The 144,179-nt window shown below is 32.3% G+C and overlaps 6 protein-coding genes and 1 pseudogene across 19 annotated transcripts in view; 1 reads left to right on the top strand and 6 right to left on the bottom strand.

The window, feature by feature from the left end:
* Positions 1 to 3,603, bottom strand: part of LOC134725801 (wings apart-like protein homolog) — a 24,779-nt gene extending 21,176 nt beyond the window's left edge. For both annotated transcript variants that reach the window (XM_063589968.1, XM_063589969.1), the window contains exons 1-2: positions 3,480 to 3,603; positions 1 to 750 (exon numbers count right to left, since the gene is read on the bottom strand). The exon at positions 1 to 750 is cut by the window's left edge and continues 922 nt beyond it. In XM_063589968.1, the coding sequence (XP_063446038.1) occupies positions 1 to 743 (743 nt within the window). In that variant the 5' untranslated portion in view covers positions 744 to 750; positions 3,480 to 3,603. The remainder of the gene's footprint in view (positions 751 to 3,479) is intronic.
* A 17,479-nt stretch (positions 3,604 to 21,082) lies between these two features.
* Positions 21,083 to 27,024, bottom strand: LOC134725800 (uncharacterized; annotated as a pseudogene).
* Positions 27,025 to 27,116: 92 nt separating this feature from the next.
* LOC134726669 (uncharacterized) lies at positions 27,117 to 33,410 on the bottom strand. The gene is made up of 8 exons (XM_063591081.1): positions 32,894 to 33,410; positions 31,694 to 31,752; positions 31,017 to 31,070; positions 30,379 to 30,432; positions 29,786 to 29,866; positions 29,085 to 29,141; positions 27,571 to 27,840; positions 27,117 to 27,164 (listed from the first exon to the last, which is right to left on the bottom strand). Exons 1-8 carry the CDS (start codon positions 33,303 to 33,305, stop codon positions 27,117 to 27,119), a joined length of 1,035 nt encoding a protein of 344 aa, XP_063447151.1. The 5' UTR covers positions 33,306 to 33,410.
* A 16,927-nt stretch (positions 33,411 to 50,337) lies between these two features.
* LOC134725798 (erlin-1-like) lies at positions 50,338 to 63,678 on the bottom strand. Of its 2 annotated transcripts, none has more exons than XM_063589966.1 (12): positions 63,565 to 63,678; positions 60,437 to 60,534; positions 59,691 to 59,713; positions 58,982 to 59,062; positions 58,320 to 58,366; positions 57,741 to 57,928; positions 57,175 to 57,307; positions 56,650 to 56,741; positions 56,099 to 56,188; positions 55,430 to 55,509; positions 54,727 to 54,889; positions 50,338 to 54,508 (listed from the first exon to the last, which is right to left on the bottom strand). In XM_063589966.1, exons 2-12 carry the CDS (start codon positions 60,519 to 60,521, stop codon positions 54,504 to 54,506), a joined length of 987 nt encoding a protein of 328 aa, XP_063446036.1. In that variant the 5' UTR covers positions 60,522 to 60,534; positions 63,565 to 63,678; the 3' UTR covers positions 50,338 to 54,503. The 2 variants fall into 2 exon arrangements, with proteins under 2 accessions (XP_063446036.1, XP_063446037.1); XM_063589967.1 differs by having other exon boundaries at positions 63,500 to 63,615.
* A 12,288-nt stretch (positions 63,679 to 75,966) lies between these two features.
* Positions 75,967 to 143,952, bottom strand: LOC134725797 (uncharacterized). Of its 10 annotated transcripts, none has more exons than XM_063589958.1 (8): positions 143,778 to 143,952; positions 86,692 to 86,802; positions 82,384 to 82,688; positions 81,799 to 81,855; positions 79,578 to 79,727; positions 77,872 to 78,552; positions 77,031 to 77,163; positions 75,967 to 76,698 (listed from the first exon to the last, which is right to left on the bottom strand). In XM_063589958.1, the coding sequence occupies exons 2-7, from the start codon at positions 86,790 to 86,792 to the stop codon at positions 77,054 to 77,056; spliced, it is 1,404 nt and encodes a 467-aa protein (XP_063446028.1). In that variant the 5' UTR covers positions 86,793 to 86,802; positions 143,778 to 143,952; the 3' UTR covers positions 75,967 to 76,698; positions 77,031 to 77,053. The 10 variants fall into 10 exon arrangements, with proteins under 10 accessions (XP_063446028.1, XP_063446026.1, XP_063446034.1 ...); XM_063589956.1 differs by lacking the exon at positions 143,778 to 143,952 and adding an exon at positions 137,723 to 137,953; XM_063589964.1 differs by lacking the exon at positions 143,778 to 143,952 and adding an exon at positions 137,723 to 137,953 and having other exon boundaries at positions 77,043 to 77,163.
* On the top strand, positions 93,839 to 128,914 carry LOC134725796 (uncharacterized). Of its 3 annotated transcripts, none has more exons than XM_063589955.1 (16): positions 93,839 to 93,935; positions 99,444 to 99,536; positions 100,795 to 100,983; positions 103,191 to 103,277; positions 103,597 to 103,869; positions 106,235 to 106,375; positions 107,944 to 108,048; positions 108,640 to 108,801; positions 110,681 to 110,806; positions 111,451 to 111,618; positions 116,218 to 116,292; positions 118,931 to 119,174; positions 120,300 to 120,391; positions 121,328 to 121,447; positions 121,825 to 121,996; positions 124,628 to 128,914. In XM_063589955.1, exons 2-16 carry the CDS (start codon positions 99,471 to 99,473, stop codon positions 125,137 to 125,139), a joined length of 2,532 nt encoding a protein of 843 aa, XP_063446025.1. In that variant the 5' UTR covers positions 93,839 to 93,935; positions 99,444 to 99,470; the 3' UTR covers positions 125,140 to 128,914. The 3 variants fall into 3 exon arrangements, with proteins under 3 accessions (XP_063446025.1, XP_063446023.1, XP_063446024.1); XM_063589953.1 differs by having other exon boundaries at positions 103,191 to 103,292; XM_063589954.1 differs by lacking the exon at positions 93,839 to 93,935 and adding an exon at positions 98,502 to 98,638 and having other exon boundaries at positions 103,191 to 103,292.
* On the bottom strand, positions 131,410 to 135,337 carry LOC134727257 (uncharacterized). The gene is made up of 2 exons (XM_063591635.1): positions 134,773 to 135,337; positions 131,410 to 132,389 (listed from the first exon to the last, which is right to left on the bottom strand). Exons 1-2 carry the CDS (start codon positions 135,224 to 135,226, stop codon positions 131,686 to 131,688), a joined length of 1,158 nt encoding a protein of 385 aa, XP_063447705.1. The 5' UTR covers positions 135,227 to 135,337; the 3' UTR covers positions 131,410 to 131,685.
* Positions 143,953 to 144,179: the final 227 nt, after the last annotated feature.

Raw genomic sequence — 144,179 nt, 5'->3', positions numbered from 1 at the left:
AGGACAGTTAACCCTTCTTCACTGTCTTCTTCCGAATGTAAAACATGAGTTTTACTAGTGATCATTCTGGGAACATTACCTTCTTTACGCCTTGTGTATGTTCCTGTAGTTTTCTTTTTACTATTTTGGTCTGCAAATGGGTCCTCTATTTCTCTTTCTGGAGAATCAGAAAACACATCTCTTCTCTGTGGCCTTCCTTGAACTGTATTTTCTTTTTTGGTAACTGCCACAGACTGATCACCTGATTCTTGGTCATCATCGCCCCCTTTTTTCCTACGTGAATATGTACGTACAGGTCGTCTAGAAAAGTTAGACAAAGGAATTTCATCTTCCTCTTCCTCTGTTCTTTCCTCTACATTCTCAGAATTATCTACAATATGTTCTTGTCCTTTATGTGATACCTTTAGATTAGGGATAGCAGGACGTCCTAATCCACTCCCTGAGTTTGAAGTTGGAGGGGGTGGTAAAACAGGGGCCTGAACAACTTCTTTTTTCACTGTCTCACCATCTTCAAAATCAAAAGAGAAAGGATCTGCAGATTCTGTCTCTATTTTGACTTTTTTACATGTGACTTCAAATGGATCATCTTCTCTTAAACGACTGAATGAAGTCTTGCCCCACTTTGTCTGTGATGTTGACCTGTTCGCTGCTGAATTTGGTTTAAGAGCATCATCAAATGCTTTACTCTGAGCAGCTTCTCTGTTGGCCTTCCCATATGTTTTAACAGCAGATTTGGTAGCCATGTTGTATCTAAAATATAAGTATATAAAAGCATGAATATTGAATTTCAAAGTTCATTCAAGCCTGAAAAATGTATCATTAAAAATCAAATTCAACATGAAACTAATCATTGTTTTTTTAAAAGTTTTTTCAGTAATATTCACTCAGAAGTTTACTTTTTTGCATAACAGATTCAGTTCTTTAATATTCACTGTAAACCTTAAGACCAAGTATGTATAAAATTAAATTAGTGTATGTTTGTAATAAGGCCATGGAAATCATTGTTTGTTCTCCCAAACATGAAAGCTCAATTTTTTAGAGCTGGGCAAATTATTTTTTTCTGCTAAAGTGAGGTGAGTGCTCTTACAACAGTGATTTTGCTAGCGCTCGCCACTTTCGTATTTCACGAAAAGGTTTTCGAAATGACGAAAATATTTCATATCAATTTCGTCACTTAAATTTGGAAAGTGTAAAAATATTTACACATAAAATTACTTGAATTCTACCTGTCTTTATGTTTCTGACAAGTTTATAACCCTCAGGTAATTTTAAAACTTTTACCAAAGGTGTTAAAAGTTGTGATGACAAGTAATCCGCCTATCGCCAATCAGATGGGTCACTAATCCCTTAATTATTATTATAAAACCTCATAAATGACCATCATAATAATCTATTTAAGTTAAATCAGTCAGTCAGCATTTCATTTTAATCATTTCTCACAATTCCGTAATTTATTTAAACAAAATTGATAATCTTCCCGAACATTTCAAATTTATTTTAATTTCAATATTTCCCTTACGATCATAATTTGCAGTTTGCTTGTCGTAGTTTCGTCATTTTATCGTATTTTCGTCATACTTTATATAAATATTCATCAAAAACTTTCGACAGCTTCGATTAAAAAGAATGAACTTTATTCAAAACGTAAATATTTTCACTTGCAAACAGGTGCTTCCTGTTCTATGCATTGCGCATGCGTAAAAGTTCGTAGATGAATCCGGTTTTATTCTGAAATTATTATTCAATTGTCACTTCTTGTTTTCATTTCATTTCGTTTAAAAAACAAAGTAAACGTGATCTACAGTCTACAGTCATTAGAATCGTCACATTAAGTATAGATGCAGATCCTTCTATCCAATATTAAAGAAATTGATTCCAAATAGATATTTAAACGTATGTTCAAGGATATAAATGATTGTGAAGTGAAAAAGTCGTTACAAGTTCATTTGTGCAGTGGTTTAAAATATAGAGGCACCCAACTTTTGTTGATCAGGGGTGTGCCCTGAAAATAACTGAAGTGAAGTTGTGAACCATATTACCAGATCCCTGTTCGTATCTTCATATCTTAGCATCACATTAGTCAATTCATTTAATATTGCCAATATCTGCCTACATTAGCAATCCTAAAGTCTTCAAAGATCCTAAACTAGTCCTTGAAGGACTTGGACATATATGTATAGCTAGTTTGATAAACATTATAGACCCCTTGCTATCATAAAAACTAAGGCTGATTTTTATCACGCAAGTGACTAAAGCCCTCAAAATCCTAGCTGAAACCCTGCTTACAATGATTAAAAATGCCCTTCCACTGTTAGTTCCGTATAATAAGACAATTGTGGCCCCTTAGAAGCAATGAATGTCCAAAATTGTCAAACTTCAAAATTATTATACTTCGAGCTGAGCCCTTAGTGAAATAAACTTTTCTTGTTGGCATCTTTAGATATTCACCTTTTCTATGGGTCATCATCTTAAATTACACCCAATAATTGAAAATAGAGTATCATTTAACAATTAAACAAAAAGTAAACAGCAAAAATATCTTGAAATCGAAAGTTTAGTTACATCACCAAAAATTAATATGTTTTGGGAATAAATACATGTACCAATACACCTTATCATTATTTAGAAATCGGTTCTTCTTGGCCAGAGAATCAGACCCGACTAAACTGTACACCCTATCCCTAATCCCGGCTGACCTGGCAGATTGAACTTCTGATGCATACAACAATCACTTTTCAATTGTGGGGGCAGATATTTTATTTTATGATGTCAAACTTTTACAGGAACCTGGGTGATATCCAGTAATGGCGGACAAATAGCGATAAGGTGTAATGACGCCATACAACAAATACTTTTCCATTGCGGCTGCAGAAATTTGTATTATGACATCAAAAATTTAAGTGAACCTTTGAGATGTAGTGTCAGTAATACCAAACAAATAGACATATGCAGTATATAAGATGTTTCCTAATACACTATACATAAACATTACATGTTTATGTAATATCCAACTTGAATATGAACAGCTGTAGACTAGTCCACATTTATCTTGACATAATACCTAAATAGAAGTTGAAGTAAATGTAAAAGCAAAGATTTTTTAATGTATGAAGTATGCACAAACAACATGTCAGGTCATCTGGATTTGAAAAGTATTAATCATAATTTATACGCAATACAGAATGATCTTGGTTGATCCTGGTGTAGCGTGTGAGGAACGATATAATCGTAAATTCTTTGTTTTTCACAGAAAGCAGTTTAATATCACCAAAAACAACTCTAACATAGACATAAATCAAAGGGCATCTCTCTCAGAAAAGGCGAAAAAAAGATTGATCATTTTGAGGAGGTAAGATAACTCGTACAAGAGAAAGATTGCGTTAATTCGTCCATCTAAGAACGTGTCGCGCCAAATTCTTTGTGTAAAATGTTACGTGAATGCATAATATTGTGATGAAAAACTCCAATTTTCAATTCACCTGTTAAAAACAAATCTGCATGATATACAAACACAATCGGCAGCTATCGCCTGTACAGCGCCATTTTGAAAATTCTAACAATAACAGTTGTACGCAGGCGCACTCTCATCGCACTTGTCTTTCGGGACAGATTTTACAGGCATTGTTTCGTAAATCAAAGGGGAAATAACTTTAAAAATAGTTCAACTAATCTGTAAGTGTTATTTCCCTTTGACCCATTTTTTCCAATCGCCTGCACATTGTTTAATAATGATTAAAAGCACAATTGTAAATTAATTATTAAAGCAACATTTAGTTTAAACAAGGATTCGTATAGTTAGACTATACAAATCCTTGGTTTAAACAATATTTTATTTTCAAAAAGTGCACGAAATAAAATATACAATATAAATACAGGGATTTGGAAACAAGAAAAACTTATATAAATCGGTCTAAAAAATGACAAAATTAGGAACATAGTATAAGAAACTTTTTAGAACAGCATACTCATGAATTGGTAATATATCAAATTTTATCGGCCATGGAATGTAAATCATTTTTTTTTTTAAACATTTGTCCTTTAAAAGAAAGAGTCACATGTAAAATACATTATCTGTAAATATTCGTTGACATTATTAGCATAAAAATTAAAATCATAATAAATTTTTCAATTGATATATATTTTAATGTTTTTTTCTCTGATATAATAGATCATAAACTATTTTTTGGGGTAATTCCTGCTATTCTTTTAGTGTAATTTTAAGATCTTCCAATTCACAGCAAGTGCTGCTAAATATTTCATCTACATGTACATCTTACTTTTAAATGCCAATCATGACCAATAAGCAATACCTTAGGCGGACACAAGAAAACTTAAGATCGAAATATATTTCATAAGACAAAATAAATCAAAGCAGGTCAAGTTATAAGTATGCTATTAGGATATAATTACGAAAAAGGAGTCGTCCATTCCCGCCCCCCCCCCCCCCGCGTTAAACTGGCCTTAACAAATCTTACTTCCTTGCAAATTCCCACCTCCTGTTAGCTCAAGTTCATAATTGTACTTACTTTGCACTAAAAATGGGGGACCGAATTCAGTAACTGAAAAAGAGAGAGTTGAAAGCTGCCTCTTGAATTCAACAAACCGGGGAGGAAGCTTAGTTAAGGTATTTGGTACTTCTAGATTTTTTCATGACTTATCCCTTAAGCGTATATGATTGTGTTATCGTGTGGAAGTCCATGCCCCAAGTTTTCTCCTATGCTGCACTTGTAAAAGTAAGTGGTGCATAGCAAATGGACCTCCTTGTCTTGAGACTCTTGAGATGTCTCGAGGCAAATTTCCAAGACGCGTCTTGTAGACGCCGTTAAAGACACGTCTCAAAGACACCTTGACAATTTTTTCTGTATAAAATGCAATCGTCTGCAACACGTCCTGTGTTATACCGGCGTCACACATTAGCGTAGTAGCTCCGACGTACGCCGGGCGTTGTAAAAAATCATGTACGCTGCCAATACGCTAGTAGTTTTGGGTGCATTCTGCCTGTCAATCTTAAGCGTTTATTGGGCGTTCAGGTAACGTATGTGGGCGCTTGTCTAACGTATACGGAATGCACGCTACGAAGGAAAAATAAGTCTCTTGAAAGTATTTGAGACGCGTCCCGGTCGTATCTGGGACGATAATCCGTGCTTTCGGCGTGTCTCGGGTGTTTAATTATGGGATGTTTGTTACACACATACCCGAATACGTTAAAGTAAATTTTTTGATATTTTCAAATTTGTTTTCTTCATGAATATGCATGAAATATTTGTCACGGGACGCTAAACAAATAACCTGTGTAAAAATCATCTTTTTACATTTTTAAATGCTGTGTACTTTATTCCTTTTCACCATTTAGCTATTTAGATGACCCCATTATCTATTCTGGAAAGAGTGCGATATTGTCGTAGAATATTTAGAGTGCAATATTGTCGTGGCATATTGGGTTCGATATTTTCGTAACATACTAAGAGTGAGACATTATTCATGAAATATAAAGAGTACACCATTGTCGTGGCATATGAAGGGTCTAAATTCGTCGTGGCATATCAATTAAGAGTGGCATATTCATAGTGCCTTATTGTCTTGGCATATTTATAGAGTGGAATTGTCATGTCATTTTAAGAATGTCATATTGTCGTGACGTATCAAAAGTATATTGATATATTGTCTTGGCACATTCAGAGTGCAAAATTGTCGTAGCACTTTTAGAGTGCAATATTGTCTTGGCATATTTAGGATGCAATATTGTCTTGGCATATTAAGGCTGCAATATTGTCTTGGCATATGAGGGGCATTATTGTCTTGGCATATTAAGAATGCAATAGTGTCTTGGCATATTAAGGCTGCAATATTGTCTTGGCATACTTAGAGTACAATATTATCTTGGCATATTAAGGCTGAAATATTGTCTTGGCATATTAGGAATGCAATATTGTCTTGGCATATTGAGAGCTCAATATTGTCTTGGCATATGAGAGTGCATTATTGTCTTGGCATATTTAGAATGCAATATTGTCTTGGCATATTAAGGCTGCAATATTGTCTTCGCATATCTAGAGTGCAATATCATCTTGGCATATTAAGGCTGCAATATTGTCTTGGCATATTAGGAATGCAATATTGTCTTGGCATATTGAGAGTGCAATATTGTATTGACACATCTAGAGTGCAGTATTGTATTGACATATTAAGAGTTCAATATTGTCTTGGCATATTAAGAATGCAATATTGTCTTCGCATATTGAGAATGCAATATTGTCTTGGCATATTTAGCGTTTAATATTGTTTTTGCATATTTAGAATACAATATTGTCTTGGCATATAAGAGTGCAATATTGTCTTGGCATATTTAGCGTTCAATATTGTCTTTGCATATTTAGAATGCAATATTGTCTTGGCATATAAGAGTGCAATATTGTCTTTGAATATTTAGAATGCAATATTGTCTTTGCATATTTAGAATGTAATATTGTCTTGGCATATTTAGAGTGCAATATTGTATTGGTGTATATAGAATGCAATATTGTCTTGGCATATTTACAGTGCAATATTGTCTTGGTATTTTCCGAGTACAATATTGTCTTGGCATTTTCAGAGAGCATTATTAACTTGGCACATTCAGAGTGCAAAATTGTCGTAGCACATTTAGAGTGCAATATTGTCTTGTCATTTCTTAGGATGCAATATTGTCTTGTCATATTAACGCTGCAATATTGTCTTGGTATAATTAAAGTGCATTATTGTCTTGGCATATTTACAGTGCGATATTGTATTGGCACATTTAGAGTGCAATATTGTATTGACATATTTACAGTGCAATATTGTCTTGGTATATTCCGAGTACAATATTGTCTTGGCATATTCAGAGAGCATTATTGACTTGGCACATTCAGAGTGCAAAATTGTCGTAGCACATTTAGAGTGCAATATTGTCTTGGCATGTTTTAGGATGCAATATTGTCTTGTCATATTAACGCTGCAATATTGTCTTGGTATATTTAGAGTGCAATATTGTCTTGGCATATTTACAGTGCGATATTGTATTGGCACATTTAGAGTGCAATATTGTATTGACATATTAATAGTGCAATATTGTCTTGGCATATTAAGAATGCAATATTGTCTTCGCATATTTAGAATGCAATATGGTCTTGGCATATTCAGAGTGCAATATTGTCTTGGCACATTCAGAGTGCAAAATTGTCGTAGCACTTTTAGAGTGCAATATTGTCTTGGCATATTTTTGGATGCAATATTGTCTTGGCATATTTAGAACGCAATATTGTCTGAGCATATTTAGAGTGCAATATTGTCTTGGCATATTTAGAATGCAATATTGTCTTGGCATATAAGAGTGCATTATTGCCTTGGCATATTTAGAGTGCAATATTGTCTTGGCTGGCATATTTAGAATGCAATATTGTCTTGGATATAAGAGTGCAATATTGTCTTGGCATATTTTGAGTGAAATATTGTCTTGGCATATTTAGAATGCAATATTGAATTGTCATAATAAGGCTGCAATATTGTCTTGGCATATTTAGAGTGCAATATTGTCTTGGCATATTAAGAGTGCAATTTTTTCTTGGTTTATTTACAGTGCAATATTGTCTTGGTATATTCCGAGTGTAATATTGTCTTGGCATTTTCAGAGAGCATTATTGTCTTGGCACATTCAGAATGCAAAATTGTCTTTGCACAAAGAGTGCAATATTGTCTTGGCATATTAAGGCTGCAATATTGTCGTAGCACATTTAGAGTGCAATATTGTCTTGGCATATTTAGAATGCAATATTGTCTCGGCATATTTAGAGTGCAATATTGTCTTGGCATATTTAGAATGCATTATTTTCGTGGCATACTTAGGCTGCAATATTGTCTTGGCATATAAGAGTGCTTTATTGTCTTGGCATATTTAGAGTGCAATATTGTCTTGGCATATTTAAAGTGCAATATTGTCTGTTTATTCAGAATGCAATATTGTCTTGGCATATTTAGAATGCAATATTGTCTTGGCATATTAAGAATGCAATAATGTGTTGGCATATTTAGAGTACAATATTATCTTGGAATATTTAGAATGCATTATTGTCGTGGCATATTAAGGCTGCAATATTGTCTTGGCATATAAGAATGCTTTATTGTCTTGGCATATTTAGAGTGCAATATTGTCTTGGCATATTTACAGTGCAATATTGTCTTGGTATATTCCGAGTACAATATTGTCGTGGCATATTCAGAGAGCATTATTGACTTGGCACATTCAGAGTGCAAAATTGTCGTAGCACATTTAGAGTGCAATATTGTCTTGACATGTTTTAGGATGCAATATTGTCTTGTCATATTAACGCTGCAATATTGTCTTGGTATATTTAGAGTGCAATATTGTCTTGGCATATTAACAGTGCGATATTGTATTGGCACATTTAGAGTGCAATATTGTATTGACATATTAAGAGTGCAATATTGTCTTGGCATATTAGGAATGCAATATTGTCTTCGCATATTTAGAATGCAATATGGTCTTGGCATATTCAGAGTGCAATATTGTCTTGGCACATTCAGAGTGCAAAATTGTCGTAGCACTTTTAGAGTGCAATATTGTCTTGGCATATTAAGGATGCAATATTGTCTTGGCATATTTAGAGTGCAATATTGTCTTGGCATATTAAGAGTTCAATTTTTTCTTGGTTTATTTACAGTGCAATATTGTCTTGGTATATTCCGAGTGCAATATTGTCTTGGCATTTTCAGAGAGCATTATTGTCTTGGCACATTCAGAATGCAAAATTGTCTTTGCACAAAGAGTGCAATATTGTCTTGGCATATTAAGGCTGCAATATTGTCGTAGCACATTTAGAGTGCAATATTGTCTTGGCATATTTAGAATGCAATATTGTGTTGGCATATTTAGAGTGCAATTTTTTCTTGGTTTATTAACAGTGCAATATTGTCTAGGTATATTCCGAGTGCAATATTGTCTTGGCATTTTCAGAGAGCATTATTGTCTTGGCACATTCAGAATGCAAAATTGTCTTTGCACAAAGAGTGCAATATTGTCTTGGCATATTAAGGCTGCAATATTGTCGTAGCACATTTAGAGTGCAATATTGTCTTGGCATATTAAGAATGCAATATTTTGTTGGCATATTTAGAGTGCAATTTTGTCCTGGAATATTTAGAATGCATTATTGTCGTGGCATATTAAGGCTGCAATAATGTCTTGGCATATAAGAATGCTTTATTGTCTTGGCATATTTAGAGTGAAATATTGTCTTGGCATATTTACAGTGCAATATTGTCTTGGTATATTCCGAGTACAATATTGTCTTGGCATATTCAGAGAGCATTATTGACTTGGCACATTCAGAGTGTAAAATTGTCGTAGCACATTTAGAGTGCAATATTGTCTTGGCATGTTTTAGGATGCAATATTGTCTTGTCATATTAACGCTGCAATATTGTCTTGGTATATTTAGAGTGAAATATTGTCTTGGCATATTTACAGTGCGATATTGTATTGGCACATTTAGAGTGCAATATTGTATTGACATATTAAGAGTGCAATATTGTCTTGGCATATTAAGAATGCAATATTGTCTTCGCATATTTAGAATGCAATATGGTCTTGGCATATTCAGAGTGCAATATTGTCTTGGCACATTCAGAGTGCAAAATTGTCGTAGCACTTTTAGAGTGCAATATTGTCTTGGCATATTTAGGATGCAATATTGTCTTGGCATATTTAGAGTGCAATATTGTCTTGGCATATTAAGAGTGCAATTTTTTCTTGGTTTAATTACAGTGCAATATTGTCTTGGTATATTCCGAGTGCAATATTGTCTTGGCATTTTCAGAGAGCATTATTGTCTTGGCACATTCAGAATGCAAAATTGTCTTTGCACAAAGAGTGCAATATTGTTTTGGCATATTAAGGCTGCAATATTGTCGTAGCACATTTAGAGTGCAATATTGTCTTGGCATATTTAGAATGCAATATTGTGTTGGCATATTTAGAGTGCAATTTTTTCTTGGTTTATTTACAGTGCAATATTGTCTAGGTATATTCCGAGTGCAATATTGTCTTGGCATTTTCAGAGAGCATTATTGTCTTGGCACATTCAGAATGCAAAATTGTCTTTGCACAAAGAGTGCAATATTGTCTTGGCATATTAAGGCTGCAATATTGTCGTAGCACATTTAGAGTGCAATATTGTCTTGGCATATTAAGAATGCAATATTGTGTTGGCATATTTAGAGTGCAATATTGTCTTGGAATATTTAGAATGCATTATTGTCGTGGCATATTAAGGATGCAATATTGTCTTGGCATATAAGAATGCTTTATTGTGTTGGCATATTTAGAGTGCAATATTGTCTTGGAATATTTAGAATGCATTATTGTCGTGGCATATTAAGGATGCAATATTGTCTTGGCATATAAGAATGCTTTATTGTCTTGGCATATTTACAGTGCAATATTGTCTTGGTATATTCCGAGTACAATATTGTCTTGGCATATTCAGAGAGCATTATTGACTTGGTACATTCAGAGTGCAAAATTGTCGTAGCACATTTAGAGTGCAATATTGTCTTGGCATGTTTTAGGATGCAATATTGTCTTGTCATATTAACGCTGCAATATTGTCTTGGTATATTTAGAGTGAAATATTGTCTTGGCATATTTACAGTGCGATATTGTATTGGCACATTTAGAGTGCAATATTGTATTGACATATTAAGAGTGCAATATTGTCTTGGCATATTAAGAATGCAATATTGTCTTCGCATATTTAGAATGCAATATGGTCTTGGCATATTCAGAGTGCAATATTGTCTTGGCACATTCAGAGTGCAAAATTGTCGTAGCACTTTTAGAGTGCAATATTGTCTTGGCATATTTAGGATGCAATATTGTCTTGGCATATTTAGAACGCAATATTATCTGAGCATATTTAGAGTGCAATATTGTCTTGGCATATTTAGAATGCAATATTGTCTTGGCATATAAGAGTGCATTATTGCCTTGGCATATTTAGAGTGCAATATTGTCTTGGCTGGCATATTTTACGGAAGCGTATATTACCCTCGTTTTAATACTTATAATCCAAGATGGCGATATAACTTTTAGCGAGAAAATGCTTTATTTCTCATTACTGCGATTTATTTTTTTCGACAAAATGCCTAACAAGGCATTTAGGCGCTTTGTTTTTTATCGCCTGAAAAATAAATCGTCTTAAATAACGCGACATATTTTCAAAACGAGAAAAAAATTTACGATTAATTAATAAGTCAATAAAAATATCATGCAATAATAATAAATTGCCTTTTTTTTCTTATTACTGCGATTTATTTTTTTCGACAAAATGCCTAACAAGGCATTTAGCCGATTTGTTTTTTATCGCCATAAAAATAAATCGTTTTAAATAACGCGACAAATTATCAAAACGAGAAAACATTTTAAGATTAATTCATAAGTCAATAAAAATATCATGCAATAATAATAAATTGCCTTTTTTTCTTCGATATATTGTTTTATAAAGCAACAAATTGTTTTAAATTAAGGCGAGCAACGGGAAAGTTTTCAGCTAAATCGAGATAAATATGGCACGATTTTAACCTGTTCATTTTCATTTTGATTTTGGAAGGACCAGGTCGCCATCACATTTGGGCATTTTATTTCAAGCAAATGGAGGTAAGATAAGAAACAATTTATTAAATGAAATCTCGCCGCGATATAGCCTGGTTGTGCTCATGTGGCGTTAAACAAACAACAATCAATCAATCAATCAATCTTTAAGTTATTGTTGTAAAAAAACTTCTATAAAAAGGCTTTTACATGTGTCTGCCGTAGTATACACACGTTAGGGGAATTAAGTTTTTGGTGCATAAAAAACCCAACCCTTTTTCCCCAGCTGTGAAAGTATAATGGTCGCTTTAAAAAATAATCAGGTTTGACTATAAATTAACATAGGGTGTCACGAAATTTACGTTGAAGAGAGCCAGTCGAGTTCTAATTTTTTTAATTCACAGTTGCGGCAAAATAAGATCCTTTGATGTTTTAACTCTGAGACACCAAAAATTCATTTGAACTATATAGACCCCCTCCCCCCTATATAAAGTTCCAATGACTGTTCTTGTGACTATTGTTACTTTGAAGTTTTCAGTGAGAAAAAAAATCTCGTGCAGTACTAAAAAAATGACGGGGCAGATTAATTATTGTTCGGTTAATATAAAAAAGAAGATGTGGTGTAATTGCCAATGAGACAACTCTTCACAAGAGACCAAATGACACAGAAATTAACAACTATAATAGGTCACCGTACGACCTTTAACAATGATCAAAGCCCATACCGCAATGTTTTTGTATGTGCAATACACAGTACAAAGACGACAAATTTTATCAGTGTTTCGGCTGTTTTCTGTTCTTTAGTCAGGTTGTTGTCTCTTTGACACATTCCCAATTTCCATTCTCAGATTAAGTAAACAAAAATTTCCCTCTATGATATATATAAAAAAGAAGATTTGGTGTAATTGCCAATGAGACAACTCTAAACAAGAGACCAAATGACACAGAAATTAACAACTATAGGTAACCGTACGGCCTTCAACAATGAGCAAAGCCCATACCGCATAGTCAGCTATAAAAGGCCCCGAAATAACAAATGTAAAACAATTCAAACGAGAAAACTAACGGCCAAATTAATGTACAAATAAATGAACGAAAAACAAATACATGTAACACAGCAACAAACGACAACCACTGAATTACAGGCTCCTGACTTGGGACAGGCACATACATACATAATGTGGCGGGGTTAAACATGTTAGCGGGATCCCAACCCTCCCCCTAACCTGGGACAGTGGTGAAACAGTACAACATAAGAACGAAAGAACATGACACAGAAATTACCAATTATAGGTCACCGTACGCGTACGGTACAAAACCAATACCGCATAGTCAGCTATAAAAGGCCCTAAATGACAAATGTAACACAATGAACAAAACATAAATATGTAACACAACAACAAACGACAACCACTGAATTACAGGCTCCTGACTTAGGACAGGCACATACATACATTATGTGGCGGGGTTAAACATGTTAGCGGGATCCCAACCCTCCCCCTAACCTTGGACAGTGGTGTAACAGTACAACATATAGGAACGAACTATAAAAATCAGTTGAAAAAGGCTTAAGACATCAGAAGGATAGAAATACATCTAACAAAAACAGAGTGGCTCAGCACTTATACATCCCAACAACAAAAAGACTATTAGTACCGATCTGAGAGTACTCGCAGTTACTGACAGCTAGTTCAAAGCCAATAACAACCCTTATTTTCCATATTTTTTTTACTATAAATACTGACATGACGTATTGTTAACTTCGTATTGAAAATAAGCTGTTTTGGTCCGCCATACCAGGAATATATATATTGACTGTTAAACTGTTCCCATGCCATACAATGTACACATACCGGCACTTGTCTCAGAAAAAAATCTGTATACCTTAAGGATGTACTTAGGTGAGGTTTTTGTGATTTGGTCAAATGTTCGGACTCCTTTTTTTCCTTAGATACAGGGTAAAATATTTTGCCCCATAACACCCACTTTTCATTTCTTAGAAATCTTCAAATAGCTTATATAAGGTCAGAAACAAAATTTAAGCAGAGTCGAGACTGTAGATTTCTTTTCTTACGATTTGAGACCCAAATAACACCAAATTAATGCTTAAAATATAAGGTAAAAGTCAGAGCAGTGGCGGATCCCGAACTTTTTATAAGATGGGGCCCACTGACTGACCTAAGAGAGGAAGTGGCGGATCCCGAACTTTTTATAAGAGGGGGCCCACTGACTAACCTAAATGGGAAGTGGCGGAATGGGTTAGGGTTCCAGGGGTTGGAACCCCGTTTTGTGTACGATCAATGCATTTGTATTAAGACATTATTTTTGGAACCTCCTCCCCCCCCCCCCCCCCATTTTACTCTGGGTTGTGAACCCCCTTTTAAAAATAACTAGATCCGCCCATGGAGGGACCCACTCCAGTCATGCTTCAGTTTTCAGTGATTCCTAATATAATCAACTAAATTGGCGTACGTATATCTTTTTTATTGCATAGCAATATAATATTTCCCACAGAAAATAACCAAAAGTTAGCGTGCAATAAATTCCAATATTGCACTAGTGCAATAAATCTTCAAAAATGACTTCATCAACGACAGAATCTTAGTTTAAACCAATTTTCACTTTCAAATATTATATTGCTAAAAAATATGAGGGTTATTGCATGATTATTGGGGAATATTGTCCCTTGTACACTCACAAGCTCGTGCAATAATATTAAATTCTACTCCGGACAATTCCCCAATATTCATACAATAACCCTACATAATATAGGATTCGTTTTCTGTAACTGTAACAGCAAAAATGTTCAGCAAAGTAAAATCTACAAAAAAGTAATTTGACCAAAATTGTCAATTGACCCCTTAAGGAGTTGTTGCCCTTTAAAGACAATTTTACACAATTTGTTCATCTTATTTGTGAACATTTTAAAATCATCTTCTCTGAAACTACTGGGCCAAATGCTTCCAAACTTTAAATGAATGTTCCTTAGAGTATCTAGTTTATAAATTATATCCGAAATTTTGATCTTTCTACAAACATGGCCGCTATGGCTAAAAATAAAACATAGGGGTCAAATGCAGTTTTTTGCTTAAAATTGAAGAAAATATGAAAGATACAAACTGTTATGTGGCAATTTTAAGCACTCATTGATATATATTGAAATTCAAAAATAATCATTGATGAAAGATTTAAGCCAAAATTTACAGGTGAGCGATACAGGCTCTTGAGAGCCTCTTGTTATTAGTTGTTTTAAGAATATTAATGATATTTAACTAATTCATTTGCACAACATATTCACTGACCGTTTATTTTGACATGTCACTTTCATCTAAATTTCATTTTTCATCAGATTCATTATATATGTACCTCTTCGATTTTGGACTTTTTTCACATAACTTTTTAAACTAATACATTATATTTTGCATAATTATTAGATAGCATAATGTTATTTACCAATATTAAACCATCCTTATCTATATTTCACACATGGTTATGTTTCAAATATTAGTTTGAACTTGTAAGACCCAATAAAATGTCTGAACAGTTATCAAAAATTAATTTAAAGCTGTGTATCATAACAACCACACATTTTGGTTTAATGAATGTTTTGTTCCTGATGAGCATAAGACAATTAGATTGACAGTTGGTATATATAAAATTAAAATCTAAAACAATTGTACACTAGGTTTTGATATCTACCAATATTCATGTCAAGTTTCTATTTGTAAGTTAATGTTATTGCTCCTCAAGCAGTCTCTGAATGAAAAAATGTTTTAAAATGTTTAGGGGATCATTTCTGGTTTCTTTTTTAAATTAGAAGTTTATTCATGTATTGAAAGACATTTTTGCAATATTTTATATTGTTCTCTGTTAATGCTTTGACTTTTTTGAGTTTTTAAAAGAAAAACTCCCCTTAGTGCAAGGAGAAATTGTCATTTATTTTATTGTTTTGAGACCACGATAATAAAGATATTATTTGTGTAATTTTATTTAATATGTATGTATTTCTTTCACTTGACAGGGTATTAATACTGAATTAAACTAAAGTCCCCATTCAGTTGATAGTACAATGGTTTATGTCTCGCCTACAATACATAGGACTGTTTTACTGACGATGGTGGTATAACTGTTGCATCTAATTTTATTGCTAAGGTCCATATCTCGTGAAGTATGAGGCATGGTCTTTAATATTTGGTATACAGATGCTCCACTAGTTCACATCAGTCTGACATGTGTCATTAATCCTTGACCTTTTTTCATAAAAAGAAGATGTGGTATGAGTGCCATTGAGACAATTCACCATCCAAGTAACAATGTATTAAAAGACCGACCATCTTACTTTAAGGGGGGGACAGGGGTATGGTATTTTCTTTATAAAAGATTCTGAGAAAATATTGAATATTGTGGTTAAGCAAGTGACAAACAGTAAATTCTGAGATCCTTATTTTCCCCAAAATAGGTGGGAAACTCGAGTTATTTGCAAAAATCTCAAACAATTGCATATAAAGGAAAATTGAGGAGACCTTTCTTTTTAAGCTTTACAATCTTTATTTGGGCCCGGTTCTATGATAACCCTTGTAGGAGTTATTAATCCGTAAACGTCAACTTTCAGGAAGTGATAAATATTTACTACAACTAGAGAACACTTATTTAGATGACTAAAACATAACGTCTCTATATATTACTTTATTAAGAGGTTATTATTTGACCATGATGTAGAAGGTTAAGGTTACACAAAGGTCATTTAAAGATGTCACACATCGCCTTATAGTCATGCAGCCGCACATTAAGAAGAAAGAAAAGAAGTTAGCTGTATCCTTCAACTTTACTTTCCGCTATATAGATGATGTTCTCTCACTAAATAATTCAAAATTTGGTGACTATGTTGGACGCATCTATCCCATTGAACTTGAGATAAAGGATACAACAGATACAGTAAAGTCTGCCTCATATCTTGACTTACATCTAGAAATTAACAATGAGGGTCGGTTGAAAACAAAACTTTACGATAAAAGAGATGATTTCAGCTTTCCAATTGTGAACTTTCCATTTCTATGTAGCAACATTCCAGCAGCACCTGCGTACGGAGTATATATCTCCCAGTTGATACGCTAGTCCAGGGCTGGTGTTTCCTATCATGATTTTCTTGATAGAGGGTTGCTGCTAACAAGGAAACTATTAAATCAAGGGTTCCAAGTGGTGAAGTTGAGGTCATCTCTTCGTAAGTTTTACGGACGCCATCACGAGATGGTTGACCGTTATGGAATAGGCACTGGCTACGGTTACCTCCAGGGAGTATTCTTTGAACATACATGTATATACTACGAATAAAGTGTATTTTCTATCTGATATCATTTCCACGGCGGTCACAGAGTTAATTAAATAGACAGGGTCTGTGAAATGTATCAATGACCGCCGTAGATCGATTAGTAAACTGAGAATTGAAAGTAAAAAGCAAATACACTTTATATTTATAGTAATAGGAATGTTCATAATACACAGATATGCGCTAAAATTATTCATGTGATAGAATGCCCGCGAAGTCGCGGGTGTGTTCTAGTATTTCATTATAATACGTTAATTTGATCAGCAAACATCAATCTCGTGTTTTTATAGCTGACAGGCTATGCGGTATGGGCTTGCTCATGGTTGAAGGCCGTACGGTGACCTATAGTTGTTAATTTCTGTGTCATTTGGTCTCTTGTGAAGAGTTATCTCATTGGAAATTACACCAAAATCTTCTTTTTTATAATTATTCTGAAATTAACCTTCATTTCAAAATGAAATGTAACATTTCATGATGTCATGACCTTCCACATGAATGTATATGTAGGCTATTTGCTTCCACAATAAAGTGCACAGATAAATAAAAGAAAGAACCTGATAGAAATTGTACTTTCATGATCCGAGCAAAAAAAATGTAATAAGAAGTATTGAATGCTTTTTTTAGTAGTTCTATAGAGTTGTAAAAGCGTTGACCGTGCGCACATTTTTATAGAAGGAAGCGTGCTTCATACAAAATATACGCATTTTACAATCCAATGCATTTACAAATAGAAGCATTCAATCGTTAAGTATATTTATGGAAAGAGCATCGTCCACAGATTTCCAATAGTTATACACGTGTATAATAGTTACGCTGAAAGGTGCCCACAGGTCACCTCTGAAAAAGTGCTATTTGCGTAGTAATATTAAGTCAGGAGCCTGTAATTCAGTGGTTGTCGTTGGTTGCTGTGTTACATATATGTTTCTTGTACATTTATTTGTAGGTCGTTAGTTTTCTCGTTTGAATTTTTTACATTTGTCATTCCAGGACCGTTTATAGCTGACTATGATGTATGGGATTTGCTCATTGTTGAAGGCCGTACGGTGACAAATAGTTGTTAATTTCTGTGTCATTTGGTCTCTTGTGAAGAGTTGTCTCATTGGCAATTACACCATATATTCTTTTTTATATTGGAAGGCTATATTATTCTTCAACTATCTAAATTCAATTTTATTGTACAAAATCTTTTATGCTTACACATGGCCAAAATGCGAAACTAATCTTCTAACTGTGTATTGTTACCTTCACTGTTTAGTTAATTTTTGATAATGGCCATTTGACGTGGCTCGGTACTTATACATCCCGTCATATAGTGTTGTTGTGCTTTAGTGAAATTTGTATGCTTGTCTTTTTTGCTGGTGTGCTGTGTCTGTATGTCTTTTCCCGCTTCTTTGATGACATAGTTGTTTGTTTTTATAGTTATTAAGATTATAACACAATAATGACTGCTGTACCCCTATTTTGGACATTTTTTTCTTTTATCTCTGTTTGTTTTGATCACACATCGTTATCAATATAATGTAATTTCATGCGACTGTCATACAAGTGGGAGGTTAAGCAAGCTATAAAACCAGGTTTAGTTCACACCATTTTCTACATAAGAAAATGCCTGTACCAATTCAGGAATATGACAGGTGGTATCCATTCATTTAATGTGTTTTAGCTTATTATTTTGCTATTTGATTAGGGACTTTCCGATTTGAATTTTACTCTTAATTACACCTTATGTAAGAATCCCTGGGTATTGATTGTTTTTTGGACAATTGAAAAGTCTATGGTTTTGCAGGGGAAAACCCAAAAATTATTTTGAGCAAAAACAAAATAGGAGGTGCTCAATAGCATTACATCATGAAGAATCTGAGAAAGTTTTATCAAATAATATTAAGTGGATCAGGAGAAGTTGCGGATACAACATTGGTACCCTCATTTTTAGGCAATGGCAAAGTCCATGTTTTTTAAATAGAAATCCCAAAAATTATATTGAACTAAAACGAAATAAGAAAAAGAGTGGCAAAAGATACCAAAGGGACGTTGAATCTCATAATTAATTAAACAAAAACAAAAAAATGACAAAGCCATGGTTAAAAAAGAAGCAGACACAGACAAACAGACAAACAACACTTAACACAACATAGAAAAATAAAGATTGAGACACACGAACCCCACCAAAAACTGGGGGTGATCTCAGGTGCTCCGGAAGGATAAGCAGATCCAATAAGGGGTGCACAATGGTTCAAGTCTACGAAGTCTCATTCATGTTTTTTTAACCATTTCATTGTCTTCTCTTCTCTTGGTATACAGTTTCAGCGTCATTTGATATTGAAGATTACGTCAACATTAATATATTACCTTTACAATAGCTTCACTGAGGAGTTACATTTCAGCGGAGGAAATGTATTTATATGTATCTTTGTGAATCTTTGGGATCACGACAGATCAACCAATCAGCTGAATTTCAAGTATTGGAATTGTGTATTTTTAACGCTGTTTTTGCATACTTAAGTAGCTGTCTGCCTAAGAATCATGCAAACAGTGGCATACTGATGATCTCAGATTTTGATAAAAATTTGCATAACACTTCATATTGATGGTCTAAGTTAGCATTCAAAATAAAACTTTCGTCAGTCTTTCGTTGCTAGGCAAAATGAAGCCATTTAGTTTCCATAGCAACTTGGTTTGAAATTTTGGGCAAAATCAGAAAAATCACTAATTTTTAAGTTAGATTAGAAAAAAAAATTCATGCTTTAGGTAAAAATGTAATTTATTACATGAAAGATACATATAAGCATAACAAATTAGGCATATATCATAGACAGATATTCTCAAAAAAAAATTTGACTGCTAGCCAAGCATTACATAGTTTTGATTCTTAGAATTTATTGACAATTTTGAAATTTTACAACATATTCATTGGTGTTTTTCTCAAGTTATCTGAAAGATCATTTAATATCATGCATATGTCAACAACTATTGGTACTTTGACTTCATAAAACAAAATTCAAATGAGTCGGAAACATACAGGGTTGCCGTTGCTAGGCAACAATAAAATGGTCCATTTTTCAAGTTATTGGAAACAGAACCATACAAAACATACATTTATTACATACTTAAATTTAAAATATGTCTTAATATCTTATCAATTCACATTTCCATATTCACTATGTAATGTTTAAAGAGTAAATGAACTATTTAAAATTTCCTCAGTCACCATAGTAACCAAATTTTCCATAGCAACATAACAAAAAAATGGGATTTTTTTTCATCATTTTTCTAGCCCAAAAAACAACAATTTTAATATTTTTTGGCACATGATTTTACTTATCAAGTCTTTTGACAATCTGTTTTTCATCTGCATTGTATTAACTTATTGTTTGCAATATCAGATGACCCCTATTTATTTGGAACAATTTCCACAATTTATCAACATTTTAATTTTTTGTGTTTAACTTTTCCTTTCTGAAACCCCTATTCTTCCATTCATTTTTTTTTAAATAGAATATAAAAAGTGTCCAGACTGAAAACTCAATAGTTATATGACAAAGACATTGACTTTTCATTTATAAGGCAATATTAGCAAGAATTCTCTTTAAAAAAAGGGGGGTTATTTTGCCAATAATTTTGATTTGTTTAGATTTTGATATTCTTTCATAATATACTTGTAGTCTCTTAAAGTTAGAATCAAATCATGGGCAGTAGTAACTTTCTACAAAGCCTAGAAAAATGCATACTAATTATATGTATAGTTAAATCTATTTGAAGTCATTTTTTTTTTATTTACTTGGAGCCAAAACAAATTTCAGTTTTAACTTTGCAAATTTTGCCATCTGTACATAAAAATATCAATGACAAAAATATTTTCAGTACTTTATTTACTTATACATACATGCAGTCACAATAACTTTAATTCTCTATAAACAAGAACTGAATTTACAAGGACATTGTATAGACTGTAAAAAGTAATCACTAGCTCTGACCACACTTGTTGTCACTATCTTTACTGTAATTTTGCACATTTTATCCTTATATGTCTAAATTAATTTAATATTAGTTTTCCGGTTTTTCTGCATGTGCATAATAAAGGATTGTAAATGAGAATAATATTACTAACCCTATATATATAGTTATATATATATATATATATATATATATATAGAATAACCATACCGTGTCTAAAAATATAAAATTTATTGGTACAAGGATTAGAAACAGGAAGAAATCAAGGCTTTCCTGAGCATTTCTATCCTGTTTCGAGCTGAGTAAAAATACAATTTATATCGTAAGACAATGTATGGTTATTCTCTATATACTGCAACTCTTAAATTTCTTACAAAAGAAATATTTTGGGTAAAAACCAATATTTTGAATTTGAAGCGGATGACGTCAAGATTCCGTGAACCTGTATTACTTAATGACTTCATCAATAAAACTCTATGGAAACACATTGTCAGCGTCACAAAGAAGGTGATATACCTTCAGTGACAGTATATCACACAAAAATATACTGCCAATGCATTTTGACTGCTCAAATAAAAGGCTTGCAGTATAAATAAATATATGGTTTACAATGACAAAATTTGTTGTCAACGTATTGTATTCAAAAATGAATTTAGCTATATCATTTTATAATTATGTTCTTATAAAATCAATGTGTTAAAAACAATGGTTAACCTAAAAAAAGAAGTGTGTTCAGTATAAATGACACAACTAACACAAATTACACAGTACTATTAAAAAAATCATTGTTAGATTAAAGCTGTTATTTCTTCTATGGCTTCAAACCTCTCGATAAGAGCTACCGCACTGTCAATATCCTCTGAAGACTTTGATGGCATTTTTTTCTCTGCAGTTAACCGTGAAAAGTAAGATGTGATTTGACTAGCATTTAAGTATTCACTGTTGCAAAACATTTTGGTACCATTCTCCAGTGCAACTCTCATATTTCTTGCTACAGTGCCAGCATTCATCTTGTTCCCACTCTTTTCACCATCTTCAAATATTGACTTTAGATATAATTTAACTTTGTCTGAAAATCTCACATGCTTCCTTTCTTTTTTTAAGGCCCAACCTTGTTGTTCTTTGGCTATATCTTGTGAGATATTTGGTTGAGAAGCATCAGTTCGATTAAAATTCAATATTTCAGACAAGTTTATACAAGCATCATACCATCTGAGCTTAATCTTGTCATAAGTTGACATTTGTTGTAGATCATAGTTGTGATCACCAATCAGACAATGCATATGCATATCCATAAATGAGGTAAAGGTCTGAACACAACCTTCTTGACAACTGAAACCATCACCTGCAGAACTCTGCTTTATGGATCCTTCCACCTTCATTGGAGGTTTAAAATCAGCTATCACTTTCAATGACCTGAAAAAAGTTTATAAAATTCAAATTCATCTTTTTATAAAAATAAATCATGATTATACATGTATGTATTTTAATAAAACATGATTGTGTGAACAGAAACATGACCAATATGGTCTCAAGTCATTAATTGCTATTTATCATATTGGTTTTTGTTTTAACAGTTGTTATTATATGAAACTTCACATATATATAATGTCAAACTATCTAAACAGAATGATTTTTGTCAATAGTTTAAGGTTGTACTGTGACATGTAACTGCTTACATCAACACCATTATCATCATTTGGTAGATTGTGGATAGTGGTCCATGAATTGATTTTGTGTCATGAATTTTAATACCCAAATCCATTCTTTTGAATTACTAATTCACTTAAAATGGGGACCCATTGTTTTCATGCTATAAAACACATAGACAAATAATCTATTATCCAAATCAATGTCAGGATAGGCATATTTGCTAGGCAGCTGAAACAACATATACCATGCAAAATATTATTATGTTTAGTAAATTGTACCAACCTTTCATCTTGACTATTCATTTGTCCCTGAACAGATATATTTCTCCCTTGGCCAATACCATATGCTTTCCACATAGTTATTTGCATATTTTCCTGAAACTCTATATTGGATATTTTGGAGATTCCTTTAATCAGACCAGTTGCTCTATGATCATCCAAAGTATTTGTGATTTCCACATGAGCTGCTTGGCATCCAGAAACTCCCCCATAGTCATCTATTGCAGACTTCATATCTGAAGCACAAACTACATTTTTTCCATTTGAAACGCAGTCTGATTTTCCCTCGCATGTGAGCAATTTTGGCATCACAGTATGACTTTCCGCTTTGGGCTTCGCTGAAGTCATATCTTTTTATATAAACTCCTACATAAAAAAAAACTATTTAGAAAACTATACATCAAAAGATTACTTCAATTGTTTCTTAACAATCTGCTATCAGACGGTTACCTTATGCATATAAAAATCAAGCTCTGTATGTCAGACCAGTACGAAGTAACGGTCAATGTTCCAATCTTATCATCATGCTCTAGTCCTTAATATTTAGTTTTTATTATCATGTTCTACCCCTATCCATCCATAAATTGTTTGTGTGCAATAAAGTATTTTTAGATAAGAAAATCAAGTAAGAAAATCAGGTAACATTTGATACATACTTATCAATGGTAAATTCTTAACCTACATACAACATACCTGTCCTTTCACTAATAAAAGGAATGGAGAACCAAAGGTTACCACAATGGTAACAGCCAGCATTGTCACTGCGTAAGAAGACAGTTTTGATATTTGGCAACTGGCGTTTGATGGTCTGCAAAGTATGCTCCAAAAGTGCAGACACAGTATACCAGTCCTGTTTGGTTGCTTCTACACAATGTGCAAAAGTTCTGTGCTGAAATAGAAAAGACATTTTTAAAAGATGTTTGCTAGTCATGTTTTGTAATTTTTGTCAGACTTTAGGAATCCTCAGGTTTTATCCATTTGACTGTCATAAATATTTTTGAATGCTTACCCCTAATTTATCATAAATCTTTTACTTGTTCAGTTATAAGCCATTTTTATAACCTTACAAAATCTTTTCAATAGTTATTTAGAAATGAAACTGGTAAAAAAATCGAGAAATAACGTTTTTCCTGCCATATATCTTTGGTAAATATCTCATTGACCTATGATTTTTTTTATCTTTTGCATCCAGATATCTTTTGACAGAAGCATTGAGTACAGTGTTTGACCTATTTTATAGATACATATCTTAAACCAAATTGTGTACAATTTGCATTACCCCTTCTTTGTAATGAAACTTTTTGAGAATCTCAATCATATTATGCCAGTGTGCACCTCCTATTTTGTACTTGATCAAATTGATTTTTGGAGTTCCCAATACCAAAACATGAAATTTGCAAGGATCAGGGGTATAATTGTGTGAGCTCTGACCACAGTAGTTTTTATTTACTTTTATTTCATTTATTTAAAAAAAAAAAAAGTTTTTCTTTTGTGTAGGGTGCTGGTGGGGGAGTGGGTTGGTAGATATACCCCAAAACACTTTTTTTTATAAAAAAAAATAATAATACAAACCTTCAACTCTTCATTCTCTGACTTATAAATACAAACAGAGACATGCCAGTTGACACCTTTCTGTCCAAACCAGTCACTTTGTTTTTCCCTAAAAGACATGGGTAAGAATTTCATGGCCCAGTCCATGACAATGACTGCTTGTTCTGGTGAAAGGCTCTTCAAAAGATCACTGCGGCCTTTGTCTTGGTTGATGGTTCTTACAATGTGTCTTTTCCAATCTGTTATTCTTTCACAGGCTGATTCAATGTCACCATATATGTCAGATAGTAAATCTGGTGGAAGTTCATCTGCAATAGTTAAAAAACATTTCAGTCTAGTTTACTTTCTTATTACAATAATTTTATTAAAATCTATATAAACTGACACTGTTGTTGATGCACTGAGTTACAGATTAATTACTGATGACAAACAAACACTCCAAAACTGTCAAATTGGTGTCGAAACTATAATTTGGCATTACAATTAGAAAGATCATATCATAGTGAACATGTGTACTAAGTTTAAAGTTGTTTGGACTAAAACTTAATCAAAAACTACCTTGACCAAAAACTTTAACCCGACACAGGTCTCTCATTATCTATGTCTAGTGGACCGTGAAATTGGTGTCAAATCTATAATTTGGCATTACAATTAGAAAGATCATATCATAGGGAACAAGTGCACTGAGTTTCAATTTAATTGGACTTCAACTTCATCAAAACTAACTTGACTAAAAACTTTAACCTGACAGTGGACAGACAGACAAACGAACAGACCCACAGACCAGTAAACCTAATGCCCCTCTACAATCATAGGTGGGGCATACAAATAATATTTTTGACATTGTAATTCAGTATTTGTTTTACTAACAGTGTATCATACCTCCTAAATTACGGATCTGGCTTTTGACCTCCAGAACAGTGTTGGTAAATAAATCACACCGGTCACAGCTTGTGTCATGAATGTGATCACTGCACAGCTGCTGATGTTTCTGATCCATAGGATCAGAAAGGGCAAAACTAATGCAGTGATCAGCACATCTATCCTTTTGCTTAATGTGAGCCTTGAAATCTGTTTTCAAGTAAAGCTTTGCTGCTAACAGGTTTTCTCTGCATTCCTTAACTTGTATTAGCTTGTCATTATCTGACACATATCTTTCAATGCTTGACAGAGTTGATAATAGAGTCTCAAATCCCAAAGCACCATCTGCTGCAACATTATCCAGTCCTTTTAGATTAGTTCTTTTTGATGCAGGACATGCAGCCAAAATTTTGAAAAGAGTGGCTCTGGACAAAGGTGAGAAATCTGTTTCTTGGCAGAATGATTGGTAAATTGTCACTAGTGTTGAGTGACATGCTGTCCTTACAACCTGTGGGATGGTGATGACTTCTCCATTTCGTAAATGCATCTGCTTAGTGCCAACTGAAGTTACCTGAAAAATAAATACATTACAGACAAATACTTAGGACACATGTTTCATAATCTATCACATTCTGAAATACTGATTATGCAAATTATTTCAGGTATTCATCTTATCAATATTATCATTTTAAAATTTTGAAGTTTAGCAGATCATGACCATTCAAAAAAAACAAATGGTTTCAAAGTTAGTTAGTAAAATAAATAAAATTTTACAAATTGATTAGATGGGCTTCCATGGAAGAAGTATGTCCTTAAGAAACAGCAAGTTTAAGCAGGAGTTCGATGAGCAGCCGCAAAAAAATCACTTCTCACAGTATAGCACATAAGATAAAGCTTCTGACACCTACATGACCTAGTTGAGAAAATTTTGTGAAGACCACACATACATGTACTACGAAGCAGATGCAAGACGACAGAAGGTGATCTTTCCACATGCTCACAGGCAACATAATGAAAATATATTTACCTGATGAAATGAAGGATTCAGGAAGAAATCTAGTGCATGATCAAGCTTATCTTTATTCATTTTTTGGCGAACACATTTTTCTTTAATTGGAGGTGGAACACCTGAAATATATCAAATAGATGTTATGCTCACAAATGATACAACAAATATACATTTTAGTAAAAAGTAAGTTCAAGAGCCATGTATGTATAATCAATTACTCAGTAGAACTTGCTTTTAAGAACAAAATTAACCAAATCTAAGGATGCTAATGAAAAGCTATGAATGTAAAAATAAATCTGAAATCAAGCAAACAGGACTCTTTAAAATACAAGCTTTGATTGTGTCTGGCCAAGAGAAAAGTACCACTTACATTTTTTTGATGCAAAGACTGACAGTGTCCTTTCATAATCACTGCAAATGACATTGATACATGTACTTTTAAAATATTATAAATAAATGGTTTCAGTATTTACAAACAAATCCTCAATTTGTCATTTTTGTAACTTTGGTATTTCAAAGAGTGGGTGTAATATCCTAAGAGATACATACAGAACTGATTATGAAGAGTGTAATACCTTTTCCACAAGTCTTTGCATGTATTCTGGCTTGGTCAATCTCATATATGCTAATGCCAGGAAATATGTCTCTCAGCTGCTGCTTTGTGTAATTTAATGAGATCATTGACAGAAACTGCTTTTTGGTACACTTGTCAGTTGATTCTTTGAAGAGTTGAACAACCAGCTCATCTACTTTAGGTGATGGTGTTGAACACTGAAATAACATTTCAAAAATTAACATTTAAGTTATATTTTTAAATTATAATCTCAAATAAGGGTATCTGCCTCAGTGATGTAATGGTTAGCGTAATCGGCTTGAGTGCGGTAGGTTGTGAGTTCGACTCTCAGCCTGGTAAAACCAAATACTTGAAATTGGTATTTGCTGCTTCTCTGCCAAGCATGCAGCATTTTGAAATACCCAGTAGAAATGTGAAAATTCTATAACTCCTCAAACAGTTGTCAAATCAAAATGTGTATATAAATGGGTCAAACACATGTGATAGCAAATAATTGCCAGAAGTTTCAAATGGTTTCAGAGCAGATGTTTTATAATGACCTTTGGGAAGACATTTAAATCAAAATTGTTTGCTAAGACTAATTTATTTCATCATTGACAAATAATGTTAGGGGGTTAGATTCTATATTCTATGACTTGTGACTGTTTACTCAAATTGCAAATACTTTTTACATAGGCCAAGTATAAAATATATTACATTAATCTCAAAAATAGTTTGTTTCAAGGGCAGTATATTTACCATGTCCATATATATGAGTTGCCAAACTTTTTTTGCTTGAAATGGTGCAAGACAGTCAAGAGCTTCATGAACCGTAGCAGATGCTTTTCTCTTCAGGCTGCGCACTGTTCTTGGTTTGAGTTCGTTAACATCCTTCCTTATTTGGTATGTAATTGGACTGATTTTCCCCCCACCAATAATGTTCAGTGCACTGTTTATTTCCTCTAATGTGTTTCTTTGTATGTCATTTTCTGCACTCCATGATGATATCTGAGATGATGGCAGAGAAACCTTTAAAAAATAGGAATTGCAATAGATTTCATTTTTTTAAATACATATAACTCAGATTGCTTTTTTTTAAATCATCTGTCTTGAATCATTGGCAATGGCATGGAACGCCAAAGATTTTTTTTCTGTTGGGGTGGTTAAAATTTTAATGTGAAATTATAGATTGTTGGGGTCGTCATAACTCATTTTCTGTTTGAGGGATATAAATAAAATGAAACGAGAGTGGATTGTATCTGACATTCCAAGAGTTGCATAGAACTGTGAGTTAACTCACTAAAGGATACCCCCACTTCCAATAAACTAAATTAGTTCAATTATCTCCCTTAAAATATTTTGGACCAGGATTTTTGTCTTTCATGCACATTCTCAGATTATGTACTGCAAGTGTGTCAAGTTTCATCAGTATCCATCAAGGCTTTAAGAAGAAGTTGCGCTTACAAGACCTGTTACCACATATTGCAATATCAAACTAAGTAAGTTCAATTATCTCCCTTTAAATATTTTGAACCAGGTTTTTTTCTTCTTCATGTATATCCTCAGGTTTTGACTGCAACTGTGTAAAAATTCATTAGTATCTGTCAATTTGTTTGGGAGGAGTTGCACTTACAAGATATATGTATGAGCCTGTCCCAAGTCAAAAGCCTGTAATTCAGTGGTTGTCGTTTGTTTATGTGTTAAATATTTGTTATTAATTTGTTAATTTTTTTATATAAATAAGGACGTTAGTGTCCTCGTTTGAATTGTTTTAAATTGTCATTTAGGAGTCTGTTATAGCTGACTATGCGGTATGGGCTTTGCTCATTGTTGAAGTCCCTATGGTGACCTATAGTTGTTAATTTCTGTGTCATGTTGGTCTCTTATGGAGAGTTGTCTCATTGGCAATCATACCACATCTTCTTTTTTATATAGACTGACAGGGTGATTCCTATATACCCCCAAAACTTTGATTGTGGGTCCATATTGACTGTGTGTTTACTACATTTTTTTATCTAGATTCTTGGTAGGGCATATATATTTTCCTTCTTTTTTTTAAAGATGGGGGGTCTAAACAACTTACTGAAATTGAGTTAGTAAAGCTGAACTATCAAGGTATAAAAAGGCTTAAAATACTTCATACAAGGAAATGTTTATGAGGATATATCAATATATGTTATAACTTATATGTGGCTGTTTTAATTTTGTATAATGAATCTATATATACAGTGTATATCCTTTTTTTCTATTGTGTAATTCTTTAAAAAAAATACCGTATAATTTTCTGAATCAGACTGTGAAATCCATATAGATGCTTCATCTTCACTTATCTGAAAAGAGGAATTTATTTCAGGTTCTAATTACAAACATACATGTGTGCAATACATGCAAGAAGAATACAAGATATGTTTTAATTATATCTTGCTCATCCTCATTCCAAAAAAGGAACAGGGTAAACAGGAATTTGTTTAGTGATGAATCTGAAAACATAGCACCTGGTATAGATAGCTCTAATATATATATGAACATGGATACCAAATTTGAAAAAAACAGGATCTAAAAAAAATGTGACAAAATTTCATGGGACAGACTGACGGTCTCATTTTCAGGTATACAGATCGTTTGACTATCATAAGACTCAACTATGCTCAGTTTGAAGAAATTTGGGTAAATTGTTCTCTAGTTACAGTGCAAAATGTTTACAATGGACAGACGGAAGGACGGACGGCTGACACTTGAATACCATAATTCCTCCTGTCAAAATTGAAATTGATGGACGTATAAAAACACAAGTTCATTTATTGACACAAATAAGTTTTATCATTTATAAGAATTTAACCAGTATAAATGGAGTGGTATTATAAAAGCAATATAACCGGTAGTTAAATTCTATGACATTGAACTTTTATAGTTGATTTATTTTTAAAAAGCAGTTATTTTTTTCTTATTTATGAATATGTGTTAATGTTCATACCATGTCATTTTCTTCCTTAGCTGTCATATCTTCTGACTGCATGCCCTTATATCTTGTCTGGTTCTGTTCAACTACTGAAAACTAATAAAAACAAAGAAGTTTGAACAGTAAAATACAGAGTAATTAAAAACAGAATTACTGAGATGATGAATAGAATAGAAAAGATAATATGAATTGGATCACCATTTCATCATATTATTTATCTTTTTGCAAATACATTTGTGTAATTTTTTTTTCATCCAGTACATCCTAAATAAAAACCATGTTTATACCCATTTTTTAAATTTAAATCATAATTGGTATGAATTCTGTATGTAAAAAACTATGTAAATCTTTTAACTGACAGTCGTCCTGTGAAGATCTTTGATCACTGGCTATGGGATTTGTGCTTTTATTCCATGTTGAAGACTCTGTAGTAATGTAAAGTTATGTCTGAGCTTGAGAGCTGTCTCAATGGCACTCATAACACATTTTATTTATAATTGAATGGAAGTGATTATGATATTTTTTAAGAGGTTTTCCTGTTAAATCATCAATAATACTAAATGGCACATTACAAATATATAGCAAAAACATCACACAAAAATCCATACCTTATGCTCTAAATAATGACCATCAGAATCCATATCACAAGGATAAATGTCCATCTAAAAGATAAATGAATAAAATATATATATGTATCCTAAAATTGAAACTAAAGTTTAGTTTGGTATACAGAATACAAGTAGTTTTAAAAGTGATTGCTTGACCACCAAAATGGGATTTTTACCTCTCAAAATATAAATTGGGGGATGTTTTACAAAAAGAAGATGATTGAGTCTCCAGTGAAATTTTGTTCAAACCATTTTTCAGTTGTGTATTTTGTATTTCAGTGTGTCTAGACATCTCCAAAAAATGTGCTGTCTTGGTGGTCAATTTCTTTTGCATAGATCATGTTAAATTATTGCTGTTTACTGAGAAAGGTTAAATTATGCTTTTAAAAATGCTATATTATTGAAAAGTGAATCTTCTTCCTTCTTAATTTACATTGCGTCTTGGATAGAGCCATGTCTTATTGGCACCCATACCACATTTAAGAGATAACTGTATTATATTTGAAACTTTGCGGACGTCAATCTGTCGTTTTACTGACCCAAATTGAGTTAACCTGTCATCCAATCAAAATCATTGATACACATGTACAATAATTGCAATAGAAATACTTTTTTATAAACTAAATAAATATCCATACCTGATCATTTATTTTTATTTCTCCTGAATTCTCATCACCAGGAATAATGTCCATCTAAAATAAAGATAAATATATACATGTTGTACTCAAAAATCATTTAGGAAAATAATAAATAACAAACTGGTAGTGTGTTTACTTTTAAAAATATACCTGTGATGTGAATCAAGGCTCCATATTGAAGGCTGTACTGTAACCTATAATTGCTTATATTTACTAATTTAGGTCTTGTATGGAGAGTTGTCTCATTGACAATTATACCACATCTGTTTTTGTTTATATAAAACATGTAAGGATTATCATTATGCATATCTAACAATTGAAAAAAAAAATATAATTACAACAACAAAAAATAGATAGTTCTGAATTATCAATTTAGGAAATGAACGTAGCATGAAATATTTCTCTGTCAGGTTTGGATTGGTATGCTTAATGCATAATTATACATGTACATATTATAAATATTGACTATTTTTTTATGTTCCTCCTAAGTCATACATTGTCAGTATCCACATTCCATAAGTTTTTAAGGAGACACTGACTGTTTGACTATATATAAATAATATAAAAACTATCCTGTATTACATTTATTATAAAGGAAGCCTTTAATCATACATGTTATTTTGTATACAGTTGAGTGACATGTGATAAAAAATTACTTGAAGTAAGTTTATTCTTACCATATCAGGAAATAATTCTAGGATGTTACATGTTTTTGTTTTGCAGACTTTACAGATAGCTGAAATAAAATATAACAATATAAATAAAAATATAACACATTTATTTTCAATTGAATCCTTATTAACTTTTAGGAATATACATTGTATGAAACACCCACAAGCATATCAATGAATAGTTTGTCCAACCTTTTTAACCAAAATGAGTAAGAAACTATAGGAAAAGAGACAACTAAATGAATGGCCATTAAAAAAATGAAAATCAACAGCAACCAAAGACACCAGCTGAATTACAGGGTCCTGATTTTTGCTACAGTAAAAGAATGACAAAATCAGCATGTTTTGTTTTTGTTTGGATTGTTTTACACAAATCTTGCATTGACCCTTTAAACAATTAAAACTTTCTATGTGAAGTAAGCAAATGTTCTTTGTTGAATGCCATGTAAGTTAATTACCTATACTTGCAAACATTAATTTTTTTTATTGAGAGTTAATTGTCCCATCATTAGTTAATTGGCAATCATTCCACATCTTCTTATTTTCAAATGTATTATGTATACTAAACATGCTGAAAAGCTAATAACATTCATGACATTCATGGCATATTTTTTTTTTAAAAGATCAAACTCGATTAGATATAACGGTTGAATAACCTGCTAAACATTGTAGCTACAAAATGTAGATCATTTTGAGTAAGCTACCCATTCATAGACTATACATGTACCAACAAGTGAGCAAGTAAATAGTAGGACATTTTTTAATGTAAATGTTCTGAGTTTTCATGTAAATGCACAAAGTACTATATATGGTTTCTATATTGTGTTATATCTCTTCTTCCATTTACTTTGAATATGGCAATTTAATTTCCAGCAATTAGAACATAATTGTGGAAATTATAAGATCTTGGGATACACTGTCAATAAAATTGGCTTACAAACTGATTTTTTTTTTTGCAGGAATTAATTTTATTTATTTTCTCCAAGTGTGATATTCTTTATATCCTGGTTTTTGTGACCCAGTTGCTAATCCTGTTTAAGTGTTTTCTTTACCAAAACTCTTGTCCTGCTTATTTTTAATTTCATCCTACCCCCCCCCCCCCTTTTTTACAAATCAAATGGTAACTCCATTATTTGGGCATCAATGACAAAAAAGATACAACCATTTATGAGAATATAATTATTTCAAAACTCTGAAATAACCTACCTGATCCTATTGGCAAGAATGTTCCTCCCTGTGAAATCAGAGCGTAGCTGGTCCTGTATGATATCGGTCTATCCCCTTTACTCTTTCCAGTATGGCCAGGAAATACACATGATGTTTTCCTCTTCCAATTCAACCCCAAAGATGACCGATGATAAGGGCAAACAGTGAAATGTGGCATTAAACGAAATATACCAACACGTAAACATATAAGAAGACCTTCTGTCAAAATGTTCTCATCGTATGAAATGTTCAATGAACGTAAGTGATTTGATACTGACTTCTTACATTCTTTCAAATAAATTAACTTTGAAGCATTTTCTGAGGTTGAAACATGTGAACATGGAGTCTTAGAAAAGTGAGAAAGGCTGCATAAATGTGTAGTCTGCTCTGAGATGTCTACTTCCTCAGCCATATTGTTACTATACAACTGTAGGGTAATTGTATTTCTACACTGGAGAGTCACGAAAGGGGAGATAATTTGAAGCTTCCATTAGCAACCAATACACTGATTACAATACAAATTTCTTTAAATTTTAGCAAATTAATTTATTTATTTCCAAATCATTTTCTTTTCAAAATTGGATAGTAAAACAATTATCTTTCAGATTTAATAAAGATTTTTAATGAATGTAACCGATAAAAGATTTTATTTCAATTTAAAAATGTAAAATTTATAAAGGAAACAACAGTGCATTTCTTCAAAATCCATGAACTGAATGATCTGATAAAAACCAAATCGACCCATATCAGTAGGAATTATTAAGTTTAATGATATTATTACATCTTTTTCTTGATATTACAGCCAATTTCAGTGAAATATGTAATAATGGGTCTGCCACTAATTTTTGATTTTGCATGATTCTTAGGCAGACAGCTACTTAATAGGATAAAAATGTAATGCTGTTAGTATATATAAAACAGGCAATAACTCTCGTTACTCCTGGGAAAATTGCCGGGATTTTGCAACCTAAATGGGTAATTTAAAATTAATATTTTTGTTTCGTCGAACTTTTACCTTACGTTCATGGTTCATATGCCAATGTTGGATTTCTTTGAATTGGTCTGTTTTTCAGATACTTTAGGATAGTCAAACTATGTATGGCGTATTTAATAATTGTAGGGTGTACCAATCTGTCCGGCATGTGTCATTTTACCTTGACATCATTTCATGGTTCATTTTTTTCTATGAGGTTTGTTTCTGAGAAAATTTTAGCAATATGCTAACGGAATTCGATGTTAGGAATGATTGTAAAGCCTACATGTCTGTGTGAAAGGGTTTAGTTCGACTTTAATGCATTACATTTATCACTTACATGTTAATTTAAAGTAATGCTTGAAGAAAAAAATCTTTTTTGTATTATCAACATAAATTAAAATGAGAATATTAGAACAGGCGAGAAATATAAGTGTGTCCACTCTTGTTGCTTTTCGGTCAATTCCTGCAAATTGATATATATATCTGTAGGATTGATATATATATTTGTAGGATCCTTTACTATAGATAATTTAGCTGATCTGTAACAATAACATCTTCATGCCTTATATATCATGTACTGTAGTACGCCGCTAGATGAAAACTGACGTGGAAAGGTAACATATGGCCACCGAAAGCTCTTTTTTTGAGAGCCCAGGTGGTCGTGTGGTCTAGCGGGACGGCTGCAGTGCAGGCGATTTGGTGTCACGATATCACAGTAGCATGGGTTCGAATCCCGGCGAGGGAAGAACCAAAAATTTGCGAAAGCAAATTTACAGATCTAACATTGTTAGGTTGATGTTTAGACGAGTTGTATATATATATATATATATCACAGTAGCATGGGTTCGAATCCCGGCGAGGGAAGAACCAAAAATTTGCGAAAGCAAATTTACAGATCTAACATTGTTGGGTTGATGTTTAGACGAGTTGTATATATATATATATATATATAGCTATTAAAACCAGGTTAGCGATTCAGGCTCCTATGAGTAAAGTTAGATTACCGGAAATCGTTAAAGTGTGACCTTATCTTGGCCTCAATTTCACAGCCCAATAACAGAGACTCGTCGAATGAGCGATTTAGACACCTAGTATATTGTTTAATTATATAACAATTTGTACATTATGGAATGTATTAGGCTGTCGTCATCACGGTCTGTGGCATAACGATAACTGTTTTGTTATATATTTATATGTCTTTATTAAATTGATTGCTGTTTTACTTACAGCGGCAAATAACAAATAATTTTCATAACGATAATATAAGTTTACTTAATTCTTCACTATTGAAAACAGAAATGTGGGTTGGTTAACAATTTTCCAAAATAAACTGATTTCTGATAGAATAATAAAAGTCGATACCCATGAAATCATATATATCTCGAACATTTTCACACGTTGATGAGAAATAAACTAAAATCAATAATCAAAAACCTAGCAAAACACAGCTTTTATAAACACTTTTTTTTCAAAATAGTAAAGGTTTATGATTCGTATCTCAAGGGAGAACTGAAGTAAGCATACAAAATAGTGTTTTTGCTTCCTGTGGTGTGTCCACGACGTTGAAATCATCCAGATTCACATTTGTAATTTGCTGGATGAATTGACAGAACTCTTCTGAACAGCCTCTGGGCAGCATTGGTTTGGTGTAGAGCCTAGTAATGTCATCAAAGATACTTTCGTCACATGGTATGTCATAGGAATAGTCGACAGCGTCATAAAGTAGTGGCTGGTTGTACATAACATCCGGGACGCCATAGTTTTGATCAACTTGACGTTGTGACCGAATTCTATGACTATTCCACATATTTTTGAAAATATCTAAATGTTGTTGTATAACTGGCAGGAAACAAAAACGTACACACTGTAGATGAACTGGATTTGTGTTATTGAGCTCTCCGTTATCTATCATGTCTTTAAACATATTTCTCCAGAATGTGGTGAAGTAAGGACACAGAAAACTTCACAGCATCTCAATCCTTTGATTCCCAGTTGATCGCCCCTCAGAAAAACTTCTGTACCCTGACATGTTATCATTGTGAACTGCACGTAACGCTATTTGTATCGACCTTATAATAACGTTCTCCGTACCAGCATCTGACCGAACCAATCGTGGAACACGCTTGGATTGTCTAAGGAATTCTACAAAATTAAGCGCAACATTACGTGGGTTTTTATTCGTATGACTTGCAGTTAGCCAAATGATTTTTCGAGAAAAGCCATCGATTGCTCCATGCACTGATATTCCAAAGGGTTTGAGTTTATCATATCCATCTATGTGAATACAAAAATTTGGTCCTAGATTACAATATCTTCTTCGCACAAGTCGACGTCGAGATCTTGCAACTACACCATCATAATGTATAGCTTTCAGTGCAATTCTCACCGTTTCCTGAGTAGCATTGATGCCACAGCAAGAATTAAGTATTTTCCACATTGCTCTATATCCAATATTAAAGTATCCTTGTTTGTGCAGTTGAATTATCTTTTGAACGATATTAATCAATGGACTCTCTGCACCATATCTTCTCAGTCGAAGTCTTTATCATTCTGTAGACTGTCTTAACACTAACAAATTTATTATGAACGAAAAGTAAAAATCCAGCTATTTCTTTAGCCGTATATGAAGAAGTAAAATAATAAGCAACTAACTCATCCGTTGAAGCAGTGTCACCTGGGTAACGCAAAGGATTTACAGTGTCAGCCATTTTATAATATGTTCTGAAAAAAAAAGTAAACGGTTATATACTTCAAAAGCAAAATCGTAACTAAAACATGCTTATAATGAGGCAAGCATGTTGGAGGTCACAGATTGAGAATAAAGCCAGTTTTAAGTTCAACTTTTCATTCTATTTAAATTAGGGGTTCATATTGTATTGTACATTTCATGATGACTTTTTGTTGACGCAACTGCACGTACTTAAATACTTTCGTTATGACCTTGTTAATTTATCAGTTCCTTCTACATTACTATTTTCTGAATATGTTGCAGATCTCGCAAATTCACAACTTTTTTTGCAGAAAACAAAATATGAGCCAACGAACATGGAAGTTACCTTTTTGGTTTATTTACAAATTCAGCAAACATATCTACATACATCTTACAAACATATAGAAAAAATCCCTGAAGTTTAATACTACCAGTAAATGCAGTTGTAACTAATAAAGGAGAAACAATATCTTGAAAATCTGAATTTTAGATTATCATTCCCAATCCTACTCTGAGCAGCACTTTCATAATTTATTTCACGCTTTCAAAAATTGCCGTGAATTCTTTCAAACAATGCATTTTTGTTAATAAAATTAAAAAATAAGAGATTTCCTCTCTCCAAATTTGATGCAACACATTTAAGATATATGCACTATACACATATATATCTTTATCGTAGTGACCACAGATAAATACCCATATAAAAATATTTTCAAATAATTTGAACTTCGACAATTAAAAAAAAATATAAATGCAAAAAATGATATTTGATTCATATCATATGATTTTAGTATTTTGGTAAACATAAAAATATTGTTTGAACCATTCAAGTATCTGTATTTGCAGTTTTAGGACAAAACGACCAGCACTAAATGATAGGATTTGAAGTAAGAACATAGGGTTGATACGTTTTAAAAGATAAACTTGTATCAACTGGTGCAAGAAGATATGTGTCTAAAAACGTCATAAAAAACATATTTTTCTACTTGAACCGAGTAGTGGCGTAGTTTTACTTATTTGTTGTCAAAATATGTCTATACACTGTACATATATAAACTTAAAGTTCATATCCTATATATGCGACAATATATAACTTAAAATACAGTCAGCTTCAATTGTCTTTCAATTGAAAGCTGTTGATTTACATACTGAACAGCTTGATCTATGTCAAACTGTGAAAAGAATGAAACATGTAAAAATCTAAGTTGCTCACATGATGATACAATCAAACAAATATCAGTAAACATAAAATAAATTTGGCATGCATCAAAAATGACATGAAATTTGAAATTTCGAGACAAATCTGCAATGGTTGCAGCAGTAACCTTAGTGAATGAAATATAAAGGTGTCTCAGTTGTGAAGCATGTGACAATATTACTACTTGGTTATCATTTATTGATGTCCCACTTATATCAAGGGTGGTTAAATTTCGCAAGGACATTACAAATGCAAGATTGTTTAGCGGTGTTTCTGCTACATACAATTCTTGAATAGTAGGAGTAAGCTTTAGCATCAATTTGGTAAATCTGTGTGACCCAAAAGTAATATTTTGGTTACTTAGATTGAGACATACAAGCTGATTATTTTTCACGATTTTTCCATCATTGCAATGTCTATAGTATAGGAATCGTCAAATTCTACAATAGTCCACAAGCTTTGCATTTTTCGCACAACATCCTTTAGACCTCTGCATATTTTACAGACTGTATAAAGTAACCCCGACACAGGAATATAACTAAGTACCATTATCACTTATTCTTCAGGAAGGTCTAATAGACTAGCTGAAAATATTAAACAAGTGAATTATTGCAAACACCTATATTTTATAAATGTCATACTTATTTTTTCAAGAATCTAATATACTTTTATTCTATATGTACGAGTGCTCAGGTGAAGACCGAAGAGCGTTGTTTTGTTATATTTGCCATTTTATAAATTAAAACAAAATTAAAATGTATCAATAGCTTCAAAAGTTATAGATATATTTTGACATTTTAACTGAGTTTACAAATGGAAAATATAACATAATAAAACCTCCAATGATGTTGACTTGAGTCTTTTTGTCGCTGTTTTTAAAAGAAGTAGAAGCTAGATATCTGCACTGAAATATATATCAAGCCACTCAGTGACTCACATAAAGTTTCAAGACACTTTATGTTAAAAAACTCCAATGATTGGAGACCATGGTTCAAAGGTAAATTACTCAGAAATGAGTATGCAACATTCACCAATTTTAGATATTGATAAATTAATTATGTATATTTTTCATGTTAATTAATTTTACTAATATTCCACGTTTGATATGGAAACAAGGTATGGGATACCCATAATTGCCACGTTTATTACAAGCCGTTCACGTCAAAACTCAGTATGTTTAAACCATTTTTCGAAAAATTTACACACTGAGAATTAGAAAGAAAAACACTGAGATGAAATAAACTGAAAAACACATCCTGAGAATTGAAAATTACACAATGAGATTTGTGCGCACTTTTTCTGCGCACAGATCTAATTTGCATATCTAATCTGTATCTATTTCAATCTTAAACAACTAGGAGACAGAACTCGCTTTTAATTTGTAGCCTGAGTTCATGGCTCAAATTGTTATTTCGATTAAGTTTATGTCATCAGCAGTCCAAGGTCTGTTTAAGTTACGATTAGTAAAGATGTGAAGAATTTCCCTAAATCTCCTGTATCTTTAATTGACATTATTAGGAAACTCGAGAGTTCTAATGCATCTGTATGTATTTAAAACTTTAAAAACAGGTTTAATCCACAATTTTTTACATTATAAGATGCCTGTACCAAGTCAGGAATATGACAGTTGCTCTCCATTCGTTTGATGTGTTTGAGCCATCCCCTTGTTTTGCCATGTGATAATAAGGACTTTCTCTTTAGAATTGTCCTTGGAATTCGGATTTTTTGTTATTTTACTTTTTACAACTTACACACAACATGTACATAAATCTCATTGTGTAATTTTTGAAGTCTCAGTGTGTAATTTTCAAAGCTCACTGTGTGTTATTTATATTTTTGTAATCTCAGTGCGTCTTTTTGATATCTCAATGTGTATGTTTTTATTCTTAGTGTGTGTTTTCAGGTTTTTTAATCTGTGTTTTTTTTTAATTCTCAGTGTGTTAATTTTTCGAAAAATGTTTTAAACATAGTTTTGACGAGAACTGCTTGCCATATACGATGATATAACGTTACCACATCTCTGTTCATACACATATTATACTTACAGTAATTGCAAGGGATCTCTAAGCTGACCTGTAAAATATAAGAACAGATCAAAAGATTTAATCACATTATAAAGTGCCATAGTTTGTCAGCTTGGCGTGTGACATCAAATTTCCCTCATTTTTTAAACTAGCTTATAATACAGACATTACAGCAATCGGACTTGAGTATGTACAGGTTCAAACAAAATCTTTTGTTAGCAACCTTGCTAGCTGAAGCGTAAAGTCGTTATTAGCTTATAAGGTTTACCTTTATTACCCTTATTTTGAAGTAGTTTAGTCCAAAAGACGATTAATTGATTAGTCCACTCTCAAATGAGGGTAGTAAAGGTAAACCTAAGAACGATGTTACGCTTCAGCTAGCAAGAAAGGTAATCAAAGTTTTTGATTGAACGTACATAGTCAAATCCGATGGCTGTAATGTTCAACATGATTAGACAGTCATTTATTTATTCCTGGTATGGCGGACTAAAACAGCTTATTTTTAATACGAAGTTAACAATACGTCATGTCAGTATTTATTGTAAAAAAATATGGAAAATAAGGATAGATCATAGAGGGAAATTTTTGTTTACTAAATTTGAGAATGGAAATTTGGAATGTGCTAAAGAGACAACAACCTGACTAAAGAACAGAAAACAGTTGACAAAATTTGTCGTCTTTGTACTGTTTATTGCACACACAAAAACATTGCGGTAGGGGCTTTGCCCATTGTTAAAGGCCGTACGGTGACCTATAATAGTTGTTAATTTCTGTGTCATTTTGGTCTCTTGTGAAGAGTTGTCTCATTGGCAATTACACCACATCTTCTTTTTTATATTAACCGAACAACTATAATTAATCTGCCCCGTCATTTTTTCAGTACTGCACGAGATTTTTTTTCTCGCTGAACACTTCGAAGTAACAAGAGTCACAAGAACAGTCATTGGAACTTTATATAGGGGGGAGGGGGTCTATATAGTTCAAATGAACTCGTAGTGACTCAGTATTAAAACATCAAAGGATCTTATTTTGCCGCAACTGTGAATTAAAAAAATCAGAACTCGACTGGCTCTCTCCAACGTAAATTTCGTGACACCCTATGTTAATTTATAGTTAAACCTGATTATTTTATGAGGCGACCATTTTACTTTCACAGCTGGAGAAAAAGGGTTGTGTTTTTTTTTGCATCAAAAACAAAATTCCCCTAACGTGTGTATACTACGGCAGACACGTGCACGTGGAAAAGCCTTTTTATAGAAGTTTTTTTACAACAATAACTTAATGATTGATTGATTGATTGTTGTTTGTTTAACGCCACATGAGCACAACAAGGCTATATCGCGGCGAGATATCATTTAATAATTGTTTCTTATCTTACCTCCATTTGCTTGAAATAAAATGCTCAAATGTGATGGCGACCTGATCCTTCCAAAGTCAAAATGAAAATGAACAGGTTAAAATCGTGCCACATTTATCTCGATTTAGCTGTAAACTTTCCCGTTGCTCGCCTTAATTTAAAACAATGTGTTGCTTTATAAAACAATATATCGAAGAAAAAAAGGCAATTTATTATTATTGCATGATATTTTTATTGACTTATAAATTAATCGTAAAATTGTTTCTCGTTTTGATAATTTGTCGCGTTATTTAAAACGATTTATTTTTATGGCGATAAAAAAACAAATCGGCTAAATGCCTTGTTAGGCATTTTGTCGAAAAAAATAAATCGCAGTAATAAGAAAAAAAGGCAATTTATTATTATTGCATGATATTTTTATTGACTTATAAATTAATCGTAATTTTTTTTCTCGTTTTGATAATATGTCGCGTTATTTAAAACGATTTATTTTTAAGGCGATAAAAAACAAATCGGCTTAATGCCTTGTTAGGCATTTTGTCGAAAAAAATAAATCGCAGTAATGAGAAATAAAGCAGTTTCCCGCTAAAAGTTATATCGCCTTCATGGATTATAAGTATTAAAACGAGGGTAATATACGCTTCCGTAATATTTAGAATGTAATATTGTCTTGGATATAAGAGTGCAATATTGTCTTGGCATATTTTGAGTGAAATATTGTATTGGCATATTTAGAATGCAATATTGAATTGTCATAATAAGGCTGCAATATTGTCTTGGCATATTTAGAGTGCAATATTGTCTTGGCATATTAAGAGTGCAATTTTTTCTTGGTTTATTTACAGTGCAATATTGTCTTGGTATATTCCGAGTGTAATATTGTCTTGGCATTTTCAGAGAGCATTATTGTCTTGGCACATTCAGAATGCAAAATTGTCTTTGCACAAAGAGTGCAATATTGTCTTGGCATATTAAGGCTGGCTGCAATATTGTCGAAGCACATTTAGGGTGCAATATTGTCTTGGCATATTTAGAATGCAATATTGTGTTGGCATATTTAGAGTGCAATATTGTCTTGGCATATTTAGAATGCATTATTGTCGTGGCATACTTAGGCTGCAATATTGTCTTGGCATATAAGAGTGCATTATTGCCTTGGCATATTTAGAGTGCAATATTGTCTTGGCTGGCATATTTAGAATGCAATATTGTCTTGGATATAAGAGTGCAATATTGTCTTGGCATATTTTGAGTGAAATATTGTATTGGCATATTAAGAATGCAATATTGAATTGTCATAATAAGGCTGCAATATTGTCTTGGCATATTTAGAGTGCAATATTGTCTTGGCATATTAAGAGTGCAATTTTTTCTTGGTTTATTTACAGTGCAATATTGTCTTGGTATATTCCGAGTGTAATATTGTCTTGGCATTTTCAGAGAGCATTATTGTCTTGGCACATTCAGAATGCAAAATTGTCTTTGCACAAAGAGTGCAATATTGTCTTGGCATATTAAGGCTGGCTGCAATATTGTCGAAGCACATTTAGGGTGCAATATTGTCTTGGCATATTTAGAATGCAATATTGTGTTGGCATATTTAGAGTGCAATATTGTCTTGGCATATTTAGAATGCATTATTGTCGTGGCATACTTAGGCTGCAATATTGTCTTGGCATATAAGAGTGCTTTATTGTCTTGGCATATTTAGAGTGCAATATTGTCTTGGCATATTTAAAGTGCAATATTGTCTGTTTATTCAGAATGCAATATTGTCTTGGCATATTTAGAATGCAACATTGTCTTGGCATATTAAGAATGCAATATTGTGTTTGCATATTTAGAGTGCAATATTGTCTTGGAATATTTAGAATGCATTATTGTCGTGGCATATTAAGGCTGCAAAATTGTCTTGGCATATAAGAATGCTTTATTGTCTTGGCATATTTAGAGTGCAATATTGTCTTGGCATATTTACAGTGCAATATTGTCTTGGTATATTCCGAGTACAATATTGTTTTGGCATATTCAGAGAGCATTATTGACTTGGCACATTCAGAGTGCAAAATTGTCGTAGCACATTTAGAGTGCAATATTGTCTTGGCATGTTTTAGGATGCAATATTGTCTTGTCATATTAACGCTGCAATATTGTCTTGGTATATTTAGAGTGCAATATTGTCTTGGCATATTTACAGTGCGATATTGTATTGGCACATTTAGAGTGCAATATTGTATTGACATATTAAGAGTGCAATATTGTCTTGGCATATTAAGAATGCAATATTGTCTTCGCATATTTAGAATGCAATATGGTCTTGGCATATTCAGAGTGCAATATTGTCTTGGCACATTCAGAGTGCAAAATTGTCGTAGCACTTTTAGAGTGCAATATTGTCTTGGCATATTTAGGATGCAATATTGTCTTGGCATATTTAGAACGCAATATTGTCTGAGCATATTTAGAGTGCAATATTGTCTTGGCATATTTAGAATGCAATATTGTCTTGGCATATAAGAGTGCATTATTGCCTTGGCATATTTAGAGTGCAATATTGTCTTGGCTGGCATATTTAGAATGCAATATTGTCTTGGATATAAGAGTGCAATATTGTCTTGGCATATTTTGAGTGAAATATTGTATTGGCATATATAGAATGCAATATTGACTTGTCATAATAAGGCTGCAATATTGTCTTGGCATATTCAGAGTGCAATTTTTTCTTGGTTTATTTACAGTGCAATATTGTCTTGGTATATTCCGAGTGCAATATTGTCTTGGCATTTTCAGAGAGCATTATTGTCTTGGCACATTCAGAATGCAAAATTGTCTTTGCACAAAGAGTGCAATATTGTCTTGGCATATTAAGGCTGCAATATTGTCGTAGCACATTTAGAGTGCAATATTGTCTTGGCATATTTAGAATGCAATATTGTGTTGGCATATTTAGAGTGCAATATTGTCTTGGCACTTTTAGAATGCATTATTGTCGTGGCATACTTAGGCTGCAATATTGTCTTGGCATATAAGAGTGCTTTATTGTCTTGGCATATTTAGAGTGCAATATTGTCTTGGCATATTTAAAGTGCAATATTGTCTGTTTATTCAGAATGCAATATTGTCTTGGCATATTTAGAATGCAACATTGTCTTGGCATATTAAGAATGCAATATTGTGTTTGCATATTTAGAGTGCAATATTGTCTTGGAATATTTAGAATGCATTATTGTCGTGGCATATTAAGGCTGCAATATTGTCTTGGCATATAAGAATGCTTTATTGTCTTGGCATATTTAGAGTGCAATATTGTCTTGGCATATTTACAGTGCAATATTGTCTTGGTATATTCCGAGTACAATATTGTTTTGGCATATTCAGAGAGCATTATTGACTTGGCACATTCAGAGTGCAAAATTGTCGTAGCACATTTAGAGTGCAATATTGTCTTGGCATGTTTTAGGATGCAATATTGTCTTGTCATATTAACGCTGCAATATTGTCTTGGTATATTTAGAGTGCAATATTGTCTTGGCATATTTACAGTGCGATATTGTATTGGCACATTTAGAGTGCAATATTGTATTGACATATTAAGAGTGCAATATTGTCTTGGCATATTAAGAATGCAATATTGTCTTCGCATATTTAGAATGCAATATGGTCTTGGCATATTCAGAGTGCAATATTGTCTTGGCACATTCAGAGTGCAAAATTGTCGTAGCACTTTTAGAGTGCAATATTGTCTTGGCATATTTAGGATGCAATATTGTCTTGGCATATTTAGAATGCAATATTGTCTGAGCATATTTAGAGTGCAATATTGTCTTGGCATATTTAGAATGCAATATTGTCTTGGCATATAAGAGTGCATTATTGCCTTGGCATATTTAGAGTGCAATATTGTCTTGGCTGGCATATTTAGAATGCAATATTGTCTTGGATATAAGAGTGCAATATTGTCTTGGCATATTTTGAGTGAAATATTGTATTGGCATATATAGAATGCAATATTGACTTGTCATAATAAGGCTGCAATATTGTCTTGGCATATTCAGAGTGCAATTTTTTCTTGGTTTATTTACAGTGCAATATTGTCTTGGTATATTCCGAGTGCAATATTGTCTTGGCATTTTCAGAGAGCATTATTGTCTTGGCACATTCAGAATGCAAAATTGTCTTTGCACAAAGAGTGCAATATTGTCTTGGCATATTAAGGCTGCAATATTGTCGTAGCACATTTAGAGTGCAATATTGTCTTGGCATATTTAGAATGCAATATTGTGTTGGCATATTTAGAGTGCAATATTGTCTTGGCACTTTTAGAATGCATTATTGTCGTGGCATACTTAGGCTGCAATATTGTCTTGGCATATAAGAGTGCTTTATTGTCTTGGCATATTTAGAGTGCAATATTGTCTTGGCATATTTAAAGTGCAATATTGTCTGTTTATTCAGAATGCAATATTGTCTTGGCATATTTAGAATGCATTATTGTCTTGGCATATAAGAGTGCAATATTGTCTTGGCATATCTAGAGTGCAATATTGTCTTGATATATTAAGAATGCAATATTGTCTTGGCGTATACGAGTGCAATATTGTCTTTGTATATTTAAAATGCAATATTTTCTTGGCATATTTAGAATGCATTATTGTCTTTGCATATTAAGACTGCAATATTGTCTTGGCATATTTAAAGTGCAATATTGTCTTTGTATATTCAGAGTTCAATATTGTCTTTGCACATTCAGATTGCAATATTGTCAGGGCATTTTGAGTGGGATATTATCATAAAAATATAAAGAGTGCCACTGTTTTTTTTTTTTTTTTTTGCCATGGCATTGCCAGTTTGTTTTCAAATTATTAGTATGACTATCCCTTTTGTATTTTTGGCCTTGACTTCACTCTGCCTTACCCAAAAATCAACAAGAGATTTTTCAACTCATGCAGTAGTATCAAACCTTTGTAAAAAAAAAATATAGTTCAAATGATATTGTTCAGAAATAACTTTTCCCAATCTTTCAACCTATTCAGTAGCACAGTTGAACACATCTTAGCAAAACTACTTTTTAAATTTTGACCCTAAAATCAAAAAAGGTCAAACCAAATTTTTGTTAAATTCATTCCATCAATTCCAGCCAAAACCTTGAACTGGTGACCTCATAATCAAATAGGGTTTTCATGTGGCACTATCTAACAAAGTTTTATTAAAATGTAATAGGTGCTGAAAAAATAACACATTTCCAAGTTTAAATTTAACCTTATGAACTGTGACCTTAACCTTTCACATAATGACCTCAAAATAAGTATCTTCTTCAACTTGTGGACAATTATTGAACAAAGAAGTTACTTTTGATATAGTTACATCAAAATCAAATGCTCTTATTCACTCTGTGTGGGTATATCAAGATAAAGTGCATGGTTCAAAAGATTAAGTTGGGGGAAACAGTAGGGATGCTTATCCATATGTATATTTTTAGCTCAATGCTCTGTTATTAGAAGTGGGACCTAGGTGGCCAAGTTGATTTAATGTTGAACAACTGTATCACTAGGGTTGTGTGTTAAAATCCTGCACATGGCTGCCAGGTGAGCTGAACTCAAATCCTGCTTCCTCTACCAATCAAAGTGTTTGTAGGCACTGAACGGTAAAGATTGCTTCAATTTATCAGTGGGAATTAAAATTAATTATTTCATTTGTTGTAGTTGATTTAACAGCAATTCTAGACAAACGAAGATACCTGCAACTTTTTCAAAGATGATTTTAACAATGACATAATTCTCTAGAACAGATACAAGATTCCTGCACCTTGCAAAAGTTATGTAATTTTCTAAACAAGTGTAACATAATTTTGTGCCTTGAATATCTGAGCATAATTTATATTGATAAATTTCTAAGGTTCAGTGATAGGATGTAGAGAATGTTATGATCAATGAACTATATTTTGTGTATCAAAAAAGGTACTGATAAACCTTGGAACATTTAGATATCATCTCAGTCCCATAATGTTTTTTTTTCTTTACCTAATAAAAATTAACCACCATGAAAAAGCACAATAGTGATAGAAGTGGCGGGAAATAATCAATCAATCAACCAATCTATCATTAGTACTTTGTCTACGTTCTTCCTTATCATATTATTCAACATTAGATGTTGAGAATGGCATTGTTTTGTAAACGAATACATGTAAAAATACAGAAACTAATCATATAAATTTTAGAACGAGCTAACATATTTAAACAAGAATGTGTCCTCAGTACAAGGATGTCCCATCTGCACTTTCATTTTCTATGTTCAGTGTACCGTGAAAATGGGTGAAAATCTCAAATTTGGCATTCAAATAAGAAAGATCATATCATAGGGACCATGTGTTCTCAGTTCCAAGTTGATTGAACTTCAACTTCATCAAAAACTACCACGACCAAAAACTTTAACCTGAAGTGGGACAGAAGAACAGATGAACAAACCAAAAGGACGCACAGACCAGAAAACATAATGCCCATAAATGGGGCATTAACAGAAATGGGGAAGGTGTCAATGGAACACAGATTTACCCCTGCTTGCATATCACATAAAGTTATAAAGGGACATAACTGAAGAAAGGTAAAAGTGACACTACCCAAATTTGTACTTGATCTGAGTTTTGCGGAAAAAAGTTGTGTGTATAAGTTTCATAACATTTGGTTGAGGCTAGCTTATGTTAGAGAATGGAAATGAAAAATTCAGCGTTTTTTTTTCGAATTGTAAAGGGGCAATAACTCTAGAACTGTTAAAAGGACACAACCAAATTTCAAACTTGATCTGTATGTTATGGTAATAAGCATTGTGTATAAGTTTCATAAAATTTGGTTGAGGCTAACTTAAGGTAGATAACAGAAATTAAAAATTTCGCATTTTTTTCCATTTTTAAAGGGGCATTACTCTTTAACAGTTAAAGTAACACCACAAAAAATCCAAATTGATCTGTGTTTTGTGGTTATAAGCATTGTGTATAAGTTGAGTCAAACTAAAGTGAGAGAACAAAAAACCAACTTACGAATGGGATGATGTACAGGGGTTAAACTTAATTCCATCTCTGCAACAGTGGGGGCACAAAAAGAATTTCTTTACACAAGGTTTTTAAATTTATTATACAGTGTCAGTAAGACACCAGTGAACATTTTTCTCCTATAAAATGAAATTTAAACGCAAATTAGAAATTAAAATATTCTCTAACATGTAAATAGTGCAAATTTTTGAGTGTCAATAAAACATTACTGAAGAAAAAGGGCCAAATTATTTCCTTTATAAGATACGTCAATGGGTATTCATCTGTGTCAATGTTTATACAACTGTATACCAAATATCATTAACCTATCACAAGTGGTTCCCCTTTAACTAATCTATCAGTAATTTAACCTTTTAACACATCATCTATTTGAATTTCATTGTCAAGACCATGATTGCAAGGGCGAGGCAAAATAATCTCAATGGAAGTAAGATATACCAACTGCATACCAAATATCATTTATTCACAATTGGTGGTTCCCCATACACAACCTTTTACAAATAGTTGGTGCGGCCACAGCCGTTGGAATGAACATACCAAAGAGAAAATACAGGTATAGATGCCAGATAAGGGTCTTCACCGTTGTCAGTACTTTGATAAAATCTTACAGGTAACAAATTACCTTATTATCAACCTATGCTTTAAATTATTGACTTTTGTAAGCTATTAAAGTAGCCTTCATTTTATTGCCAGACCATGTGCTTTAGGGTTACTGGTAGGGTTAGGATTATGATGAAGGGTCAGGGATAGTGTTAAATAAGGTTGAGTATGGGTAAGGTATTGTTATTGTTAGGTTTAGAATAACAGTAGGTTTAGTATAGGGCAATATTGGCTGGGTCTACTAAAGGAAATAAAGACCAAATTATCCAAAAGAAATCTTTATAACATTATATAACTGGCATTATATATATATATATATAGACTCATCTATAAACGAGTCTAAATTGAAAACTACGTTCAAACCTATGATTGCGTTGGATAAAAACCGCAATTTTTATACATGTGCATGTCAAACAAATTTCGTTGTAGAAGGATCTAAAAACATTTTCCAAAAGACCAAAAACGTGAAAAAGTATATTTAAACAAAACGCATTTGACTAACAGGTCGAACAACTGATGTTCTTTGACTCATCTATATATATATTTGAGTCTATATATAACAGGCTATTATTTGAACTTGAAATTATTTTTAATTATGGAATTTGCTTGATTTCTTGTTATTGAAATTTTAAATAAATTCCATGTTTATTCTGTACTGAAATGTTCTGTGCTGCACTTTCTATTACAAAGAAAATAGTATATTTTCAATAGAATGTACTGTGCCGCGCACAACACTATCTAACCAAAATACATTGTATGGAAATTGTTATTAACCACTCAAAAGATTATAATACCAAATAAACATGGAATTTATTAAAAATTTTAAACACAAGAAATTATACAAATTCCATAATTAAAAATAATTCCAAGTTCAAATATTAGCCTGTTATATATATATTTCTCTAATTCTTCGTCAATTTACCCCTTTCTGCACCCATTGTATATAAAAAGTTTAATCAATGTGTGGTTCGTTTTATCTCAGTTCTTCATTGGCTAAAATCCGATTATGACGTCGAAATTTCTTGCTTTCCTCTGAACGTCCTATTGTGAGAGCATGAAAAAAGGCGACCATGTCTGATGACGTCACATAGAAAGAACACATCTTTTTGCAGATCATTCGTAAAGAAGGAATACATTTGCCTGCATATTGTTTGAAAATTATTAGAGAAACAGATTATATCACCAAATCTCGTGTAATACAATATTTATCCACTCCCAACAGTTAAATTTAAAATATTTAAAAGGCTCAGCAAGCCTAGAGTTTTAAATTTTAAAATTTAACTGTCTTGAGTGGATAAATATCGTATCACACTCGATGCAGTGGTAGAATCTATATATATACAACTCGTCTAAACATCAACCCAACAATGTTAGATCTGTAAATTTGCTTTCGCAAAGTTTTTGTTCTTCCCTCGCCGGGATTCGAACCCATACTACTATGATATCGTGACACCAAATCGCCTGCACTGCAGCCGTCCTGCAGCCGTCCCGCTAGACCACACAACCTGGGCTATATATATATATTATACAAAAACAAAGGTATATTGGTTTTATTAGAAAGAATGATTTTGAAAACGAAATGATGAACTACAGTATCTAACATTATAAATAGTATATAAAATAATGTAGTTAGCAATCATATAGACATTGTTTTGTTTCTCTACTTTTGTAACATTTTAATGTCAATTCTCAAGATAACAGCACTTGTAAATTAAGCTTCTATAAAATGTCAATCTTTTAAACTGGTGTATATTAAAAAAAAACTTTCTTAAAAGATGACAGATTTTCTAATCTATGCTGATGGTAAACAAAAATCAATGAAAATTAACAATAATCAAACCAAAATTCAAAAAAATTGTAAATCAATTATCTCGATAATGCATTATTTTGTAAAATGTTACATGATTTTGTTTTAGAATTTCAAAGAAATGTTGTAGGTTATTTTCGTGTTCTCATACCGAACTCTTGTAAATCTTACTTAGAATTAGGGTTAATAGATATCATTTGTTAAACTTTTTGTTATTTGCTCCATTAGATATAACAACCAAATCACAACACTTGGTTTTATGAAACATACAAAATCATATATGACTTGATAAATAACAACATCATGCCTGTATCAAACATTATGACTATTAACAATGCGTTCTTTTTTAACATACATTTAATAAACATTTCACATACACTAATACATGTATACATATTGCAATTAACAACATTAAGCACCACACTGTGCAGGAATATAGTCTGATTATGATTATAAAAAAATCTAGTCTACTTGAGCATTACATAAAAATAATACACAACCTTCACACACAAAGGGATCCCAATATACAGTGTCTTGTTTTAGATAACTTCAGCTTAAAAAACTTAGAATCTATAACAAATTAATAGCAACAAACTGTCTGAACAGTAATTATGTGGAGTAAATTTCACAAAAGTATTTGTGACTAAGATTTATCGTAAGGATACTGAATTGTTCATGACTCACGATCAATCTTAGTCGTATGTTTTTTTGTGTCTCCAGGTTAACACAGGTTTAGCAAGTTACTACAAACACATATATATTATGTAACTATTGTTAGTGAGCATAAACAAGTAATGGGATTTCATATAAACAAAAATTTAAATTCAATTAAACAAAATACCAATTCTGATTTTTTTCTTTAAAAAACAAACAAGTGCTCTACATTTTAGAGAAAAATTCAAAACTACTAATGAATATTTAGCAACACCATAGAAGCCCGATTTAGTTCCAGTTTCATCTGTATTTTCAATAGAACATTTTAGCAAAATAGTAATGCTCACCATGCTGAAACACTGTGAACCATAATTTAAACAGGTATATAACTCATCTTTCATTCCTATACAAGTTTTAAGATAAATTAATACTCAAGTTATGGAATGGTTTAAGCAGATTTAACAGCGTAAGAAAAATGTAAAAAAATAAATATAGCTTGACGTTCAGAAAAATCCATCCTTGGTATAACTGAATGTGTACCTATTACATAGTTTATGGGATGTTTTCAAATTGTCATGAAGGATAGGGAATACAATGACTTATATTTGTTTGTCATACTTGGCCAATCCAAAAGTTCTTCAAATATCCTGTAGAAAGGCATAAAAATAAATATTTACATAAATTTGTACAACTTTTTATATAATAATGACATAATTTATATCACCATCACACCTGACACTTATGATTTAAAAACTTCTCTTTATAAATCATTGATATTTTACAGCCTGAGAACAAAACTAACAATGATTATGTTTTACCAATACTTAGCAATGTCTTGGATATAACTTTTCTTTTCTTCACTGTATGCATCTAGATTGAAATCTCACACAAATTTAAATTCTACATGCCTTTCATAATTGACTATTTTGGATTCAAAAACATCAAATAAAGGAAATGTATAGAATTGAAAGTAAGCATTGAATATTAAATGGAATGATTGTAAGATTTTAAAACATCTTTCTTCTTCTCAAGTGTGTTAAAAATATAATATATATATATATATATACACAACATTAATACTGCTTACATAGATAATAATATATGATGATTAATGATTTTCTTAGATATATCCAACATAATGAGTTTGACAACTGAAGTTTGTGAGGGTAAATAGTGATGATAAAATGTTCATTACCCTAATTTTATAATAACTTGTTTAAATATGCCACTGCTGCCACCAAAATGTTACAACTACTGCCACCATAATGTGTTACATGCCTAACAGAATAACTGTAGTTTGTGTAATTTGAAACAATGATTACACATGACACATGCCCATTACACATCAAAACAAATGTACCATGTAAGTTAATACATGGGGTGACACATGCGTCATGACTTGACATACTTTTATTGCTAAGTGTCAGTTATTACAAAGTGGTATAACATTACACTTGCTATTCAGCAGTTACTTTGGAAGTTTATATACAGTGGTCAAACATTACCCAGGCTAATTATTTCTAGGTGTATTTTGTTGATACAAGTGTTGGCACATGACCCCATATATTTAGTCAGTATATATTTGCTCCCAAAGATATACCAGCCTTATCACAACTCTAGGTTTTAGGAAACAAACAATATCTAACTTATTACCTCAAATTCTAATTTTCATGGTATCCAAAAATGTTCATTGGTGTAAATTTATACTTTACATTCAACACCTAAATTAGAAATGCATTTTGTTTGGGATGAGGACCATGAGGTGCTACACAAATGGTTAATTCATAGACTTTTAACTAGTCTCCATCCTAATGTTGCCTTTTTGTTCAAACTTTATTCATCAAACACAGACACAGTGACTGGGCTACAGGAGCATCAATAGTATATAGTATGTTATGATTACAGATGACAGAATGAGTGTTAGGCACCCTCTTTTTCAAAATCTTGGATCAACATCTGAGATAGAAACTATTTTGAAAACCTACAATAGTATATGACAAAGAAATGACACGTCTAAGGAAACAATATTTTGCTCGTTCAAACATTAGAGCGTTAGATATTTTGATTGCTATTAACATACAATTTACATACAGGTAATCACAACACTATAAATATCTAACAATCTCCAACAACAGTATTAAATCGTACAAAGGCACTATTGTAATTACGCTATGTAAGAAATTTTAGTACAAAACATAAAAAGAGAATTTTAGTTACATCTATATGAATAAAGAATGTGATTATATTTAAGTTTACAATTGTGCAACACAATTCAAAAGACCAAAAAACCTTGAAAACTTGTGAAAAAAGCATGTCAAAATTGTGTAAATACAGCATCACTTCCACTTAAAATATTTAAAACGGCTATAAATGAAAGTTGCAGTAAATATTTCACTACTGTTTTCATAATATAAATTATAATAAATATTGAATTTACATAATTTGTTGGATACACATTAATTCCATGTTTTAAATATTTACTTCACAATTTTTTAATACTTTTGACAGTTAAACAGAGGCAGCTCAAATTGAAAATATTATCAATCTTATTACTGATAAAAAAATAAAAATAAAAAAAATAATTATACTATCAATATAAACTGAAGACCATGCAATTTTGTAAGTAATAATTTTAGCATAAAGATTCTAATAAGTTATAACATACTTGAATTGAGGTATGATTGCAAACTCGTCATTTGAAGACCTGTCAATGCTCTCCGCTACTGCAAATTCAGAAATTATTGGAAAGTTTTTTTTATTATAGCAACATGGTTTTGGATTTATTTATATGAATGAAACTATACTTTACTCAGTTACGCAAAAAACAAATAATAGCATTTTGTCTTAAATCACAATAATTTCTGTATTTACAGTATCAAACACTAATAAACCTTACAATTTTAGAAATATTATATGGTGCATTTTAATAAGTCTTTATAACTTTATAAATAAGATTCAAATGGCACAAAAAGATAAGAGAATGGAAACACTTGGTACTGTGGAATATGTCAATCCTATACAATTAAATTGATTTAACATCTTGAGGTCCAAAATTACACTTTGCTTTAGACTAATTTTTTTGGGGTTAGGTTTTATATTAAGGTTCTTTTTTTTTATTTTGAAATTTCCATTCTGGTTCTATATTAAGAAACAACATTTCCATTTCAGTTCTGTTTTTAGACATTTTCCACTTTGGTTTTACTCATTCGTATCACAGATGATCATCTTCCTCTAAACTTTTAATCTGAAAGAAAAAGAACTTGTTAGTTTTTAATATTATATTTTTCATATAACAATGAAGATAAAATTTAAAGTGAAGATTTTCTTCACCTTTCACTTAGAGCAAATAAAAAATCAAAAGTGGCTCCTAAGAATCTGAATTGGTCACCTGTCAAAATCTATGCCTTTTCACCACTGAAAACTTAAACTTGCTTTCATGAATGTATGCAAAGATTTACTTACTATTTTCAGAAACTTTTGATGAAGCACTTTTCTGTTGAGAAGTTTGGACAACTCCACTAGGGTCCATAAACATCTGTGGAATACTATTACCAAAGTATATCTTTGTATTGGTAGTAATGGCTTGGTAACGTAACATCTCCAAGTATTGGTCAGTCAGTTTAGCCTACAAATTCAAACAAATTTCTTAATACATATAGTTCTAAAGCAGTGTTGCAGTATATAGAAATTTTAAAACAAACAAGATTGCTACACCACAGCGAAATGTCAACAGCTTCTGTGTAAATGAGGAATTACATTTTGTATTGAGTATAGAGATATACAACAGGAACACATATTTAAATGTTTCTGAGGTTATTGTGACATTCACGTCACTGAAGTAGTATTCATTACTGTTTAGAGGGCAGCTGAAACTTGTCTCCATGTGCAGAATTTCTCGCACCAGTGCTTTCTTGGCCTTGTGGTGTCTCTTTGATACATTCCCTGTTTCCAAGTTCTTTTATATCAACAATTTCACTGGATGAACTGAATGTATTTTTTAACTGTTTCAGTATTACATTAAATAATGGTTTGTGGAATGCAACTGTTTAAAATTTAAACAAAATAAATGACAAAAAGATAAATTCCACAAGGATCAATCATGCTTCTATGTGTATTTTCTTATACACAGTAATTATGATACTATGTTCTATGATTCAATACATACTGAATTAGCCTCTGCTTCTTTCTTGGCTCTGTAGAATTCAGCATCTGCTTTGGCTCTTTCTTTAGCTAAATGGGTAGCATCTTAAAACAGAACAATTCCTTATGTTAAATCAATCAAGTGGGGGTTGTACATAATTCATCAACTCACCCAATAAGAGCATAAGAGAATGTAAAAAAAATTGCCAAATGTGATGTTTTTATATTTAAGTTTAGACAGGCAAAACATTGGCGTAGGCAGATCTTCAATATTCTCCTTTAGTACTATCTTTTTAAACATGTACAAGATTCAAATTAATAAATCTTGAATGATAAACAGTTATTGATTATTCCCAATAATTAATTACCGCATGAAAGTCTGTAATCTACATTACAAGACAACAAGTATATTGCAATATGATTAAAAATACATTAACTAGGCCTTTTGGTTGTTTAACTTTTCTCAGTATTTAGAGTACAAAAGTTTAGCTCATAATACCTAATAAAGTATTTCAATAGATTTATCTTTAAATTTTTATGACTGCAAGGCCTATAGCTAATATCTTCTACCAAATTATCTATTATATATTAGATGTTATACAGTTTTAACCATGGTTTAATGCATTAACCCAATTTTCTGGATGTTGTTAGAAAGCTATAATGTTATGACCAACATAAACATTTCCTTTCATACCTTCTATTTCTGATATCTTCTTTTGTGATTCTTTCTCCGTTATCTTTTGCTGCCACTGAATTGTGGACACCTGAGCAACTTTTTCAGCCTCTGTAAAGTGACCAAAAAATCTGGTTTAATACAATATTAGCAATATTAAAACCAATAGTTCCTAATTAAAAGTTTTTTTATAATAAAAAGAAATGATTAAACAACAAAGAGGAAGATTAATATCCTCACCTGTTATCACTACATAATTTCATGTAGTAAATTTTCATTTCATACCTTCATAATTTACAATTAAGCTAAAGACATGGGAATATACACCAGTAGAATTTAACCAATGCAATGTATCAGGCAATGTATATCCAGTAATAGTTTAATCCATACACGACTTCAAGTAAGTGATCACTATACCAAAAAGAATGTCCATTTCATCCTTTTCTCATGAAAACTATTCCTTTTATGTGTTAAAATTATACACCACCCTGATGAGTAAGTTGGTTGATATTCTGGTTTGTCGTAGTAAAATATAATACCGACAACATCAGAGACTAACTTCTTGTACTTACCTATAACAGCTCTTTTCCTCTCTGTTTCTGCCTCTTTCTCTACCACTTTCTGTTTCTGAATAGAAATAAGTAACTTTGTTTTCTCTCCTTCCCTGAAATCAAATATTTGAAGTATTTATCAAAAATATCAGAAATTTAAAAGCTCAGATAAAAAAAAAACAAACATTCACGAAAAAGGGAATGATTTCATTAAACATATTTCATACAGATAAAGAAACATGAAATTTAACTACCAGATATACAGCAATAATGAAACAACTTGTAACGACATCAGTGAAAATGCTGTTAACGAAAAGCTGTGAAAAGAGACACATGTATCAAGTTCATAAAAACAAACAGCTAAAGGCTCTTAGGTATAGCCAAAAAAAGTATGACAACTTGTATTTTGTAAAGATGAACAAGTCATTAACATCTACAAACTATATTCCCTTGAAATAATGTTGCAAGATTATAACAAATATATGCCTGATCAAAAGTTAACACAAATGTAGCATATTTTAAATTATATTTATAATATGCACTTACATAGATTCATAATTTTTTCTGATTTGTTCTGGGATTTTAGGTTTTGTGACTCGAACAGCTTGTACAGATAAACCTGGCGCCATGTTTCCTAGATCACCCTGCAGGGCTGTACGGAGATTCTCATCTATCTGATCTGTATAGAAAAATCATTCCTCATCTATTTATAACATCATCTTTTTATAACAACATGTAGGTTTTCATTTACATAATTTATTCGATTAATCTAGTCTTCAAATAGCCAGTCCCAGCCCCTATGCACTCAGGCAAATAAAGATCCATCATATTTGTGGTACGTTTTTAAAATTAACTGTACAATCATAATAACCCATTTACAATAACCTACCAACCATGTGCATTCTTACTTCCTTAAGTGTCTTTATACATGTATTACAAAAACAATGTTTTGAAATTATAATCTATGCTTATTCTGTCTTTCCTTGCAGACCTATACACTTATTAATGGTTACTTCTTGTTGACTATTTACATAACAGCATTGATAAACAAGGAAAGTTGAAAGCTTTCATTTACTCTGTCCTTCTCAAATGGCCTTTACAATAATACCTACCAAATAAATCTATGTAGACTTCCTGTAGAGTGTGTATACTACAGAACTGATTCAGTTCGTGATGTACTTTGTTGTAGATGAGAGTTTTGTCGTAATCAGCAGTGTAATTCCTTACGATATCATACACAGAATCGATGTTCAGTTTGTTCACAACTTCAACTCGATCAAAGAAAATGATAACACCACCACTGAAAATATTAAACAGGAAAAAGTTAAGATGCTTGATGTTATAAAATAACAGAGGTCATAATAAACATTAATTTTAAAAGGAATGCATGCATGGAGATTGGGCCTCCCTTAACAATCAACCCACCCTGTTCTTAGCCTGAAAGAGTACAGTTCTTGCTGAAAATTGTTTACCATTGTTGTTTTTTCTTTGATTGTATGTATGGTAATTTTTTAGAGGATTCACAGGACTCCTTTAAGTTTTTCTATGTTTTGTTGAGAAATTCTTTTCAAGTTTACAGAATTAATTTGTTTTACATAAATTTGAGTTTGTGCTGTTATCTTATTCTGCTTATTCATGTTATTAGTCATGTTAGTGTAATATTTTAAACATGTTATTTAACAAAAGCCTACCTAGTACCACAGGGTACGTTCTTTACTTCATCTGTCTGTAGTGTTGTCTACAAATTAACAATGTAATGTCTTAAAGGTATACAATGTAATGTCTAAAATGTAATGTCTAAAAGATAAACAATGTAATGTCTTCAAATAAACAATGTAATGTCTAAAATATAAACAATGTAATGTCTTCAAATTAACAATGTAATGTCTAAAAGATAAACAATGTAATGTATTGAAATAAACATTACTACAAATAAACAATGTAATGTCTAAAAATACACAATGTAATAACTTCAAAAACACAATGCAGTTTCTTCAAATACAAAATGTAATTCCTTCAAATAAACAATTTAATGTCTTCAAATACACAATGTAGTTTCTTCAAATACACAATGTAATTCCTTCAAATAAACAATGTAATGTCTTTGAATACACAATGTAGTTTCTTCAAATACAAAATGTAATTCCTTCAAATAAACAATTTAATGTCTTCAAATACACAATGTAGTTTCTTCAAATACACAATGTAGTTTCTTCAAATACACAATGTAGTTTCTTCAAATACACACTGTAATTCCTTCAAATACACAATTTAGTGTCTACAAATAAACAATGTATACATCTTAATGTTTATAGATTGATCCATGTTAATAATAATTTTAACCTTAACTTACCTGTACAGCTTTGAAAGATGTGAGGAATGGAAACATAAAATGGAATCCTGGAGCACTAGTTGACGTCAGAAGAGCACCTCCCTAAAATTAATAATGTTGTATAATAATATGAGGATATCACTAGATCATTAGAATTATTCCTATGTACCACAAGTAAGTATTAAAATAGTAATACAATAAAGTCAACTAACATGAAAATGGTGACATCCTGAACATGGACATTTTGACTGATCTGAGCAGAAAAAGTAATATTCTAAATTACACGAACTATGCCATTCATGAAGGTGCATGTATCAAATAGACTGTCACTCATAAAAACCCGGTAAGTCCTGTACCTATGTATGTGTTATAAAATATGATTCTTACAAGTGATAATAAAATTCAATAAAGGGTAACGGATTACAAAAACCATCATAAAACTACCTAATTATTTAAATACTTTATTCATTTTAATGATATGTACATGTGTATTTCAATGAAAGTAGTCCTGTGAATTCAAATCAAATGGAATAGATTTTCCTCAATGCTGATTTAAGCTGTCCATACTTTTTGTAATTTTGTAGACTTCCAGAAAATGTTATGATGAAACACTAAACTTTTTATCAGAGTATATTTTAATTTTCTTTTATTTACGTTGACTTATGTCACATGCTAGACCAATGCCATAAATCTTTATTGCACCTTACTGTAATTTTATGTACCGACTCACCCTATAATACACGCCAACATGTCCTGAAAATAGAATAATACATTAACCACAAAGACATTTCTTTACATCACAATCCTAAATAACATAATGTTGAAATCTTAATATAGGTACCGATCCATAATATCATTGTACCAATACAGCTTCAAAGGATGTAACGAATTGGGTAGATGGGCTGAGCTGGTTTTTTTGGGTAGTTTTATTTAACACCTCACCTTAATTTATTAAAAAAGGAGACTTCCAACTGGTTGAAATCCACATTTTCTGCCATGGTAGTTTTTTTTGGTGAATACATGTACATTTATTTTTGAAAGAAGTCTGGTGTTTAGAATTGGTGTTGTCCATTTTTACAGTATTTTTAAGAATTCCTTTAATGTATGAGTCTTAAAAACAGAGATTGGTGAATGTAGCAGATACAACTTATAACAGTATGTAAATAGCATAGGTACCATACATAAAGTCTAACTGTAATAAGCTGTGTCTGCATCTAATTGGACTTACAGATATCTGAACACTTCATTTCATTGAAAATAAACAATTTCTCAAAAAGTTTACCATTAACTTAAATAATTAACAAGGCTACACAAAGAAGCACAGAGAGTTGATTTATTTTCTTTTTCTTTTGTATCATTTCAATAAAGTTTAATATATCATGAAAATTCAAGATATTATTCTTCAACGGTCATGACGGTAGACTACAAAAAAATAAATGTTGAACTTGATTTACTGCTTTATTATAAAATTTATACCTTCTTCTATCTTATGAATAGAAAAATTAATCAGCAATGCTAATCCTACACCAACCACTCCAAGTCCTGCCAATGGATTTGCCATTTCTGAATTCTACCTGTGAAAGAAAATGCGATATAAAATCTAGAAGGTTTCAAACATTTTCAAAATAAAAAGATGAAATATGATTGCCAGTGAGACAACTATCCAACAAAGTTAAAATGATCTACATCTACATCTTACAACGATCCATCAGCACATTGATGACTATACATATACGTCCAGGGGTTAAATTAAAACTTTTTTGTGTTTAGCCAGCCAGACAAGTGGACTGAAAAAACTACTGGTCCAGCTCTAAAATCTACTGGTCCAGCTCTAAAACTACTGGTCCAGCTCTAAAACTACTGGTCCTGCAACATATATAAATGCTAGATGTTTACTTTTAGTTTCATGCTTTCTTTTATTCCTGTAGATTGTTTGTGCTGTCCTGATTGTTCATGAGAAAGTACATACATGTAATCTAACTTAAAATTTTTATCCTGTTACAAAAATGCATTTCATATCTAGGTCTGTCAATCACTGCAGATTTTTCACCAATCGCAATGTATTTCACAGGATTGTAGATATTTGCGTTTCTTTTAATCAATTCTATAAACTTTATTCAGATCTTCCTTTTGGTTGTCAAATATTTTATTTTTTTTGGTCTGTCGGTTTAACTCCTTTAAAAAATTTCAACATTTTGTGTTGTTGTGAAGGCGTCAGAAGGACGCTTACCTGAGATATTAGTAAACTTGATCAATTGTAATACATTTTACTTAGTACCCCCAATACCGTGTATTTGATTTTGCAGGTACATATCTTTTTGAACAAATCAAGATTACGATGCAATCCGTTATTTTTGTCAACAAATTTCTACTGGTCTATCGGACCACCAGCTGACAAAATCTACTGGTCTGACGCAAATTCTACTGGTCTCAGACCACCACACCAGCACTAATTTCGACCCCTGTACGTCGGCGCATCACAAACAGACACTTTTAAAATATAACAATTTATGAGTGCAAAACTTCAAAAATAATTTTGCGCAAAAACAAAACAACCAGTGAAACTGCAAGTGAATAATAGTGTAAAAATATGCAAGTGTTCGGTAAACAGGAAGTTGTCAAGTGATGAATCTGAAAACGCATCACACGGTATAGCTGACTTATATATATCCTGAAACCAAATTTCAGAAATCCTTGTATTGTACAATGTAGTTCCTGAGAAAAATGTGACGAAAATTTTCAACTTGGCTATCATGTGTAAAATCATACAAGTGTTCGGTAAACAGGAAGTTGTCAAGGGATTAATCTGAAAACGCATCACACTGTATAGTTGACTTAGATAAAACCTGAAACCAAATTTCAGAAATCCTTGTATTGTAGTTCCTGAGAAAAATGTGACGAAAAATATTCATGGGACAGACGGAAGGACAGACAGAGGTAAAACAGTATACCCCCCTTTTTTAAAGCGGGGGTATAAAAATTAACACATTTACATTTTGACAAACAGGTTGGATATTTAAATATACACTTACTGACATGTACTGACTGAGTGTCAGACTCTGGGTATCAGGTCCGTTCACGCCCAATATACTTTCGCACTCTACACGTTCGCGCCCAATTTTAGTTCAAATTCCAGTTGAATAATTGGAAAATCATGATTGTTGTTTTTAATTAGATTCGTGTAAATACTGAATGTATTTATAGCTTGGTATGAGTAAAAGATTGAAGATTTTATACGAAAAACACAAAAGATAATTGTTTTTAACAGCTTGGTCCCTTTGATCTGAAACAATGACAAAATCTGATATAGCAATACACTATTATAACCAAAACATTAAACATGATAAAATTTATTCAACACACAAAAAAAAAACGTAGTCAGAATCTCACTTCATTTTGAAACAAGTCAATTAAACACAGTTATAGCAATACACTAACCAAAACATGATTAGGAGTTATTCAACACAAAATAAAACATTGACAGAATCCCACTTTATTTAGAAAACAATATTATTTTTTTTAACAATACACTATCCATAACATGATTAAGATTTATTCAACACAAAAATAATGCTGTCTCACTTTATATTGAGACAATGAAAACAGTTATACTTCTAAGGATACTACTTGCCAAAACTTGATTACAAAGTTATTAAACACAAAAACCAATTAAAATTGGACTTTGGGTGCGAACATGTAGGGTGCGAAAGTGAAAGGGGGCGAACATGAGTGGGTGCGAACGTGAATGGGCATGAACGGACCCGGATTCCAGACTCTGGATCAGTATTTTAAACTGATCCAGGGAGTTCACACTATAAATGACGTTCTGTGGAAGTGTACATACATTGTACCTGCCAACTTTTCAAAATGCCCATGGGGGTTTTGCGTGCAAGATGGCTATCATAGTCCTAAAAAACCTTCATGGGGGCCTTCAAATACATTTAAATGTTGTTTTTAGCTTCTTCATACTTAAATATAAAGTCTTAAGTCATTGTAAAAGTAATTGGTTTTTTTTTAAATTGTGGACAAAATTGCTCTTTAAAAATTTCAATTTGGGAACCTCCATGTGGGCAATCCCCCGCAAATAGTGACAGTTGGCAGGCAGGAGTGTGGAAGTGAGGAACTGTGAATGGAAAAAAAGCTGTACTTGAAGTAATCTGTGATGTGAAGTTTGGCAATAAATAGGGTGGCTTTTCATTTGGGGGCATGTGGACTCTAAGAGTGAAAATGTATAATTATGTAGAAAACAGTTCAAGAAATGAATTAACCTTTTCATTTGTCTCTTTATTGAGAAATTTCCTGATTGACTGAGTGATATCACATGGGATTATTATGAATCTGTCATGTCATTTAAAGCAGTTGTCAACATTTACTTCTACAGAAATTAATTTTATCCTTTGACATGTGTTGCTAGGATCATCTTGTATACATTGTCATTGTTAAATTTGTTAAAATAAAATTTGTATGTAAAAACCAAGTTTCGTTTTCGAAATTTGCATCTTCATCGATAACTACATGAACAATGATTTAATCGGTTACTTATCTATCTGTTCCTCTGATTTAATGCAACATATATTGTTGTCAATTTTGTAAAGGATACATACTACTTATCTAATTTCTGTTGACACAACAAAAAGTCACACAATATTCTCCAAGCACTGGAGATTAAACTATTCACCGCTTCCGGTTTACATGGGCGTCGCCATTGATGCAGAGCTAATCATATAACGTAGACTTATATTTTCGTATTCTAATATTATTTTGGACCTTATGTAACTGTTTACTGATTTACCTTTGTTAAAAAAAACAGTGATTTCATGAGTAATATAAAAAAATCGTTGCAAAATTGTATGGCACAATAGAATATGTTTAGCTCACCGGGTTCCAAAGGCTAAGTATTTTTAGCTCACCTAGTTCAGAGGCTATGTGAGATTTGGAAAATAATACGTTGTCAGTAACTGATATTTTTTTGGTAGGGGTGTGCCATTTTTTGGCACATCCCCGTACACACAATAATAGGAAGTTACACCCCCGTGAGTGTTACAGTCCATGGTGAGATTTATCATACCTTTACGTCCGTCGTCAGTCGTCCGTCCGTCCGGAATGATATTTTTGGCTCTTATCTGAAACCACTGCCATGGATTTCAACTGAACTTTCAGTTGGAATTACTGCTTTTAAAGGGGCACTAGGTACGAGATATATAGACAAACTTAAGTGTGATTTTTGTTTGTTGAATCATTAATGATAGTGAAATAATGAAAAAATAATTCGCATTTAGCAGCTAGAATTGTTAAATTTTGCCAAATAACACTAAGAAACATTGATAATGAATTATTCACTTTCAAGTAATAATTCTACCTCATTAAATCTATTTTCACGTGAACTTCAATTTAACCCTTAGCTAGAGATAGTGTAACGCACGCATTGTCCGTGTACGGTTATTTAAAGGAAACGAATATCAACACTGAAAGTGACTAAAACAAAGGTAAATCGTTTGATTGCCTGGTTCGATCCACAAAATATCATTCGTATACAGGTGAAAATGATGATAATCATATATTTCTAATCTATAATATAAAATTAAACAGACCTATAAAATCCAACTGCACGAGTTGCTTTATCTATTTATATCTCTATTTATGTTAATATCGCTTATATGCCTACATGAGGTCAACTCGAATATATAATAGTTTTTAAAAAAACTGATCATTATTCTGATATATGGACTGCACACAGGACAGTGGTTTTGACTAAGATAGTGATAATGACTGAGCCGAAGGCGAGGTCATTATCGTTGTCGCAGTCAATACCACTGTCCTACGGGCTGATAACACGAAAACGCAAAAAGGCGAAATGGCCACACCCGGCAACCATAGGAAAGGGCAGTGTTAATTGATAATATTAGCTTTTTTATTCAGTTCAGCAGATTAAATATCTTTAGTTTACATACTGAATTCATCATTTTTGAGAGTCAATATATCATCCAAATATACATAAGTGTTATTAACTTTTTGTTGTTTTTGATGGTCTTTGCTGTTTTAAATCATACATTTTACTTCACAAGAATACATAAACAGGTCCACAATAAGTGGTGCAGAAGTAAGTTCTCATTTAAACTTGAAGATACACAATATTTCCATAGCGAATAAAATATTACCAGTAAAAAACCAAGTGCATTCATCGAATCAAAGCCAGAGGCGGATCCGGATCTTTTTATAAAGGTGACACTTACTGCCATAAGAAGGTTCCCGCTACAGGCATACTTCATTGATTCCCTATATAGTAAACTATTTTTTCCCACGAAAGGATGCACATATGAAAGCAGTTCCAATTGACATAGTTCTTTTGTTTGTTGCTTCTTAAAAAAGTCATAACAGAGTTTAATAAATATATCACATTCTAACTTCTCAATGAGATTATGAGGCAACAAAGTGTTATATAGGGTAGAATTTTTTTTGAACAGATTCAAAATCACCAATATGAGATGACTGCCGATGGTTATATAAGCGATGTAACCATAAATACAGATATGAAAAGAAAGTGAATTCGTACAAGAAGATTTATCTATGTCTGTTTAATTTCTTATAATAGATTAAAAATATATTTTAATCATCGTTTTAGCTGTATAAGAATGATTTTCATTTGGATCGAATCATTCAATCAAATTATTTACCTTTGTTTCACTTTCAATGTTGACATTCTTTTCCTTTAAATAACCGAAAACGCACAATTCACGAGTTACCGATCTATAGCTATGGGGCTAACTTAAGGTTCACATGAATACGGATTCAATGAGGTCGAATTATCCACTTGCAAGTGAATAATTCATCATCAATGTTCCATAACTTATCTTTACAAAATTGAACCTGGCTGCCAGAAGCGAATTATTATTTCACTATTTCACTATTATTAAAGATTGAACAACACAAATTATACTTAAGATATTTTTACATATCTCATAGCTAGTGTCCCTATAATTGATTATTGTAAGAACAGTTGTGACCTTGCAGCCATAGTTGAGAAAACACACAACATAGATATACAACGCAACTTTGACCTAAAAAAAATATCGAATTAAACATTCGATTTAAAGAACAGTAAAACATAATGACGTATGCATTCTTTCCAGATATAATACACAATTATAAGCCTAGTCTCTTTGTTTTTGAAGTTTAGATACGACTAGGTTGATGACATTACTATTGGTTGTTTAGTGGCCCGAGGTGTCACCAGTATAGTACCTAGCACTTTTGTTTTGATGTGACATGTTGTTGATATGTTTATTTTGTGTAAATTTACTGTTAACGAAACGTTGAATTATTCGAAACAACAAGTTTGTTTGATCTCCAGGCATATATTGCATAATGTATAATTATTTTTGTAATTTCAGTTTATAATGCACTTCAACTTTGTATTTGATTTGGTAAGTTTTACAACCAATGGGTCGATGCCACTGCGGGTGGTCGTTTCGTATTCGTTGATATCCCAATCCCGGTAGTATATTTTCTCTGAATTTACTTTATATAAAATGTTAAATAATTGTAGAACCCAGATTTTTTGTAATCACCAAGCATATATTTAATAAGCCGTTTTTCGCACATCTTTCCGGAATTTTCGGTTTTAGAGCACGTCAATTTAGTATTTGATGTTGCCTTCCACTTTGATCAACTACCTGTGAATGAGTATTATGTAGACACATCGCACATATGACGTGCCAAATTATCTTGTATACCTTGGTACTTGCTGAGTTTTTAACCTTTAAAATGGTTAAATGCCTCCACATCTTCATATGACTGTCCAAGATCAGAAACGACGTAAGTTTTTGTTAAAGTATAAGAAGTTTTACCATGATTGCACAACCTTCATATTATCTGTCAACTTTGTTATAATTGACAGTTTGGCATACTGAATAGAACTCGTCCATTGTTAAAGACTAAAATTTGCCTTTCGAGGTTATTTTGTTTGTCTTTGGAGTGCAGTTTAAAGGACGTTTCTATTAGATTGACTGTTCCTCTGGTATCGTTCGCCCCTCTTTTTTTTTAACCCTACATCTATTTTTATATGTGTTTGATTAAATTTTAGTGCACATTGTCGGCTTAATCGTACTTGGGATATGAAGAATTTATATTTCACACATATACCACTATGATACAAAAGGAGGATAACACCTATGCAGTTATCAGATTGGTGTTGGTGGTGTGATGATTAAAATAAAAATATATGTTATATGAGGCATTATAACATTAAAAGGTATCAACGCTGCAAATTAGGAAATGACAGATCAATCAAAAAGTAAATTAAAAAAGGGCGAAGGTAATAAAAATCGGAAAAACCAAAGGACTATATCAACAAATGGATCAACTGGAAAATATCTTCATTTTCCTGTCTTGGTACTATCATTTTGACAAGTAAATGACGGTTTAAACCTGGTTTTACGGCTATCTTAATATCCCACTTGTATGACAGTAGTTAACAGTTTTGTAACATTTACCAAATTTTGTGAGCAACCCAAACAGACATAAATGAATAACGTGACAACAATTAGGACCGACGAAGGTAGCAGTCAAAATTGAGATAAAACACTGCAAAGATATAAAAGTTTTATAAAACACAACTGACTAAAATATCCAAACAAACATAAAACTTAAAGTACAGTAAAACATAAGGACGTATACAAACTTTCGAGACCAAACATTATGCCCAGTATTTTTCGTAAGTTTTAATAACCACTGGGTCGATGCCATTATTAGTAGTTGTTTAGTCCCCGATGTATCAACAGTCCAGTATTTGAATTGAAATAATATTGATATGTTGATGTTGTTGCAATCAAGAAGTTGAATTATTCGAAACACTACGTTTGATTTACCCTCAAGCTTTTTTTTCATGCATAATGCGCAACTTTTAATTAACATATAAAATTGAGAAAGGAAATGGTGAATATGTCAAAGCGACAACCACCCGACCATAGAGCAAACAACAGCCGAAGGCAACCAATGGGTCTTCAATGTAGCGAGAATTCCCGCACCCGTAGGTGTCCTTCAGCTGGCCCCTAAAATATGCATAATAGTACAGTGATAATGGACGTCATACTAAACTCCGAATTATACACAAGAAACTAAAATGTAAAATCATACAAGACTAACAAAGGCCAGAGGCTCCTGACTTGGGACAGGCGCAAAATTGCGGCGGGGTTAAACATGTTTATGAGATCTCAACCCTCCCCCTATACATCTAGCCAATGAAGAAAAGTAAAAGAATAACAATACGCACATTAAAATCCAGTTCAAGAGAAGTCCGAGTCCGATGTCAAAAGATGTAACAAAATAAAATAAATAAAATGACAATAATACATAAATAACAACAGACTACTAGCAGTAAACTGACATGCCAGCTCCAGACCTCAATTAAACTGATTGAAAGATTATGTCTTCATCATATCAATATCAGGTACAATCCCTCCCGTTAGGGGTTTAGTATCATACTATCATAAAATATATGAGAAGAACATAACCCGTGTCATGCCAACAACTGTTTTTTTTAGAAATAAATGTGTTTAGTTCCGATGCAAAGACCCTATCAGTGAATCAATGTTAAAGCCAAAATATGCAATCTTTAATGACCTGACAACAGTATCGTAACTATATCCCCTTTTAATATTCATTTCTGATGTCGTAATATTCGTTGTTATAAGCAAGTAACGATTGAATTTCGGATACTTGATGTATTTCTAGCTTATGTGGTTCTTTTAACTTCGTATTAGATTCGGCCGTTCAACAATTTTGATTGGAGCGCCACTGATAAGTATGAAGACAAAACATGAGCCTGGCAAACAAAAGAGAGGGACTCATAGATCGATTTATTTGATAAATTTTACAACCAATGGGTCGATGACACTGCTGGTGAACGTTGCGTACTCGTTTGTATCCCCATATCGGTAGTCGGCATTCAAGTGTTGACATGAAATATCATTGACATATTTACTTTCTTGAAAAAAGTAAGCAGAGGCTATAATGGTATAAAATAGCCCCAGATTTACAAGATTAAAAAAAATTAAACAGAGTTCATTTTTTCTCTATAAATTATTAGAATATAAGTCAATAATTTAATCAAAATGTTTTTATCTAACAAAAATCAAAAATAAGAATGATTGAAACATTGAGGGTTTCTCAATCCCATATCATAGCATGCCTTAGATGTATTTCTCGCAACTTTTCGGAATTTTCGATTCTAATGCACTTCAAATTCGTATTGGATTTTGCCTTCCATTTATTTGTTTCAAGCGCTAATAATGAGTATTAAGTAGTAAAAACTCACACGTTTGTCGTACGTTTGTCGTACCAAATAGAAAGTATGATATACCCTGGTATTTGATGTGTTTTAAGCAAAAACAAATGGTTAACATTCACCATATGTTTACATGACTTTCCGAGTTCAGAAACTACGCCAGTTGTTGTTTTATTAGTACAAAGTATAAATGCACAACTTTTTCAATATAATTAAATTAATATATATATATATATATATCTGTTGTCGTCATACTCGTTCTTCGACGCAGGTTACGACTGATAGATACTTGATGTATTATGCTCTTCAACTTCGTAACTAGATTCGGCCTATTTAGTATGAAAAGGAAACACGAGTCTGACAAACACAAGTATGCAAGGCTCCATGTTGACAAGACAGTACCTTTACCTATATATACAATTGTTTACTTTTATAAATTGTGACTTGGATGGAGAGTTGTCTCATTGACACTCATACTACATCATATATCTATAAGCTTGATTTATTTAATGAATTTTACAACCAATGTGTCGATGACAATGCTGGTAGAAGTTTCTCCGTTGGTATACCAATCCCGGTAGTCAGCACTCATGTGTTTACATGCAATATCATTGATATCTGTATTTTCTGTAAACTAACTGTTTTATAGAAAATAAGTACAATTGAAACAAGAAGGTTGACTATCACTTGTCATCGAGTAACTAGGCCATATTTTGCACAGTTTTACAAAATTGTTTTTCTTTAATACACTTCAACCTCGTATTTAGTTTTGATTCGGGCAATATTTAGACGAATAGCGTATCTGGCAAACTAAATGTCTAGGCTGGTATATTTCGCAAGTTTTTAAAAAAGAATAGAGTGCTGAAAAATTATGTGTTTTAGTTTAAAGCAACTATGTCTACACTATTTATTTGTTTGCAGTTTGATTAAGTAAAAAACCGACATAGCTAGAATATACAATTTATTATTCAATTACTAACACAATTCTAAATAAATATTCTTGTCATTGTTATAACAAACATCAAATGACATATTTACAAACTTGATCTTGAACAGTATCAAATATTTTAGAAATTTACCTGTGACGTCACTTTTGTTGTGTTGACCCAGTCGTCTGAAAGACAGTTAATGGTATTGTTGTGCTGTTTTGTGTGCTGTTCTATGTTGTTTTACGATTTAGTTTTAATTCTGTGGTAAGCATGTCAAAATGTAGTGATCGAGACTACTAGTTTTGTATTGTTTATTTGTATATTTTTCTGTCCTGAATGTTCTTGCATTTATATATCTTTGTTCTGTATTCATGTCATGTAATATTGTCATTATAGTGTTATTTTTAACATTGCCATGAAAGTGTGATGTTTGGCTAGCCACAAAACCAGGTTCAATCCACATTTGTTTTCTTAAAATGTCCTGTACCAAGTCAGGAAATTGGCAGTTGTTATCTTATAGTTCGTTTCTCTGTGTGTTGCATTGTCGTTTGTTTTTTGTTCACTTCAGTATTTCTGTTGTTTCGTTGTTTTACTCTTATAGTTAATGTGTCATCAAAGTGAGAGGGTTCGCGCTATAAAACCAGGTGAAATCCACCATTTTCTACATTTGAAAATGCCTGTACCAAGTCAGGAATATGACAGTTCTTGTCCATTCGTTTTTGATGCGTTTTGTTATTTGATTTTGCCATGTGATTATGGACTTATTAATCTGATTTTACTTTTCCCTAGGTTTTAGTTTGTAAACCGGATTTGTTTTTGTCCGAATCGATTTATGACTTTCAAACAATGGTATAATACTGTACCCTTATTTATCCACCACATGCTCATCTGGCTGTCAACCCGACGTTTTTATTTAAAATGTCCTGTACTAAATCAGGAATACGGTAGTTGTAATCAAATATTCCGTTTCTATGTATGTACATGTTCGTGTTTCTTATTGTTGCAGTTAGGTCTTTCTTTTGTTCGGTTGTTTTCCTCTTATATTTGATGTGTTTTCCTCGGTTTTAGTTCGTAACACGCATTTGTTTTCGCTTAATAGATGTATGAATATTTAACAGCGGGATACCACCGTTGCCTTTATTTGACACACGATGGAAATACAGTTTGCTTTAACGGTTGATAGCGATTGCAGAGAATACATTCAATGGCTTTGAATAACTAAAAGGTGATTACAGCTTTAGTATTTGCGTGATGTAAGGTACGTTCGTCGGAGAACAGTATCTTATCAAACATTTGACTCTCAAAAAACGCAACTTGACAGAAATTTTCAGCAATATCTGCATTAATTCAGATTAAATGTTCATTCGAAATAACTCAATCTTTTTTTCATATTGTTTTATATATCTCCGACATTTCTCGTTTTTACTGTGTTATTTAGTATTATATTATTAAAATGCTGTTAACTTTATTTTGTTTTCTCTTACTTCTAAAAAAGAGTACAATGCTTTCTTAATATCACCTACTTCTACATCTGCTATTATTTATCTGAGTCCCGATAAATTACGAGTCTGGCGTACCAAAAATGCATTCCCAAAAATACTCAGGTAAATTAAAAAAGGGTCAAGTCTATGAACACATTAAAAATCAATAGCCCGACAACTAAAACAACCAACAGCTGACTGGAAAATATCTGCCATATTTCTGACTAGATATACTGCCATTATACCAAGAAAATGGTGGTTTAAACCTTGAGTCATAGCTATCTTATCCTCCCGCTTCTATGACAATTGTTTACAGTTCCGTTATATTGACATAATTGTGAAAGCAACCCAAACAGAAAAAAAACCTTGTAAACGTGACAACGATTGGGATCGATCGTACAGCAGTAAAACATATACAAAATAGATATACAACACATCTGACTAAAAAAATCAAAACAAACATACAATTGAACAGTTTAACATAAAGACTCACACAGAAAATACAGATTTAGTACAAACCTAAAAGCGTAGTAGTTTTGGTAAGTTTTTACAACCGCTCGGTCAATGACATAACTAGTTGTAGTTTAGTGCCCGAGGTATCAATAGTCCAGTAGTTAGCACTTTTGTTTTGACATGAAATAGTATTGATATATTAATTAAAAGTTGAATTATGAAAAAAGGTTGAATTATTAGAAACACAACGTTTGATTTACCCCCTGATATAAGCGTTTATTGCATCATGCGCATTTTTTAAAATCTAAATTAAAATACAAACCTTTGATTTTGTTATACTTGTACTTTGACGCAAGTTACGATTGCTCCATATTTTAATAGGATTGCACTTTTTTTGTAATTCCAGTTTTTATAATGCTCTTCAAAAAGGTAAAATGACAAAAATACTGAACTCCGAGGAAAATTCAAAACGGAAAGTCCATAATAAAATGGCCAAATCAAAAGCTCAAACACATCAAACGAATGGATCACAATTGTCATATTCCTGACTTTTTACAGACATTTTCGTATGTAGAAAATGGTTGATTGAAACTGTTTTATATAAAGCTAGATTCAGCCTTGCAATTATTTTGTTTTGCCACTGATAAGAATGTATACAAAACCTGCGTCTGGCAAACAAAAATATGTATAAACCTGGAATTTGTGATGAGTTTTTACAACCAATGGGTCGAAGCCACTTCTGATAGACGTTTCCTTTATGGTTGGATTAAATATATATATATATATAAATAAAATCGTATGATAAAAAGCAAAATGAGGTTGTTAAATTTGGTGTATGCCTTTTTGTGCTTCTTTGTTACATTTGTTTGTTTTTATAGTGATTAAGTAAACTAAACTCATCATATACATTTTGTATATACGCCGACAATGATAACATAATGTTGACTGCTGTACCCCTATTTTTGACATTTTTACCCATTGCTAATTTCATCCATGTCAATATAATGGAATATAGGTGAGAGGTTTATCTAGCTATAAAACCAGGTTCAATCCAACATTTCTACATAAGATAATGCATGTACCATGTCAGGAATATACCAGTTGTAATACATTCGTTTGATGTGTTTGAGCTTTTTATATTGTCTTTTGATTAGGGACTTTTCTTTTTGAATTTCCCTCGGAGTTCAGTATTTTTGTGATTCGACTTTTTTTTTGGTACTCTTTTTAACCCAACCCTCGTGTGTTGATATGAAATATTATTAATATGTTAATTTTTGGTAACTTTTCTGTTTCATGAAATAAGAAAAATTGAAACATCAAGCCGTGTTTTTTATATTACCTGGCATAGATTAATTTAGCCATATTTTGAACAATTTTTCGAAATTCTTGTTGTAGAATGTCCTTCAGCTTCGTATTTAAATTCGACTAATATATAGACAACTTGCGTCTCTTGCAAACTAAATATTAAGGCTCGTATCTTTCATAAGTTTTAAAATGGGAACAGACCACTTAAATATGGTTTAACTCGCCGCATGATCATGTGACTGTCCATGGTGAGGAACACTGTCCAAGGAAGGGAACATCGGCAGTTGTTGTTCAGTTATAATGAGTTTTAACTTGAGCTATTAGCCAATCTTTATAGTATCTGTTTTGATAGACATGATGCGAATAAGAGTTTTTGTATACTTAAAAGACACTTGTTCGTTGTTCAAAAAAGAAGAAAAAAACTTTAGACGTAATTTTTCCCATCAAAACGCTGTCGTATATGTAATTTACCACACTTTACTTTTTTAGCTCATCTGGCCCAAAGGCCAAGTGAGCTTTTCTCATCACTTGGCGTCCGTCGTCCGTCGTCGTCGTTGTCCGGCGTTAGCTTTTACAAAAATCTTCTCCTCTGAAACTACTGGGCCAAATTAAACCAAACTTGGCCACAATCATCATTGGGGTATCTAGTTAAAAAAATGTGTCCGGTGACCCCGCCAACCAACCAAGATGGCCGCCATGGCTATAAATAGAACATAGAGGTAAAATACAGCTTTTGGCTTATAACTCAATAACAAAAGCATTAAGAGCAAATCTGACGGGGTAAAATTGTTTATCAAGTCAAGATCTATCTGCCCTGAAATTTTCAGATGAATCGGAAAACCCGTTGTTGGGTTGCTGTCCCTAAATTGGTAATTTTAAGGAAATTTTACTGTTTTTGGTTATTATCTTTAATATTATTATAGATAGAGATAAACTGTAAACAGCAATAATGTTCAGCAAAGTAAGATTTACAAATAAGTCAACATGACCGAAATGGTCAGTTGACCCCTGTAGGAGTTATTGCCCTTTATAGTCCATTTGTAACCATTTTACATAAATCTTAGTAATCTTTTACTAGGTCATCCACAAGGAAGTGAAGCTATTTACCCATAGCTGGGGGCTAGATTTGCAGGCATCAGGGTGTGTCCACACACCGATGGGCCTGCATGCCGTACATCTAGGGGCCTAGTCTCCTCCGAGACCATGTGGTTCTGCCTGGGATCGTGTGATGCCCAGTTTACGTCTGCCACCTCGAGAATGATCCCATATCTGGGCCACATTGGTCTTACTGCATGAGAGGCTATAACTGGCAGGGAAGACTTACGCACTTGGCTTCCTTTTCACAGCAAGCTGCTATCCAGTGGTGAGGCTGAAAGCGAACGTGACAAGCAAAAACACAACAACAACACACTGTACGCATCATACAATCATTCCAGCAAATCTAGTTTAAAAAAATGTGTCCATTGACCCCGCCAACCAACCAAGATGGATGCCATGGCTAAAAATAGAACATAGGGGTAAAATACAGTTTTTGGCTTATAACTCAAAAACCAAAGCATTTAGAGAAAATCTGACATGAGTAAAATTGTTTATCAGGTCAAGATCTATCTGCCCTGAAATTTTCAGATGAATCGGAAAACCCGTTGTTGGGTTGCTGCCCCTGAATTGGTCATTTTAAGGAAATTTTGCTGTTTTTGGTCATTATCTTGAATATTATTATAGATAGAGATAAACTGTAAACATCATTAATGTTCAGCAAAGTAAGATTTACAAATAAGTCAACATGACTGAAATGATCAATTGACCCCCTAAGGAGTTATTGTCCTTTATAGTTAATTTTTAACAATTTTCATAAAATTTGTAAATTTTACTAACATTTTCCACTGAAACTAATGGGCCAAGTTCATTATAGAGAGAGATAATTGGAAATTTCAATAATGTTCAGTAAAGTAAGATGTACAAACACATCACCATCACCAAAAAATAATTTTGTCATGAATCCATCTGCTTCCTTTCTTAAAAACTCACATATACTTAGGTGAGCGACACAGGCTCTTTAGAGCCTCTAGTTATATGAGTCTGATAAAACATTTCTTTACTTAGTGAACATGTTACAAAAGGGATAGGAAGATTTAATATGTAACATTTATAAAGACAAAAAGGTTAACAAATGTGTAGCCGAGAGATGGGTGCTAATTGTAGGTTAACGAAAATGAAATTGTATGTAACACGGGGCATTATAACGCTTAAATAAATATCAACGCTGTAAAAGCAATGACAAGCCAAGTAAACACTATAAAATATAAACGAGGTCGAATATTATGGTAAAATACTATCAAAAGTTCATTAAAAATGTAACGTTTAAAAAAACATAATGGAAAAGAAATTACCATGCAATTTTCTACATTAAAGCATGTATTAATCAACAAAGAAAAAACCAACATAAAAATACAATATCTCAGTCTAAAATAACACAAACACGTTAAGGTGAGTATTTGGTAACATATCATTTTTTTCAATAAAATCGAATGTGTAACAGACCAAATGCATACATCAGTTTTAATATTTTATTTGTATATTATGACAAAGGTAATAAATAATGATATAATATAGGAGTATTACAAATTTTGATTTTCATTGTTATAACAAATATAGATATATGTCTTGTACCCATGTACAAAAATAATGCTGACGACAGTTTACTATAATGTGCACATGGCTGCTTTCGTTGTTTAAGTATTGACGACAGTTTGCATAACATAAAGGATTTCAATTAAAAAAAAGTGTCCAATTGAAAATTAACCTTCAAATTGTCCATGGACTATAATAAACAATGTTCACTCCTACGGAGTGTTCGATTATTTGAAAAATTATTAGTGAAATAAAACACTAGAAAAAAACCCAACTAAGGCAACAAAAGATTATACATATATAATAGTTACATATGGCACTTAATCGATAATATTGATGGCAATATGATATGTTAGAAGCTGAAGATGAAATCCTGAGGTTACTGATTATTAATTGATTACAAAAAATAGGCTTATGCTTCACCGGGCCTCGATTGGAATTTTGCATCAATATATGTATAACATGTAAAAACGATTCTTTGGTGAACTTATTGCGTTGTGTATTTCCAATTGCAGTACCCGTATAGTATTACGTATATAATATTACTGAACGATTATAGTACGACGTTTTTCCTTCGGATCTTTTGATGCTTATAGCACGTGCACTTTCGGCTTGGCTGATATTTTGACTCAGTCATATAATGACCAATGTAGTCTGAAATAAAACAAAATGAAAATGATTTTTAAAACAATAACTTAAACGGTTTAATTGATTTGGTTGATGTTAGTTGCACATTTAAAGTGTCGTGGTTGTGTCCGAGAGCTACAGTAGTTAGATATCGCGCAGTTGAAAAAAATCAGAATGTTTGTAAGTCCAATGTAAATGTTATATTGGTGAATTGTCGAATGCTTATTTTTAACATCATAAGTTGGAAGAAAAACTATACAATAAAAGTCTGAAGTTTTTGTTTGGATGGGGTCTATCACTTGTAAATGTTGCGTTTTTTCATCCATACAAAATAAAAGTAAACAAATTATTATTTTTACCTCTATGATCACCAAGATTCTCTTCATGTATCGAATGGTAGTGGTGACTGTCGTCTGCTGTCGGCAAACACTGTTTCATCCTCATCAGATACGTAATTGTCCAGGAAGTCAAAAGCTGCAGACACCTGCTTTCCTAAAATGTTTAAAGAGAGGAAATTCTTTTACAAATGTACTATTAATATAATAATAAGTTAGAATTTTAAATATCAGCTGTGGTTAGATGTAACAGTTCACTATAAGTAACTTCATTAAGAATATTTGACAGTTATTTTTTTTCTAAATTAGACTAACATAAAACCAATTTTGTATTTTATTTAACTTCGCCCAAAGTAAGTAAAGAGACAATAAAATTCCCGTGTGAATACCATTTATACGAGGGCTGTGCTGCATATCACATTTCGGAATCTAGGTTTTGGTGCTCAGCAACTTGGAAAATTATCTGTTGAGTTTGTAAAGTGATTTCACAAAAAGTGGTCTTAAAGAAATTGATGTCTTTTAAATGAAGGTTCCTACTGGTGGATATTTGAGGAAGGCGCACAATCAACAACCTGAACAAAAAATGTTACTTTGATTATAAACTTTGTTACCTTTCGTTATTATCCTTTATAACTATTGAATAAAATGTGATAAAATCTTAAGTGAATATGACATCTTTAGATATTGAGTCATTGACCCGGATACATTGCTGTACTCAAATATAAATGTCATCAAATATCATTCTTTCATCTAAAAAAATGCTTAAAATATGCTATTGTCTGGTAACATTTTTTCATTTATCTTTAAAAATATATAGGTTAGTATTTTGTTCAGTGATTAATGGAGACAGGATGTTACAACATACCATCTGTGTTACTTTCACGCTTCTCTAAACGTTTATGCACATGTCCGCCATCTCTTCTTTCATTTTCTAAGAAAGCTGAATTCGTATATCCGTTAGTTTTATTTTCAGTCGGTTTGTTATGATGACTCTCTGTTTTATGTGGATAATTTCCATCATATTGATAACGTTTTACTGTGATATCGTCAGTACCATCGTCATTTATATCACTAGGGAGGTCCAACTTCAAATCGTCATTAACGGGCCACTTTTTAGAAATTGGTTCTGGATCTGAAGTCCTCCCTTGCATAGCTCTAATTTTGGCACTATCTGTTGCACATTCCGACAGCTCTGTGTCATGAATATCTATTGTTGCTGTTTGTTCGGAAATTTCTTTCGGTTGTCTCTGTTCTTTTGTCTGAAGAATATATGGTTGTTTTTGTTGCCTATGAACATCAGCAGATGTTGCCCTGTCGGGGACTGGCGGTCTATCGGAAGGTCTATCTAACCTTTCTATACTTCTATCTCTTCTATTTTCCATCGGTGATCCTCGTCTTTTCTCTTTCTTCTTTCGTTTCGTTCCTGTCAAATCACTATGTGTTCTTTTAACTTTCTTTCCACGACGTTGGTCATCTGAGGTGTCTCTGTAAGGATCGTAAATATACTCATGACCCTCTGGATATTCCACAAGCATTGCACGTGAATCTGAAAATATTATACATTTTGCAATTTTAAACGTGTATATTCGTTTTAATTGTCAAGACTAGTGACACAAAGTGTGATGATTGTTTTGTGTTGTTAAGGTCTGGCTGATTATTTTGAATCCGTATGGAATTATTTGTTGTGTAAAGTTAATTATTGCTGCAAATCTAAATTCTCGAGAGAAAAAAATGTAGTTATTCATTGAAATTATATGAAGATCGATCACAGGCACTTGTCTCAGAAACTTTTTTCCTATATACTTTAATATATAAAGGTATATAGGGGGGGGGGATTCTGAGACGAGTGCATGTGAGATCGATCATATATTGATGAAGTTTATTAAGAATCTACTCGCTGCTAACTTAAAATGTTCTACCATCAGCTTATTAGATATAGGAAGATGGTGTGTGAGTGCCAATGAGACAACTCTCCATCCAAGTAACAATTTAAAAAGTAAACCATTATAGGTTAAAGTACGGCCTTCAACACGGAGCATTGGCTCACACCGAACAACAAGCTATTAAGGGCCCCAAAATTACTAGTGTAAAACCATTCAAACGGGAAAACCAACGGTCTAATCTATATAAACAAAACGAGAAACGAGAAACACGTATATATTACATAAACAAACGACAACTAATGTACATCAGATTTTTGTCCGTTTTTTTTTTGCATTGATATGATTTATAACAAACTTTTCTGAAATTATATGTTGATACATTTAGAAATCATTAAGAAACTAACACTCTGGGCGGTCTTAGATGGACTTGGCTATTATACCTCTTGAATTGTTTCGGTACTTATACATTCTTGACTTTTAATTTTTGTTTTTGGTCGTAGCCGTGTGCTCATAATTTTCATTTGTTTTGTCAATAAAAAATCACTTTACCAATACAATAAATCATCAAATAATTGATCACTTATAATATAGATTTAAAACAAAAGCAAAACTCGTTCCTCAGTTTGAAATCCAATCTAATCAAATTAAATAAACAGTGTTTGATATGAATTTATGTCAATGAACCAACCTCTACTGCTCTGTGATGGATATGGAGGATAACCTCCATACATATTGAGGTAACTGTTACTTCGTGGCAAGGCATAGGGCTCATAATAATTATAAGGGTTGCTATGGTATAGATGCATATTTCCACTTGTATAAACTGGATGACCTCTACCTGAAAAATATATATTTCAATGTGTTGGTCTAAAATTATGCATGGTCTGAAGACACTTAAAATATATATAGTCTTGTGATAAAGAAACAAGATTGTAAACTGGTGCCTTATCAGTTTTGAGTTTTGTTTTCTTGTCTCTATTGTTTTTTTATGTACTGTATCCATATAAAAAATAAATAAACTGAAAGAAAAATTGTTTTATGTTGAAATATTATTCCGTTTCTGTTTTTCTTTATAAAGGGGGGGGGCTTCATAGTATGAACTATCAAGTAAAATTGGCAAATATTTGTGCATATTATATCATTTTTTCAAAATAGTCCCACATGATAAAATAATTAAGAAAAGATAATTAAAATGATCTGAAAGACGATTTGTGTGTTACAATTCAAACGGCAAGAAGACCTTGAACTTGTTGTAAAAGTTTATACCTGGAAGACACCTAAACTTGTTACTAGTATTTCCTACATAATCTCAAAGCATAAATATAGTTTTGTCCTTTAATAAGGAGTTGGATCTTTCAACATGCGTCGATCTTTTTCAAAACAAATAAATATCCCAGTGATGATAAGTGATAAATTAAATTCAGCAGACAGTCTGAATGTCAACAACAATATGTAAATGCAGTCTCCACTTAGTCGGTTATATGATTGATTGATAGGTGTATGCTGAATGTCCATTGGCAAATATGTCATGCCTATTTTGGACGAGGTGTCGGATACAACTGACATATTAACTATATTAGACTGTATACGTCTAAACGTCTGTTCGTGCAGGTAAGGTAAACATATGATTTGAAACGAATCATAACCAATCCTTGAAAGGAAACAGATGTACTATGCTTTAATAGAATGTTCTACTTTTATAAAAAAAAAAAATATCGAAAACCTACGGTTGCATATTAATTTTTTCATGGAACAAATCGTATAAACTGTTCACACCAAAATGATTTCACTTTTAAATATTTTTTTTTCTTATTTCAAAAAGGTCAGAAGAATTTATTATTATATTATTTAAGAATGTAGTTTAAACAGTTCTCTTTTTTTATGTCCTTGATTCTTTCTTAAAGGTTTTTTTTCAAGAACTTCCAAAATCACAAATTGGTACTTTGTGTCTTGATTTTTAAAATATTTGTGTTTGTGTTCGTGATTGTCTGATGAACGAAACCCTTTTCGGTTTATGTTGTTGCTGGGTTTTTATTTATTGTTTTGCTTTTCTCAACCCTTAAAACTTACAGTGCAAAATGGGATTTTTCTCATTGTTTAAGGCGTACAATGAACAGTAATTGTCTTCATCCTCAACATTTGATCTTTACCTACTTGCAGTCATTCATTATAACTGGCTTGTTTCTTACTCAGGTTTCTTATGATATTGATTTGTATCATTATAATATGCATTGAAGAATGTGAGGATTGATGTTAATGAGAATGCACCCTACACACCAAATCTAGTATCCATTGTGACTTATTACCAACACCAAGTGACAATAAGACCAATGAACATACTAAATGTTTAGTCAATACCTATGACTGTTCTGTATGAGTTAACCATTTACTATCTCGTAGTAATAAAGGCATAAGTATTCTCAATTGGTCTTAATACTATCTCGTGATATAAATGTACTTAAATTACCTTGAAATAATTCGTTTATTCATTTATTACGAATAAAAGCAAATAATGGCGCATTAATTTATGTACTTATTTCACTCGAATGACCATATCACCTGCATAGTGTATCTTAAGTACATTTACAACCCCAAAGCTAACAATTAGTATGTCATAAAGATGTAGGGATTGATATATTCAAATGTAAAAGTGTGCTCATCTTGGCTTGAAGTGTCTGAACAATATTATAAGATGTCTTTAACATGCGGTTAACTTTGTTATGAATAAAACTAAATAGAAAGTTACAAACCAAACAAAAGAATTAACGTTTGTGCAATCTTCTAAAAAATATAATGTTGAACTAATTTTTTTATAAATCAAATCTAAATTTTAGTGTCTGCGAATAAATCACCCTTGCTACACAGCAAAAAAAAATCAAACAAACACAAAACAAAACTACAAATTTTACCGAGCATTTCCAAGTCTGTACCATAGCTTTTGGATCGATATGTAATATATCTTATGTCTGTATAATGAGTGATACATACAAATAACTGTTCTTGACATTAAAAAAACATTCTTAATTTGTGGTTTAGAAGTTTTACAAAAATACGGAAACCAGATATAACAAATATGTACAAATAATATACACATGTATTAACAACGATAAACTGCAAGTAAAACATGTATTTTGAGCAATAAAATACATCCTTAGATATTTGCAAATAACATTTTTTTTATAAATATCTTTATGGTTATTTTAATCAGATTACAAACAGACTATCTTTATTTCCGTCTATATATATATAAATATCTTCAGAACTACTTTTAACTTATTTAAGAGATAACTAGACAAAACCTATATTAAGTATATATGTTAATACGATTAACACTATTATATTTTAGATAGTATAAAAGTAAATCCGTAATACGATTATGATGACTTAACAAGCTTCTTACAATCTTCAATTTTAACCTATCTTTAATTTTTCAAGTCAATGCACGACACATTTAAGTATGTTATGCCCAAAAACGACATGACTCGACAACTTACTTTGATGAAGTCGTTCCTCCGATGTTGTTCGCTGCAGAGAAGAACTTCTTTTCCCGTGTCGATCCCTCTCTCTGTCTCTATCTCTATCCCCATAGTGATAATTGGCTTGAGGTGGCCCAGCATACATACTTGGAGTTCCTCCCATCCATAATCCGTTACTTCCTACTTTTGGAAGTCTGTTTTCAGCATTTCTCGGATCCACCCGTGGATCTACGCCATTTAAAGTGCTATGCTTACTAGAATCGTTTCCCGATTGAAGAGGTTGAAAACGTCTATTATTATTTTTCTTTGGTTCTTTTTTCCGTCTGAAAAGAAAACATAAAAAATGAACTTGGTTCATTCTAAGCTTCTGTTTTGCTTCGTGTATTCTGGTGTACTGGCTACTGTTAAGTCATTACTTTTATCATTTTATTATCTACTGCCGTTTGCATACTTAAATAATTTCAGTATACCAGCAAAGTATGTGTACCTTGTGGTTCTAATAATATGATAATCTTGGCTTATTTAAAAAAAAAGCTCCTGAAAAATGCACAAGACCGAATTTGAAAGATTTGTATAAAATGCCTTGAACAGTAGCATAAAGTGCTGAATAATTTTATGATAAACGAGCACTATAATATTCAATTTCTAGAAGAATTGGATTTTTTTTTTAATTTTTGACGCTTTAGGTGAAACAAATACAGCGAAATTGGCCCTACTCATTTAATATTATTTGTCAATGCGAAAATCATTCTATTACTGCAAGACTATACAAATCCTTGATTTATACTGCAAAGTCAAATTTTGTATTCTGTTTCTAACTCAAATCAAACTACACTCTGCGTGTAACTTACTTCCGATATGGACTAAGAATAAAGTTTTTCTATATTTCATTTACATATGTAACGATTTGAATTCCAAAGAAGTGTATTTGTAAGCCAAAAATATACATAGTATACATTGAGGATCATTGAGATGTCTCTATTGTATTTATGATAATGACATTCATTCGTGTAAACCATTTAAACAAATTGGTTAAATTTTCATATAGTTTAATCACTCTACATTTATATAAATATTAATGCTTAGTTTAGTAATTTAACATGACAGATCCTGACAAAACAATTCATGGCCATTCATAATCGTGAATAATCTATCCAACATATACCAATTTGTCTTCAGTAAATTTACATAAAAAGTTAAAAATGTTTACAATGTGATGGAAGCCAGAGGGGCTCTCTGAACACAATTGTTCATAATTTTACGAAAATAAAACAGATTGAAAGGTTGCAAAATATGAAAAAAATTATTAACACATATAAACGTGTGTGTAATATAAGACTGTTTATACTTTATTTAAAGGAGACTAATTATGTCATTTTGTACAAGGGATCGTTGTTATGCTAGACGCCATTTTGGTGTTGATTTCAAGCTTTTATGCATCTGCAGTAAAATCTGCATTAGCTACTCAAGTTTAACATTATCTTTATTTGACAGCTTATGGTTACCAGTAATATAATTATATTGCTTTTGTGTCATGAAGGAAAGTACACACAAAAACATCACATAGAGCATGTTAAAGTATAGAAGTCGTAAACAATTTAAGTATATTGAATTATTCATCCAAAATATTGATTGTGAAGTATAGTCAAAATATACAGATGAAATATAGAATAGATGTCCTTACAAAAAAGCCGAGATTGATTTCAACATTACGTGACTTGCAACATTATTTTATTGTAAAACAATATTGTAATATTATAAGAGCTTAAATATGAATTGTAGTATATTTCGCTTTGTCATTCTAGATCGATCACTATAGAAATTAACAAATCATGGTGTTTCTGACTTCCTAAGTAATAAATATAAAAAAGAAACTACAAATTGTCCAAAAAATAGGTCATTGCTGTATAAAATAAAATAAGCATCCACCTAAAATGTATACATTAATGAAGGTATAGGCTTATTAGTAAACTAAGGACTGGACAATATAGGATAATGCCACTGTAAATTATAAGAACATAGTTATCAAAGGAACTATCTGTAAGGAGATTTGAGCTAATCTTGCATCTTATTGCATTATAATGATTGTGTTCCAAATTTCAAGACATGGTGCTAATCCAAATGGAAATTATGATATGGATTTTCTTGCATACATCAACATCATCTCATTTGGGGTGGAAATTCTAGTGGATGATAGTTGTCTACCACAATACCATATATTCTTAAGTTTATTTTACTTTGACTGCCCCAGCCCCCAAACATCAAAAGACATATAATAATGTTCCATCTAAAAAGAACACACTAGGTGTAATACAATTTCGAATTTTTACACTTTTGGGGAAAGATAAACAATATTTCTGTATATTAAAGACAGTCTCACTCGGATGATCTTTGAGTATTCACTGACTATAAATAAAAGGTATGAAATTCCAACGTCAATATGCAACATAATACATTGAAGTAAATTCCTTATGGTATTGTATTTCATATAAAGGTAGTACTTCCTAGTAGTAGAGTGGGAAAGGCTGTTTTATCTCAATTTATTCGTAGAAATCAAATATTTCTAGGTACACGTGTATTGGGTTTATTTGTGTATTAGACTAAATATTTTTTTTTAAGTCGGACTTCCTTTTAGTTAAAATAAAATCGTCTTTAATTGGTAAAAAATATAGCATTCAACTTTGAGGAATACGAGGGTAGGATCAGAAACTAGTCCTGGTATACACTTGTTTGTTGCAGCCTTAAAGGTTACCAATGTAAGACCATTGTTGAAACCCCATTAATAACAAATTTCCCAGTATGGATGGAAGGCTGTATCCAAACTAACCTAATAAAGTTAAAATTGCCTATTAAATTATATTGAAGTAAATTACTTATATAATTAGATTTTGAACTGCTTTTCACACAATTAGCAACATAAAGAAATTTGATTTGGCAGACATGAAGAAAACGAATCAAAACCCCGTCATACCAGGAATAATTTCTTATCATAGGCCAAGGATAACGTTTTCTGATATAATAGATCATAATACTCCACCAAAAAAAAATGAAAATGAAAATCATAAAGGTTTTGAAAAAAAATGTAATGAATGAATATACTTGAGATTAATTGAATGAACGTAAAAGGTTAAAATATTATAGAAATATATTAAAATCATCAAATTCTTTATTGTGTTCTAAAATTCATTGATCATGTACTCGTTCACACTAACTTTCTAATGACTTTCCCATATCTTTTAAACCGTTTAAGTCGTGAATAACCCTACACCACTGGAGGGGATAGTTCTTCTATGTGAAATGTTTTCGATAAAAAAATTATATATACCTAGCTGTATATAGGGTTTGATAAAATATATACATGAGTAATAAATCTTTTAAGGTGAGGTATACATAGAGTATACATATACCCATGAAGTGTCGTTAATTGTTTCGGGTGTGTATACAAGGTGTTTTCTGACTAAGAGATATGTGAGCCGACACGGTATTGTCTGCTTTAAACATTCAATAAAGTGCTATTGTAATAACTTGTGTGTCTTACAAAAGAAAATATTTTACACCGATCGATTGACCCACAAATATTTTAAATATCTACCTATTCGTTATTACGTGAGTGTACGGTAACAAATGATTATGTAGTGTTTACATGCTGTAAAGCCCAGACAACAACAAATTTGTACAGTTTATTATATAAGTGTAATCATTAAACTATAGGGTTTCTTGACTTGCGTTACTATATACTGCACTGTACAGGAATATCCCATATTATCATTAAGGAGAGCCTGAGCGGTGGACAGGAGGTCCCTTAGTTATTTCTACTTCATCTGCCTATCTACTTCCAAGTTGTGCCCCCTTCTCCCACTTCCCTTCCACTAACAGACGAAAATCGTTCAAATGTGTTCCCTAAGATTTTTCTTTCCCCAACTCTTCCTCTATTCTTGAAACCTGACTTCAACTTCCCTCCTCCTGACCCTCACCCCCACCACCTCATGTTTTCTTATTTCCACTTTCCCATCTCCCTGTCCACCTACTCTTAGAATCCATCAAATAATTGGATCAAAACATGGATTGTTCCAAACAGTAACGGGGATAGTCTTATTGGTCTCTGAACTAAAGACTTAACTTTTCCTCACATCTCACACGTAGCTACGGGATGCTTCCTTGTTTACCTTTTAATAGATTTTGCTCAAGGAGATATTTGTTGACTATTGGCTAATTGAATTGTAACCGTTATTTCTCCATAGACCCGTGTTTTAAAAATTCAAATATTAAATGCAAGTTAAATCGCTCTAAAATACAAGAACTGTAAATTTAATTTTATCTACATACCCACAACAGCAATATATACAGATAGCAATGGTAACCATTAAGACAACAAGTCCTGCGAGTGAACCTCCAACTATCGCTATCAATTCCTCACGGTTTACCATACTGGATCAACTGAAAATAGAAACAAGATATAGAGATATATAAATGGTGAAATTCAAAAGCCTAATGACTCAGTTACAACTCGAGTTCAATGACACACAAAAAGGCAAAACACTATAAAAGCAAAAATAATTTCAACTCATAAAAATTTAATTGAGGAATGTTATTAACGCATTTTTCATTTTCAAAAAATACATGTGGTGTATGTCAGTCTGTTCAAAACACAGGGCGTGTTTGAAAATCGTGGTTATTTAAACCACACTACATGTAGCTTCCGGTTTTCAAAAAGACAGGCTTTTAAACTGACAAAAATGGATGGTAATGTCTTTTAATTTGAAATGCAAATGACACTTAATATGATATTGTAGGCAAATATGACAACAGTCCATAAGTTTGTAATAAGACAATAAATCATAGAGCTCGTTTACCTTTCCCCTAAAGCATTGTATGTGTATCTTATTACATTATAAATCGTAATCAGGTCATTGTGTCACACACAGTGAAAACAGTGCTTCAGAACTTTTTGACCATCTTGACCCATTCCGATTTGTTTTGTCATATTGGCTTTTTCTTGCTTTATTCTTTCAGAAATGTTCAAAAGCCTTAAATTATCATATTTCAACAATATTTTTTTTGAAATATATCAATATTTGTGATGAAAAAGTTTTTATGTTTAGAATTCAGACCTTATCATTAACTTCCAGTAAAACACGGAAGATAGTCTAAATTAGAAAAGATAAATAGAAAGTGTAATTAATGTCATCTATACTGGGATATAAAAATTACAACACGTGTTAACGTTGCCAATTATATTTTTATGCACCGTAAAATGGTAAGCTATAAAGCCATAAATAGAAACACAAATAGACATTGGTAACGAATGCCAAACAGTCTTAACTATAACATAAAGATGATATGGAACCACCTAACATACTGGACATTAGAGCAGATCACACCATTCACCAACGTTAGACTCCTCCGGAGAAAAAAAACAAGACATGTAAAGACAAAATATCAGTTGAAACACACGGTCCAGATTGCCATACTTGTAAGAAACACAAACTGTGTAGGGTAACTTAGTCTCACCCTTTTCCTTAATAGAGTATGGTGAAAAACACAAAAATATGCAAAATGTAGCTACCAATGTTTACATTTTAAAAATGAGAGGATACATTTATTTTAAAATACAAAACACCCAATCCACTATAGAATCTATTTTAATTTTCAAATAAAAGCATGTTTCTTTGCTTGAAACATCAGTTTTCATTTGCACAAAAAAAAACTCTTAAAAACAAGAAGACTAAAGTTTGTATTTCATTAGAGTGATCACGAAGTATACAAATGCCTGTCTTGGTGCGAGTTTGTATTACCGAATATCGTTTAGGTTTGAGTGTTACTGAATACTGAGTTTCTTGCCCCACGGTTTGTCAAGACACCTACCTTGTACTAGGCATGTCTCGTTTGTGTATTATATTACAGATTTGAATTTTGGTAATATATCATCTATACCTGTCATAAAGTTTTACATACCAACCTTTTTTGATAAAAATAGTGTCCTATCCAAATGAGTAATCCTAGTACAGAAAGCTTATTTCAAAAATGTTTACATGATATAAATCTTTTAAGTTGTGGATTTGATTGTGTCGCACATTTTCCCATTAAAACTCAAATGTAAACATTTAATATCAACACAATCATGTCCACCTTAGACGTCACATATACTTATCACCTTAGGTTAAATCACCAATGTCCCAAGTAATAACAGGGTATAAAATATTGTTCCAATCAATTTAATAAAACTGACAAATTACAAATAGTCCACAAACTGCGTATATAAATAGGAAGTGTAAAGGTAAAATTCGTACACAAACTTAACCTATAATTTCAACATACATGTATTTGAAAAAAATCGTTGTACACCCAATTGAGGTGAATTTGTAAAACATATTACCATATAAATTCCATTGCACTAAACACGTTTTCTCCTGACGAAGTTTTGATCGATCTCCTATTCATTATACATGTTATAATAGTAGGACATTCTTTTGTCAATATCCAATCAATATCTGATAAACAGATTGATGTAATCTCTTGTTCGACATTTATTGTTCATTATCACAAGTGGTGGGAGGGACTAAACATGAAAAAATATGGTCAAATGCTTCACTGTAAATGTTATTTCACAATGTTATAAAAATAAGGAGATGTGGTATGATTGCCAATTAGACAACTATCCAATAACGTTCATATAAACTGGATGTAAACCGTTATAGGCAACCGTAAGGCCTTCAATCATGAAAAACCTCATAGCGTATGGTCGGCTATAAAAGGCCCCGACATGAAAAGTATGGAACAAGTCAATTGATAAACGAACGGCCTTATTTATAACATAATAATTTATTGAAAACAAACATAACAGGCCTGATCAAATCCAATCACTGAACTACTGGCTTCTGACTTGGGACAGGAACATAAAGAGTATGGCAGGACTAAACATGTTTGTGAGCGCTCAACCATCACCTAAACTGGGACAGTGGTGTAACAGTACAACATAAGAGCAAACTATGAAAATCAGTTGAAAAGGTTTTTTACAACTCATCGGATGAATACAAATAGAAATACATATAACAAAAAAAAAACAGTGTGGACTTATACATTCTCATAACAAAAAGATTCTTAGTACAGATCTGAGAGAACTCGTAGTCACTGACAGCAACTTCAAAGCCAATAAAAAAACTTATCTCAGATAAGGTTGATATGCAAAACTTTTATGACAGTTTTAGATAATACAATGCCAAAAAAAAAACACAATTATATCAATGTATCTAAGACTAAAATATCAGTCAATACACATCCAACATCCAATGGATTTAGTGTAAAGACGTCATAAACAGTCTGAGAAAACATGACCTTGTGTAATGTCAAACTATTTGTCCTATATGTATTAACAGACTGTAGTACCGTGAAAAATTATTTGTGTTGGTTCATTTGAACTGATTAATGAAAAGATAAAAAAAGTATATCTATTAGATATATTAACATTTTGTTTTTGATTCTAGTCATTTGAAGAACAAAATACGCATCTAATGATGCAAAAAGTTTTCTTCACTTTTTAAAAAAGGTTTGTTCGAAGGAAGAGTGGGAAGCATTTATTACGCAAGAATATTTGATGACAGCAAACCAAACAGTTTTTGGGTACATGCATTATAACATCGCCATAGTGCACTATAAAGGGTCGTTTCAAAATTACCTCACGGTCCTTATTAACAGATGGCAACGGAGACCAAATTAAAACATCGACTATACATATCTGAATTAGAAGTACAAATATACGAATAAAATATTGAATGAATCACTGAACCCCGGGCAGAATACTTAAGTAAATTTGGGTCGTTCTAAGGTCACATTTCTATGGCTAATTCGCCATGATTTATATCTTGTGCTCCAAGCTAAATGTTGTGATACACTATTGCTGGTAAAATATCCTCTTAGATTTGATCAAAATGTGTATTAACACTGAATAAAATTATCGGACAACGACCATTAGAACTTATAAAGGGTGTAATTTTTCCATTAAATATGATGTTGATGGGGTGTTTCCATACGGAACTATTAGATAATGCTGATCTTATCCTCTTAAACTTTCAAAATCATGCAATAAGATTATATGATATGTGTTAATTCTTAAAAGCAAATTGAAAGAAAACAATTAAACTGTTATTAAATTATTTGAATATTTTAGCCCATAGTTACTAGCTATAGTTTGTACCGATCTATTGCATTTTTGTATTCTTCAATTAACACACAGAAAGTATATACTGTATTTAAACAAATTGAAAAGGTTTGCCTAAAATAAAGATTTAATTGTAAATAAGATAGGTATGGATTACTTATATATTTTTAGATATAGAATTACAGAAGAGATACATGTCATACGATATATACCTCCAGTTTTATTATTTAAAAAAAAGCAATAAAAAAGATGCCACAATAGATTAAGGATGGTTTGTTTAAGAATTTGAAATATTTAGCTTTTAAACTGATTGCATTCTTTCTATACCAGTGATTCAAGCGGATCTCCATAACTGACGACGATTTAACGACTTTAAAGAGGAACAATTTTGAGCAATGTGTACAAAAATGTGACCATTTCTAAAAAATAATAATTTTAAAACGATTATAATTGTAACAGCATGTAATCACGTTGATATCTATCTATAACAAAACTGTTATGTATTTTAATCTGTTCTGACAAATAGGAAGTTAAAAAGGACCTTGGGGTGGACTTACAAAGGACACAATCTTATATATATTGAAGGAAATATTTGTTAATGCTGTACATCTGCATGTCCCCATATCTAGTATCATTAAGGCCCCAAAGACCCATCTTCACTAACCAAGAGTTACGATCTCGTCCCCTCCTCTGCTCTGGAGAGGAAGGAACTCTTGGCCAGCAAAGATGCATATATAGCAAATTTACATAAAACCTGCACTCTTAAATAAAAACAACAAAAAACCGCAGATTTTGAGGGATTCGAAACATTCATGTTTTATGTGATGGAATACATGTTAAACACTTCTTTTTTACATTACAATTTTACTGATTTAAAACATACCAACATATGTTTGATGGATATCTCATTTTCAGAAAGTATTATGTATAACGACATGATTATAAGACAAGAATATGTTCAAGGGAAGACAAAACACTACTGTACACCATTTTAAGGTACATAACATAAGTTTATGTATGTAAATAGTGACACACAATCTATTTCTGTGTCATAAATATCTAACTCCATGTTTTGAGATACAACTACAAATTACTTTTTTTGTATATTGCTTCATGTTGACCTGTCTCGTGTCTGTTAGCAAATTAAGCGGACAAAAAAAAGCAGAGAAAGGAAATACAACTTTAAACATTCGAGAAGATTTGACTATTGCAATTGGTTTGTTTTAATGCAAAAACAGAATTTAATTTTTAATTTTTAATTGAAAATTGAAGATGAAATGTTAGAAATAATTAATTCTTGAGCAAAAACAAACCTGCAGTATATACTGATTCCAACAAATTTTTCAACAAGTATAAAGTTTCAGTATTCCTTTTAAAAACGGTCACTTAAACTACAAACAAGGGACTCTTGATTAACCGATTGTTATAAGATTTGTTGCATATATATGTTGTAATTTGTATTTTTTGTCACAAGCTTTACAACAATACAGATTATTTAAAATAAAACTAACGAGATGGGTGGAACGACATGCTTACAACATGAGTAAGTCTTAATCTAGAGGCTAATAATAATATATACATTTTAATCTGCATTCTTCAAACATATCATCTCCCAAAGGCCAAACGTCTCAATTGTTTTGTATCTTGGTGAATATATTAGTTATAAATATTCCGAATTTAAAAACACGACGTTCCATAGTGGGGTTGACACGAACTTGTCACTTAATTATGAAATATTTAGGACATTATTTTTGTTTATATTTCACCATTAGCTTTAAAAAGGGTCTATAATATCTGTGAAAATATCAGTCGTTGACTTCAGATTTTTTAAAATGATAAATAAAGCAAAGTAAAACATGAAAAATGCTTTTTCCAGCTTTTAGGTATATAAAGAGGTTTAAAAAAAGGAGGTTTATTTATTGATACAAAAAACTTAAGCTTAATATTTGATAAAGGATAATGAAGAAAAGCTCTTCGACCTCTATGGTATGTGTGACATTTATATTTTAAACCTCTTATGTATTTCAATTCTGTAATTTTCTGGAATCTCTAATCCTAAATCATGACGCCCGTTCCAAATTGAAATATACGAGGAAGACAAAAATATCATGACAACGATAAAAGCAAAAACATTGAGTAAAGATTGTATCTTTACTTATAAGAAATCATAAACAGGGACTTACATATTTGTGAATACTGATCGTAAAATTAATTTCCAAAACATCCCAGAATAACTGATGTAGTGTATCTACGTGACAGATGTATTCATGTACCATCTGCTATTACAGTACATACCAAGGTGTAAATTGTAAAACATTTTATAAGGTCATAAATACGGGGCGCCGAATGGGACTCTTGTGTTTTTGTCGACAAAATTCAATTTTGTACGGACAAAAGTGAGTTTTGTTCAACAAAAACGAGTTCAGTTTAACAAAATTTGTAGCATACTACAAATTTCAATTTTGTCATACAAAATTATCTTTCGGTGGACAAAAGTTAGTTTTGTCATGACAAAATTCATTTTTGTAACACAGACTTTACTTTTGTTACCTAATTTGAATATTGGGCGACAAAAGTCAATTTTGTATGCAAAACAGGTTTGGTTTGGATTCTGTGAACTAATTTGCATACAAAACTGAGATTTTGTCACAACATTCAATTTTGTGTTTATTTTTGTGTAGACAAAATTGAGTTTTGTTAAATCGTGAGAAATGAAAATTTAACACAAAAGTCAATTTTGTGCCACAAGAGTCAATTTTGTGTCACAAAAGTCAATTTTGTGTCACAAAAGTCAATTTTGTCTTCACAGAATTCACAAAATTGTATTTTGTGTGACAGAAGTCAATTTTGTCATGACAAAAATGAATTTTGTCATGACAAAATTCATTTTTGTCGACAAAATTCATTTTTGTCATGACAAAATTGACTTCTGTCACACAAAATTCAATTTTGTGTTTATTTTTGTGTGGACAAAATTGACTTTTGTGACACAGAAGTGAATTTTCTAATGACAAAATTCATTTTTGTCGACAAAATTCATTTTTGTCGACAAAAGTCATTTTTGTCATGACAAAAGTCATTTTTGTCATGACAAAAGTCATTTTTGTAATGACAAAAGTCATTTTTGTAATGACAAAAGTCATTTTTGTTGTGACAAAATTTAATTTTGTGTTTATTTTTGAGTTTTGTTAAACAGAAGTGAAAATTTAACAAAGAAGTCTATTTTGTGTTACAAAACTCAATTTTGTATCACAAAACTCAATTTTGTATCACAAAACTCAATTTTGTATGCAAATGAATTCTCTCATCACGAAGAAGTAAGAAGGCCTCTCATTGGATATAGTAACCGCGGGTCTCGCAGGTTCAAGGATACATCATATGGATTATGCGCTATTCTGCAAAAGACTGAAAAGTAAGTATAGATACCTTATTAAGTATGTATATAGCAAATATAGGACATTTTGTACAATATTGTTTATTCTAATATGACGTCCTTCTTTGGCTAACACTGTGTAATGTATATATAAATAGGATACATCCGACGTCAGTTGTTTTATACGAATTTCGCGAAATCGCACATGTTTTCACCGCCCATCTAAACATTTCTGTAAAAAAATTAGTTGCCATTTATTACCAAAAAAAATCTATAATTCTAAGCTTGTTTCTCTTTTTTGAAATCATATGTACCTGAGAATCACCAAATAAGCTGGAGGTGGAGTACATGTATACCACCAAATTTATGTATGTTATATAGTTATCAAAATCATTTAAAAATATATTTTCGGTATACTTTTTTTTCTATGGACTCTCATTTAAGTCCCACCCTATTCAACATTTTCATAAATGATCTACCTCAAATTTTTAAACAGGATGACTGTGATCCCTTGAAAATAGAAGACAAATATTCGAAGTCTCCTATTTGCTGATGATATTTTGATAATGTCTGAAACTAAAGAGGGTCTTCAGTCAAGTTTAAACCATTTGTCTCAATACTGTGATAAATGGCAGGTAACTGTAAATTGAAAAAAAACTAAAACTATGATTTTAACAGGTTGGGAACAAACCCCCCTGGATGGTGATTATACCTGTATAGAGGGATAAACCTTCTTTAGAGGGATAAAATTATCCCTCTATAGAGGGGTATTTGTGTTTGCACTGGATTTAAATTTCATGGTAATATTATTAGTCAGAATGGAAATCTTATTCATTCAGCACAAGAATTAGCCAAAAAATCTATGAAAGTAATGTATTCTATAAAAACATATTGTAATTCGATTCATCAGACTCCTGTAAATTTGTCAAACCATTTATTTAACTCACTCGTCAGACCTATATTAACTTATAACAGTGAAATATGGTATATGGATGCATACTCATCCTTTTATTAAGCTTCAATTAAAGGAGATAAAAATAACAAAAAAGTAGATACTCTTAATTTCATTGACAAAAGTCCACCTGATAAAGTACTAAATAAATTTAATAAGTTAACTTTAGGAGCAAAAAAATGCTCTTGAAATATAGCTGCTCGATCTGAATTAGGCAGCTACCCTATTGATTGCTTTATAAAAAGACAAACTCTTCTTTTTCATGATAGACTATTAAGGGAAGAAACTAGTCCCTTACTAAAAGAGACACTAAATTTGGCAAAAACTTTACATAATGCAGGTATTTATTCTTGGTACTCCTATGTAAATCATGTCAGAAGTCAAAATGATTTAGAAATTGTTAACCAAAATAAGGATAAAAATAATAGGCTAATATACAAACAAAATCTAGAAAACTCCTATGAAAATTTATATAATGATAAAATATTAAATTTACAAAAGAATAGCAAACTCCAACTTTTTAAAAAAATAAAGAAAAGCTATAACTTTGAACCATACCTACTTTCTCAAAACTTTGAATATAGACAACTAATTTCTAAATTTCAAATAAGTGACCACTGCTGATTAATAGAAACTGGAAGATCTATACAGGAAAATTCCCAGAGATTTAAGACTATGTACACATTGGTGATGTACTAGATGATGAGTTTCATTTCTTTTTTAAATGTAAAATAAAGGAACATTTAAGAAAAGAATTTTTAAATGAAAATAAATATAATAACTTAAATGATATAGATAAATTAAAACATATCCTCAATCCTGAAACAAAACAGGACACTTGCAAATTAGGCTCCTTTTTAAAAAAATCACTAACACTGAGGGCAGGGAGTCCTTGATATAATTTGAATCTCTTATATATATATTGATTTAAAAAAAAGACAAATTATAGTTCAAAGTGTCTCCGTTGTTTATTTTCATTGTTTTATGTTAACTGTATATTATGTATAATGTTTTAAGCCATTGGTCCATATGGGCGTAAAGTGCTTTTCAATAAAGAAAATTATAATATAAAAAAAGAAAAAAAAGAAAATTCATTATAGAATGCACCACCAAACTGTTGACAGTCAGAAATGCTCATTTATTGTCCCCTCTAAAAAATTATGTGAGATTTTCATACAACTTGTCTCCTTTTTCAATATTTTTATACTGTTCTTACATCATGTACATATTGGAAAATTTGTTTTTCATTTATATTTATTGGTGTCAAATTTTATCCTTTTAAATCAAAAGAGAAAATGAGAATTTTCAGTTAGGACTAAATTCAGATACTAATAGTCAACTTTGAGAATTTCTGTAACTTCATAAAATGACCTGAGATTTTCATAGAATAAGGCCATTATGTCATGTTTATACTGTTCTTACAATACATGTAAAATCTTAACTCATTTAGAGATATATACTACATGTTGAATAGGCAAATTCTACAATTGTTTTCAGTAAATCATGACTGTCAGTGATAGCAACTGTTATTTTTTTCAAGTCATAAGATTGTTACAGACCTTTACAAGCATACTCCATGCAAATTAGTCCTAAATATTACATTTTGTGATTACTTAACACAAGATTTGAAAATTTGAAGTTAAATGCAAATGGAATTAAACTATTTGATAGGAAACAATTGTTGATAAATAATACTCCAAATTGACAACAACACTTCAAATTAGATACCAAGCTAGGCTTTAGAACAATTTCATGTATCATATAATAGTAAAACGAACTCAATTTACATTGTAAAGAAACTTTAATTTTCTATATTTATCTTATCTATTTAGAACTCTATTGCTAATTTCACTTTTCATTGTTTCTCTCACCATGACGTCAAATTTAATGCACCACTTTGAGTACTTCAGGGATGAATTTCTGTATAAAAATTGTCCTGATGAAGCCTGCCTTGCAGGCGATACATGTAGACCACAGCAAATAAAATTGCAGACCATTTGAAGTGTTGTTGTCAATTTGGAGTATTATTTAAATGTTGCATTCATTTGCATAATTTGACAACCCGGCATATCAAGGTATCCACTTCAGGGACTCTATCGAAATGATTCACACAGGCGTTGGTTCACCTCTTGGAGTTTAGTTGTTGATAAAGTTAATGAAATATTTAATGTTTTATATATATTAAAATGTTAATTGAATATTTTATATATAAATTAATAGAAATAAGGTTGAGTCCCCCATTAACAGTTTGATTTTTCCCAACAAAAAAGCTAGGGTCTGCCCCTGTCACTATTCTTAGTAAAAAATGATTTTGCCCTGCCCAAGTTTGCACATGCCAATCTCGCAGATAAATATTGAACAGTCCCTAAATAAAACCACATTTAAAAGAATGTCTGTTTCCCCTCCCCCGGGTCTACCCTTTGTAAACAGACCAGGAAGGCAGGTTCTTTTTTTTTTTTTTTTTTGAACTGGTAGTGATTGTCATAGCATGGTCACATGAATAGACCACTTTCAAGTTCATCCGTCACTGGAAAAAACTCGTCAATTATACGCGCCTTTATCACCGTCATTTTTGCGTTTAGGGGCGTCGTCACTTCCTCCCAATGTTGAGAGAGTGGTTGGAAAACTATAATTCTATATTGTACGAATTATTCGGCAAATTGAATTCTCAAAATTGACAATCAACACTGCTGTCATTAGGGAATTGTCAGTAAGTACCTACAGAGCAACCATTATTTCTAGTTTATCCTGCACAAAGACGATCACTAAGACGCTTGATGAACGTAAATAGTGCAGGGATACAGGCGAGCTCCTCTATCTGGTAAGTGACGTCATAAAGGAGTGCATAATTGACGAGATTTTGCCGGTGACGGATGAACTCGAAAGTGGTCCATTGTTTGACTTGTCCAGTCCAGGCCACTTATCAGTTGTTTGTGCTCAATTTTATTGTATTTAATTTTATTTAGATTATCAATCCTTCAGCTTTCAAGCACTTTCCAAAAATTGAAACAAATTATTTTCAGGAAAGGGGGGGGGGGGGGGAAGGGAAACAAACATATTTTTAATTTTGGCCTAGCAAGTTTTTAAATATCATATCTTATGAACTTTTAAATTTAATCCAATTCAATTATCGGAAAAGTAATGCCCTTAAATATTGTTACTATGACAGTAAAAATTAATAACAGCTGTGACAACATCTTATAACACATAAGAATTGGTTTATTAATTTAAAACCATCTAAAATATGTATTAAAGATAATTATAAATATTCAATGCATATATTTTATTTTTGTCCTTGAGAGATAATTCCTAGGATATCTGTTAAAGATGTCTAAATTGACCAATAAGGCTAAAAAAAAATTATTATTCATTTCTAGAGACAAATGATACTAATTGATATTTTTCTTCAATTTGAGTAATTTTAAATCTTCTATTAATATCAAACATGCATACCATACTATACTTTTGACAACTATCAAGAACTGATGACCTTTTGCACACAATGTCAAAATTGAGCACAACAACGGATGTTATGATTTTTTTTTATTTACGCAAGAGAACATCGTGAGGATAAGGGGATACAAGTATCTACTAAATTAACACAATCAACTTTGACCACATTTATTTGAAGAACTGGCCCAACTGGAAAAAAGTTTGTTACATTGTCGAGAACTGATAACACTGATAGAGATTACAAAGGACATTTCGTTGAGCCGGCAAATGACGATGGCCTTCTTTAAATAATGGAGTGTATTGCTGCCGAGTAGAGCGAGGCGGAAAAAAAATAATGGTGATTGTTGTAAAAAATAAACAAAAAATAACGAAAACACATGAACTCTTCCTACAGAAGGGACTGATCATTTAACTTTAAAAGGGGGGGGTCATGTTTTTTTTTCTGGCCAAATATTTATTTTTAAGACACGTCACAACAAATTATTTTTTCAAACTTAACAGGGGGGAACTGAACACGAAACATGTGAAATAAAATTGTGAAACGAGAAATAAGATCATAAATATTAAAGCAATAAGTGATAGAAGTTATTATTCAGCCATTATTGGAGATCATGCAGTCATTATCAATGATCATGGATACTTTGAGTCACATTTTAGTGCTGGGCTGACTTATAAATCATTTCTGGCCTACTTTTCAATCAAATGTGTGATATTTTAAGCACGAGAAATTGAAGCTAACTGACACGAAAAATGGGAAATATTTAAGGGGAAACACGAAGCACACACACTGACCCTAACACAAGAAAAGGAGAAATAAAATGTCTAAACACGAAAACACAGTAAATTAAAACAGTTGGAAACCTTGCACGAATATAACCCTTCACCACCCTCTTAACATTATTTTTATGGTATGCATCCTCCCTCAGAATATTTTTTCTTCTTCCTTTGAATATTTTTTTCCCTCAAAATTTAGAATCAATTATATTTTTGTGTTGGCAAACAAATTATAAAAATTAAAAGGCTCTTGAGCAAGTAATCGTCATGGATAATCAGTTGTATAGATTCTGAAATTGTAATTGATAATTTTTAGTAGATTTTCCTATTGAATGCATAAAAAAATGATTTTTTTTTTATTTTCAAAGAAAGCTTTGCCGAACAATTGAGTTGTGATGAATGAGAATAATGATCCTCCACCACCTGCTAACAACAGTGTGTTGTTGCAACAATTTGGACAGGTAAGAATTTAATATATGAATGAAACTGAACACCATGAGACAGAGTAATTTGTTTGTACATTAAAGTCTGCCTAAACCAACAATTTTGATAACTGAAATTCTGTCCAAACTTTCAGGGATCACTTTAGGCTGCCACTTGGCTTCATTGACACAGTAAAATGATAAAGAACGCACTGAAACATTTACTGTGGGCCAGATAGACGCAGTACCGATTCTAAGGGTGCATGGTTTATCAAACAATGCCTTTACATAATTGCTGTTATCCTTGGAATCTTACTTAGAGGCCACCATTACTATGTATCGCATATTTTGTTGTTGTTGAACTGACCCCTTTTGTCGGAGTTATGTGACTAATTGACTATTTCTTATTATTGTACACTAAGGGAACATTTTGTGGATGCAATTCCTCATCGACCACTAATCCGATTTCTTTAAATTTTTCAGGATCGCTAGTTTCCATAAGTACTACATCATACTGCACCTCCATTTTAATATCAACCAATTTTGTTGGAGTTACATGTATGGGACCATACTGTTCTTATCCCCCCCCCCTGTACATTGACGGGGGCATTAAGCTTTACCCTTGTCTTTATGTACATGTATATATGAAAAATAGTTGGGTCCTGTTCTATAACTAATGTTTGCCTCAACCAAGGCAAATGATTTAAAACTTATACACAAATGTTTATTACGTACTACAATGTACACAATACAGATCAGGTTCAAATTTAGGTACTGTCACTTTTGCCGTTCTTGAGTTGTGCCCCTTTTTACCTGAGAAAAGATAGTATATGAAATGCTTAAAGTACCATAAAACACAGATCTTGTTCCTATTTGGGTGGCGTCACTTTCACTGTTCCTGAGTAATTCTCCTTTTCCATTTTGTTCTTGTCCCGATTATGCATGATTCAATCCATTTTGCCCGCATGGACATCCAAGTCCTTTAATACACATTCTTCATTTATTTATTTTCCCCGAGTTGTAGTTTGAATATCCTATAAATGAACAGGAAATGGTTTGGGACATAAATTGAATCATTTTAAGTGAATGGTGCAGAAGCTTAGCAAAGAGGCAAAGATCTATATTTATAGAGTTTCGTATGCACCCCCACCCCCCGTAAGATGACAGGGGCATTAAGATTTACCCTTGTCCATCTGTATGTCCATCTGTCTGTCCTTCCGGCATATTCCCTATTAATTTATTAGTTTAAATTTTACTAATTAAATATTTAATGTTCTATCTATCCTTTTTCTGCCAGTTCCTGCAGACTATTCAACCATTGCTTGCCACTCAATCTTCATCAGCATCAGATGCTTTGTCAATACAGTCTGAAGTAACTCAACCAGAGAGACAGTCACAGATTGCATCACAGACTGAGAGCTCAAAGCAGTCACATCCAAGGCAGATCTTTTCCCCAAGCCGTTTACGTATACCATCGGCAAGGATGGTAAGATAATTGCTTATTTTATGCCGCCTTTTATTGCCCCGTCTTGATGGGTTGATGTAAGTTTTACCTTCTGTTCTGTCTGTAGGTGCTAATGTATGTCCTGCATATTTTCCTCAGCTAATACTTTGGAATTTTCCATGTCCATGAGAATGGTTTGAAATTTGATGTTTAGCATGAGTTGTACTCTATTTTCCAGACATTTTTAGCTCGCCTTCCTCAAAGGTAGGGTGAGCTTTTGCAATCACCTTGCATCCAATAGTTTGCATGATTGTTTCTTAGAGTATTCTGCACAAAATGATTGTTAAGATTTTCAGAAAGATCGGTTGACAGATGTTGGAGTTATGGCCCCTGAAACATGTAGGTTAAGGTAATTAGTTGAGGGATTCAGGTTCCTAGGCGCCTCTAGTTTATATAATTTCATTGAATTTCAGTGTTACATTTTTGTGAACTAAAACGTAAGAACTGTCCATGGGAATGATTAAAAAACGTGCATACAGCGTCAGCATGAGGGTTTGTAATGTGTGTTTTTGCAACTTTCATTAAGGTGGAATGTCAATATCCTGTTCACCAAACTTTTTTTAGGCGTTGACATTCATGTTCTTTGGACAAATCAAAAAAATTTGTTTTTTTAAATTTTATCTTAATTCTTAAACTTCATCAAGAGCTAGTATGTTTTCACGTCTGTCTGTCCATCAGTCACCGCAAATCAGTTTTCCACACTTTTTTAAATCGTGCTTGAAGATATTGATTTGATATTTGGTATATAGTTTAATAAACATGACCAGTTACAGATCAAGTTCAAATTTGGTTTATGTAGGATGATTTTTTGTTGTTGTGGTCCTACTAATAAGGACTTCCACAAAAATTATCAGTTTTCTATACTTTTCAGCGTCAGGTTTATAGTTTTATTATGACTAGTTACAGATCAGTTTTGAATTATGTCCTGGTCTGATGATTTTTGGTGAAGTTATGGTCTTTGGACTTAGAGAATTTATTAATTACACAAATACTGTAAACCAGGTTATTTTCTTGCTGTCTTTTTCTTGCGATTTAATTACCAACTAAATCCACATCGACTGTTTTAAAATTACCATTTTACAATTATAAAGTGAAAAAAGTTAAATACAAAAGCATGTTGTGTCATATTTTCCTGACAATTAATATCTACCTTGAACTTTCTTAGTACATTTTAAGTTCTATTACATCAATGATTTATAATATTTGCATATGCTAGTTCTATAATTGACGCCCGTCCCCTTTTACGGCTTTCATTATACATGAACCTTAGGAATGTTAGCATGTTAACTTTATGAGTATAGTTTTTAGATATGCAATTAGTGTCATTGAGCCAATTCACGTGCAGGCTTGTTAAAACAGTTACACAATTATATGAAAGAAATGACTTGATCAAAAGAGCATCTAATGCTGTAGGTGTTGTGTTTTGTTGTTAAGGTGGTACCTAACACTACAGGGAGATAACTCTGTAAAATCGGCTAAACATTTTAATTATGTTGTGTTGTAAAAGGAATATTAAGCTTTTCCGATTGATCAAAATTGGTGTTTGTCAAATTGCTATATAACCAGTGTAATTTTTCTGACAAAACGGTTGGTTCAATTTTTTTATATTTTCATATTTTAGTTAAAGTGTCACAGAAAATACTTTGACAAAATTTTATGAAAATTAAATGAGCCAAATTTATTGTAGTGAAAGTGTTGGGTGCCACCTCAATCAGTAGACTATTTGATACGTGACAAGAAACCACTGCAGATTAACGGATTGGGGTGTGTCATGATTACATAACATTTACTGTTTTAGTGTTTATTGAGCCAATTAGTCATGTCAATTGATGTTTTAATATTTTAACAAACTTACAAATGATAAACAGTCTGTAATTTCACTTTGTCTTTTTATGAATAATTACAGATAATGTTTCAATTGGGTTCTAGTCTTATGATTTGTAGGTCCTTGGACTTAGAAAAAAGCCCAAACTATCTGTTTTCAGAACTTCTTTTTCATGTAGCTTAAAAATATTGATTTGATATACAGATTTTTGACGAGTCATGTGTTAGTCCGAGTCCATACTTGTCTTTACTGTTCAGGGTTCAACCTGTGTGGTCTTATCAACAAGCTGCACCCATTGAAGCCAGTAGGGTTCCATGTATTGTTTGCAATATATTAAGAATGCTTGATGAATGTTTGTTTTCAGAATTCTAGTGCTACATTGTCCCTTTTGAGGGCAGAGTCTGCTGATCAAGGCAATTCTGAAGATGACTTTGTGCAGCAATCAAGTATGGTGAGTATGGTAATGGTAAGTTGAGTATTTATTGGTAAGTTACATTAATTATTATATTATTTCAAGGGAAATCATGTGTAAAAAAACAACAAAATTGTGGCAGGAGACATGTCTTAAGTATTAATAATGGTTACAGTCTCTGTTCACCTGGCCTTTACATGATCTAGTTATTACCATATATACTATAAAAAAAAATCTCATGGCAGGCAGTGTTTTGCAAAAGAGGACAGCTATACTGTAAATTTGTATACATTTTTATTGATGTCATAAATAAGTTGGCATGATAATACAAATTTTCATTTAAAATATTTTTAAACAGCCTGTTCTTAGACGTCCCAAGCGGACAAGGGCAGTGGCGGTTGAAGTCAAGGGAAAGAGGAGGGGACGAGTTATCACAAAAGACGTTGTAATACTGCCTCACACAACATCATCACATCTTGACACCTACACTATGCCTACATCAAACATGATAACAGAGTTGGCAAAGAGGAACATGGTGGGAAAAATTACATTTTCTTCTGTTGACAAAGAAGATGCTGTAAGGAGTGAAATAAATTCACTTTTTGGGGATTTCAGTTTCGCATATCTGCAGGTATTGATTGATCTTAGGTGCTGCTTGGTTTGATTGTTAATTAGTTAGACCAGGCATTGTAAGACACAAAAAAAAGAAAACAAACATTTTATGTTGTTTTGGCTGATAAAATTGACTTCAGTTGGGTGGCATTAAAGGGAAACTTCACGTTTTTTCACTTATCATCTTATGTTCATAATTCCATAAAAAAAAACATATTCACCAAGTTTTATTTTGAATTAAAACTAATAAAGAAGAAAATGGGGAATTATTAATTTTATTCCTTCAAACTTCCTGACTAATTTGACGTAGCTGAAGTCTTTTTGCATGCTGGGAGTGAAATAAATCTCATTTGAGTCTTGTTCGTTAGCCATATATATGATAAGGGCATTTAAAGTGCATCAACGACTTTTAGTGTAGCTATCAACCAACTAAAAACAAGTGATAGCCATACAACTTTTAAAATGAGATTGTAGGATTTATATGCGGATTTTTTATATGAAATTTAGTAATAAAAGTTAATCATACAATAGAACATTTTTATGATGTTTTTACTACAAATATTTTAAACAAACAAATGAAACTGACATGATCAATAGTGTATTAAAAATACATGCTTGATTCTGACAATGGGTATTAGGGCTATTCCATTTAAACATACATCAACCCCCAGGAAGGCACTATGACAATAGGGCAGCCACCCAGAGAAGCATTTTTACAAATTTTGAAGGATTGTCCTCATCAAAACTTTGAAAAGGGCACCCACCACAAAATGCCTTCCTTGGGGTTGATCTATGTTTAAATGGAATAGCCCTTATTATGTGACACTTTGTGAATGTTGAATGCGTGGTTAAACTCGAGATAATTACTGTGCCTATCCAATAAGCTTTGTGGTAGTAAACTACCTATTGCCTGACCAGTTTAAAAATTGTCAATACAATTTGTCCATTTAAATTGTACAACAGGTATTGTGAGAGCTATTATCAACAGGTGGTCATTTAACTACCTGTAGATTTACCTGGTTTGTTTTTGACAGAGCTAATTTAAATGAATTTAAATGAATGATACATGTAGCTAGCTTGCTTTCCTCATGTTTAATGTCCTGAATGAACTATTCTATTTAGGTATGGGATATTTTACATTAAATACACTATTTGTTCTTTCTAATAAAGATATGTATTGTATATTTATTCATTTTGCTTACAATCACAAATAAATCATTGCTGGTAAATCCCACTTTCATAATGAAGAATAAAGCATTGAAATTTCTATTCACTAAGCCATTTGTACTTTTTTTTGATATATATTGAAAATAAATTTTTAAACAGTAATTCCAATTGAAGTAGATCCTTAATATCAAATGAAACTTAGCATCACTACTATTCCATTTCAGGAATCTTAATATAACATGAAAATATATCCCATTAGAAAACACTACGCCACACATAATTCATCTTGTAGAATTATTCACAAATAATTGGGCTATCCAAAAAAATCCATTTCACAAACACTTTAATTCCATTTAGGATCAAAAACTTAAAATACATCCCACATTAAAAACACCATGAAGCAAACATATATCGCCTTTTTTATAAACTAAATTCACTGATTGAAATTTCCATCTTGACTATTTTGAGACACAAAAAGAAATGGCTTAAAATGTCCCATCTCTAAATAGAATAGTCTATTCTGGACATTGGTCATGATGCATGAGGAAAGCAAGCTAGCTATCAGTCATTTAAATTTTACCTTTTAGGAATAGTGAAGATTTTTTTACTGGGTAGTTAAATGACCACCTGTTGATGAGCTCTCACAATACCTATTGTACAATTTAAATTTATTCTGGTCAGGCAATAGGTATTTAAATACCTCAAAGGTGATGGGATAATGACAGTAAAAGATGAGCATATATTCCATTCTGATCTTTTAATCTTCAATCAGTGAATTCTAGCCATCACGGTTCACCGTTCCAGGTGTGAACAACTATGTATGATAAAGGGAAATGCATTAGCTCACTTTTAAATGAAGTATGACTTCTGATTACTTTTGTAACGATGAAATACTTAATTAATTTAATTGATTAAATTTATAAAAAATAATAGCCTTTTAAACACAGTGTAATGAACTTATAAAAAGGGGGCTAATATACCAGGTAAACCTACAGGTTGAAGTTGAATTTTCAAGAAGGAAGTATGCCATCATGATGAAACTCAATACACGTATGCATTTCGCTTGCACTAGTCCACATGGACTAATAATTGACTCAAAGGTCCAGATAAGATAACTGGTAATACAAATTTAAGACAGAAGCCAGAATCACTATAAGAAGAATATGTGATGTTTAATTAATTCTTAAGTTTTTAAATCAACCATATTATTCATCTAGGTTATGCCAGGAAATAAAAGTCTCAAGAAACCATTTGTTTCCAAGAGTGTCAGGTTTGATGCAACTACCTTGATAACCATGAGCCCACAGGGACGAATGTACATTTTGGCACTAGAACCTGTCCCCAGTGCATCAAGTATAGTAAGTTCTGATAAGAATGCTTATAATACATCCTGCATTGCAGGCACCCTATAGTTTTCACTTTATCCTTCTGTCACCTGTTAACAATTTGTTGTTAACACAAAAGCTTTGAAATCCTTACGAAATACAGACCTGAAATTTGACAGCACCAGAGTTTTACTCAAAATTGCATTTGGTAAATCATGAAAGTTCACAGCTTATTTTGATCTCTGCCAGCGTTTCCAATATATATGGGTTATCATTGCACTCGTCCCTTGAAGACAGCCTTAGAGATTATATGTTCGTATGAGCTCTGTACAGTGATACTGCATAGATGCCAACCATTATGATTTTGGCGTAGTTTTCCGATTTTGCGATAAAAACTACGCTATTACATTCAAAGTGGAATAGTTACAGATTACCAATCATCGTCGTTCAATTTTAAATTTGTAATACACGGATTTTTATCATTACTTTTCCGTCCTGGTCTGGTATTTAGAAAATGCCAATGTAATGCTTTCGAATTCTCGAGAGTTATCAACCAATTGTTGAGTAACTAACTGACTTCCGAAGAGGCAAACTTGCATTTTATGAAGTAGCCTTCCCCCTTTCTCTACTTCTCCTTGACAAAACGAAAATGTACCAGTCGAGAACATCTGAACAATTATTTAATGCTACAGACAACATGTTAAATGACAAATTTTAGTGCACATCACTTAACAACCACTTGTCAGTAATTTTTATTGGTAAATGTAAGTTTATGAATGATAACTGAAAGCTTTTCAAAAATACGTAAAATTTGATAATTTGTTACTGATTGTGTTAAAACAGGGTTGGCATCTATGATACTAGACATATTATCACTCACAATTTAAAGGAAAGTTAAGCAAAATAGCTATAAAACCACATATAAATGCATCATCAGATAATCATAAAACTGGAGATAAATACTGTATACAACAGTGTTGACCGGGTACTAAATGTCCAATATTTTGTTTGTTCTCAGTAAAACATTCAGTTCTTTCTATTTGAATCAGTATTATATTTTGGAAAAACATTAATTCAAACTTTGGCAGTTTTGAATATTGGGACTTTTCACTGAGCACAGCACTGCAAATGTACTGCCTAAATAATTTCATAATGATGTTCATTTTCTGGATGTGTGCTAATGGAAGAGGTGGCTACGCCATGCTATGCGACCCCTCCTTACAAAAATTGATTTTGACCAGTAAAAATTAGCCAACACTTCATATAAACAAATAGACAAAAGCTTTAAAACTGTTTTTTGCAGTCATCCTGAAGATCTATTGAAATTGGCAAAAGTCCAGTAAAATTAAGTTTGGTCCAGTAAAAGTTGTTGATGAACTTGACTAGATGTCCAGTAAGTTTATCTAAAAAAATATCAAATTATGTCCGTTAAAAAGGTCTTTGGTCCAGTGAAGAACCTACTGTTTTCGTACTATTAGTTAAAAGTTTTTGGTGTACTGCACTGCCTAAAATCAGTGGTGGATGTTAAGCCTATAATTGTGCATATTCACTAGTTTCTCTTTAAAAGATTAATGAAATTTCTATTTCATTTGAATTTAAAGGAGAGCGATGAGGATGACAAGGAAAACAACTTGGATGGCATTGAGAACCACAAAGCAGGTGAAATGGAGTGTCATGAAGCTGACAGAAGCACTAGTGTCCATAGAGTAGGTTTTATGGCTTATTTTAATCTATTTGTGCCCCACAACTTGAAGTTTAGTTGCATATTTTTTAACCCTTATCTGTCAGTCTGTCCTATTTAGGGGATAACTATTCCCGCAGTTTTATGCTAGAATGTTTTTACCTGCATCACCTGTGGTGAAAGCAGGTCTAGTACTCACTCCGTCGGTCAGTCCCTCTGTCTGTCAGGTTTTAACTTAACGGGTGGTTTTTTTTCTACAAAGCTTGAGATATTGAGCTGAAATTTGAAATATGAGTCTACTATGATGAGTTACAGATCAAGTTTGCTGTTTGTTTGGGTCAGCTGGTATTTGGCAAAATTACAGCCTATGGATTTAGAAAAAAAACAACAGTTTAATGCAAGAAAGATTTTGATTTGTCTTATGTTTGTTCATGTGTTGAAGATATGTATATTAGGATTTTATAGTTCACGTTAACAAAGTTTAGGTTGACTATTGGAGTACCCTTGGCGGTCTTGTTATATGGAGCTGATCAATTTCCAGTTGCTCTAGATAATTAAGTTTGTTGTATAGTTATTTGTTTTCCAATATACAGACAAGTGTTTGTTTTATTTTCAGACATGCCCAGCTGGTCACACTCTGGAAGGTCTTGGTAGTAACTGTCTTTGCTGTGAGCAAGACAGAGAGTATGCACAGGTTTTGGCTATTGACCGTGAAATAAGAAGAAGAGAGGAAGCAGAAAGGAGGCAAGCTACTGAAGCTGCTGAGGCAGTTGAATTAGTAAGTAATGTATATGCAGTGATGTGTGTGAGAAAGAATTATTCCCACAACTTTATACTTACATTTTTATACGCCCGGGCAATAACTCAAAAACACTTTCACCAATTTCCCTGAAACTTCAGTGAATTGTTATATCTACTGAGGTAAGCTCCTTTTTGTCTTTTTTTAATTTCAGATTTTTAGTTTTGGATTTATGGGGCTTTATTCATAAAAAAAGGGGGGATTTTCAACACTTTGGACAACAACTCAAAAAGGCTTTCACCAATGTCCATGAAACTTTGGTGAATTGTTTATATCTATTGATGTAACAAGTAGCACTTAATAAAATCTGATGAAAACATAAAATTTGTAAAATCTTTAGTTGAATTTAAAACATTAAATTTCTTGTAAAAAATAGGTTCCATGAATGTCATACGTTAGTACTTATTATTGAGTAGTTGCAAGGATGAAAGCACATTAGCAGTCCCTGAGATTCTAACTGTTCCCTGAGGCATATATCATTTTATGATAACATACTTTCATCACCTATTTCCTCATTTAGATCATAACTTTCAGTAGAGTCACTTTCACCATCTTCACTTTCACTGTTTCTTCTTGCTGCTCCTCGTTGTCATTGTAGTCTTTTTTGTCATTTTTCTATGCCCGTCCTCTTTCAGACGGGACGTATTATGGTATACCGTTGTCCGTCCGTTGTCCACACTTCAGACAATAACTCATATAAGCTCCCTTTCCATTTTTATACCCCACGCAACGAGTTGCGGAGGGTATAATGTTTTTGATCCGTCAGTCCGTCCGTCAGTCCTGTTTCTTGTCATCGCAACTCCTCTCAAACCACATAACAGAATTCCACGAAACCTTTTTCAGATAATAAGGACATACTATGTAGTTGTGCATATTGACAGAAATTTGCGATTCAATTTTTTTTCTAGGAGTTACGCCCCTTTGAACTTATTTACTTTAATGTACTACTGCAACAGTTTGTCATCGCAACTCCTCTCAAACCACACAACAGAATTTCATGAAACCTTTTCAGATAATAAGGACATACTATGTAGTTGTGCATATCGACGGGAAATTGCAATTCAATTTTTTTCTAGGAGTTACGCCCCTTTGAACTTATTTACTTTAATGTACTACTGCAACAGTTTGTCATCGCAACTCCTCTGAAACCACATAACAGAATTTCATGAAATTTTGTAGATAATAAAGACATACTATTTAGATGTGCATATTGGCAGGAAATTAATTTTTCTTATACAATTTTTTTTTCTTAAGCTTATTTAATTTCTCCAATGACAATTTGGGGACGTGGGGTATGTGAGCGTGCTCTGACACTAAGGTTCTTTAATATAAATATAAAAGGTACTTGGTACTCAGAAAGTGTGTTGTGAACAAGATAGAATGTATGGATGAAAAATTAAGACAACAAACTCAGTTAAATTTGAGGTAGCCTTAATAGTGCCAATTTTTTTGTTCATTTTTATTTATTATTTGACAGGGCTCACACTATTTCTAGTTGATCATATAAATTCATTAAAAGACAAGTTAAAAGAGCAACAGGCGTATCATGCGCTAAAGTGCAGCCTTTTATTATCCACTGCCGTGAAAAAAAAGAATTTTTATTTCACAACAGATTAAGTTAAAATTTTGACACACTTTTAAAAGCTGTATGCATTATAGCTTGAACAGTCTTAATTTCATCATTTTCATCCATTTTTTATATTTGGTAAATGCCTTTTACGTGATTGAAAATTGCAAAATTTTTCTTGTTAGTGTTCTAGAATTTGATGTTTCATTTGAACAGTAGTATCTAATCATGTTCACACAAGTGTTGATATTCTCATTCTCAAATTTTAACTTTACTTGCTTCCTATAACAGATAAGATTGAGGAGGCAAACAAGATTGCTCGCTGAGCAAACAGATTCAGATCATGGATTTGAAATAAAGATACGAACGCAAGAGGGAGTCCTGTCCAGAAAATTCTTGGAATGTCAGGACATTCAGGTAAATTTCAGTAAAATATGAACAGAAACAATGCAACTTGAACCCCTTTTGAACAAAGTTGGTTGTGCAGGGTCTGTAGATTTTCTGTTGTATTCTCTACATATTTTATACAAATCATGCAGGAGCTGCTCCATGCGTGTTAGGCAATTTCTTACAAATTCCACAGACAATTTATTGTGTGAATCAACATTTATTTTTAGAGTCCTCCCTTCCAAGTTGTCATTACAATGAACATGATGAATATTATAAATGGTTAAAAATGTGACCATATTGTCAATTCTGGCAATTTTGAGCTTGAATAAAACATTCAATAATGTCACAAAATGACGTCACTTTTCATTTTTGGAGAAATCAAAAATGAAAATTAGGAAAATCTTCATTTTCACAGAATTTGATACATAACGGATTCCAGAAGCATTCTGTCAAAATATCAGTTCATTTCTATAATTAACTTTAAAGATATTGGCATCTGAATTTAAATTCCAACGAAATTAATATAAGTGGGGCGTTTCTTTTGTTGGTTAGTATATTTCATTGTTTCAACAAGAATCATGAGCTCTAGGAATTAAATCACCAAATATATTGCAGTGACTATCAAAAGATTTTTTGAATAGAAGTTCATGATATTTTATTTTCTTCGTTAGGTGCTGATGGACTTCATTGGCTCACAGTCAAGTGCAACTGAGTTTTTTACTGTTAGGGGTGCAACAATGGAGATGGCACTAGAGTCGTCTTTGTCAGGCAAGCCATTGTCACACTTTGGGATAACTGGCCCAACGGTGCTAAATTCTGTCTGGATGACAGAAAGCGAGGTAAGAAAACTGAAGTTATATATTTGTACCCTTTTCATTTTAGTGTACTGCTTTATTATGTCCCAACCATGTACAGGATGTGACATATAGTGTTACCCTTGTCCATAAGTCAGTCCGTACATAACACTTTGGTTAAGGTCCATATCTCAGAAAGTAGACATGGTATAGTTATGGTACTTCACCTGTGGAAGTGTCATGGGTAGTGTGCCACGGTTCAGAAACTCTCAGGTCACTTTGACCTACATTTTATGCTTCATTGACTCTGGTTCAGTTCTTTTGAGTTGAGTTTATATCTGGGAAAGTACAATCTATGGGAGGGACATCTACAGGGTGCTGAATGGGACTTGCACTTTTTGTAATCAAAATCAATTTTGTGTTTACAAAATTCAAATCTGTCATTACAAAACCATTTTCGTCTTGCAAAACTATGTGATTTAGACTTGTTTTATGAGAACTTCAATTTTGTAATGATAAAAATTCTTTTTGTAGACAAAATTCTCTTTTGTAGATAAAATTCATTGTTTGAGAAACAAAATCGACTTTTGTGAGACAAAGATATACTTTTTTTGAGACAAATTTTGTCTCAACAAAATAGATTTTTGAGAGTCAAAATTAATTTTTGTTGAGACAAAATTGATTTTTGTGAAACAAAATTCACAAAAATGAATTTTGTCTCACAAAAGTCAATTTTGTCTCAACAAAAATGAATTTTGTCTCACAAAAATGAATTTTGTTTCACAAAACTCATTTTTGTGAGACAAAATTGACTTTTGTTGAGACAAAATTGACTTTTGTTGAGACAAAATTGATTTTTGTGAGACAAAATTGACTTTTGTGAGACAAAATTGACTTTTGTGAGACAAAATTGACTTTTGTGAGACAAAATTGACTTTTGTGAGACAAAATTGATTTTTGTGAGACAAAATTGACTTTAGTGAGACAAAATTCATTTTTGTGAAACAAAAGTGACTTTTGTCTCAACAAAATTGAGTTTTGTGAAACAAAATTCATTTTTGTGAGACAAAATTAATTTTTGTTGAGACAAAATTGACTTTTGTGAGACAAAATTCATTTTTGTGAGACAAAATTGACTTTTGTTGAGACAAAATTGATTTTTGTGAGACAAAATTCATTTTTGTTGAGACAAAATTGACTTTTGTGAGACAAAATTGACTTTTGTGAGACAAAATTGACTTTTGTGAGACAAAATTCATTTTTGTGAGACAAAATTGACTTTTGTTGAGACAAAATTGATTTTTGTGAGACAAAATTGATTTTTGTGAGACAAAATTCATTTTTGTTGACAAAATTCATTTTTGTTGACAAAATTGACTTTTGTGAGACAAAATTGACTTTTGTGAGACAAAATTAACTTTTGTTGAGACAAAATTGATTTTTGTGAGACAAAATTGATTTTTGTAAGACAAAATTCATTTTTGTGAAACAAAAGTGACTTTTGTCTCAACAAAATTGAGTTTTTTGAAACAAAATTCATTTTTGTGAGACAAAATTGATTTTTGTGAGACAAAATTCATTTTTGTTGAGACAAAATTGATTTTTGTGAGACAAAATTGACTTTTGTGAGACAAAATTCATTTTTGTGAGACAAAATTGACTTTTGTTGAGACAAAATTGATTTTTGTGAGACAAAATTCAGTTTTGTTGAGACAAAATTGACTTTTGTTGAGACAAAATTGATTTTTGTAAGACAAAATTCATTTTTGTGAAACAAAAGTGACAAAAGTGACTTTTGTCTCAACAAAATTGAGTTTTGTGAAACAAAATTCATTTTTGTGAGACAAAATTCATTTTTGTTGAGACAAAATTGACTTTTGTGAGACAAAATTCATTTTTGTGAGACAAAATTGACTTTTGTTGAGACAAAATTGATTTTTGTGAGACAAAATTGATTTTTGTGAGACAAAATTGACTTTTGTGAGACAAAATTGACTTTTGTCTCAACAAAATTAACAAAATTGACTTTTGTCTCAACAAAATTGACTTTTGTGAGACAAAATTCATTTTTGTTGAGACAAAATTCATTTTTGTTTCAATTTTGTCTCACAAAAGTTGATTTTGTATGCAAATTAGTTCACAGAATCCAAACTTAACTAATTTTCGTTCAAAAATGACTTTTGTAGCCCATTTATCAAATACGGTAAGGCCTAAAAAAAAAAAGACCTGTGTTACCGGTAACATCATCTTGAAAAATAGGTCAGTAGGTCTCTAAATTTTTATTTCTGATATTTTTTTTTTTACATTGTTAATGAAATCTGGAAAATTATCATGGTTTTTCTCCAAGGATGGGTCTGTAATTAGTTTCAAATACCCAAAGTGCAGCCATTTGCAATGTTTTTGAAGCACCTGGTGTGCAAATTTCTTGGATTTAACCTATTTGGAATACCTTTTTAACATTAATAAAATGGTTTACTGGCTTTCTGTGACAATAGAGGCAAGGTAAATAAATTATTATGTTGATTAACAGAAGCCTGTGTCAAAAACAGGGTCGGTTGATACCTTTTTTGTTTTGATTAATCTAATAAAATAATTAGGGTCAGGGCTTAAAAACAGGGTCAGTTGGGTTACTGGAAACTTAGATTTTTTTGTCTGCCTAACAATAGTCAAGTCTGTGATACAAAATTGATTTTTTTCATGACAAAAGAAACTTTTGTCCACTGAAAGATAATTTTGTATGTCAAAATTTAAATTTGTAGTATACTACAATTTTTATTAAACAGAACTCATTTTTGTTGAACAAAACTCACTTTTGTCCATAAAAATTTGAATTTTGAGTACAAAACCACAAGAGTCCTTTTCGGCACCCCAAAACATCTGGTTTTACACACACATTTTCTAGTTGGCAATGCTTTATCACTGCCTCACTACAACTATAAAAGTTTTTCTAGTCGCTTTCCACAAAGCAAGTTTTAATCATTTCTTCAGTTTACTGATGATATTAGTAGCTTTTAAATGAAAGTATATTTAACAGTGTGTGTATACGCTCGTCTTTTAGAAGGGACGTATTATGGTATACCATTGTCCGTCATCCGTCGTCCGCACTTCGGACAATAACTGAAAAACACTTTCACCAATTTCCATGAAACTTAAGTGAATTATTTATTTCTGTTGACGTCAGCTCCCTTTCGTTTTTTTTTTATTTCAGATTTTAAAGTCATAAGAAACGAGTGACCGATGAAAAATAATGTTCTTCCAATTCTTGAACCAATGCATACAAACATCATAAACTTAGTCTTCTGTGCTCGAATTTATCACTTTTTTCGTGTAAATTTCGTATAATCGTCAATTTTTTTTTCAATCGGTCAGTGTTGTTGTGAAAATATGGCAGGTAATTAAAGTTCGTGTTTTGAAGCCGAAGTTTAACGATTGTCACATGTTTGTCAACAATTGACGAAAAATAAACAAAAAAGCATGGAAATTGAGCACGTGTTTAACATGTATATTCAGATAATAGTTTATTTTAAGGACATCCATGCGTATTGTGGTCACCGGATTTTTACGAGATGGGTCACACTGAGGTCACCTTGCATACGGATAATATGTCGGGTGAATTGCTTGCTGGAAGGAAGCAATTCCAATAAGTAAACTTTTTCTAAATATGAATAAATTAAAGAATTTTCTTCAGAAAAAAGTATATGTACATAAGTTTTATAATGAGAACTATCCATTGAGTTATAAAAAACATATGCATTATTATTTTTTTATTTGAGGTTTCTTATGACTTTTAGTTTTGGATTAATGGGGCTTTATTCATAAAAAAAGGGGGATTTTTAACACTTTGAACAATAACTCAAAAAGGCTTTCACCAATGTCCATGAAACTTTGATGAGTTGTTTATATCTGTTGATTTAAGCTCCCTTTCAATTTTTATAAATTTCAGATTTTACATTTCCGTGTTATGAATTTTTATGCTTAAAAAGGGGGGGATTTTCCAATTTTGGACAATAACTAACACTTTCACAAAATTTTATGCAACTTTGTTAAATTGTTTATATCTATTGACATAAGCTCCCTTTCCATTTTTATAAATTTTAGATTTTACGTTTTCTTAAGAAATGAATTTTTATACTTATAAAAAGGGTATTTTATGCAACTTTGGTGAATAGCCTTAAGGTGGTACCTAACACCTGAACTAAAATTAATTTGGCTCGTTTAATTTTCTTAAAATTTTGACAAAGTATTTACTTTGACCCTTTGACAAAAATATAAAAAAATCAAAAAAATTGAACCAACCGTTTAATCAGAAAAATTACACTGATTACAGATTATATAGCAGTTTGACAAATACTCATTTTGATCATTGAGAAGCTTAATATTCCCTTAAGAACACAACGTCATTTAAACGTTCTGCTGAGTTATCTCCCTGTAGTGTTAGGTACCACCTTAATAGTGCCAAATTTTTTGTGCATTTTTATTTATTATTTTTTTTTTTGGGGGGGGGTATTTGACAGGGCTCACACTATTTCTAGTTGATCATATAAATTCATTTAAAGCATAAAAGACAAGTTAAAAGAGCTACGGGCGTATCATGAGCTAAAGCGCAGCCCTTTATTTTATATTGTTGCACTATTTTTTTTTTAGACAGCTGATAATGGTGAGCAGACATTTGCTGATACTCCAACTATTGGTAGTGCTTCTACTATTGAGACTATGAAGGTACTTAAACCTAGTAGATGTCGAGATATTTACAATAGATTGCAGCAATCTGAATAAATTCTTATTTCTTCACAATTCAAGATTTGATAACTTAAATAATAGAAAAATTAATCGAAATGGGAATTTGTCAAACTCAAAGGGACAACAACCCATCCAGCGAGTAAGAATAAATCACAGGAAGACACATCGGTCTTCAATGAATAGTGAGAAACCATCACACCAAGAGGTAGGACGTAGCCGGCCCTGAAACCTTTATGTAAACTGGTTCAGTGAAATGGGCTTCTTTCTAGACTTCACATACCTGCCAACTTTTGAAAATGCCCATGGGGGTTTTAGTGCGCGACAACAATTTCAAAGGTTGCAATTCTTTGCGATGACTATTTTGCGCGTGCTGTTTTGTGGTCTAGAAAAAGTGTCATATTTGTAAGATGAGCATACATGCCTTTTTCTTAAGTTTATTTGCATGATTCTAGTTATTATATCAGTAGAAAATATGAACATGTAGCTGTAAGACCAGGAATTATTTTCATGTGTAAGAATACTAAATAGTTGTTGACTTTTCCAATTTAAAATTATACACAAAGACGGACCAGCTTTATCAGGTTGGGAACAACACCTAGGGATACCCCCTCAATGTTAGGACATTAAAAACCACTTTTTTTTCAGTACAAATGAGTACATGTAGATCATAAGATGTATAGTTCTTTGGGAAAAGTGTCTTCAAGTAATATGAATGTGTGCTCATTTGTACTTAAAAAGTGGTTTTTAATACCCTAACATTGAGGGGGTATCCCTAGGTGTTGTTCCCAACCTGATAGACCACAAAACAGCACGTGCAAAATAGTCATCGCAAAGAATTGCAACCTTTGAAATTGTTGTCGCGCGCTAAAACCCCCATGGGCATTTTCAAAAGTTGGCAGGTATGTTATCACAAAAAAAGATCAAAGGAAGAATCCACAAAATTGCGATAAATATTGTTATTCTTCTTTTCAGGCCACAATTTTTTCTCACAGGCAGAGTTCTGCCTGAACAGTTAAGATTGAAACTGATTTTGGTCAAAAAAGCTGTCATTGTCGTGAAAGCTGTCAAAACGCGTTAAAATGTTTTTTAAAAAATGGTCATTTATCTCCAAAACTGTTAAGCAGAATATGATGAAACTATGTATAATTGTTCAATAGGCTATGAAGGTGGAATTGATGGGAAAAAATACAGTTAACTCTCGTTGTCTCGAACTCGGTTGACTCGAAATTTCGGATGAGTCGAAGTTTTCACGTGGTCCCGAACTTTATTCCATACAAAAGTATGTAATTCGACTCCTGATGAGTCGAAATTGGATGAGTCGAAATTTCGGTTGAGTCGAACTAAATTTACAGTACCAAGGTTAACAAAAGCATTCAAAATTCATTTTTTATCTCGAACTAATACACATATGTCAAAACATGACCTCCGGGATTTAAATGGATTGAAGAGTTAATCTGACAATACACGTGTAATTAAATTTCCGGTCACTGACCACTGTATTGATTTATGACATGCTATTTCCATGAGTGTTTACCTAAGATTATCTTTTATAATTTTTTTATAAATAATTAGTGATACCTTGTTAATGTTCATGAAAAAATATTTAAAATGTTTACAAAACACTTAATACACTATATATGTGATTTACACTAATGAGCTTGGGTGTGTATAAAGTGAGGATTATGGCTTCCGTTGATGATCACCTAAAAACTACTCAAACGGCGTCTTTAATCTTGTTATATTTTCTTTTGAAAAGAAAGAGTGAGATAAAACAAAATGAATAGAAATCAAAATTTTCTTAAATCTCTTGTATCCGAGAATAAACAATTTTGTCAGCTATAACCGACCTGAATAACGAAACTATCGATTGGAAATTACTCTCTTGGAACATGTGGAAAAGCCATAGGATTTTTTTTTAATTGAAACAATTGAATAAGTAAAAATAATGTCATTATAATAATAAAAGACTGTGACATACAAATACATCGATCTGATACTAGAATATCGATCCCCTTGCCATATTCACCCGGATTTATTTTAGCTTTACCAAGCTAAGCAAGAGTTGTGTCCCTTAGATTGTCGAACTTCCGGTGTTCGTTTGAGTCGAACTACGTGTATCTCGAAATATTTCTCTGGTCCGGCTGACTTCGACATAACGAGAGTCGACTGTAGTAAGAATTGTTGATATTTTGGCAACCATTTCGAAAGATGGGCTACAGATGGCTACAAACTCAACATTGTCTTTTTTCAACAAAAATTGATGTTTTGGCTAATTTTATGATTGTGAACAACATGCAGCCATCAAAAATGACCAGTGGCAACATCAACTATAGCTTGCAATTCTAGTTATGTTTGACATTGTTGCAAATTCAAATATAATATTAAGTCATATATTAAGTCATTATGACAGATAAATGTAATAAAAATTTATTAATTTACTTTTGTTGGGGCACTTTAGGGCTTGGTACATGGTGTGGATTGAAGACCATGGGGTGACCCCTGGATGAAAGTGTTTTTTTTTTTTTTGTGATTGATTCTGTATTCACTTATTTACTCCATATCATTTAATTTTCTCACATAATATTTAGAACATAGCACATAAGCAACTACTTTTCAGGAGCCTAGAAAAATAGATGATCTCATTGAAGCATGCAGTTTGAAGCTTGATCCGAACATATCAATTATCTCAATCCTGCGTGAAGATGCTATTGACACCCTTCTTGTGGAAGTTGCCCGTTTTAAGCCTGGATCAAGGTTACATATTGAGTTTGAGGCGGAGGATGGCTGTGATGGTGGAGGGTTATTGAGAGAGCTTAACAGCCTTGTCTTGAAACAGTGGGAGAAATCTTCTCTCAGCAATGGTAAGAGCAGAACTGGTTCCAAAATCCTCAACTTCAGGTTGATATTCTTCTTTTGACCTTTTTAACTGTATTATAGCATATTAATAGACCTTTTTAACTGCATTATAGCATATTAATAGACCTTTTTAACTGCATTATAGCATATGAATAGACCTTTTTAACTGCATTATATCATATTATATAGGCCTTTTTAACTGTATTATAGCATATTAATAGACCTTTTTAACTGTATTATAGCATATTAATAGACCTTTTTAACTGTATTATAGCATATTAATAGACCTTTTTAACTGTATTATAGCATATTAATAGACCTTTTTAACTGCATTATAGCATATTATATAGACCTTTTTAACTGCATCATAGCATATTATATAGGCCTTTTTAACTGCATTATAGCATATTAATAGACCTTTTTAACTGCATTATAGCATATTATATAGACCTTTTTAACTGCATCATAGCATATTATATAGGCCTTTTTAACTGCATTATAGCATATTAATAGACCTTTTTAACTGCATTATAGCATATTATATAGACCTTTTTAACTGCATTATAGCATATTATATAGGCCTTTTTAACTGCATTACAGCATATTATATAGACCTTTTTAACTGCATTATAGCATATTATATAGACCTTTTTAACTGCATTATAGCATATTATATAGACCTTTTTAACTGCATTATAGCATATTATATAGACCTTTTTAACTGCATTGTAGCATATTATATAGACCTTTTTAACTGCATTATAAAATTGAGAATGGAAATGGGGAATGTATCAAAGAGACAACAACCCGACATTTTTCATCAAAATTATGGTTTTTAGTAGAGTTAACCAAGTCAAATAGACATATACTCCATAATGTTTCCTCCCATTTTCCTCAGCATCTGTAAATCACAGCTGCAATGCAACGCAGGTGCAGAAATCGATTGGTCTTGTTTAAGCATAGATGACTACATGAACCTATAAAATCAGTACCTGCTTACTCAGAAAAACATCTAATATTCTTTCTGAAATTAAGCAAAGAGTCTGCTTATTTATAGAGTTAAGCAAGTAGCTTCAATAATTTGTCCTTAAAGCATATAAATGATGCCATGATTTTTTTTTGGACATTAGCTTCTGGTAGTGGTTTCTCCATAAATGCTTCTGCCTTAGACAACCAGGACTTTCAGACCCTTGGACGCTATGTTGGTAGTACAGTTGCCCAGGTATAGTTCTTTTCAATACGACTTTGATATGTTGGTACTTCTTGATTTATAGGACATGAGTTGAATAACATTTCATTATTTATGCCCAATGAAGTATAGTTCTTTGTAAGAAGAATTGGATAGTCCTTTGAATTGCTATAAATAAACATGAATAAAAAATTCAACTTGGCTCTCCAACATGTCTTAGTTTTGGGTAATACTGTGGATTCATTTATTTTTGTGTGTATTAATTTTTGTGGATCGCTGAAAATATGCATATTCGTGGATCTTAGATTTCATGGTTTTGCCAATCTCTGTTTACAAAGCCTATTGAAAATATGATAGTCACTGGACATTTGAATTTCGAATTTGAGGTTCACGAAACCCACGAAAATTGGTATCCAACGAACAATAAAGATTCCACAGTAAACATTTTTCCAATTATCATTTCAGCAAGCTTTAGAATTGATGTAACTTTGTTGTCATTCAGCAACCTAACTTCTGACTGTCAATGCCTCTGATATGTGACTTAGATAACCCTGATGCTGAAAGTCGAGCAGCATCATACTCAGGGTCATGCATTCATTTTACAAGCAGTATGAAGATGAATTATTTTTTTAACAGTAATGTGCTGTTATCATACTTGACAATTTCATTAATATCAGTTAATAAGAAATTCAGAGACATCATGACTAAATAAATGTGGCACTCAGAGAACAGAATTTTGAGGAAACTGGTAAGAGATTTATTAATAATCTGCAGAGTTTTGTATTTCATCATTTTGAACAATAATACTAGGAACTTGTAGGAGGTATACAAAAATTATTGTATAGAATAAGAATTTGGGCAGGATAGTCAGAAACCAATTATAACACTATCCTAGGGGTTAGTACATGTTTGTACTTCATGTGTTTAGCACTGCACTACAAGGCTAACATTCTATACTACTAATTTTAGGGCACAGTTGGCTTGCCTGTATTTACAGAGCCTTTAGCTAAGTTTATTATTAAAGGCAGTCTAGGAGAAGTGACAAAGCAACACTTTGAAACAAAGGAGCAGCAACAGTTAGCAGAAAAGGTAAAGAGGGGTATATAAAGAATTTTTTTAGATTCTATTGTAATTACTTTCTGTATAGGTAAGAAGTTCTGACGTGGTAATTATAAGGGTAAATATTTCTTCTTTAAAATGTTTCACAGTGGTTACTTGTTCTTGTGAGAGAAAAAGTTTTTTCAGAGGTCACAAAGTAATATCTCTTTGGTTCCCACATTCTGGTAGATTTTGAACAGCTCTGATATAAATATCCACATTCTTTCCAAATTTTCATATAAAATACTTTTTTTTTTGGAAAGTGTCATTCTTTACACCAACTGGCTACAACCATTCTTGGAAGGCTGTTAATTTATAATTGGAGGTATTAGTATTTACATTCTAATGTTACCATGGTCTTTTTACAGGTTCTGAATTGCAAATTAGATGAGATAGATGACATTGTGGATAGGCTTTCAATTGGTTGTTCGAAGCCTTCCTCAGCCCTGTGTGAGGCTGACAGAAAATGCTGGCTCCGAGGCCTCTACAGGAGAGATGTGCTGTCCATGCAGTTGCCTGCCATCATGGATTTTCAGAGAGGCAAGTTTGTTAGTGAGATTTATATATATGGTCTAGCATGACGGCTGCAGTGCAGGCGATTTGGTGTCACGATATCACAGTAGCATGGGTTCGAATCCCGGCGAGGGAAGAACCAAAAATTTGCAAAAGCAAATTAACAGATCTAACATTGTTAGGTTGATGTTTAGACGAGTTGTATATATATATATGTGTATACAACTCGTCTAAACATCAACCCAACAATGTTAGATCTGTGAGTTTGCTTTCGCAAATTTTTTTGTTCTTCCCTCGCCGGGATTCGAACCCATGCTACTGAGATACCATGACACCACAACGCCTGAATTGCAGCCGTCCTGCTAGACCACACAACCACCTGGGCTTCACAATAATAAAGCTTTCGATGGCCATGTGTTACCTTTCCTCATCAGTTTTAATCTAGCTGCGTACTACAGTACATGATATATAAGGCATGGAGAGGAGATGCATGGATATACATATGTGTATATATATAACTGATGTGGAAAGTTAACACCTGGCCACTGAAAGCTTCATTTTTATGAAGCCTAGATGTTCATGAGGTCTAGCGGGACGGCTGCAGTGCAGGCGATTTGGTGTCACCATATCTCGGTATCATGGGTTCTAATCCCATCGAAGGAAGAACAAAAAAATTGTGAAAGCAAATTTACAGATCTAACATTGTTAGGTTGATGTTTAAACGAGTTGTATATTTTCAGATATATATATAGGGTGGAGAAGTCTTAACTTGTATATATATATTATATAGGCGTAAAAAATATTTTTCACATGTGCAGATGTATATATTCATTAAATAAAATAGTGAAATAAGTTAAAAAGTTAAGTTGAATGGAACTGTTAACTATTAACATATTTTACTATTTTATTTAATGATATATATATTGTGTACATGTTGTATCTACTTTAGTCTCCTGAGATAGATTCATGGTATACTGCCATCTTGGATTGTACAATCACAGTACAAAATCGGTCTAGTTATTTGCCTAAATCTGCAAATATGGAGACAGATTTGCAATTCAATGGGTTAGAATGTTTTTTTCTATTTAAAGGAAATTTGTAAATTAATTGTATTGTACAAAATACTTTAACAAATATCATTTTTTGTGGTTTTAAAATCATTTTTTTTCAAAATGAGCCATTTAAGGGGAGATAACTCTTTTAGTACAAAATTTATACTGGGCTAATGGGAATTTTTTTATTTTTACTTGTAGCAAGAAATCAAGTTCGGTGACACCATGTTTTCTTTTTATTTTCTTAAAACATATTATGAAACCTTTCTTCTTACAATTTATTTCAAAATTCTTTTTATGCACACTATTTTTTCATGAACAAACTAACCAAATTTTGGCAATTTTCAAAGACTCAAAGCTTGAAAAATAGCACAGTGACCCCTACTTTTTATTAAATTTTTGAAAAGAGCATAGTAAAATCTTCATTTTGGCAAATTATAAAAAAAAAATGTCTCAAATAATATATACTTGTGATCTACCTAGCTGCACAAAAGAATTCACTGAAACTCTCTGAGAGTCTGTCTCCTACTATTTTATATTTTGACATGTTTGATGACTGTGAACTTAGGGGTTTCCCATGGCAAAACATGAACTCCACTATTAAAGCCTATAGGTTGTTCATTTTGCAAATGTCTATGCAACAACTCATAAACTTATCTTCTGATTTCAGTTTTATAAGACCACAAAAAGTTATGTTATGAGGTCTGTGTTTGTTGTTGTCCATTGACTTGAGTCTTTTTCAAATTTCAACACAATGCTCCTCGTGACAATGTGAACACAAAAAAGGGGCCCAAAAGGGTGGAAAATCAAATGCTGTTTAAAAGTAGGGTTGTAATATATCATTGGAAAGGTAATACTTTACTAAAATTATATTTTTGAGGATCCCAACCTTTTCTGCTGTGCAGAAAGATGTCAAAAGGGTGAAAATCAAAAATTGTTAAAAAGTGGGGTTGTAATATATTAACTTGTAGATTACAAAAATTAAATTTTCAAGGATCCTGACCCTTTCTGCTGAGAAAAAAGGAGCCCCAAAATATTTTTTTTAAAGCAGTGTTGTAATAAATCATAGCAAAAGTATAAAGTTATAGATAATAAAAAGGAAAAATTTGAGGATCTAGACCTCCTTTCCATCGAGAAAAATGGGTCCAGAAGTGTTCTCACTCAGACATCCAGTTGGCATTTGCAGATTATTTCTAAATTTCAGTGTTGTTTTTAGCACACCTGGCCAATAGCCTATGTAAACTTTTGCCATCACTCTGCCTCTTTCTTCCTTTGTCTTAAACTTTTTCAAACGTTAACTCCTCTGAAACTACTAGGTGGAATATGATTAGCCTACTAAACAAAGTTGATAAACTCCCATAACTCCTGTCAAAATAATTGAACAGTGATGATGTTGGAACTTGTCCAAGGTATTAGTGGTAGTAACATGTGGTATAAATTTTATAAAATTCAGTTGAGTAATGTCAGCATGAGAGCTTTTACAAAAGTGTGATAGACAGACAGACACATGGAGGCTAGCATTGCTATGTCCCTGTTCCGCATTACCGCAGGAAAAAAAAAGAAAGCAGGTGGAATGACTAATATTTTATTTATTTTTTCTTTCCAGGTCTGCAACCATTCCTCTCAGTCTGGAAATCAACGCCAGAGGCAGAGGAAGCTGCATTGCATTTTTTGAGCCTTGACCTCATTCCCAAAAAAAACCAGAACGAGTTCTTAGAACTCTTCAAGCTAAATAAGTATGGTGCATGTGGTTCTCAGCTGGCAAGACAAGAGGACAAGGCATATGTCTATTTCAAGTCCTTCCTGAAAGATGCGTTCGCAGGGCTTGCTTTGTGCAAATCAGAATCACCACGTAGCGACTATGAGCCTGCCAAGGAGGATTTGCAAATCTCAGCTGAGGAAGTTTTGCGCTTCTTCACCGGCAGCACCATGGAACCTCCAGGAGGATTTTATAAGCCAATACTCATCCACTTTGATCCCAACTTCAAAAGTCCAAAAATAAGCACCTGTGCGCTGAATGCAACATTCCCCTTAGATTTAAAAGCACAAACTCGAAAAGCTGGGGAACGTTACTGCAAGTGGATGGTAATGGGAGATGGGTTCGGTCTTAGTGACTGAATAGTGAGATCTTAACCTTTACAGCAAAATAATTGCCATTTGATTAAAGAAACTTTATATTATTTTTTGTTACAGATTAACACAAAAAATGTGTTTCGGTTTTTTGATAGATGCTTTTTGGTGTGGAGAAAAAGATAAGTCAATCAATAATCAGTGTAACATCCTTTGATGTATACATATTGTATTACAGTACTCATTGAGTCTCATCAGAGCACTACTTCTGACTATTTGTTGCCATAAGCAAGTAAATGTATTTTAGAAGTCGGTTACAGACTCCACAATTAAAGGTGGCATTAATTCGTTTGAATTTCAGTTGAACAGTTTTTGTTTGTGTTAATTTATGTATGGTGTTTATATATTATGGTTTTCTCGTAAGTATTTCTGATTTACTGCTGAAAATGAAGGCGTAATTTGAAGTTTATTTTTGTCCAGGCCTTTTATAGTCCAGTCAATTGAGCATAAATTTGACCTTAACCTTAAAGTTATTGCAACAGAAGATTTTTTAGTTTTAATCTTTAGCATATTATACCCCAAATATACACAGAAAAAGTCAAACAAGATCTAATTTGTGGAAGACTAAAAAATCACGATTTTAATATTCCTATGGAGATTTGCATTGAAAATGAGAGATAAGTCTGCAAAAAAAAAGGAATATCAATACAAATTGGAACAAAATTATAACTTTACCGTTTCTATTCATCAGAATGTATTGATTCTTGATATTTTAGCCGTCTATATAGAGAATAACAAACAGCTCTAAAAGTGTTTTCATATCTTTAATCAAGCTACAACCAAGATTTCAAAATTCATTAGTTGACCATTTATTAATTTTTTCAACTTGTCATGGTAAAGAATATCAAACTTCATAAAAATAATTAAGCATATATTCTTCTTTTTGGGCTTTAAAGTTTCTTTAAACAAAGAAGTTGCCGAACAAATATAATTTACAGAAATAAACCATACCAAATTTTCACATTATTATTTCAAAATGGTCATAAAGCAACACATTTGCTATTTCTTTAATGAAAAATGTGCAAAAAAAAATACCCATAACACTTTGGTTTTGTGCATTTCATGAGCAGAAGATTATATAATATAGTCAAATAGGAACTTATAACCCCGTCAAAGTTTCATACTTTATGTGAATTTTAAGAAAATCAACAAAAAATTGACAACAAAAAAAGACTTGTTTTTAGTTATCTCCCCTTTCCAATGTTAATTTCCATAGGAAATTAAAAATGCTGATTTTGAGCTTTCCTCAAGTTAAATTTTATGGGACTTTTTTCTGTTTATATTTGTGGCTTAATGCTATAGATTAGAACTAAAACATTTTCTGATGCAATTAGTTCGAGGTTAAAGCTTAATTTGACTGGACTAGTATGGTACATTGTCCATTGGTAAACATCTTCATATTGATCAATTGTACATTGTAATCTATTTTTGATGCACTCCACCATCAACTTCCTGTCTTTGCTGGAATTGAGTTTTTTTTCAGTGAATGAGATGTTTTATGGATAACTTTCATCACAAACAAAAAAATAAAATGGAATGATATCAAAATTTGATACATAGCTTCACATTCATCAGTTACATGAAGTAAGCCATTTTAATTTTACCATAAGTAACAAAGTTGCGGAGGGTATAATGTTTTTGACCTGTCCATCTGTCTTTCATCACTCTCTCTGTCCGTCCTTCAGTTCTGTTCTCGTCATCACAACTCCTCTGAAACCACACAACAGAATTTCATGAAACTTTGAAGATAATAAGGATGTAGATGTGCATATCTACAGGAAATTTCGATTCTATTTTTTTTCTAGGAGTAATGCTCTTTAACTTGTAATTTTTGCCTAAATATACTTCTGCAACAGTTTGTCATCGCATTTCCCCTGAAACCACACAACAGAATTACGTGAAACTTTGTAGATGTGCATATTGACAGGAAACTATGATTAAATTTTTTTTCTGGGAGTTATGCCCCTTTAACTTTGAATTTTCGCTGAAATTTAATACTGCAACAGTTTGTCATCACAACTCCTCTGAAACCACACATCAGAATTTCATGAAACTTTGTAGTTAATGAGGACATAATATGTAAATGTGCATATCCACAAGAAATATTTTATCAGTTGACTTTTGTAGAGTTATGAGTCTTTGACCTTAGGAATCTGTGAAGATTTTGTGTGTCCAGTGAGAATATGGGGGCGTGGGGTATGTGAGCATGCTCACAAAGGTTCTCTAACTGCTGTCCAACTTTGAGGGGGGATATACCTAGTAGTGCTAGCACATGACGGGCATCTTTCATGCTTCAGTTATGTTTACATTGCTTTACATTCATTTATGTTTTGATTCAAATTTTAAGAACTATCTGTTATTTAAGAAATAATTTTATTTGTTGGAAATTTTAACATGGCCTTGATATTCCCATTTAAGGTAGTTAATTAAGGATGATAGCCTTGCGCATCCAATCTGCGCAATTTGGAATTATTCATAACCAATATACTTTTGTTATGATTATTGGTACAAAATATCAAAAATAATATATTTGATTTGAAAAATACACGAATCATATTGAATTAATGCTTAATTTGTAAAATTGTACATTTTTTGGATTTTACAAAAAAGGGAAATAATTCGCATATATTGTGCAGGAGTGCCTTTGTTTTACTTCACTTTCCACAAAATATAAGCAATGGACCAATGTATTAATTAGTAATATTTTATAAGCATATTATGTAAGGCTACTATTCTAGAAAGTTCTTTGACTATATAGGTAACAAAATATTTATATTTTTGCAGAAAATTACTTTGAAAGTATTATCTCCCCTTTCCTGCCAAACACAAATTACTATATATTTTATGCTGTAACTTTTGACATATCAATTTTTATGACTCTAATTTGAAGCTATCTATTAAATCAACATATACTTAAAAGTTTGAGGAATATTCTTTGTCCTGTTTGAGAGTTATATCACCTTAGTTGTAAAATTTCGGTATTTCCATATCCAGGGTAAAATCAAGAATTTTAAAGGATGATTTCATTTATGTTAACTGTGACATAGGTTGTCAGAACTTAATTTTGTTCAAAACAAATATTACACCTAAAAACAAAACATGACAAGTGGGTTTATAATTCCACAACCAGTACCCTTGCTCCTTCTTTTCGCTACTAGGACCTTTCAGTTGATTATTAATGCATATGTAAAAGGTAAAAGTCCCAAACATGGTCCATTTTTAAAGCTCTGTATCTTTTAAAGTATATCCCTGACCCCAAAGTTTCTTTGCAAATTTTGATTGCTCATTGAACAAAGTTTTATTATACAAAATCTTGTTCACATTATATGGCAATGATCAAGACCCCCCCCCCCCCCAAAAAAAAAAAAATACCTTAACCCTGAGCGGTAGTTAGTGGTTAAATAATGAATATAAAGGACCAGGTCATCTTAAAATGACAACAAATTAACTTTTTCAGGAAACAATATCTATATAAACAACACATCTTATTGTAATCCACCACAAACAAAAGTATTAAAATGCGCAGCTACGAAAAGTGGTTTATTGAGCATTTAAACAGAGTTTAGCCATAAAGCAATTACAGCAAATCATATTAGAATGCATTACTCGAAATATCAATCATATCACAATATTATGAGTTACATTAAACTTAAAACTTTTGAATGTATAAATGTTGTTTTGATTATCATTTATGTTTGAAGTTGTTATCTGATGTTTTTTTGAATATGCATTGATTTATAATAATAAACTGTACGGTAATTTCTATGTTGTTGAATTGATTTATATACATTAAATCCTTCAAGGCATAACATTTCCTTGGCTTCAATTTGAGAGTATGGCTGGCAAAGTGAAAAGATTGGTAATCAACAATTACAAAGTTTACCTCTTTATGGAACATCAGTTGAAAGTAAATCATTCAATTGTAAAATATAGTTCATACCCACGGTCCACCCAATTGTAGACAAAAAGCAAATTCTGCTCATGTACCACCCCTAAAGCATACATGATCCGATCATGCATAGTTGCTGAGATATGAACTCAGATGTAAATGTACGGGAAATGTAGGTCACAGTGACATAACTTTGTCTGGATGCAGATGTATCATCCCAATGCATGCACATGCAAGGTCAAAGCATGATCCTATAATGTGAATTGCTGAGATATGAACTTCGATGTAAACTTTAATGTAAATTAAGTAAGTCATTCATTCAAGCGGAAAATGTAGGTCACAACGACTTAATTTTGACTGGATGCTGATGTTTCATCCCTAGCGCATACATGTGCACGCAAGGTTACATGATCCTTCCATGTATAGTTGCTGAGATATGAACTCGGACGTTAACTTGAATGGAGACATAGACGCTTGCACCTTGAGGCGAACAAAAAAAATAACTTGGGCACTGCCAGGCTACGATTACTCTTGAGTAGTAAAAATAAAAAAAATATTAGGATTGATTAGCAGACTAAATGCATACCGGCATGGGTATGCATTGAAGGGAAAGGAATCGAATATTTCTGGGTGTAACAAAAACATAGGTTATGTACAGTTACTTCCTCTTGTTGTTATTCCCATGTACGACAAACTGAGACATAAAATACTGTTGGCTCACTGTGTTGAAATATATAGTTAGTCATTGCAGATAAAGGGTCATCTTCCCAAGTCTAGCGCTGTCGATCCGCTACTCTGAATAACCAAATGAATCCGAAAACCTTCGACTTCGGAAGAGGGTAAAGGGTAAATACATTGTCTATAAAAGTACATTTTCACTCACAAGTAAACACAAATTAAAGAGAATGTTTTTGCACATTTTGGATATGTCGGTAATGTTATCCTTAATAAATGAATTGCAATATTTTACATCTTTATCTTTGTCGTTTTGTATTTCCTACCAGTAATAAATTATATTTTTCTATAAATCTTTCTTTTTTCTGTGATTTTTGTCGAGCCTGCAACTTTTGTTGCAGAAAGCTCGACAAAGGGATAGTGATCCGGCGGCGGTGTTAGCTCACTTCTTAAAAGGTTAATATTTTAGAAGGTGAAAGACCTGGATGCTTCATACTTTGTATATTGATGCCTTATGTTATGAAGTTTCCGTCAGTCAAATGTCCAATGTCCTTGACCTCATTTTCATGGTTCAGTGACCACTTGAAAAAAAGTTCAGAAATTTTGTAATGTTGAATTCTCTATTATTATAAGTAATAGGATAACTATATTTGGTATGTGCGTACTTTGCAAGGTCCTCATGCCCGTCAGACAGTTTTCACTTGACCTCGACCTTATTTCATGGATCAGTGAACAAGGTTAAGTTTTGGTGGTCAAGTCCATATCTCAGATACTATAAGCAATAGGGCTAGTATATTTGGTGTATGGAAGGACTGTAAGGTGTACATGTCCAACTGGCAGATGTCACCTGACCTTGACCTCATTTTCATGGTTGAGTGGATATAGTAAAGGTTTTGTGTTTTGGTATGTTTTTCTCATATTTTATGCAATAGGTCTACTATATTTGTTGTATGGAATGACTGAAAGGTGTACATAGATATAGGAAGATGTGGTGTGAGTGCCAATGAGACAACTCTCCATCCAAATAACAATTTAAAAATTAAACCATTATAGGTTAAAGTACGGCCTTCAACACGGAGCCTTGTCTACCTGGCAGATGTCATCTGACCTTGACCTCATTTTCATGGTTCAGTGGTCAAAGTTATTTTTTTAAGTTTTGGTCTTTTTATCTAATATTATATGCCAAAGGTCAACTATATTTGGTGTACTGAAATATATTGTGATCTAAATATCAGTCCCGCAGGTTTTATTTGACCATGACCTCAATTTCACAGTTCATTGCACAGTGTTAAGTTTGTGTGTGTTGGTCTATTTTTCTTAAACTTTAAGTAATTGGTCAACTATATTTGTTGTATGGAAGCATTGTTAGCTGTATATGTCTGCCTGGCATGGTTCATCTGACATTGACCTAATTTTCATGGTTTATTGGTCTTTGTTTAAGCCATCTTGGTTAATGTTAAGTTTAAGTGACAGTTGTAATAAAGCTTTATACTTAGGACTATCAACAAAATATCAATGATTAGTAAAGAAGGCGAGACATTTCAGTGTGTGCACTCTTGTTAATAAAATAATCCCCCAAATTGTACCGACGTTACATACCAGCATTTAGTGAGCGAAGTAATCTGAATATTTTCTTATTGTTACTTTTCCGAAGTAATCATAGCCAGTACCTGTAACTTATAGGTTGCCGGGACAAATGTTATACAATCAGTCTGTGTGCAGAAAAACTAGAACCTTGTTCTTACGATAGTGTTTTTTTTTTTTTATTTCACATACATATTCTTTGTAACAAGAAATCTCTTTTGGTAAAATTATTTTTTATATCTTGCTTAGTTTTATCTACTTCAAAAAACTTTAATCTGCACAATTTACAAGATTACATGACACCGATTACATACCAGTAGTTGTAAAATACACACTTTTCAAATATTCAGACTTCTGTTCTTGTTTATCTTTTCATGAAATTGTTCTTATGTACGAAGCAAATACTTTTCAATAGTTGACACGACTTCTAAATACAACCGACGTCCATCTCTTATTTCTAAAGCTGTGCCTAGTGCACAGAGTTCCTCACGGAGTTCTGCTGGGAATCGTTCAAACTCGTCACACCTAACATGTTGTAATGGGCGAGCCAAGTCATCAGGATCTTGGTATGAGCAGACCACACCTTCATGTTGCTCGATGGGCTTGTTTTCATAAGCTGCTTTGAGGTGCATAAACTGAATTTCGAGCTGGCAAGGTGATCGCTGATGTTCTGTTGAAATCTTCCGCTTGTTAAGTGCCAACACTTCCCTTGTAAGGTTGGCCTGTATTAAGGGTAGAAATACCCAGTGAAGGCACATAATGTCCGTATCATTGTCTGTATTCAGTAAACCATCTCTAGCCATTGAATCAAAGAGTACCTTGAATGGCAATGTCACCCTGTCATTTATAATGCCCCATAATTGTTCAATCGGCTGGTTGTGGACAGAACTACCTACTAATGCTGAACGAGGTCCACGCTTATCAAGAATAGCCTGCCAAATTAGCTCGTTTTCTCCTCCAAAGTCTGTCCTTAATCGAATTGGCCAGTTGAACTGCTCGGTAGCAGCAATAAACCCTCTGTGAACAGTTGTGGCTTTGTTATTATTGGATATATTCATGAACACCACTAGTCTGGTAAACCCATCAATACCTGAAAATTAACTGAATATATAAATAATTGACAATACTGGAAGATACAATTACTGGGAATCCAGTAGTGCCAAAACTGGTATAATAAATGACCCACAGAGGCGAATTTAGGGGACAGGGGGCCCCGGGCCCCATCCTTTTTGGGGGAAAAAATGGTTGCTGATATAGGGAATCACAGGAGCGGGTCCCCACATTTCTGGATCCGCCTCTGACCCAGTATTGTGACAGTGACCAGTATCGGGATCGTTCTCCTTACCTAACCCCACATCAACTATTTATTTATTATTGCACTCCTAATTGTAGAGCGGTCAATCTCATCAAGTTATACCATGCATCCACTATTGACAAAATTATACTCTCAGCATTCAAATATTTTAAATAAAAGTACATAAATAAATGTTTTAAATAATTCTTAAAATTATAGAATTTTAATGAGCCATCATACAGCTCAATATCACGACTCACTGAAAAGTTAGGGTTTGTGAAGTACATTGTTATCCCTTTATTCTGCATGTCAAGATTGACAATAATTGAGCATAAACAATCATTTACAAAGGTTTGCTGATGATTAAATCTCACCTTTGATATCATAAACAAAGAAACAATAATATAATAAATTGTACTCGGTTGAATAACGAATTGTGAAATTTAAATATGTTATGGTGGCCGGATGCGGCCATTTCGTCTTTTCGTGTTTTCGCGTTTTCTCCTTTCAATTTCACCCGAAATCGGGAAATCGGGAAATCATGGCCAGAAATCGAGAAAGCGAAAACGCGAAATCGAGAAAGCAAAAACGCGAAAACGCGAAAACGCGAAATCGAGAAATCTATTTCATTTCGCGTTTTCTAGATTTCGCTTTCTCGATTTCCCGATTTCGCGTTTTCGCGTTTTTGCTTTCTTGATTATTCGATTTCGCGTTTTCGCTTTCTCGATTTCTAGATTTCGCGTGAAAGTGAAAGGAGAAAACGCGAAAACATGAAAAGACGAAATGGCCGCATCCGGCCACCATATTATTTTGTCAAGATTTTTAATGATTCCTACGTTACTGATACTTTAAAATTGAATAATAGTTATAAATATTCTGTAATCGAGTCTTGGTATTTAGTAGTTTCTATGTAGTGTGATAAATTTGTACGTTACAAGTAATTCTTCAAAGATCTTCAAAGTTTCAGGAATAAAAAAAAATGTTAATTTCATGTTACCAATACTTTGACTTTTTTCGCCTAGCAATCTCCACATTAATGATTTCAAATGCATTCAAAATTCCTTAGATTTTACTACATTTATTTTTCCCGATTTTTGGACCCCCAAATAGATATAGGAAGATGTGATGTAAGTGCCAATGAGACAACTCTCTATCCAAATAACAATTAAAAAAAAAAGTTAACCATTATATATATAAATAGGTTGGTGTACGGCCTTCAACACGGGGCCTAGGCTCACACCGAACATCACGCTATTAAGGGCCCCAAAATTAATAGTGTAAACCCATTCAAACGGGAAAACCAACGGTCTAATCTATATAAAAAAAAAAGAGAAACTAGAAACGAGAAACACGTATATATCACATAAACAAACGACAACTACTGTACATCAGATTATTTAAACGAGAATGATTGAGAACCGGAGATATGGTCCTTAACCAAGAAATTAAAAAAGTGATATATATACGCAATGTAGGTGGTGTGTGTCCTGCAACCCAAAACACGTATGCTGGTCAGATATCATGACAGCTCTTTTATGTGTGATGCCCGAGATATTTACCTAAACTAAGAACTTAACTAAAGTCGTTTATGCATAAAATGTAGGTTGCAAAGACCTAATTCATAGTGGGTGGTGTTGCACTACCCAAGACCCATCTACTTGTCAAATGTCATTTGTAAAATGTAGGTCACAATGACCTAGTTTATAGTGGGTAGTTTTGTACAACCCAAGACATATATCTACTGATCAAATGTAATTGCTCAACTACTTGAGGTGCCTGAGATATGCACTCGAACCAACAACTTAACCGACGTCATTTTTTATCAAATGACCTAATTCATAGTGGGTGGTGTTGTACCACCAAAGACACATATACCGGTCAAATAACATTACTCTGCTACTTGTAGTGCCTGAGTGATGGACCTTAACCAAAATTTAACCAAAGTCGTTGTTGCGTAAAATGTATGTCACAATGACCTAATTCATAATGGGTAGTGTTGTACTACCCAAGACTCATACGGTGTTAAACTATCATTGCTCTACTACATGTAGTACCCAAGATATGGACCTAAACCAGGAACTTAACCAAAGTGTGACCGACTGACGAACGAACAAAGGTAACATAAGTCCCGACTATTATACGTACATAGGTACTCTCTTGATATTAACATTCATCTTACCTCCATGGATTACCATTTTCCACTTTATCAACTTATGATTTCCATCAATGTGCCACAGATAATGTGGACATGGCACAGAGTACTGGCGACGTTTAATTGTAACCGTCCGCCGAGCCTGAACCCCGGCACTATCAACAAAATGAATAGCAGCTCTTAGTCTCCAGCGCTGGATCTTGATAGGAGGGGTACGGGCCTTGAGGTGACCATCCAACAGAGCCTCGCCATCGTTTGGGTGATTTTGTTTGATCTCTATCACAATATCTACCAGATCGTCATCATTGATATCAGAGAATGGTATTCTCGTTATTCCAAAACTCTTCATTCGTCTGTAGATTGTTTTTGTACACACATTGAAGTCTTGTGCAATCTGCGTGATTGGCATATCTTCATCTAAAAACTTTTGTAGCCTGTCTATATTTATGTTTTCGTCAGGCAGGCTACTTGTTGAGGCCATCGTTATCAGTTTGAAAATTAAAATATGGTTTAACCTACAAATGGAAATTACACCAAAGCATATTAAAATATAATAAAACTAAGTAATCTCTATTTCAGTCGGGGAAAAGTAAACCTAAAACATGAGTTTTTTTGTTTATTTAGACATTATATCTTCTTCTAAAAACAATGAAATACAACATGTATGTACGATTATTTATCCGATATGGAAAAGGTAGAGGGGTCAGAAAAATCTGAACTTGGAGAAGGGGGGTCCAGAGGCTTCTTTATGAAGGAGAGGTCATGTTTATTTACTTTATTTTTTTTTAATTCTATTTTCAAAAAGCACCAGCATTTTTTTTTTTTCGATCGTCTTTTGAAAAACCAGTGACATCGAAAGTTCAATTTTGACGTCATTTACGTGCATCCCTAAGTAACATGGATTTGTTGACATTAAAGCAAAAGAAGGACGTCATACTAGAATAATATGACGTCCTGCACAGAATATCATATATAAACTTCATTAGGTATTACTTACTTTTGCGGAATAGTGCATCATCCATATATGACCTTGAACCTGCGAAACCCGCATTCTCTATATCCAATGAGAGGCCTTCTTGCAAAATCGTGACGAGATAATTCAAGTGCAGATCCAAATTTGCATACAAAATTGACTTTTGTGAGACAAAATTGAGTTTTGTGAGACAAAATTGACTTTTGTGAGACAAAATTGACTTTTGTGAGACAAAAGTGACTTTTGTGAGACAAAAGTGACTTTTGTGAGACAAAAGTGACTTTTGTGAGACAAAATTCACTTTTGTGAGACAAAATTCACTTTTGTGAGACAAAAGTGACTTTTGTCTCACAAAAGTCACTTTTGTCTCACAAAAGTCACTTTTGTCTCACAAAAGTCAATTTTGTCTCACAAAAGTCAATTTTGTCTCACAAAACTCAAATTTGGATTTGTGAGACAAAATTGACTTTTGTGAGACAAAATTCACTTTTGTGAGACAAAAGTGACTTTTGTGAGACAAAAGTGACTTTTGTGAGACAAAAGTGACTTTTGTGAGACAAAAGTGACTTTTGTGAGACAAAAGTGACTTTTGTGAGACAAAAGTGACTTCTGTGAGACAAAAGTGACTTCTGTGAGACAAAATTCAATTTTGTGAGATATTTGTGAGACAAAAGTGAATTTTGTCTCACAAAATTAACAAAAGTCAATTTTGTCTTACACAATTGATTTTGTGTTTTAATTTCCATATCAGGTAACAAAAGTCAATTTTGTATGCAAATGAGTTTATATTTGCATACCTTTTTGACAAAATTCACTTTTGTCATAACAAAAATGAATTTTGTCTACAAAAATGAATTTTGTCTACAAAAATGGATTTTGTGATGACAAAAATGAAACAAGTCTGTATCACATAGTTTTGTAAGACAAAAATGATTTTGTTAATGACAAAATTGAATTTTGTACAAAACCACAAGAGTCCCATTCGGCGCCCCGTAATAAAAGCCAGTTATTGGTTTTATAATTTTCCACAAAAAGTCAATAACACGTTTTAATTCGTATATTACTACAAGGATTTGTATATCTTACTATACAAATCCTTCATTACTACAAGATTTAATTATTATGTGTTAGTCAATTAATTGGGTAGGAATGTTGTTTTTTTTCATCTTCAGAATAACCTTTTCCATATATGGTCAAAATGGGCTTGGATGTTATTCAAGAAAGTTATATTGAAAATAAACATACCGTTATTTATTTATGATGTAATAGTAAAAGTATAAAATCGTGAATAAAAGCATGATTTATAAGTTCCTAATTCTCGTTAATTCCTAAATCCTTGTGTGACCGCATATAGTATGTCAGATTAAATTATGTATACAAAGATTTGTAAGTGAATGAGTGTAAACATGTAAATTTGATTTTTAAATATTTACAACATTCTCGATAAACAAACTAAAGTACCCAGTATGAAAATTACCCAGCCTTCCCTCATAGAGCACATATGAAATATTGATTAAAACAAATTGTAAATTGAACTTTAATTGAACTTTGATTTAATATTTATGTAATTCTTTAAAGACATTATTTGATTATAAAATTTTTATGTATCTAAAATTTGCGATGTTGTAAACCTTGTTTGTACATTTCGGTTAATTTTGAAGACCACAGAATGTCTTAAACTATTTACAATTATATATGTGTATATATATGCAAGAATGGTTGTATGGGCGAATGGTCTCAAAACAAAGGCATACATTGATTTGAAAAAAAAATTGGACATTGAGTATATGAAATGTATATGTCCTTTTGTGTCATTTGGTTAACGCCTCGTTGACTTGTACCCTTCATCTCCTTTATTCCAAGTACCATGTATGAATACCTTAATATATGTAAGGTATTTACAGACAATTAGATATGTAAGATTTTTTATATGATTAAAGCTTAAAATAATAAAGCACGTACCTTATATGTAGCATTAAATTGTAAAATGTGAATTATAATTACCTGAGTCAAGTACTAAAAGAATATCCAAAGAAGATCAAAAGTCAATTGAGGAGAAAGATTTTAAAGATTAACTTCCACCTAAAACTACGAAAGTTGACACAGAAATGAACAGTGTCCTGCTATAGTCATTATACGTTAATATATCCTCCTTTAACTCTGTTGCGATCATTGACGCGAGACCTATTCATTTCTTCCCCTGTACGTCTCGCGGCATTATATTAAATTACATTTTTGTCATGCGCACAACATATTAAAAATTTAATAGCTACATTTTCATTCTTTAATAATAGTATATACGTTTACAAGAAAAATGTAACAAAAGGTCAAAATTTTAAAGCGCATATTTCAAAGTTTTAGATTATGTTTAATGCCACGTAAGTGAGATATTGTTGACTTTTTTTTAAAGATAAAAATCTTTACAATAAAAGAGAATGAGTATTTTGAGGCTGCCCTACTCTCTTTATCACTAAAATCATAAAGTAATAAAGATATATGAAGTAACAATCATCAGATGTTTACAAGACCAAACCTCTCAGATATATATATATAACTGCAGTCTTATATTCGATTTTTTTCAAGCATACTGACTTTTAAAATTTCCACAGTACTTTAAACTAACACCAGCCTGAGTAAATCAATCAAATAAACTTTAGATGCCGGCTTTGAGGAAAAAATACTCTACCGAGTTTGTCTCCTTAAAACCTGAATTTGAAAAATAACCTTACATATGAAGACATTTTCTTACACAGAAATGGTAATGTAGTCAAATATATTAGAGTAAGTATAATTTTTACACAGAACTATTTGTGAATTTCAAAGGCAAAATAATGACTTTCAGCTCGCCTATAAAGTTTAACCCTGCCACATTCTGTATGTATGTGCCTGTATCATTTCAGAAACTTGTAATCCTGTGATTGCCGTTTGTTGCTATATAACATATTTGTATTTTCGTTCATTATCTTTAACATAAATTTGGCCCACGGTTAGTTTTCTCGTTTTACATTTGTCATTTTAGGGTCTTTTAAAGCCGTCTATGCTATATGGGCTTTCTTCATTGTTGAAAGCCGTACGGTGAACTATAGCTGTTATTTTCTGTGTCATTTTGGCTGTTGCGAAGAGTTATCTCATTGGCAATCATACCACATCCTTTTTAAATGAAACCGTTTCTGAAATCAAGCGAATTTAGATAAGGACCATAGCTAGTGAGCATTGAAATGTTTTCTGTTCTTTAAATAACCATTAAAAGTTATATAAAAGTCCGGTATTTATATATTTTGATAATTGTTAACCATATTACCATACTGGACAGATTATATTGTATTGTCAAGTCAATCTTTAGCATGATTCCCCATGCATATTTAGATACAATACCTGTATGTTCCTTGTTCTAAAGAAACCAATTTAATTATTTAATCTATTTTTCAGTTTTGAATGGGGAAAAAATAAATAATATAATGTTGAGGTATAAAGAAATTTTATTATAAATTCATACACTCGTACAAATCTTTTCGATATAAAATAAAGAGATAAGAAAACCTCACAAATAACTTTTGCGACATTCGTTTTCTATACAAATAAAGTGTATTATTTTTTTATTTAAGATGTAACAGCTTTTAGATATGCAGAATACAAGAGGGATGGTTCCTTAATCGATGATTTGCCTGATTTAAAGTATTTAAATATTTCTTAATACTACAAGAGACATGCAATCTAAAAGTAGGGGCCATGTTTCATTCATGTCCGTCCGTCTGTTTGTTAGTAAGTCCATCCGTTTGCAACACCTTTTACAACTTCCAGTAACTGCAAGTACTTTCATACTTGTTATGACTATGTCTTAGCGTCTGTGACGTTTTTGTTAGTTATTTTATGCGCTATGTATAAACTGAATGAAAACACCAATTCAAACGCGAAAACTATAACAGCCTGATTTACGTACAAAACAATACCTCGATCGTGTTCAATGATTCAAACATTGACGGCATCAAGTATAAAGCTCTTGACATAATTTGTTCATTTATTACCCGAATAGTCACGTTATTATTGGTGATATAACATTGTCAATAACATATCTGATACCGTGAGCCTAATCTATGTATTGAAAAATATTCTATTCTTTTGATTTTATCTACTCGAGATGACGTAGATACTGCAACATTCCAATAAGCTAAAGCTGTTAGATCCATGCAACCGAAAAGTACAATTCTCAATGGATTTATTATATGAAGCATTCATGCAAATCTATCTGTTACTAGACACCTGTCCTAATTTTATGATAAATATGTTGTAATCGCATAATAAACTTCAAACAGTACTGTTTTTATGCGTTAATAACATTATATAAATAAAGGCAACAGTAGTATACCGCTGTTCGAAATTCATAAATCGATTTAGAACAAAACATATCCAGGTTACAAATTAAAACTGACGGAAAACATCAAATATAAGAGGAGATCTAATACACAACAGAAACACAACACTAAAATGTAACACACACAGACACGAACTGTAATATAACAATGGCCATTTTCCTGACTTGGTACAGGACATTTTTAAAGGAAAACATCTTGGGTTGAACCTAGTTTTGTGGCTAGCCAAACCTCCCGCTTTTATGGCAATCCTAAATATAGCATTTAAATGATAACGTTACATGACAGGACTACAATACAAATAAATTGGAGAACATATAGGACAGAGAAACACACAAATAATATCTATCAAAAGGTACCAGGTTTATAATTTAATACGCCAGACGCGCGTTTCGTCGACACAAGACTAACCAGTGACGCTCAGATAAAAAAAAGTTCGAAAGCAAAAACAAGTTAAGTTGAAGAGGATTGAGAACCAAAAGTTCCAAAAAGTTGTGCCTAATACTGCTTAAGGTTTTTACATCCCTGGGATAAGAACATCATTAGTATCTACAATAATTCATGCCTTTGCAAACAGTAATCTATGAAAACGATTGTTAAAAAAATAGGGTATTAGGTATTCTATGAAAAAACAAACATTTAAGAGGGGAAACAGCCAAATATTACAAATATCTAAATTCTAATCATTCCAGAGTAACCAAAGACTTACAATAAAGCTATATAGGACTGTGTGAATCTATTGAGGATTCGGAACTTTTCTAAAGCTCATGGGATACTACGGAAAAAATTGAATTCACGACACTCTTCACCAAAAAATGATTAACTTTTAACACATAGTGTAAACAAATAAAAGACGTAACTTTATTTGTATGCTTCATTTAACGCAACGGTTAATGAAGATACAAACGTTTTGGTGTAGAAAGGGACATGTAATACTTTGTTAAATATACTATTTGTGTAATAATAACATCTATGAATGTTAACTATCTTTTAAGATTTGTGGACAAGTGCTCAATTTGAATAAGAATTCTTATAGACATCTTTTCTCCCTGTCAAGTATTCATTTTTTTTACACTTCATGAAAGATCTTCTCAAAACGAATTAAACAACATACATACGCCTTCAACTTTAATTCCGCAAGATGACTGAATAAGAAGTATAAGCCTTTGTTAGTGGTGACCATGATGATCTTATCAGTAACATTGAACTTGAAATAAGGATATCTAGATACAGCTAGATTTGTTTTGTAGTGATATCTTATAACAGTCTGACCCATTTGCTCATATTTTTATTTCTATAGAAATGGAGAAAAATAAACGTTTTTTTTTCTCTCCCAAAAAAACCTGCCTAACACCTATAGAATTGCAATGAAAGGTTGAAATGTGAAATGATACAGTAAAAGAGCTGAAATTGATTTTCCCATTGTGACCTTTCAATTTGGAAATTCACATTCATGTAGTGAACTGCTAGTAGTCTGTTGTTATTTATGTATTATTGTCATTTTGTTTATTTTCTTTGGTTACATCTTCTGACATCAGACTCGGACTTCTCTTGAACTGAATTTTAATGTGCGTATTGTTATGCGTTTATTTTTCTACATTGGTTAGAGGTATAGGTGGAGGGTTGAGATCTCACAAACATGTTTAACCCCGCCGCATTTTTGCTCCTGTCCCAAGTCAGGAGCCTCTGGCCTTTGTTAGTCGTGTATTATTTTTATATTAGTTTCTTGTGTACAATTTGGAAATTAGTATGGCGTTCATTATCACTGAACTAGTATATATTTGTTTAGGGGCCAGCTGAAGGACGCCTCCGGGTGCGGGAATTTCTCGCTACATTGAAGACCTGTTGGTGACCTTCTGTTGTTTTTTTTATTTGGTCGGGTTGTTGTCTCTTTGACACATTCCCCATTTCCATTCTCAATGTTAGTACCTACGTATCGTTTATACATGTGGCCTTTTATACTTTTGTCATACTAAGCATGATTTAATATTTGCTCCCCCACAGATGGCCACGTTGTGATTCTTATATTGTTGTCACTGTTATGTTCCTTTATTTGTAACGAGTGCTAGATTAAATGGCTTTATCGTCTCTTTCAGAAGGGCTAATGTTCACCGATTTGTCGCAAATTCTCATATTTGATTTATAACACACCAACATGTGTATCCACATTACAAAAAGTCTAAAAGAAACAATAAACAAGCATGGACACGTAAAAATATAACATCATGGCGTGTGTGTTTTAGACTATAGGCACAATCTGATTAATCGAAATCATCTCCGAAGAAAGCCGATGGTGTATGATCCGATTTTTAAATATATATAAATTCACAGAGAAGCACATACTTTTTGTTAGGTATGTTTGATTGCATGCCAATAAATATCTATATTATCGTTTAAAGAATAATATTTCAGGGTCGAACTACTGAACGGTGGCTCCCATGTTTCAATTTCAATGTTGACATTCTTTTCTTTTGATAACAGATAAAATTGATAAAATTGAGAATGGAAATGGGGAATGTGTCAAAGAGACAACAACCCGACCAAAATAAAAACCAACAGCAGAAGGTCACCAACAGGTCTTCAATGTAGCGAGAGATTCCCGCACCCGGAGGCGTCCTTCAGCTGGCCCCTAAACAAATATATACTAGTTCAGTGATAATGAACGCCATACTAATTTCCAAATTGTACACAAGAAACTAATATAAAAATAATACAAGACTAACAAAGGCCAGAGGCTCCTGACTTGGGACAGGCGCAAAAATGCGGCGGGGTTTAACATGTTTGTGAGATTTCAACCCTCCCCCTATACCTCTAATCAATGTAGAAAAATAAACGCATAACAATACGCACATTAAACTTCAGTTCAAGAGAAGTCCGAGTCTGATGTCAGAAGATGTAACCAAAGAAAATAAACAAAATGACAATAATACATAAATAACAACAGACTACTAGCAGTTAACTGACATGCCAGCTCCAGACTTCAATTAAACTGACTGAAAGATTATGATTTCATCATATGAACCTCAGGCACAATCCTTCCCGTTAGGGGTTTAGTATCATACCATCATAACATATATGAGAAGACATGCTTAACATATGCGTTACCCATCACCACTTAAATCTCAAGTTGAAGGTCACATGAAAACGGATTATCATTACCATGATTTTGAATTATTGACCTGCAAGCCAATAATACATATGAAATTTATTGAGTTTATTTTGCGAAAAGGAACCAAATTGACCGCTAATAGCCATATATAATTTATGAATTCCTCAAATATAAATCTCTAAAAAAAACACTGTGTCTAAATCGTAGATAATGCCTTATAGTTCAACCCAATTTTAGTAGTATTTAGATATTTGTTTACATGTTGAATTCTTTTTTACAGCTCTGTGTTGACAATATATATCACAAAGATCAAGGTCTACTGTATCGTTTTATACATGCAACACCTTGGGGTAAACAGCAGCAAAGGATAATTAAGTGTTGATCAGAAAAAAGACTTAACCCGGAACTTCAGCAAGACAGGTACATTAATTACTTTTTATTATACTAAACCTTATCAATCTTTTGCACAAAACATAAATGGTGTATATTACTTCTGCAACTGCTAAAAATGATTATTTTATCATATCTCTAGTTTACTTTTGATTTTAAGATTTAAATAATAGTTAAACAATTTACTTACATTTATTGTAGTTGATATATCAATTGCGTTGCAATCTTATGTAGAATAACCTCCGGTCTGAAAGATTAGTCTACATTTACTTTACCAACCAGGTGGTTGTAAGGTGTGTGTAATGGGTTTATCATACTGAAATATTAAAATTCCACAACTGGAGAGATAGACCTTTCTCTTGTCAACACGACTGTCTCATAGTATTTATTACTTATTTATTCAATTTAAAATGAACTTTCACATCAAAGTATACCACTGTGTATTGACGTATATAACACTAGTCCTTTCGATAAAGTTTCAGCAACACCCTTTATCTCAGCACATTTAACGAAAGCCGATTAATGGAGAACTTAATATTGTCGTTGTTAGTTATTGTACGATTAGATGGAGCCTTTAAACATGCGGTTATTG

This window comes from Mytilus trossulus, chromosome 7, assembly GCF_036588685.1.
Source record: "Mytilus trossulus isolate FHL-02 chromosome 7, PNRI_Mtr1.1.1.hap1, whole genome shotgun sequence".
Lineage (NCBI taxonomy): Eukaryota > Metazoa > Mollusca > Bivalvia > Mytilida > Mytilidae > Mytilus > Mytilus trossulus.
This window is presented reverse-complemented; position numbering and strand designations above follow the sequence as displayed.

Coding starts and splice junctions, on each gene's coding strand:
- LOC134725797 (XM_063589958.1), bottom strand. CDS start 86,792: ATGGTAAACCGTGAGGAATTGATAGCGATAGTTGGAGGTTCACTCGCA. Junction 81,856..82,383: donor GGAGGAACGACTTCATCAAA/GTAAGTTGTCGA, acceptor CTCATTATACAG/ACATAAGATATATTACATAT. Junction 78,553..79,577: donor TCCATCACAGAGCAGTAGAG/GTTGGTTCATTG, acceptor TAATATTTTCAG/ATTCACGTGCAATGCTTGTG.
- LOC134726669 (XM_063591081.1), bottom strand. CDS start 33,305: ATGGCTGAGGAAGTAGACATCTCAGAGCAGACTACACATTTATGCAGC. Junction 29,142..29,785: donor CTAAGGAAGAAAATGACATG/GTATGAACATTA, acceptor TCCTCTTTTCAG/ATAAGTGAAGATGAAGCATC. Junction 27,841..29,084: donor CTGATTCAGAAAATTATACG/GTATTTTTTTTA, acceptor TATTTTTTAAAG/GTTTCTCTGCCATCATCTCA.
- LOC134725798 (XM_063589966.1), bottom strand. CDS start 60,521: ATGGCAAATCCATTGGCAGGACTTGGAGTGGTTGGTGTAGGATTAGCA. Junction 58,367..58,981: donor CATCTTTCAAAGCTGTACAG/GTAAGTTAAGGT, acceptor GTTAATTTGTAG/ACAACACTACAGACAGATGA. Junction 56,742..57,174: donor AGAAAAAATTATGAATCTAT/GTAAGTGCATAT, acceptor ATTTGATTTCAG/GGAAGGAGAGAAAACAAAGT.
- LOC134725796 (XM_063589953.1), top strand. CDS start 99,471: ATGAATGAGAATAATGATCCTCCACCACCTGCTAACAACAGTGTGTTG. Junction 111,619..116,217: donor TCTGGATGACAGAAAGCGAG/GTAAGAAAACTG, acceptor TTTTTTTTTTAG/ACAGCTGATAATGGTGAGCA. Junction 120,392..121,327: donor TTGGTAGTACAGTTGCCCAG/GTATAGTTCTTT, acceptor TACTAATTTTAG/GGCACAGTTGGCTTGCCTGT.
- LOC134727257 (XM_063591635.1), bottom strand. CDS start 135,226: ATGGCCTCAACAAGTAGCCTGCCTGACGAAAACATAAATATAGACAGG. Junction 132,390..134,772: donor GAAAATGGTAATCCATGGAG/GTAAGATGAATG, acceptor GTTAATTTTCAG/GTATTGATGGGTTTACCAGA.